The sequence below is a fragment of the Octopus sinensis genome, linkage group LG15 (genome assembly GCF_006345805.1).
Source record: "Octopus sinensis linkage group LG15, ASM634580v1, whole genome shotgun sequence".
Taxonomy (NCBI): domain Eukaryota; kingdom Metazoa; phylum Mollusca; class Cephalopoda; order Octopoda; family Octopodidae; genus Octopus; species Octopus sinensis.
The window spans coordinates 32,941,573-33,083,227 of NC_043011.1; the positions used below are offsets into that span (position 1 = coordinate 32,941,573).

Genomic DNA, 141,655 nt, shown 5'->3' on the forward strand with positions numbered 1-141,655 from the left:
TATGCATATATATATATTTATATATATATATATATATATGTATGAATATATACTCACACACACATATTTAAATACATATATATACACACACACACACACATATTTAATTACATATATATATATATATATATGTGTGTGTGTGTGTATGTATATATATATAACGGGAAGCTTTATGAAAATAAACAAAAGACGAAGGCAGGTGGAGTACAAACAAACAATTGTATTAGTATGGCCCTCAGGAATATAAATAAAACAAGTCTTTTACGTTTCGAGCCTACGCTCTTCAACAGAAAGAAACACAGAAAAGAAACACGGAGAGAAACAAGGAGAGAAAAAAATGCGTGCAGAAGCTAGCGATTCAACATGGCGATCTGATTCTGGCCAGAAGTCAGAGATCAAATGTGAGACGCAAGAGCGAAAATAGGGGAGATAACAGGGTCAAATGACTTCGCCCCCAACATAAGGGTGCATCTGTATGAGAGAGTATGTGGTGCGTATGAAAGGTCTGGACGTGTGTATGTATGTATGATGTGATGTGTAATGTCGAATAATGTAGTGTAGAGAGGGGAGGTGAGGGGGAGAGTAGAGGAGGAGGGAGAAGAGGAAAGGTGAGAGTGAGGAGGGTGAGATGAAGGGGAGGGTGAGAGGGGGGTGAAGGTGAGATGAGTCGGTGATGTAGGCAGCGGCTTAGAAAAGAGACGTGGCTAGAGAAGTGGGTTTTTTTAAAAAGAAGCAGAGAGAGATTAATGGACGGCTGAAAGCAGTTTGGAGGGAGTAGGCGGAGGTAATCTTTCAAACGGTAGTGGATAGTGAGGAGGTAGGATTTGTAATCCGGCATGGTGGAATAGTGAAAAAAAAGAGTGGAGAAAAAAGAAAAAAAGAAAAAAGGAGAAAAAAGGGGGAAAAAACAAACATTCGAAAAAAAACAACAAAAAAACAATAATTCGAAAAAAACTAGATAAAAAAAAGGCAGTAGGGGCAGAAAATAAAGGCAGAGAAGATGGGACAAATGGAAAAAGGAAAGAAAGAAAGGAAGCAGAGAGAGGGGGAGGCAAAAAAAGGGGGTGCAGGCAGAGGAAACAGAGTATGGACATCCAGAGAAGGAAGAAACGACAGAAAGGAGGACAAAAAATGCAGGAAATTGTGGAAAGTATGAAATGAATGTAAAAAAAGATAATATAAGAGAAAATAAAATAAAACAAACGGGACAGTTTATACGAACAAGTTCAAGTTTGAGAGTTCAAGGTTGAGAGTTCAAGGTAAAAAATGTATAGACGTTGTGGTATATTTTTTTTTAAGGATTTCACATCAATAACAAAGTCACTTTGATCTGTGAAAGAGAGGTGCGGCCAGTGGTAAGTATCCTGGAGGTGAAGAAAATCCAATGCAGAGGTAAGAGTTGATAGTGGTGTTGGTAGAATATAGGATATATACACATGATAAAATATAAGGATAAAAATCTATATAAGAATTTATGAAGTAGCCAGCATGAAAAACCAGTTTAGGAAAATATTAATATGAAGTATATAATTTTCCCTTTAAATATAAATACATTAATTATAGTAATAGCCCTTAATATAATTATTACATATATATATATATATATATATATATATATTAACCTATCGATCTCCCCATTAGTATGTGAATCCTCCCAGTCTTGTTTTCCCTTTTCCTATACCTTTTAACTCCCCTTACTAAACTTGCATGCTGTGATATATTGAAGGAACTTACCATTCTATCTGTAGTGTACCTGGATTATTGCAATAGCGATGACAATGATAGCTAACCTCTACTAGCAGCCTGCAGACCCTAGACAGTTCGTTTTCATTTCTAATAGCCATGTGCTCTTCACACCAACATATAATAGTTTGTGAGCAGGGCTTATGATATAGCAGTTGGAACATACTATCCAAACCCGTACCCCTGGCTATTGTCTTCAGTAACTTCACATGTTTTTTTTTTCTTTCACACTGAGGTGATAATACTTTCCTGTTTTTATATCATCACTGCCCATTTTGCATTCCATAATATTTCATTAGACCACTCCATACTACTGGCCTTCCATCACATCCGACCAGCTATTTTCCTCTAACTCCATATTCATTACATAGCCTCATCCTTCATCAAACTCTTTTTTGATAGGTAGCAATCTACTTTACTATAACCTTAATTTCCATAAAAGTTTGAGTTTTGATGGCCTAGTACCCCCACCACCACCACCACCACCACCACCACCGGCCACCTCTACTTTCAACCATTTTCCACCGAATACCCCTATATTTCTGTATCTCTTCTGTACCCCTCCCCTGGTCTTTTACCAATAGCAAAAGATTCTTATACCCCAACCCTATACCTGATTGGCTTGTATTCTTTTATTTTTATTTTTATTTTTACTTTTCCTTTCACCCACACATCTAATTTATCCTTTTTTCTTTCCTTAACTTTGTTTTATGAACTCTCCTTACTTACCACTACGCTAAGCTTACTATAATAAATTATCTCCTACACCCCCACTCCAGCCTACTTAGAATCTACCCTAGTAGACTCCTTCTTGCCCGGGTTACTGACCTTGGATATCATATTTATTTCTTTATTGCCCACAAGGGGCTAAACATAGAGGGGACAAACATGGACAGACAAAGGGATTAAGTCGATTACATCAGCTCCAGTGCATAACTGGCACTTATTTAATCGACCCCGAAAGAATGAAAGGCAAAGTCAACCTCAGTGGAATTTGAACTCAGAATGTAGCAACAAAACGAAATACTGCTGAGCATTTTACCTAGCGTGCTAAGGTTTCTGTCAGCTCACCACCTTGGATATCATATTACATCCTTTTCTTAACCTAACCTGCCAACATAACGGCACATTCTCACATTTCACAGTTGACCTTGACAGACTCTAGCCACATCCTGGCTGTATTTCGGCTGTATTTTGCTTTGTAAAAATTACTTCTCATTTGACGATTACAGTCTTTTAAAATGATGTAATGTTCTCATTCTTCTATTAAAAGAAACAGCTGTGATGAACTGACAATTATCCATCATTTGATTATATATATATATATATATATATATATATATATATATATATAATATATATATATATATATATGTATATTTATATGCATATATACAATACATATATATATATATATATATATATATATATACACACACACATATATATACATATATATTGAGATCTGAAAGTGCGCTGAAAGTGTAGCTGCTAAAATTAGAATAGCTTGGGCAAAGTTCAGAGAACTCTTACCTCTGCTGGTGACAAAAGGCCTCTCACTCAGAGTAAAAGGTAGACGCATGTGTACGAACAGCTATGCTAATTGGCAGTGAAACATGGGCCGTGACTGCTGAGGACATGCGTAAACTCGCAAAGAATGAAGCCAGTATGATCCGATGGATGTGTAATGTCAGTGTGCATACTCGACAGAGTGTAAGTACCTTGAGAGAAAAGTTGGACCTAAGAAGCATCAGATGTGGTGTGCAAGAGAGATGACTGCACTGGTATGATCATGTGGCAAGAATGAATGAGGATAGCTGTGGGAAAAAGTGTCACACCCTAGCAGTTGAGGGAACCTGTGGAAGAGGTAGACCCAGGAAGACCTGGGATGAAGTGGTGAAGCACGACCTTTGAACTTTAGGCCTAGTGACCGAGACTTTTAGAAATATGCTGTGCTTGAGAAGATCCAGCAAGTCAAATGAGACCATAACTTCGTGACCTATGCCAGGGGCGTAACTAGCCCACTTATGTGTACCTTTTCCTTCTTTGGACACTAAACTCTGCTTGCGAAGACCTATTGAAGCAAGTGAAATTAAAATCAAATTCGATGACTGGAATCCGTGCTAGTGGGGTGCAAAGAGCACTATACGAGTGTTATCATTGACAGAGCGGCTAACCGGCTTCCGTGCCAGTGGCACATAAAAGGCACCATTCAAATGTGATCGTTACCAGTGTTGCCTTACTGGTACTTGTTCCCCATGCTAGTAGGATGCTAAGAGCACCATCTGAGCGTGATTGTGCCAATCTGTGGACATGTACTGAGAGTGATAAAAAATCAAACATCCAGTCAACATCATGGTGTTTGGAGTGATCACAAGTGATGGCAACGTTATGCCTCCATTCATATTCCCACACAGCCTTAGACTCAACATGGAGGCCTACATCAAGTTAAAATGAGATATCAGTGCTATTTTCGTTTTTGCATAATTTAGATGACAGTTTACTAGACTTTTGGAAAAATGCTAAACTGTTGTACTACACTTTGACAATTTTCATTTGAAGCAGCTGGAGATATGATAGTTTGACCAAAAGAACCATCTGGTTCGCCAGTTCTCAGTCAAATCGTCCAACCCATGCTAGCATGGAAAGTGGATGTCAAATGACGACGACGACGATGATGATGATGATGTGATTGTGTATTTGAGCTTTTTATAGCCAGCCTTGATATCCAGTTGCTTTAGTAAAGATGCAATGTTTATTTCCATTAACGCAGCATATAAAAGCTCTTGTATCTGATTTCTTTTAGAAAAAAGAAAAAACATTCAAGTCTTTCACATTCCGGACAGCAAAAAAGAAAAGCTCATCATTTTTAGCTTTTATATTAAAATCTGCTTTCAAAGCAAGCTGAAATGAAACCTCGGTTGGCATATTTCACAATAAATTGATTAAATTGATTCCATGTGACACTCTAAGTTCCATTCCCCAATTTGCAATAATATTGATATTCATAAAATTACGAGGTATACTAAGGAGAGAAAATTGATTTAATGTAACACTCCAAAACCTTATATTTCCACATGGGAGAGTGTGGATATTCATAAAATGCCTAGATATACCAAGGAGAAAAAGGAAAAACTTTATTTGATCAACAAAATTTATACGGTGTAAAACGAAAAGAAAAACACACTGTTGGTGTGTTTGCTGCATGTTATAAGTTTTTTACCATGATGTATTTACTGCAACTATATTTTTGATTGTTTTCCATGGTTCCTCATCAGACTAAACAATGTTTGTATGTTTATAATGGTTTGAACATTGTCTAGAAGTAAATGGATTTATAGAACCATGGCATGGCTGTGTGTTTAAGAAGTTACAAATATATGGTAAAAAGTATTCAGTGCCAGGTAAGAAAGATTCTGTGGTGCCATGTTAAAAGTACCCAACACACACTGTAAGGTGGTTGGTGTTAGGAGGGGGCAACCAGCTGTAGAAACCAAGTCAAATCAGACTGGATCCTGGTGTAGCTCTCCAGCTTGCCAGCTCCAATCAAACTCTCCAGCATGGAAAATAAATATTAAATGGAAAATAAATGTTAAAGGATGATGATATATATATTAATTGCTGATAGGGATGTGTTTAATATGTAAATTGGTTACACAACTAAATTTCCGGCTATTTAAGCAATGTGTTTGTGCATGAGTAATGGGTTAAATGTGGCATTGAAGAAGGGGGAAAAAACCCCGAAATATGTATGTACACCCATTACCTATTTTTCTATCTTCAGAGTCACATTGTTTACATAGATGTGCTCAGATATGAAAGATCATAACTTTCAGCGCTGGCTCTAATTTCAATGGAAAATCTGTTGAGATAACTTTAAAAAGTTATGATATGTTACATATGTGTTTGTGCTTGTGAGTGTCTTTGTGTCTGTCCACAGACTGCCTGACAACCTGTGCTGGTTCATTTACGTCCCTGTTACTGATAGACTAAGTACAAGACTTGAAAGAGAGAATAAGTACTGTAGTTGATTTGTTTGTCTTAAATCTTGAAAGCAGTGCCCCACAATGGCCACAGTCAACAAAATCAAAAAGAATGTGCATGTGCAATATTAATAATATAGAATGGTGACAATTTACCCATCACACCCTGTATATATACATATACATACATATATCACCGTGATCACCATGATCGACCAGGCTATCAGATGTTGCTACACATCGCTGGTCAAAATGCACTTCGCATTGTTTTAGCCTTCAAATGACACCACCCCGGTGGCTAAGCGAGCAGGCCTACAGAAGAAAGAGTGAGAGAAAGTTGTGGTGAAAGAGTACAGCAGGGATCACCACCCCCTGCTGGAGTCTTCATGGAGCATTTAGGTGTTTTCGCTCAATAAACACTCACAATGCCCGGTCTGAGAATCGAAACCGCGATCCTACAACCGCGAGTCCACTGCCCTAACCACTGGGCCATTGTGCCTCCACACATACATACATATATATAAAAAATCTTGCACAACAAATATTTAAACGTGTATATATATATATATATATATATATATATATATATATATATATATATATATATATACACACACACACACACACACTTACATATGCTGGACTTCATTCAGTTTCCATCAATCAAATCCACCAAAGTCTTTGGTTAGCCTGGGGTAATAGGAAAAGACATTTGCCCAAGGTGCCAAGCAGTAAGACTGAACCTGAAACCATGTGGTTAAGAAGCAAATTTCTCAGCAACATGGTCAATGTCTGTTCCTTAGATATATAAAAGTCTATAAGATATGTATTAAAAAAATGATAGAATGGTTACAATGGAAGCATTTTTTATATTTTGGGGCCGACCTACTGGGAGAGAAACAACAGTAATATAATTGACAAAGAGATTGTCCTTTATGTTAAACTGAATATTATTACAGATAGAATGGAGCCTCCCTGTCGTCTGCTCTTCTCTGCATTGTAAATTACTTGAGCTTCATTGTCTCACATTAAAATGTACTGTTACAAGAGGTTGTTGCTGTCTACATAAGAGAATCTATGACAATGATTATGATCTACGACAGAGATGTCGCCATCACAGAAGGCATAAGTTTGGCTGTGATGGCTAAAACAAACTTAAATAATGCTAAAGAATAAAAGAGGTACACATATCATAAAGAAATGCACACATGCACATGTGCACATGAGCACACACACGCACACACACACACCTTCTGCTCGAAGGATTTTGCCAATGTATTGGGTTGTCCGGAAAGTTCATGCCGATTTTTAAAGGAAAGAAAAAGGTCAATAAATACTTGCCATTACATTTTTAATCAACCAAATATAAACCATTTTGTTACACCATGCATCTCTATCTTTCCTTTAACTTGAAAATACCCTCTTTCAAGAATTGAGATGGTTTCATGGCAAAGAATTCATCAAGGTATCTTTTTACGTCATCCAATGAATTGAAATTTTTACCATTAAAACTATTCTGCAGAGACCTGAATAAGTGTAAATCCGAAGGAGCAATATCTGGTGAACATGGAGGGTGGGGTAACACATCCCAGCCGAGCTGCAGCAATTTTTGTCTGGTTCCCAAAGCAACAAGTGCTGGAAATGAACTTTCTTATTTTCCATTTTAAAGGGTTACAGAATTAACACAGGTTATAGGAACATAAACCTTCTTCCACGGAAAGATAGCTTAAACTGTGCTCTAAATGGAGGTGTAATCAAATCCTATTTCATGGACTCAACCATGTTCTAAAATAAGTCGAAAGGTAAGCTACTATAAATCGGCATGAACTTTCCGGACAACCCAATAGCATTAGTTTTGGCAGGAAAACATAAAGTTGGCTACTATTTTAATGCACTTTGTACATCTTGTGGCCAAATATGCCTGTCTGAGACTGGGCTTAAATCTCACATAGGAACACACAATAGGCATTTCCTATTGATTGCAGAACACACCTATCACTTTACCCTTATCGATGTGACATATGCCACAGGATCTACAAATCTCAAGGAGCTCTAAAGAAACCTTTAAAGATTCATCAAGATCAGACACTACAGGCAGTTCAAGGTGCACCAAAACTAGTGTACAGTTTATGTAGACATTCTTAAAAAAGTATGTCTCATCAAAAAAGCCATATAAAATTTTACATATATATTAAATATATATGTATATGCATATATCTTATATAAATATTATATATATATGTATATATTGAGTCATCCCATAAATAATATGGTCTTTAATACTTCTTTTATTTTTCAAAATTAAGATAAACAAAGTCCTTTTTTAATCTAAAATATACTCTCCTTCATTTTCTACAATGCTCTTCTATCTATCTGGTAGTCTTGCAAGGCCCCTCTTCCAAAATTCACTTGTCCAGAAAAATATTCCTCCAGTATTGTTCTGCCCTTGTCTACAGAATTCATATTTTTTCTATTCTTATCATTTTGAAGACTGTGGAATAAATGACAATCAGATGGGGCATTGTCTGATAAATAAGATGGGTGGGATATCATTTCCCCTTCAAATTGCTCCAGCCTCTGGAATGTCATCCTCACTGTATGTGGCCGAGCATTATCCTGATGGAAGAACACCTTTTGTTTTGAAAGTAAAGATGGTCACTTTTCTTCTGGCACTGACTTAAACTGCTCAAACTGCTCACAGTAGATCTTCTTTGTTATCGTTTGGTTTGGGCTTAAAAGTTCAAAGTGGACTAAACCTTTCATATCCTACCAAACAGATAACCACATCTTATGTGGTTGAAGACCTTCAGCCTGGGATGCTACCTATTGTCACCAATCACTATTTGGTCCAAAAATGGTTCCTTCATGAGACATGACTGCAAAGAAGAGCATACATTCACTCTCTACACATGATTAAACTCAGAAAATTTGTGAGGAACCCATTGATTCAATTTGCTGACTTTTCTCTCTCCTTCTCTTGCACTTCCCTCACGTTGGGTAACCATGTATTTGCTTTACAGCAGTACACCTGTTTCTGTCTTCATTCCTGACCTCTCTCTCCAGCCAGGTAACCTTGTACCTTGTCTACAGTAAGATGCCTGTTTCTGTCCTTCTGTCTCACAATAATTTTTCATCATCTGACACAAGATCACCTCCTCAAATGCCCCCTCCCCTCTCAAAGGAGTTTTTTTTTTATCTTGCATGTACTTGGTGACCCTGTCAGTGCAGGTGCTACTTAAAAGCACCCAGTCCACACTGTAAAGTAAAAACTGACCTCATCTGTGCTTGTGTCATGTAAAAAGCACTAAGTTCACTCTGCTGAGTGGTTGATGTTAGAAAGGGCATCCAGCCGTGAAAATCTTGCCAAAACAGTTACAGAAGTCTGGTGTAAGCTTCTGTCTGGCTGACTCTTGTCAAACCATCTCACCCATGCCAGCATGGAAGGCAGATGTTAAATGATGACGACAATGATGATGATGATAATGATGGCGATGATGATGATGATACATATATATATGTATATGAATATATAAAAAGGAATTAAAGGTAAAGGTATGCTATTTCATAATAATCCTTATTATTATTATTATTATTATTGATATTTACATACATACACACACATTTATATATAATATATACTAGCAGTATCGCCCGGCGTTGCTCGGGTTTGTAAGGGAAATAACTATATAAGCATTTTTAGAGAGTTACTTCCCTTATAGATGCCAATTCGGGCTTTCTTAGCCATTTCTGTTTTGGTGTCTTCAAGCCATGAAGTCGTTGTTCTAAAAGAACGCTGGTCTCTTTGACAACGCTTTACGATGTTGATTTCCTTACACTCCCTTCCCCACAGCTTCACGAGGGAGGGAAGAAGGGGGAGAAGCAAACAGGTGCAGGTGTGACCATGGATGCCAACTCCGCCGCCATCGACACACGAAAAATTATGCATTAAAATGGAATAAAAAATGATGTTAAATTATTTTTAAAATCGTACACTCTTCGTAGACGCGCGCTAATACTCAGACGGGCTCGATATGAATCACGACTATAAGATACCCGAATTTGGTTAAACTGCACCACAAAATGTGGGAGTAGTTAGGAATCTAAATCGAAGGGGACAGACACTCACACAACTACAGTTTTATATATATAGATATATATATATATATATATTATATGTAGAAAAATACTACGGGACAAGAACGTAAAACATTTAGAAGATGATACAAAAAACACGAACGGGACATTCGAAGCCTTCAATCTTCAGTCAAGAACCGGATCATCCTAGCAATTTCGGCTGGTGCTGTGAATAAACTGTCGTCTAAATTACGCAAAAATGAAAATAACACTGAAATCTCATTTTAACAGAAATATTTACCAAAATTTCAAAAAAATATCTTGAAATGCTAAAGAGTAAATTTATTGAATAAAATCACCATTGGCTTCAGCTACAGCCTTCAGATGACTACAGAATCTCCTGCAACTCTTCTGGACAGTTGCCTTGTTTAAGTTAGTGAATGCTGCTATTATCTTTGCCTTCAGTTCATCTTTGGTGTTACAGAGAGTTTTGTTGGTCTCTTGCACAACTGTGCCCCACACATAATAATCAAGGGTGTTGTAGTGTGGGGAGTTAGGTGGCCAGATGTTAGTGATGATGTGGTCGCAGAAATTGTCTGACAGCTATGACTGGGTTCTCTTGCTTGTGTGGCATGGTGCAGAGTCCTGTTGCCTGACATAGTGTCTTCCAGCAGCCACTCTCTTGACCCAGAGCAGCACTACCTCCTCCAGGCACTTGATGTAGGTTTCCATGTTGAGTCTGAGGTCGTGTGGAAAGATAGAGGCATAACATTGCCATCATTAGTGATCACTCCAAACATCATGATGTTGACTGGATGTTTGATGTTTATCACTCTTGGTACATGTCCTCAGATTGCACTGTCTTCAGATTAACACCCAAATACTCTGAAATGTCCATTTTGGAGCTTCTGGTGTAAATGCCAAGCACTACAGCATGTCATTTCCAAATTTCTGGCAGAGTGAATTGCATCATGGTGCCGTTTTTCTCACAGACGATGCCCAACTGATTCTACTATACTGTGTAGTTGACAAAATAAAAAAAATGTGCATGTGTGAAATTAAAAATATAAAATAGAAACAATTTACCCATCATACCCTGATGAGTATATATTTATATATATACATAGGATAATGGGTAAAGATCCCTTTCAGTCATGAATGACTATGGGATTGCACCTAGAAAGTTCCCTCACTAGGCACAATCATCTGGGCAAGATTGTTTTTGGAAGACGAGAAGTCATCCATGCATACCAGCCTTCTCTCTCCATGCCATCGTTATTATCCAAGGGAAAGGCAAAGGCCAATGCAGCTTGGCACCAGTGACATTGCAATTCATTTCTACAGCTGAGTGAACTGGAGCAACGTAATATAAAGTGTCTTGCTCAAGAACACAACACACAGTCTGGTCCAGGGATCAAACTCACTACCTCATGATTGCAAGCCTGATGCTATTCTATCATCATCATCATCATCATCATTATTATTATTATTATTATTATTATTATTGTGGTGGTTAAATCTGGGCATCATGCAAACGGAAACAGTTGTAAGTTGAGATTCTTTTTGTAATTAATTAATAAATGATAATTGATGTAAATCAATTGTTGTTCATCAATTGTATCTCCATTTTCTGCTTTCCTTGAATATTGATAAACTTTAATATATTTTTGTCATTACCTATCATTTATGAGCATTAATACCAATACTCATGGTTAAATACAGGTAATACACCAGTGGATTCATTGGATACCAATATCCCTTAGACAGTTGTTATAACCTCTAACTTAACTCACCTATATTATGTACATATATATATATATTAGGAAGGGCATCCAGCTGTAGAAACTCTGCCAGATCAAGACTGGAGCCTGGTGCAGCCATCTGGTTTGCCAGCCCACAGTCAAACCGTCCAACCCATGGAAAGTGGACGTTAAACAATGATGATGATGATATATATATATATTAGAAGAAATGAGGTACTCAGAAATTCGGATGATTTTATATTTACAGATATTTATTTGTATATTACATGTTTTTATACATTATATAACTTATATGATATATTAGCGCTCTCGTCCATTCTGGTGGAGTTTTCAAATTGAACTAAGTTCTTGTGGAAAAATTTTGACCATTTTATAGTGTTATTGAGTGTGTAGTGGTGGGGAGGGATATAAGATATCTTATATAAGCGCTAATATATGACACCGATTGGTCAAACTTTTCGTTTGAACAGTCGGAAACGTGTAACTCAGATATAAGTTATATGATGTATAAAAACATGTAATATACAAATAAATATTGTAAATATAAAACCATCCAAATTTCTGAGTACCCCATTTCTTCTAATATAAAATACCTGTACATCATCTCCAAACCTTCTAATATATATATATATATATTCTTTTATTATCGATCAACATGAATGGAAATTGTAGCTGTGATACCAGTGCTGGTGGCACATAAGAGAACCATCCGAACGTGGCCATTGCCAGTGCCGCCCTGACTGGCTTCCGTGCCGGTGGGATGTAAAAAGCACCATCCGATTGTGGCCGTTTGCCAGCCCCGCCTGGCCTCCGTGCCGGTGGCACGTAAAAAGCACCATCCGACCATGGCCGTTTGCCAGCCTCATCTGGCACCTGTGCCGGTGGCACGTAAAAAGCACCCACTACACTCATGGAGTGGTTGGCGTTAGGAAGGGCATCCAGCCGTAGAAACACTGCCAGATCAGATTGGGCCTGGTGCAGCCTTCTGGTTTCCCAGACTTCAGTTGCACCGTCCAACCCATGCCAGCATGAAAAGCGGACGCTAAACGATGATGATGATGATGTTTCAGCCCTAATGCTGCTACATATATATAATATGTATAAAATATATGTTATATCATCATCATCCTTTTGCCATAATCTAAGCTGTCCTCATGAAGCTCACCTGCAAATTTCAGTTCTCCACAGTAATATTTGTTGATGTTATGATCCATATGAGATGAGAACATACGAGAGGATAGAGTTAAATACTGGAAAATATTTATTACAGAGTAATTACATGTTGAAATAGAAAACTGGAAAATGTTGGTATTATTCATTTCATATCATAGAGGTTTCTTTACCATTAAAGAAGTTACATAGTTATACATACATAAAAACATATTACATAGGTGTGACATAGGTATACATACAGAAAAACATGTAAGAAATTTAATAATTCATCTTAATTCTATAAGTGATGAATTGCTTATAGGAAATTTCTCCCATGTCTTTCTACATGTATATCTATCTAAATCCAATTGGCAATGAAACATATGTAATATGGAATAAATAGCAAAATTTTTCCAGTTTTCTGCTTTAATATATAATTTTTTTGTAAATAATAGAAGATGAAGTGTCGGACGGATGTTTGGAGAATTCATCCTGGACATAAAATTTTGGCAACTGAACCCACGACATGGATAATAAGGACTTATGTGTAACTTAGATGCAGGAGTGGCAAGTAGCTTGTTTACCAACCACATGGTTCCGGGTTCAGTCCCACTGCGTGGCACCTTGGGTAAGTGTCTTCTACTATAGCCTCGGGCCGACCAAAGCCTTGTGAGTGGATTTGGTAGACGGAAACTGAAAGAAGCCTGTCGTATATATGTATATATATATATATGTGTGTATGTTTGTGTGTCTGTGTTTGTCCCCCTAGCATTGCTTGACAACCGATGTTGGTGTGTTTACGTCCCCGTTACTTAGCGGTTCGGCAAAAGAGACCGATAGAATAAGTACTGGGCTTACAAAGAATAAATCCCGGGGTCGAGTTGCTCGACTAAAGGTGGTGCTCCAGCATGGCCGCAGTCAAATGACTGAAACAAGTAAAAGAGTAAAGAGAACCAAAAGAATTAAAAGCCGAACTGTCAAATGAAGATAACATGGTAGTCACGAACGATAACTCTTGTAGATTTTTGAAGGCAAAGCATGCCGGATGAGACAAATTGCGCATGCTCGTTAAAAAGAATGAAGCTGTACATTTTAAATAGGTTCAGGCAGGAACTATCACCTAACAATAGTAGTTGCTGTATTAATATATATTTTTTATTTTATTAACTAGTAAATAGTGTTGGTACGGTTTTAGTGACTTAAAAAGTGATTTCTTTTTCTCTTCCTTTTTTTCTTCATCTAGACTTTTAGTAGGTGATATAAGAACAATTTATATAAGTATTCAGTTTTTTTTTTTTATTGTTAGACCTATAGGATTTAGTTTACAGGGGAGTTGTGAGTCAATAGTGTGTAACTTGTGTGAGAAAAAGATCAGCCCAGCGTCTAAAATTACATACATATACATAGGAATTACACAGAAACAGACATAAAGGCTTTAAACATTCTCACGCAGACACGGACAGGGACGCTTAAACACTTCCTTAAACATCACCGCAGACGCTTAAACACTTCAAAGGTTTTGACAAGGAACGCTTAAACACATTGCGTATATATATATATATGTACACTGCACATGCTTACACAGACGCTTAAACGCATACACATACAGAGAAACGTCTAGGCACTCATACACACGCACATTTCATAAACGCATTGCAAACAGACGCGTTTAGATAAACACATACACACACGCTACTACATGCTTACTATATTTATATAATGTGTATATGTAGTACGTTTCTGTATCTCTATGCACAAATATAGTAAGCTACTATAGGCGGCTGAAATTATTCCAAAATGGATTATTTTCGATAAGACTTAATGACATTTGTCAGCTGATGAAAGCTGCCAGAAACTGTGAACTAGGACATTCACTTTCCCTGTCTTCCTAACCGAGATGTTGGATCAAACTGGAAGTCTATGGAACAGCTCTATGTTAAAGCTTTTCACTTTCATTCTGTTGCTGCAGCAGTTTCTCTGCTGGAATGACTGTTTTGTGTTTACTTCAGCACCGTCATCTACAGGTGAGTAAGACACCCATTACATACATACATACACACGCACACACATATAAAACCCACATCATGCTACACTTTTCCCTTGTAATAATGTACTTATATATATATATATATATATATATATATATATATATATATATATATATATATATATATATATATATATATATATATATGTCCATAACAAACCTTTTTCTTTACAGTGTTTTTCTTTAAACTAAATAATATTCTTTGACTCGTTAATTTTTTTCTCGATCAAGATCTACCGAAACATTCACATGCAGACATAAAATAAAACTGGCACGCCCATGTTCTTTTAAATGTAATTTGTAATCAAAGCCAAAATTAAACTAATTAAATATCCCTCCGTTTTTTCCAATCATACACCATAACCCTGAAGTGATAGAAAAAAACAAAACCCCTTCTAATTTTGATAGAATTAAAACCCCCGTAACAAAATGGAGATGGTTGTTCCTAGATCAGTCTCCATTGTTACCATAACATGTTATGCTATATGTTACAAACAGTTTATATATATATATATGTATGTGTGTGTATGTATATGTATGATTGTGTGTGTATGTATGATTGTGTGTGTGTGTGTGTATGTATATGTATGATTGTGTGTGTGTGTATTTTCTCTTTCTCTAAATCATGTTAAACACGTACTAATGTGTCCTTTATGTATCGTTATGCGCGATATATAATATATATATGTGTATGTATGTATTTGTGCATTATGTGTGTGTTTGTGTATATATATATATATATATATATATATATGTATAAAAGCTGAATTTTTCATGATTCATTTAAGCATTTAATTCTTGGTTTCATGACACCGATTGGTCAAACTTTTCGTTTGAGCAGTCGGAAACATGTAACTCAGAGTTAGGTTATAAGAATATATACACACACACACACACATATATATATATATATATACACACACCATTTTCTGAGTACTTCCCTTTGCTTGTATTTTGTAAACAAAAATTAAAATTTTCAATCTTTCTCTTTCTCATCATATACATACACCCATATATATATATATATATCACTCTGTTTATATATATATATATATACATTATTTACACACGCACGTGTGTGTGTGTGTATGTATATATATATATTCATTCTTTACCGAAACAAAAAAATTTGAAAACTATAACGATTCATTGTATCGTTATCTGTGCAATTTCTATTGAGTGCTCTTTAGATTTTCGGCATCCTTAATCTTTGATGCAATAGTTTTCCCATCTCTTGTGTGTATATATATATATATATATATATATGTAAAATATGTACCAGTATATATTTTGTTACATAATCAAATTTAAAGGTGTTTGTTGCCAGTCTAACATAACATGGTTGATGTGTATAAGGTGTTTGAACATGTTCTAGCAACTATGGTGATGATTGATTGAGAAAGTATCTCCATTTTGTGTGATGTTATGATTGCAAAAGTACATTTTTTCCCCGCTCCGGTGAAGGTGTATGTAGCGGGGAAATAGTGGGTGATGTATTAAAAATACATTGCAGTGACTTGTGTATACGGGTGTCTGTGTGTACAGCTTCAAGCGGCTTGGTGGTCCAATAAATTGTATTTGTTAGTATAGAAATAAAATTACTCAAAATATTCAAGTTGGTATGATGTAAGGACGTTCCCGACTATATATATATATATATATATACACACATATAAACTATATATATATATAGCACACACGCACTTATTTGTTTCGTATAACGTGACTAAATTAGGATATATATGTATGTATGTTCATGCTTACAAGCTATATATATATAATACATATCATAACACAACGCATTTTCAAGTGTATGTGTACATTACAAGTGTATGTGTACATACATACATACATATATATATATAAAACAAGAAAAGTATGACTAAAAAACAAAACAAAAAAGATATGATATCCTGTTTGTTGAAGTTTAATAAAGCGAAAAGTATCCTCCTTCCACCCTTCCAAAAACATGTTTTGCTCTTAGATGCTCCTTCTGTGAATCGAAAGAATTTATTTAAAGGTTGGTTGAGCTTTTGAGAACTAAATTCACTAGTTTAACAACCCCCGGTCTGATTGTATCTACTTATCAGTCTGTCTGTACATATCTATGCTTATAGTCGTAAAGTTTCTGGAAAGGTTCCACCTGAGAATATAAAGGTGATTTTGTACGACCTGTTTTGTAAGAATGGTCTAAATTAAATATAAACCTGAACGTAGCTAACAGACAAAACCTTTGTTCATTTGCATTGGGCTGTAACTGATAAGTTATGTAAAAGATGATAAATTTGGTTGAGATAATTGAGGAATTAAAACTTTCATAGTTCATTTATTCATTATTTGCAATATCTAGTGCACCTTCGACTGATAATACACACACTTAATATACATGTAATATGATAAACACACGAACATTACTGGCTTAAATTTTATGATCTGAATTCTCAAATCGTTGTTTTGACATCTGAGAAATAATGATGTAAGTTTTGGTATATCTAATTGTTTCCATGGTTTACTTTCGTGGCTAACAATAGCACTTTGCTTATTGAAGTTCAGCGAGTCAATAAAGATCACAGCTCGACTGATATCGTTTATAATTAACCACACGCTATATAATTGTTTTACTGCAAAGTCAATATTTCTGAATAATATATATAACTTCAGTAGTAAAAGTAGTGAATGCAAGAATGTGTGTGTGTATATATATATATATATATATATATATATATATATATATATATATATATATCTACACATACATACATACTGTATTTACTCGTAAAGTCGCATTATTTTATTCTTGATTTAGCTGAAATAATCGGGGTGCGACTTATACACAAACTAATATACTAAATGTCACGATATGTAATGAGTTACATATCGTTTTTGCCTTTCTTCCTCTGTGTTTTAAAAAAAATATTTTATCGTTCTCACTACATTTCTATTTTTCCGTCTGTATGTGTGTATATACATATCTATCTATCTATCTCTTTATATTTTGTTCAAGGTTTTATTCTCTTTCCGCCACTACCGCTTATATCCATCTCTTTCACTCCCACCTATTTTCCACCTTCTTTTACGTATACCTTTTCATCCCCTCTCGTTCTCCTCTTCCTCCTCCTCCATCTCTCCTCATCCGTATCTCCTTCCATTCTCGCTTCTCCATCCTTCCTGTAATTATTATTAAGAAAATGTCCCAATTATCTAAAGAGATCTATAAGAAGTTTTCATTGACCAAATTGTAGCACATCCGGATCGAGCTTACTCGGAAACAGGCGGTTGCTTAGTCTGCTAGAAATAACAAGCAATTCTCCTTCCTGTCACACCCTATCGTTTTAAACGATGGAATGGCACTAGATAATAAAGGTAGCTGGAATACCTTTGATTGCAGCTCAGCTCTGCGCAATCAGAGTTGACCTGGGGTTAAACAGTAACAACCTCATGGGTAAACAGTAACAAAGCAACACCAAGATTTTTGTTTTCACTACGAAGTATCTGTTGTTGGTTAGCCCTAGATCAGCCCTGATCGAGGGAGACCCAGATTCATTACATTCCAGCTTTGACCATCCTGTCATTTTTTTTATTTAAAACTCATCATTACATTATTCAATATGTCTGTTTTGTAAAGACAGTAGAATGTAAGTAATCTGGGTGAGATTTAGCCACTGTTTCAAGCATGTTGAACGAAGAATTTCCTCCTCGTTGGTTCGTGCATACTCATAAAGGAGCAGAGCTTATAATTAAGTATTCCAGCCGACATAATCACATTTTTATTTATTTATAGTTTATGGAAGACTTCCCTGTCCAATGTGTCCCTCTAATAGAATAAGTGATGTCTTTACAGACGACGTGTTAAAACACGTTTCATCGAATTATGCCTGACACCTCTCATTTGCACTGTTTTGGCTTGCCTGCAGTTAAAGGATGTGATTATGACGGTACTACTTTTATGCTGACAGTTTAGTTGAGATCAGTATATGTATATTTTTCAATTGCTAATCATTAAGTTCAAAGACTATTACACTGCTGTGAGTCCGAGGAGTCTGTGATAATTTTGCAGCTTATATATATATATATATATATATATATATATATATATATATATATATATATATATATATATATATATATATTTATTTATAGAAGGAGCTTCTACAGGACTAGAACTGTTTCATTCAAAGGAAACAGTTCTAGTCCTGTAGAAGCTCCTTCTATAAAATAAATTAATTTACTCTGCTATGTATTGAGTACCTTATTTACTGTGGTTAACCCCGACTCAACCCGGGACCTACATATATATATATATATATATATATATAATATATATATATATATTATATATATATATATACACATACTCACACATACACACACACATACATTATATATATATAAATATATGCATATATACATAGATATATGTACAAACATATGTGTGTGTGTGTGTGCATATATGGGTACGTGACAAAAAAAAGGTAGACAAAATGAGAAACGAGACATGCAGTATAAAGAACAACATTCCTTTCATCAGTTGTCCCCTGTTTCATCTACGCCGCGTTGTGGGGTAGGCTGGATTTTGGGGTTACCCTGGGATTTTCGCTCATAAGGGGTTTAACCTTACAGCGTATCTTCAGAACCCAAGCACTGCTGGCATGAGACATCTCTCTCATTATATATATATATATATATATATACATATGTGTGTGTGTATGTGTGTGCATACACATACATACACAGTTGTTCGTTGATATATTTTTGCAGCTAACAGTACCATCATCATACCACTTCCTTTAGCTGCAGTCAGATCTTCGTTACTTCTGTTGGAATTTGAAAACTGTGCAAACGTGTCGTTTTTAAGACAGGTTTTTTTTTTTATAAATATCTTGTCCATATTTTGTCTTAGGTGCTTTCAGCCTTCTCGTAATAATTATGCCTCTCTTATCATCACTCTTCTTATACGAGCTCTAACTGCGGTTAATTGAAACCCTTTCCTAGTAGTTTCAAAAGGATAAGATGCGGATAACGAGAGACTGCCTTTAAACGATATTCAGAGAGGTTTAAAGTACTAGGATAAAAAGCCAAAATGAAAGATGAGTTGGAGGGAATGAATCAACAGATACTGTTGCCTCCAGTGTGGGACAAGCGAATTAAAAGTAATTCGGTCTTTGTCGACATTACCATATTTATAAAAAATAATCATCGTTCACGTTGGCACATGGCCATAAACTTTGCAGAGGAGTATTATTGATTTTTTTAAAAAATCGATATTCAGTACGATTAGAGTACATATTTTATCGACTCCAACAAGGTTTGAACCCAGAACCCCTATCTAAACGGATGAAAATATTGACACACGCTATTTTATTATATCCGACCCCCTTTTCTGATTTCGCTGCAATAATAGTTTTATTGGACGGTGAATGAGAGAAATAAAAATGTGCGCGCACCGAGTTGTTCCATTTTTTTTCTCTCTTACATATGCTGTTTGATCAAGCAGAACAATGGTCTATGACATTCCACCAGCCCGATTAACTATCAGGTTTTAGCTTTTTTATATTATTTCTTACGGGTCGGATGTGGTAGTGTGTTACATAAGTTAATATATCGTTTGTTTTTTTTTTGGGGGGAAAAAAAAAGACGGTAGTGTGTATGAGTGAGGTAGATTAGGCTGCTCTTTCTAGCAGTTCAGCCGACTGCGTATAGGCTTTTTCATTGGATTGTCTGTCTCGTGTAACTCTTTTGCATTTTAAATTGTTTGGCAGATTAACATCATGACATTCACCATTTCTCATGAGCTGGTTTGTGTTTCGACTGGCTGGCTTACCCGGAAGTAATGCTGGATCTCGTTCCATTTATCGCGCGTTATGATTGATTCTTGCTTTCGAAACTATGCCTATTGCTTTTCATATCACTTGAATACACTTTCTTAAACACTTGCACCCCCCCCCCCAACAAGTGTTAGCGGAATACATGCAAATAATTCATGCAAAAGAATTTACTGGTATTCCTTCAAGAAAGAAAAAAAAAAAAAATATAAGGTATTATTTGATTCTTTCACCTGCACGATTTTCACAAAGAAAAAAAAACAAAAAAAACCTCGGATTTTTTGCGTGGAATCAAATACCCTGACCTAATATGCTGCACCCCCCCCCTTTCTTTTTCGGACAAACAAAATGGGGGTTGAACCCCTCCCCCATATCCCGGAATCATTGGAATTTTTTTTTTTTCGTTGAATGAATTCCGGTGACCTCCTAATATGCTACAAAACCCCTTTTTGGTGCGGCCGACGGCACGTAAAAAGTACCATTCGAACGTGATCAATGTCCGTCCTATCTGACTGCCCCCCCCCCGTGCCAGTCACACTTGAAAAGCACCCACTACACTCTCGGAGTGGTTGGCGTTAGGAAGGGCATCCAGCTATAGAAACCTTGCCAGAACAGACTGCACTCTTATTGCGGCCTCCTGGCTTGCCAGTCCTCACTCAAACCGTCCAACCTATGCCAGCATGGAAAGCACACGTTAAATCATGATGTATAATGATATATATATAATTATGATAAATTGTTACCCATTCAATGTTTAGGTAAACTCACTCACTCTTTCTCTGTCCCCTCACAAAAACGAAACATTTTTTGCACCAAAAATTTGCTAAGGGAAAAATCTATATTCGGGATTATTATATATATTATATATCCAGTGATTTTTAAAGATATGAAAAAGATATTTTTGTTTTAATATACTTGTTTCATACACATACACAAACTAAAGTGTTTTTCTTTTTTAGAATAATTATTTATCATTTGTTATCTCCCCACTGACTTCAGTACCACTACCTTCTATAACCCCTGCATTTTCACTTATTCATTTCAAACTTCTCTGAATTTTCAATCAAATGTTAATCCACATTCTCTCAAAAATGTACTTCTGCAAAATGTTTATCTAAAATTATGGGTAAAGAAAGAAATAGCAAAACATATTTGAAAATGGGGATGTGGGTGAAATTGCCGAGGGTCCCACTTCACTCCGTTTTCCGGACCCCAAAAAAAAGGGTTTTGAAGCATATTAGGTTACTGGACCCCAGTCAACAAAAACAAAAAAATTTCTAATGATTCTGGGATGTGGGGGGAGGGTCCGGTTCCCCACCTTTTTTTTTCCAAACAAAAATAAAGGGTTTGCTGCGTATTAGGTCAGGGTACTTAATTCCATGCAAAAAATCCGAGTTTTTTTTTCTTAGTGAAAAGATCAATGGGGGTGGGGGTGAAATTTCCAAGGCTTCCGCCTCACCCCACCCTGTTTTCCAGACCCAAAAAATGGTTTGTAGCATATTAGGAGGTCACTGGAATTTTATTCGACAACAACAAAAAAATTTCCCATGATTATATGATATGGAGGAGGGGGTCCAGTCCTCCCATTTTTCTTCTCCAAACAAAAATAAGGAGTTTGCAGCATATTAGGAGATCAGGGTATTTTTTTTTCCTTAGGGAAAATCTTGCAGTTGAAAGAATCAAAATTTACCAAATATAATGTCAATGTTGACATTCTGTTGACAAAACAAAAATTGCCGGAGCCCGAAGGAGTCCTTGAGTCCTTGAAAATTATTCCTATCCTTATTTAAGCTTGATGTGTTTAAAATCTTCCTGCCTTCGTTATCTGTACTACATGGCTTTTTTTTTTTTATTGATTACCAAGGTTTGCAGTGCAGTAAGTCTTTCCAGAGTGGTGAAATCAATGGTTGATGTTCTCTTTCAGAGACGACCTACCTGGTTGCTCGACCTGCTAGAAATAGCAGCCAAATTGCATTCAAATCAAACCAATGCCATCTTAAATAAAGAAGAATATATTGGATAACATAATCACTGATACATAAAATGATGAGATGGTTACAGCTGAAATTCGTTTGATCACAAGTCTGATTGGTGGAGGTGCATGGCTTAGTGGTTAGGGTGTTGGACTCATGATCGTAAGGTAGTGATTTCAATTACTGGACTGGGCGATGTGTTGTGTTCTTGAGCCAATCTTTTGATTTTACGTTGCTCCAGTTCACTCAGCTGGCAAAAATGAGTAATCCTGCAACGGATCTGCATCCTGTCCAGATGGGGAATATATATGTCATCGAAACCGTGAAACCACCCTAAGACTCAGGAAGGAACTTTACTACTACCATTTGATTGAGGTTGATTTTTGGTCAAACCACAGAAGTATGTACAGGATATTATCAAAGACTTAGATTTGGGGAAAAATAATTGTGTGCAAGTTCTGAATCAGTGATGTTGAGAAATGAAAGTATGTTGGATTTAGTATGCAGGAAAGATTTGTTGGTATAGGGGTATCTAAGGCACTCTATCGGTAGTGGTTGGTGAGTGGCTTTTTGCAAATCACCTGAATGCACAGTAAGCTCATGCACACACACACACATATGTTAATATATGCGTATATATGTATGTTTATATCTGTGCATGTACCTGTGATTTTACATGGTTTCGTAAAAATCAAGACAACTTGTTGGATGTCAGAAATGGCTAGGTATTTAAGGCGGTGAGCTGGCAGAAACGTTAGCACGTCAGGCGAAATGCTTAGTGGTATTTCGTCTGCTGCTATGTTCTGAGTTCAAATTCCGCCGAGGTCGACTTTGCCTTTGATCCTTTCGGGGTCATTTAAATAAGTACCTGTTACACAGTGGGGTCGATATAATCGGCTTAATCTGTTTGTCTGTCCTTGTTTGTCACCTCTGTGTGTAGCCCCTTGGGGGCAGTAAAGAAATTATAATATAGAGCTCGCTTTGAAATAAACAACATTGAATACATCAAATATTGGGATACCATGGATATGCAAGCACCAAATGCAGTTTAAACCATAGATTCGACTCAAGGGTGCGTCCTTGGTGTGGCGTAGGTATAAAAAGTAAACACAAGTGACAGCTGTTTCAGTAGGATTGTGTTTATTTAATGCAGTCATAAAAGATTACAAAAGATTACATCATATGTAATCCACCAGCATCAGATAAAATTTTAAACATCCACCTGGATATAGTCAACATTCATTGGATTAGTGACTCATTGAAGTTTTATATTTGAATATGTAGGAAATTAGGTTTGGCATAAAACAGGAACAGAGGTATCAAATAATATACTATCAAAGTTTACTTAAATTAGTTTATGGTATAACAATGATGCTGAATAATCTAGGAAATGGTATAGTGTTGGCGTGGGTTGTAATTAAAAAAGTTACCAAAACCTTAGCAGATATGTTCTCAGTTAAAGGAGCTGTGTCATGGACTTCACTGACCAACAACATCAAACAATCAGCCCTTCTTATCCATATGTATGTAAAATAGATACACATACAAACATATTTATACAATCACCCTCTTTCTGTCTCTCACACACAGACGTGTGTATATATATATATATATATATATCATCATCATCGTTTAACGTCCGCTTTCCATGCTAGCATGGGTTGGACAGTTTAACTGGGGTCTGGGAAGCCCGAAGGCTGTACCAGGCCAGTCAGATCTGGGGGTGTTTCTACAGCTGGATGCCCTTCCTAACGCCAACCACTCCGTGAGTGTAGTGGGTGCTTTTTATGTGCCACTGACACAGGTGCCAGACGAGGCTGGCGAACGGCCATGCTCGGATGGTGTTTTTTACGTGCCACCGGCACGGAGGCCAGACAGGGCTGGCACGGCCATGATCGGATGGTGTTTGTTACGTGCCACCAGCACGGAGGCCAGTCGATGCGGTGCTGGCTATGGCCACGTTTGGATGATTCTCTAGTGTGCCACTGGCACTGGTACCACAAACTACAAATTCCATTGATGTGGATCGATTTCGATTTGATTTGATTCTTTGATTTTGATTTTCACTTGCCTCAACAGGTCTTCACAAGTAGAGTTATGTGTCCCAAGAAGGAATGTATGCACAGGTGGACTGACTATGTCCCAGGTAGGGGCCACGGGTTATGGCCTCACTTGTCCTGCCGGGTCTTCACATGCACAGCATACTTCCAAAGGTCTCGGTCTCTGGTCATTTTATCGGTGAGACCTAAAGAGCGAAGGTCGTGTTTCACCACCTCGTCCCAGGTTTTCCTGGGTCTACCTCTTCCACAGGTTCTCTCAACCGCTAGGGTGTGGCACTTTTTCACACAACTATCTTCATCCATTCTTACCACGTGTCCATACCAGTGTAGACGTCTCTCTTGCACACCACAACTGATGCTTCTTAGGTCCAACTTTTCTCTCAAGGCGCTTACACTGTCGGGTATGAACACTGACATTACACATCCATCGGAGCATATATACACACACACACACACATCCCTATGAAATATACACATACACACAAAAGCCCACAAACACATATACATGCACACAAACGAATGTACATGTATGTATGTAGACACACATTGTATATATTAAAGGATTATAGAAATAGGGAGGTCATAGACTGGATTATCAAATATTTTACAATTGGTTTGAACACAAATTGCAAAATGTTGCATTAAGAGTACACAACTGAGAATAATAAATGATATTGTGTTACATAATATCAAAGAAAAAGTTGTTGGCAGAAATAGGTGACTTAACAAGTAGGTATAGATATCCAATAAAACTTTAAAGCATAAATTACCCCCAGCGTTACATAATATTCAGTAAGACTGTAATAATTAACTAAATTACACAGTATAGACTAAAATAAACGCTTAGCGGTTAGAGGTTAAGTAGTATCTATTTGAAGCATTTTAGTTAACAGGTTTAAATTATAAACGAATCTTTAATGTCATGTGCACATTTTACTCTAAGTTCAGAGGATTTATTTAAAACATTAATTGACCATTTTATTATTTCTGATAATTCAGAGCAGCAAAGTCTATAGCTATACCTATCATTTGAGTAGGCTAGGACATGTTTGGTTATGCTCCAGATTATTTGGAATTCAACATTTTTATCCCCACTGACCCTTGTTTAATTCTGGATAACACTGGTGAATCTAATAGGTCTAATTAGTTAATTATTACTCTTCTTACAGGTATTATGAGCAACAGATTATTATTCCTACTACTAACACCTGTAATGTTAATATCTAACCTTGAAGCAGTTGAACTTGTCACACCGATCTGTCTACCTTGAATTAAACTAAGCTAAGCAAATTAATATATTTTATTTTTTGAGCCTGTCTGACATTGTATGCTGCCTCTAATATAAAAGGAGATACTCTTTTACTTGTTTCAGTCATTTGACTGCAGCCATGCTGGAGCACCGCCTTTAGTCGATCAAATCGACCCCAGGATTTATTCTTTGTAAGCCCAGTACTTATTCTATCGGTCTCTTTTGCCGAACTGCTAAGTGACGGGGACGTAAACACACCAGCATCGGTTGTCAAGCAATGCTAGGGGGACAAACACAGACACACAAACACACACACACACACACACACATATATATATATATATATATATATATACATATATACGACAGGCTTCTTTCAGTTTCCGTCTACCAAATCCACTCACAAGGCATTGGTCGGCCCGGGGCTATAGCAGAAGACACTTGCCCTTGGGTAAAAGAAAATACAGGAGGATCAGTTAATTATGATTTTATTCAACATATTCCCCTTTCAGATTCACACACATATTGCAGTGGTTCTTCAGTTTTTCTAAGGAAGGTTGATGTTCCAACCAGGCCTTTCACAATATCCTTAAAGCCAGGAATTTTTCAGCACTCCTACATATGTGACTATCACTACATCAAAAAATTCTCCCAATCCCTTTAGCCCCCCAGTCTCTCTATCAGAATTGACTCACTCTTCAGGATAGTAATGATATCACCTCTCATTCTTTCTGTCATCTACCCACCAGTATAACTATAAATTTCTGTCTGGGATATTATGAAGGTGTCTCTATCAATCTGTCAATCTCTCTATCAATTAGCAAATATCTTTCGACATCTGTCAGAAATATTCATATAGTAATATAGCAGTAATAGTAAATATGTCTTTAACTCTTGTCAAGGATATTTTTGAAAGATGAATCACGCAGTCTCAATTCACTCTTTTTACCCCTGACCACCATCTTTGTGGAAGAGGCTTGAGAGCATGTATACATTTGACTGCATGTGTATGCCTGCTTGCATATGAATATGAATATAGAATTATGTGTGTGTGTGTATACACACACATAATTGTTAGAGTACAACAAACATTAAGACAAGGCAAACATCTCAAGTCATATACAATATTATTATTGGAAAAAATTCAAAGTCTTACAGCTGTTTCTGGGATATTCCGTCATCAGAGACAAATAGGGAAAACAGCTGTAAGACTTTGAATTTTTCCCAATAATAATATTGTATACGACTTGAGATGTTTGCCTTGCCTTAATGTTTGTTGTCCTCTTTAACAATTATATATTTGCTGCATCAGAAATCTGCAATGGCTCCATAATTACCGTCTCGTCTATAACCTTGGAGCCCTAGTAATCCATTACAGCACTTACCTAGTGTACCTAATCATCTAGATCACCTGTGATATTTTGTTTGTGTATATATTAGTTCAAATGTACAAGAAACAAAGACAGGTGAGGGAACAACAAGCAGGTATATTGGTTTGATGCTCGTGAAAAATGTATTGTCATATTTGTTTATGGGTATCATCATCATCATCATTTAACGTCCGTTTTCCATGGGTTGGATATGCTATTGGACGAACCGGATGGCTGCATCAGGCTCCAGTCTTGATTTGGCAGAGTTTCTACAGCTGGATGCCCTTCCTAACGCCAACCACTCCGAGAGTGTAATGGGTGCTTTTTACTTGCCACCGGCACGGGGGCCAGTCAGGCGGGGACTGGCAATGACCTCGCTCGAATCTTTTTATACATGCCACCGACACAGCTCAAAGTACATAGTGGGTTATATTATGCCTTCTCTTTGAAAGCTGGGACATATGGTAAAAGTAAAAGGAGGGACTCCTTATGATTAAGCGCCCTTGTGGAAATGGGTAAATAAAAGGCTTTCCAAAGAATGTAGACACAAAAAAGTGGTTCAACACTAGCCAGAATTAGAGTGGCTATGTGTGTGTTGTACATGGCTAAAAGGTAACGAAGGAATTAAAGTAAGGGAGATGGTGAGGGGGAAGTTTAGCTACTTTAATGTATTGCACTGCTGACCATACAAACTTTACAACTAACCAATTCAGTTACACACAAATAGCATATTCTAACTGATGATCATACTGGCCACTGCAGTGATTACAGTAGATCATAAATTAATCCAACAAGGAAAAGACAATTTTCAAAAACCACCCATACCAGAAAGAGCTTGTATAAGCTGGGGTACATATTTGTATATGTGTTCTGTGGGTCTACATGTATGTATTTATGTGTATGTGTGACTATATTATATATGTACTTTCATGTCTGCACCTTATGTGTTGTTGTGTGAGTGTATGTATATATGTTTACACTGTCCATGTCAACATGGAAAATGGACATTAATTGATGAAGATGATTTATACATATATAATAGGGTGTGTCAACTCCCTGTGTTCTTCTACTCCTCTCCTTCCTCAACCTTGTTTACTTAACTGGCAGTTGTGTACCCATGAAGGCCTTATGGAACTGAAGGAAATTTTAATTAATACTGCAACTAATACCTGCTTAGCCTATGCATAAGGACCTGCTGCCATCAGATGCTGAAAACATCCTCTAAACTACCCTCCCAGGCTTCCCAGGTCCACAAGCTTAGAGCTGCCACAATTAATGTTGGCACAATGAAAGATGTGTCTGGTGAGATTGTTGAAATGCTCGAGCAGAGATATGTAGATGTGTTCCATGTGCAAGAGGTATGAGGGGGGTCTCAGCTATACTGCTTCTGGGCAAGGAACATAGATACAAATTCTTCCCAGTGGGCAGCATTGATGGGTTCAGTGGTGTAGGTATTCTTCTGCTGAGAAATGGGTGGATAAGATGATTGAGGTAGCCAGGGTGTGTGATAGAATTACGAGGCTAAGAATAGTCTTGTTTAACATAACAGTGACAGTTATCTCTGCATTTGCTCCACATGTCAGACTAGCAGATGTTTAGAAGAGACCATTTTCTATGAATCCCTTCTGCTAGCTACCTTGATGATGAAAGGCAGTGACATTGTCATTGTGGCTGGGGACTTCGATAGTCATGTTGGAAAGCACTCTGATGGATTTTATGGTATGCATGGAGGTTACAGCTTTGGTTCAAGAAATGAGGAGGGAACAACACTGCTGGAATTTTGTGATGCAAATGACTTGATCTGCAAAACTGATTTCAAGAAACCTGCCAGCTATTTGATCACTTAACCTGGTGGGCACACAAGCCAAATTGAGTAGATTCTCACAGAAACCAGGACTGTGAATGCAAATCCTTTCCAGGTGCAGAATGTACAATTCATCAAAGGTCAGTGATTAACGATTTCAGACTTGAGGCTAGAAGGATCTGTAGACACCACTGAGACGCTTAAGATATCTGGTAGGATACAGTCTAGCCACTCATATAGTTAATCAGTTTATTCAAGAAGGCATAATCTGCTATGACTGGTGTAGCAGCATTATAGTCAGCTGCAACAAGGGTAAGGGAGTTTTCTTAGATAGAAGTAATTATAGAGGCATCAAATTATTGGACCATCTGATAAAAGTTATGGAAAAAGTTATAGTCCAATTCATTAAGAACAAAGTTAGATTACATGAAAAATAGTTTAGTTTTGTGCCTAGAAGCACTACTGGTGCTATTTTCATAGTGAGGCAATAGTGAGAGAAGTATTTAACTAAGAATTAGCCATTCTACTTCTCATTTGTTGACCTGAGAAAGCCTTCAACAGAGTACCTCACTCTGTTTTATGGTGGTCTCTAGGAAGCTAGGGATAAATAAACAGCTTGTGAAAGTAGTACAGGCCATACACAGGGCTGTTGATAGTGGGATAAGATAAAAGTTAGCCATGTGAACAGTGACAAATTTAGTGTACAGATACATGCACAGGGTTCTGTTCTCAGCCCATTCCTATTCATTATCGTTTTCCAGGCTATATAAGAAGAATTGAACATTGGCTGCCCATGGGAATGACTATATGCTGATGATCTTGCTCTCATAGCAGAATCTGTAACAGAACTAGAAAAGAAATTCCAGGTGTGGAAGCAAAAACTGTAATTAAAGGGGTTAAAGAACAAGGTCCTAGTAAGCAAGAAAATAGATAGGACCCTACCCACTTCATATAAATGACCCAGCTCTTTATGTAGGAAAGATGTTGGCTGGAATTCCATTCGATGTACCCACTGCATGCTATGGACACATAAAAAAGTGCAGTAGGATAATTGGAAGGTTAACAGAGAAAGTAGGGTTTGCATGTGGAAGATACACAGGAACCATTAATTCTACAGATACATGAGAAATTGCTTTTCTCAAATGTTTAGGAGGCTTTCAAAAGATAGTGGATAATTTTTGCTGCCTGTGTGACCTAATTAACCATGGAGGAGGATGTACTGAAAATATAATTGCTAGAATAAAAATAGGATGAAGAAAATTCAGAGAGCTTTTACTTCTGTTGGCAACCAAAGATCTCTTTCTCCGAGTGAAAGGAAGAGTATATGATGCATGTGTACAAACAGCAATGCTACATGGTAGTGGGACATGGGCCCTGAATGCAGTGGACATGCAAAGACTAGAGAGGAATGAAAGTAGTATGTTCCACTGAATGTGCAATGTCAGTGTACATGTATGGCTGAGATCTGGTTTATTGAGAGAAAAGTTGGGCATAAGTGGAATCAGATGCATTGTGATAGAGAGAAGATTGTGGTCATGTGATTTGTATGGATGGGAACAGTTGTATAAAGAAATGCCAATCACTTAAAGTAACTGGAACTTGTGGAAGAGGGAGACCCAGGAAGACATGGTACAAAGTATTGAAGACTGATCTCAAGATGCTGAGCCTTATGAAGGAAATGACAAAGGTCTGAGATATATGGTGCTTTGCTGTGATCAAGAAGACCCGTCAACAACAGCGAAATTGATATCCCAAAACCGTCTTGGTAATGCATGTCTATGAGTCTATGAGGGTCTCTGCCCCATCAACCACCTCCCCCGGATTTCATCCCCTAAAACCCATCACCTCTCTGTCACATGTGCACAGAATTGGCACATGCTACATTCCTCTGCTTTCTCAGTTACCTTCTTTTCCCCACCCCAAACCACTTCCAATTCTCATCTTTCTCTGCTTGCTGTCTCCATCAATCACCTCCTTTCTGTGCCTTTTCTTCCCTGTGCCATTCTAAATCATTAACTTCCCACTTATCTGCTATCACCCTCAATACACTTGCACATCTACTTCAACTTCTTCCCCTGAGCCACTCCTATATATCTCCCCATCACTTGCTACAGTCACCTCTATTCTGCCCACTCACCTAGTCCAAACCTCTGTATCACCTCACTTATTCTCACCCCCAGTACTGTTCCTTGAAGGCATGTCCCAACACATCTCCACCACTATTCCTCTCATTCTTGCTATCTTACTCTCCGACTTGTGCGCTCTCTTTAATGTATCACTCTCCTCTCCAGCTGGAATATCTATGTATCTCCTCTACAGCAAATTGCATATCACTATCCCCTTACATGTTTAATCTCTCATGTGTTGGTGTCACATAAAAAGAACCCTTTACACTCTGTAAAATTTTTAGCATTAAGAAGGGCATCCAGTCATAGAAGCCATGTCAAACATGGCTGGTACAGCTCTCAGCTTGCCAACTCCTGTCAAACCATCCAACCCATGCCAGCTTCAAAAATGGATGTTAAATGATGATGATGTCTCCTGCTCTCGTGTAATTATAGAAATAAACTTCTATACCCTCTTAATAATTTATGCCTCACTAGAAATGTTACCTCTAGATGTGATAACTAAACTAATTTAACTACATTTACCTACATCAATGCAGTTGGATATGCATTAAGCAAAAATTGTATAATCATTTTCATACTTTTAAGAGATGTGATAAAGCTCAAGTTATATCATTCACTGAAAGAATCTGGGGATTGAAGGATAAAAATGTTGATTTTAAATTATCTCTAGCATAACCAAACATGTCTTATCCTATTCAAGTGATTGATATGGGTGTAGACATTGCTGCACTCAATTATTAGAAATACTAAAATGTTGAGTTAATGACCTTTATAAATCCTGTGAACTAAGAGTAAAATGTTCGCATGACATTAGAAGCACTCTTGTATACTTTAAACCTGTTAACTAAAATGCTTCAAATAGATACTACTTAACCTCTAACCATTTATTTTAATCTATACTCTTTACTCTTTTTACTCTTTTACTCTGTTACTTGTTTCAGTCATTTGACTGTGGCCATGCTGGAGCACCACATTTAGTCGAACAAATCGACCCCCAGGACTTATTCTTTGTAAGTCTAGTACTTATTCTATCAGTCTCTTTTGCCGAACCGTTAAGTTACGGGGACGTAAACACACTAGCATCGGTTGTCAAGCAATGTTGGGGGGACAAACAGACACAAACATACACACACACACAAATATATATATGTATACATATATACGACGGGCTTCTTTCAGTTTCCATCTACCAAGTCCACTCACAAGGCTTTGGTCGGCCCGAGGCTATAGTATAAGACACTTGCCCAATGTGCCATGCAGTGGGACTGAACCCGGAACCATGTGGTTCATAAGCAAGCTACTTACCACAATTTAGTTAAGTATTATTGTTTCATTGAATATATGTCTCTGTGCAACAGTCCATTGGATATTTATACTTAAGTCACCTATTTCTGCCACTAACCTTTTCTCTGTCCATCACACTTAAGGTATTGGTTGTCCCAGGGCTATAGTGGAAGACACCCACGGTGCTGCACACTGGAACTGAATACAAAACCATGTGGTTGCAAAGCGAACTCTTTAACTACACAGTCATGTGTATAAAACTATTAAATACCCTAATATACGTGCATCCACACATTTTTGTATATTTTGGACAAATAGATAAAAACACTATACTCATTGTTATATTAAGAGATATACACATACACCCACACATAGAAACAAATGCATACAGTTTGTACATACTAATACAAAATTTCTCATACCAAAATGCACATAAATACAAATACCTATGTACTCTTCCACACAAATGTATGTGAAGGCTACAACGCCTCATCTTCCACCTTGTTTGCTCCTCTCGATTGAAATGTACAATGCTGTCATGTTCACATAACTGCATTTTACCCAGCATGTTTTCTGCTCCCATATTGAACCACAGCCTGGCTACCTCAATCATCTTATCCACCCATTTCTCAGCAGAAGAATACCTACACCACTGAACCCATCAATGCTGCCCACCGTGAAGAATTTGTATACTAGTACAGAAATAGACACCTGTATATCACTGCCAAAGTTCACCTCTAAAATATAAAGAATCTAAATGATATAGAAATACCCATTTGGACTGTTATGTAGGTATGTCTTGTAAGTTTGATCGTTACATGCTGATACAACTTGTTAACTTAATTGATTGAAAAATGTTAGGAGTTGTGGAATAAAATAATTTGACAGTATTCTTGTTAAAGATTGCATGGTACCTAATTTTTGCCGAAAAATGTTTCATCAGTAAATAAATTTTTTGCTATAGATGTTGTCACTTACATATTAAATGGCAAGTTATATAAAATGTACCCAGATTTATTCTTCCTTATCCTATGCTCATAGTTGATGTAATACAGCTTCTCCTTAAAAACCTTATGAGCCAATGCTTCATTGCTTTAGGCGCAGTATTCCTTAAATCATCTGTGGGCAACCAAGATAATCTCAACAAGATATTTTTAACCAATTTGTTTTTGATGGTGTTCATATAAGTTGAAAATTTGTTATAATTTATAATCATGCACACACTCACACACTCTCTTAATTGTCAGTTCCATAGTCTCTTGTACATGAGTGGAATTGACCATAAATTAGCAGACTAAATCACTCAACATCTATGAGATACCTGCTTAAACACCACCACATCACCTGTCAGTTGCCACTTCATATCACCTGTCCACACTATTTCTCACTTCTCAGTCTATGGTATTACTTCTCACCATGATGCCTCTTCTTGTTTTCACAAAGAACAACGCCTCATCTTCCACCTTGGTTGCTCCTCTCGATTGAAATGTACAATGCTGTCATGTTCACATAACTGCATTTTACCCAGCATGTTTTCTGCTCCCACATTGAACCACACTTACTCTTCTCACTGTATATTACGACAACACACATTTAATTACAACTTCCTAATGCACACAAATATTTTGAGGACTCACCTTGCTTTCTCTACCTGTTTCTTACTTTTCTCTCCTTCTTTCCCTATTTGTCTTCTCTTAACTGCATATTCTCACTATGACCTGGATTCTGTTTCAACATCCTGTCCTAATACTATCCCACTTCCCAATTTCTCTTTTATACAAAGTCTGCAATGTAAACAGACATTATGGGTTTGATATTATTACTTTTTTTTCTGCTACATGTCTTATCAGATCCTTGTCTATTCCTTTCATTGGAGTATTTATCTTTCTTTTCATTTGACTGCCTTTATTATGTGCAAAGAATGATCTTTCATATTTCTATACTTTTCCACTGTCCTTTATTTCAATAACTTGCTCTTTTTTTGTTTATCCCCTTTCCTCATAATCTTCCATGTTTTATGTGCTTTTTATCTATATGAATATGCATATCTGTGTGTGTACATACACACATTCATATATAATATCTAGATTACAGAAATAGAAAGGCATAAATTTCACATATTCATTATTTAATTGTGCTCTACAGCTGTTTCAATAGAAGCAAATCATCCTTTCTACAATTACATAATTAACATTCATTATTGATCAATTTATATACATAGAAAATTTATTCCTCTAGGATTTCCTGCAGTGTAATAATGTATTGGAGTTTAATGAAGTGTTATTGAGGTTTTAAATACCATGGATGTATTTTATGATGTTTGTACATCAATTTCCTTACATATTTATGAGTATCTATGTGTACTCATGTGTATATATATATATATGTGTGTGTGTGTGTGTATATATATATAATGCGTATATGTATGTATGTATGTATGTATATATATATATATATATATATACACACATACACATGTATATATGGATGTGTGTGTAATATATATATATACATATGTTTATGTGCATGTATATACATATGATATGAAGCTCTAACAAAGTGAAGACCTAGAAAACTTATCTGACTTGGATTGTGCAATTAGACCATTATCATTACTGAAACACGTGTAAGATGATGTAATTAAATTATGAACAGATATGTCATTTTTGTTTCATATATATATATATACATATATATAAGTCCTGGGGTTGATTCATTCAACTAAAGCCAGTGCTCCAGAATGGCTGCAGTCAAATGACTGAAACAAGTAAAAGAATAAAAGAATCTCTATATATAGATATATGTATATGTATGTATGTAAAGGCACATGGCCTAGTGGTTATGGTATTGCACTGACAATTTAAAATTTGTGGGTTCAATTCCTAGACCATGCTTTGCAATCACTTCAACATCTGATAAGTGGTACACTGCACACCTGTACAGGTAATGTCAATTTGATGGAGGGAGTAAGCTAATGTGCAGCACAAATTTTTGTTAACTTACTTTACTTACTTTACTTTAACTTTTACTTGTTTCAGTCATTTGACTGCGGCCATGCTGGAGCACCACCTTTAATCGAGCAACTCAACCCTGGGACTTATTCTTTGTAAGCCCAGTACTTATTCTATCGGTCTCTTTTGCCAAACCGCTAAGTGACGGGGACATAAACACACCAGCATCGGTTGTCAAACAATGCTAGGGGGACAAACACAGACACACAAACATACATGCACACACACATATATATATATACACATATATACGACGGGATTCTTTCAGTTTCCGTCTACCAAATCCACTCACAAGGTTTTGGTCGGCCACGATCGGATGGTGCTTTTATGTGCCACCGGCACGGAGGCCACTTGGGGCGGCGCTGGCAACGGCCACGTTCGGATGGTTCTCTTACATGCCACCGGCACTGGTATTACAGCTACAATTTCCATTGATGTTGATCGATTTTGATTTTGATTATATATATATATATTATATATATATATATCATCATCATCATCATCATCATCGTTTAACGTCCGTTCTCCATGCTAGCATGGGTTGGACGGTTCGACCGGGGATCTGGGAAGCCAGAAGGCTGCACCAGGCTCCAGTCTTATCTGGCAGTGTTTCTACAGTGGATGCCCTTCCTAACGCCAACCACTCCATGAGTGTAGTGGGTGCTTTTTACGTGCCACCTGCACAGGTGCCAGGCGAGGCTGGCAACGGCCACGGTCGGATTGGTGTATTTTATGTGCCACCGGCACGGAAGCCAGTCGAGGCGGTGCTGGCATCGGCCACGAGTCGGATAGTGCTTTTTACGTACCACCAGACCAGGGATCCTGGCTGGTTCAATTCGATTTCGATATATATATATAAATAAATAGAAATGGTAAAACAACCAAAAAATGAAAGAGACCTTGATATTATGTAAATAGAGGAATTTATCTGTAAATATAATCTGTGACAATTATTCGGTAGCCATGATAAAACTCCGAGCTGTGGATGTTGGTGCGGAAACTATGAACATTATTACTCCCTTACCTTTACTCCCCCGCCCTTCACTTAGTGGTCATTCTAATAGCTCTTTTGTCTTAATAACGGTCAACCACACAGTAATTTCCCTTTGTTTAACGGTCACTTCCATAGCACTTTTTCGATAGGTGGATAACTGAAGAGATGGTGGTGTGGGTTTCCGCCCCGAGATCCGAAACTTGGAGTTTTATCATGGCTACCGAATAATTGTCACATTATATTTACAGATGTATATATCAGACACATGCTGTCAGTAAGTACACGGGGTAGACAGTTGGTGACGTTTATGTGGTAAAACGCATAAATAAATAAGCGAAACACAGGCGTGCGACTGAGTTGGAGGTAGATTTACTTCTGCCTTTATCGTACATAAAGGAAACGTTGTTGTAGGAATGTATGCAGCACATGTACTACAGCAGTTCTATGTGTAGCTTTAATATTGAGAGTGAAAGGCAGGGGCAAATTATGCCTACCTAATCTACAAAAAAAATGAACTATTTTGTATTTTATGCATAGTAATCAGAGTAACCTTCATAATTTTATTGAATTAGGTGCATATTTTGCCATAAAAGGAAAATATTACTATCGCTCTATTTTATTCAGGGTAGGCACTTCCTACCCAGGCGGCATGTCCCTGATATATATATATATGTGTGTGTATGTGTCTGTGTCTGTCCGCCTACCATTGTTTGACAACTGATGTTGGTATGTTTATATCCACTTAAATTAACAGTTTGGCAAAAGAGACTAATAGAATAAGTACTAGGCTTACAAAGAGTAAGTCCTGGGGTAATTTCTGCAACTAAAAACCCTTTTAGGTGGTGCTCCAGCATGGCCACAGTCAAATGACTGAAACATGTAAAAAGATATATATAAAAGAAATTATATACATACACCAAATTGTTTTCAAGCTCTTTTGAGCTCTGTTAATCATGATGGTTAATATCACCCATCCAGTGAATAATACCTTGTTTCTTTCCAAAGGTGGTGAGCTGGCAGAGGCGTTAGCATGCTGGGTGAAATGCTTAGCTGTATTTCGTCTGTCTTTACGCTCTGAGTTCAAATTCCGCCGAGGTCGACTTTGCCTTTCATCCTTTTGGGGTTGATAAATTAAGTATCAGTTGCGTACTGGTGTCAATCTAATCGACTGCCTCTCCTCCTCAAAATTTTGGGTCTTGTTCCTAGAATAGAATAGAATACTCACCTTGTTTCTTTCTAGCATTTACAAATCTTTTGAATTCAGCTATGTTTTACTACCTCCACAACACTTCTTTATGCATAACAAACATCATGCTGTTAGTCTTCCTTTTTCATTCAGAGAAAATCCCTTTGTTGCTAGTATAGGTTATAACTCTCTGAACTGTTTTTTCCATCTTGTTCTTAATCTGGCTACTATGCTTTCAGAATATCCACCCCTCAATTGATTTGCTGTCTGTTGTATTTTGACATTTGAAAAAATTCATTTAATGGGAATGCTTACTATTAACTATTCTTGTGCCACAGACGAATTCTGTTTTTTTTTTTTTTAATATCTTTATGTCAGTCTACTTGCAATTCCTCTGCATCTTGTATAGACCTATAATTTACATTGTGTACACAGCTTAGAATTCCTAGCTACACTAGTTCTGGTGCCATCTTTTATCTATTCTCAGTCATTGGACTGCAGCCATACTGGGGGTGCTGGGGTACTGCTGTGAAGGGTTTTAGTTGAACAAGTTAACTGCGGTATTTTTTTTTTTCTTTTCATTTAAGTCTGGCACTTATTCTATAGGTATCTTTTGTGGAGCTCCTAAATTACATGACACAAACTAATCAATACCCATTTTGTGTGTGTGACATAAGGTTAAGACAAAAGGACATTAATACACACCTACACATCAACACATGGGAAATGATCATTATATATATATTCTTTTACTTGTTTCAGTCATTTGGCTGTGGTCATGCTGGAGTACCACCTTGAATGTTTTAGTTGAATGAAGCAACCCCAGTACTTATTTTTTAAGCCTGGTACTTATTCTATTGGTTTCTTTTGCCAAACTGCTAAGTTACAGGGACATAAACACACCAACACTGGTTAAGTGGTGATGGGTGGGGACAAACACAGACACAAAGATATACACACACACACACACATATACACACACACACTTGATAAGCTGCTTTCTATTTTCATCTACCAAATCCACTCACAAGGCTTTGGTCAACCTGAGGCTATAGTAGAAGACCCTTGCTCAAGGTGCCATGCAGTGGAGCTGAACTCAGAACCATTTGGTTGGGAAGCAAGCTTCTTACCACACAGCTATGCCTGCCCATGCAAATGTTCCCATGTTGGGAATTATATATATTCTTTTATTGGTTTCAGTCATTTGACTATAGCCATGCCGGAGCACCGCCTTTTGTTGAACAAAACAACCCCAGGACCTATTCTTGGTAAGCCTAGTACTTATTCTATCGGTCTCTTTTGCCAAACAGCTAAGTTACGGGGATGCAAACACACTAACATCAGTTGTCAAGTGGGTGGAGGACAAACACAGACACGAACATATATACATATATTTATTGATTCAAGGCTTTGGTCAGCCTGAGGCTATAGTAGAAGAAACTTGCCCAATGTGCCATGCAGTAGGACTGAACCTGTAACGATGTGTTTGGGAAGCAAGCTTCTTAAGCACACAGCTATGCCTGCGCCTACTATATATATATATATATATATATTAAGAATAGCCTGAGCTAAGTTCAGAGAGCTCTTACCTCTGCTGGTGACAAAGGGCCTCTCGCTCAGAGTAAAAGGTAGACTGTACGTCACATGTGTATGAACAGCCATGCTACATGGCAGTGAAACATGGGCCGTGACTGCTGAGGACATGCGTAAGCTTGCAAGAAATGAAGCCAGCATACTCCGATGGATGTGTAATGTCAGTGTGCATACTCGACAGTGTTAGTGCCTTGAGAGAAAGGTTGGACCTAAGAAGCATCAGATGTAGTGTGCAAGAGAGACGACTGTGCTGGTATGGTCATGTGGCGAGAATGGATGTGGATAGCTGTGTGAAAAAGTGCCACACCCTAGCAGTTGAGGGAACCTGTGGAAGAAGTAGACCCAGGAACCTGGGATGAGGTGGTGAAGCATGACCTTCAAACACTGGGCCTCACCGAGGCAATGACTAGTGGCCGGGACCTCTGGAAGTATGCTGTGCTTGAGAAGACTTGGCAAGCGCAATGTGGCCTACGCTAGGGGTGTAACCAGTCCACTTATGCATTCCTTTCCTTCATTAGACATTAAACTCTACTTGCAAAGAGTTGTTGAGGCAAGTGAAATCAAATTCGATGACTGGCATCCGTGCTAGTGGAGCACTAAGAGAACCATACGAGGGAGATTGGGGCCAGAGCAACAAGCTGGCCTCTGTGCCAATGGCATGTTAAAAACACCATTTGAGTGTGATCGTTACCTGTGTCACTTACTAGCATTTGTGCTGGTGACACGTGAAAAACATTCGTGCAAGGTCATTGCCAGTGCTGCTGGACTGGCTACTGTGCGGGTGGCACATAAAAAGCACCATTTGAGCGTGGCCGTTGCCAGTGCCGCCTGACTGGCCCTCGTGCCGGTGGCACATAAAAGCACTCCACTACACTTTTGGAGTGGTTGGTGTAAGGAAGGGCATCCAGCTGTAGAAACTCTGCCAGATCAGCCACCTGGTTCGCCAGACCTCAGTCAAATCGTCCAACCCATGCTAGCATGGAAAGCAGACGTTAAACGACAATGATGATGATGATGATATACACACACACACACACACATATATATATAATTTCTTAAAGTTTTGGCTTATCAGCATATCTTTAAAGATAAGGTCATAAGCTATGTAATTTTTTCTGATGCTATCAAGAAATACCAGCAATGCCTGCTCCTGCTGCTGATCTGCATGTAGTTTGTGTTCTTGTATATTTCTCTGTGACTCATTATATATGTATGAGCATGTTTATGTACATGGTGAATAGTCATTAAATAAACTTTTTAAATTATTAAAAGAGAAAACGTACAGTATTATAGTATCTAAGAATTACTTTTCCAAGAGGACTGTCTGTTGTATTTGATTCTTTTTGTTTTTTATTTATTTATTTATTTATTTTTTTTTTGCAAGTTACCTTACATTCTAAATATAAGTTCAGAGGCATTGTTTGTGGCAGATCACCTCATACAAAAATTTGAATAGTTTGACTTCTCTGGGAGTGTCCTTTTAATATCTCTTCTATCCTGTGAAGTGATATGTCACAAAGAATGATTACATCATCGTCTTACGTAAGGCTTTTTCCTGTGTTCATTGGATTTCTTTTCACTTGTTGGGTCGTTTTATTGTCTGACACACAATGCAACAGAGAAAACATACCTTGTTGTGTACGTCATTTCTACTATATATATATATATATAGAGAGAGAGAGAGGCAGAGGCATGGCTGTGTGGTAAGAAACTTGCTTCCCAACCATATGGTTCCTGGTTCAGTCCTACTGCGTGGCACCTTGGGCAAGTGAATTTGAGAGATGGAAACTGAAAGAAGCCCATTGTATGTATATATATATATATATATATGTACATATATTTGTGAGTGTATCTCTTTGTCTGTGTTTGTCTCCCCAACACCACTTGACAACTGATGTTAATGTGTTTGTCCCCGTAACTTAGCAGTTCGGCAAAACAGGTCGATAGAATAACTACTAGGCTTACAAAGAATAAGTCTTGGGGTTGATTTTGTTTGACTAAAGGCCAGCATGGCCGCAGTCAAATGACTGAAATGTATAAAAGAATATATATATATATATATATATATATATATATATATGTACACACTATGTTTGTATGTATTAATATTTTTACAACATAGTCACGATTGTTGAAAGGCATAATGTTTCTATAGTTGGTGTTTCTAAGTCGTAAGAATATGTAGCCCAGCATCTCTCTCTCTCTCTCTGGGAACATTTTGTCAATATGTTCTTCAAAATGAATTGGAGTAAAATCAGTTATCAAACCACAACAACCTTGACAAACCTACAGAACCTGTCAGACAGCATTGTCGGTTATTTATTTTCCTAAATACTAGTTGTGTTGTTGTTAATGTTATTTTGTTTATTACTGATAGGGGCTTGATATTTGGTATATAATGAATATCTACTATATCAGCTGTGAATAAAGAGTTTACTCCTACTACGTTTGACCTCAGAATTGTGGTTCACCGAATTATAATTCACGAAGTATCATACCACCACTTTTATTGTTGGTATGAGACTTGGTTACTTTAGCCATTGCGATCCTCCATTGTCTTCTGGTGTGACTTAAGGGAGCCTTGATCACTGTTCTAAACCATTAAACTAACTACATACCTTTACTAACTTGGAAGTTCACAGCCTCTGCAGATATTCATTCAACCAGTCACACATTTCACCGCCATCTTTGTCTCCCTTCTAATTTCTCTCACCCACCTTTGTATAATGCAGGGTTGCTGTATGTCTTCTCCAAAGCAAGACACAAGTGCTTGTCCTTCTGTCATGCTTTAGCCTTCAACACCTGACATAAAGCCACTTCTTCTCTCAAATACATTTCCATTCAGGTGAGAGGGCTTTTTCCTTTCTTTACTGTGTCTTGTAAGTTACTTGGTGATCTTACTAATATTGGTGTCACAGAAAAAACACCCAGTACACACTGTAAAGTGGTTGGTGTTAGGAATGACATTCAGCCTTAGAAAACCACATCGAAGCTGACATTGGGGGAGGGGAGGGTCTGACATAGCTCTGGTGTATGACTTTGTGCAGGACAATTAGGTTATGTTTACCTAATATTTTTATATTTTGAGTTCAAAATCTGCCGAGGCCTTCATCTTTCTGGAATCAATGATATTAGTCAAGTACTTGGTTTGATTTAATCATTTATACCTTTTCACATAATGGTAGGAATTGGGGATAATTTTCAGGCATTTTTTTTTGTCCTGTTTGATACCTTATGATGAAAGAAGTGTAGAGGTGGACATGATTGAGAGGGCTAAAGACATATCTTTCCCTCACTAGCCAAGATCTTAACTTTTTTCAAACACTATAAAGAGGAAGTTGACAGAATGCAAAAGGTTTGTCTTCAAGTAAGTTTCTTTAAAAGTTTTTGTAGGCCCTAGTCAGACCTGATTAAACAGACCCAAATGACTAAGAGCTTTCCAATCCATAGCTCCATATAATATGCCGTACCACCAGTTGTTCTGATTCCAAGAGGAAGCATTTACACAATCTCTTGATATGCTAGAAATGGTGACCAAATCTTCCTCTAACTTGATTGTTGCTTTAAGTAAGAGTGAGGTAGGTGTTTGGTGTGGCTGAACAAACCTGTTTTAAATACGTAATTGTTAACCATGACCACAAGTGGGTGAACACGCTCTTTGTAATCTGAGAAATGTGGAATTTCACAATAGTTTTTAGGTACACATGCACTTACACTGTCACACACACACACACACACACACATTTACTTTTATTGTACCTGTATTTATTTCTGTGTATTTTTTTCTAATTGTTTCGTATTTTTCACATACTAAAACCTTCTCAGTTTTATACTTTGTTGTGTTGCTTATTCATTGTTCTTGTGACAAATAAAAGAGATCTTCAGAGCATCTGAAGGAATGTTTTACAATATTTGTTCTGGTTCTTTAAATTCTGAGTTCAAATCCTGCTGAGGTGAACTTTATCATTCACCTTGGGAGCAATAAAATAAAGTACCAGTCAAGTAACGGGGTTCATGATATTGACTAATCCCTTTCCCCAAATTTCAAGCCCTGTGTCCGTATTTAGAAACAATTATTATTAATCGCATTAACATTACCGTTGGACAATATGCTTTGCGGTATATCGTCTGACTCTTTACTTTCTGTGTTCAATTCCTGCCTGGGTCTACTTTGCTTTTCATCCTTCCAGGGTTGATAAAATAGCATACAAGTTAAGTACTGGTATTGACTAATCTCTTCCCCTCAAAATTGACGGCCTTATACCTAAATTAAAAACCATTATTAATTATCATAATTACAACAGTAGATTGGCAAAATCATTATAATGTCAGAAAAAATGCCTAGAAGTTTCATTCTGGCTTTTTATATTCTGGGGTCAACTTTGTCTTTCATACAGGGTTTGATAAAGTAGCTGCCAAGTACTGGGATTGGTAGTTTCAACTAACACTCTCTCTTTCCAAAAGTTCAGGCTTTTTGCTTATATTAAAATCAATCATTATTAGTATCACTATGTTAGATTTTAAATACTTTGCCATATTTTGTTTTATCCTTTTATTTTTTTTATATAGGATTCAAATCTTATTGAAGTCAAGTTCACCTTTCATCATTTTTGGGTCAACAAAATAAGTACTGGGGTCATTAGAATTAACTGTATTCTTTCTGCTTATTCATAAAATGTTTATATTTTTGGTCGTATTTAGTGGTGAGAAATAGGAGTAAGGCTTTCCCATTGAACAGCTGAAGTGCGGCTACTTCTGCTTGTCAGTGTTAATGTCTGTGAGGATGGGAAAGAAAGAAAGGAAGCGATTTACTTCTGAGGAAGGTTTCAGAAATGACTGTTGAGACATAACAGGGATAATGAGAAGTGGAGGAAGACGAAAGACAAATAGATCATACAAATCGTATACACCACCATCCACACCCAATCAGTAGTGGGTGTGGATGGTAGTAAATGATTTGTATGATCAGATGAGAAGAGGTCTTTGTAGTCACAATAGGAAGAGCACATTTCAATGTGTTAATGTTTACAGTGTGTTGGTGAGTGAAGGTTTGTCAATCAATCAAATGGCTTATTCTTGGATTCAGTCCAATGTATGCTTGCAGCAACAGCAGCAGCAGTAGTGATGTTGTGGTGGTAGTAGTGGCAGTGGTGGTGAAACTACTATGTAAGTGAACTTTAACGTTAAGATGCACTTCTGTTTTGGTGAAAGTCTGCAACTTTTAAGAGCTGACGTATTTTCTGTCCCTGAGGAGAGAATCTAAATTTGTCGTGCAGTCTCGGTTATGTTAGTGATGGGTGGTTATCATGGAATGTCTGTGGCATTTCTGATAACTAGTTTTCTTTTTTTATCTTTTACTTATTTCAGTCATTGGATTGTGGGTATGCTGTAGTCGATCAAATCAACCCCGGTATTTAATTTCAAGTCTAGTTCTTACTCTTTCAGTCTCCTTTGCTGAAACACTAAGTTATGGATATGGAAACACACTAACACTAGCTGTCAAGCATTGCGAGGGACACACACACACACTCATACACACGTGTGCGGCAGGCTTTCTTACAGTCTTGTCTATTGAATTAACTCACAAGGTAATGGTCAGTTCATGTCTAGTAGAAGATACTTGCCCAAGGTCCTACTAAGTGGGACTGAACCCAAAACCATGTGAATGCAAAGCAAGCTCCTTAATCACACAAACATTCATGCAGAGTTTGTGTGTAGATTCGAGTTGAGGGTTATTCATGTTTAAAAAGGATTATAGTATTGTGTGTTTCTTTGTATGGCTGTGTGGTTAAGAAGCTCACTTTGCAACCATGTAATTTTGGATTTCTGTTCCACTGCATGGCACCTTGGGCATGTGTCTTCTTTTATAGCCCTGGGCCAACCAATACTGTATAAAAGCCCATTGTATATATTCTTTTATTTGTTTCAGTCGTTTGACTGTGGCGATGGTGGAGCACCGCCTTTAGTTGAACAAATCGACTCCAGGATTTATTCTTTGTAAGCCTGATATTTATTCTATTGGTCTCTTTTGCTGAACCACTAAGTTACGGGGATGCAAACACACCAACATCGGCTGTCAAGTGATGGTGCAAGGACAAACACTGTCACACACACACACACATATGTATATATATATATATATATATATATATATATATATATATATATATATATATATAATATGTATTTATATTTTCGATGGGCTCCTTTCAGTTTCCGCCTACCAAATTGACTCACAAGGCTTTGGTCAGCTCAAGGCTATAGTAGAAGACACTTGCCTGAGGTGCCACACAATGGGACTGAACCCAGAACCATGTAGTTCGGAAGCAAGCTTCTTACCACATACCCATGCCTGTGCCTATACATATGTTTGTGTTGTTTCCCCCACCACCACTCCAAAACTTGTGCTGTTTTGTTTATGTCCCTGTAACCAGACTTTAAAAAATAAAAGAAGAAAACATAAAAAATAAAAGAAAAAAGAAAACAATAAGCACCGGGGTCAATTTGTTTGACTAACCTTTCAAGGCAATGTCCTAGTATGGCGACAGTCCAGTGACTGAAACAAGTAAAAGATAAAAAAAAGAGATATAGATATGTTATGACTGTGTGTGTTCAGTGGAGTGTATATTTTTTGGAAGGTCACTGTTAATGAAAAGTTGTTCATGTCACGTATTACAAGATGAGTAATATCATGTGTGTGTGTGTGTGTGTGAAACAGGTTGTACTAAGGTGAAAGTTTAAGGTGCCTGCATAATTGTAGCCAGAGGTATGCTTGAATTGATAGGATGAGGTGTTGGAGATAGCCCTATCAATACATACAAGGTGGGTGGAAAGTAGGCATTAAAAATTGGTAATAAAATCCATATTCCTTTTACAAATTTATTGAAACAAATGAATACATGTTCTTTATTACATAGGAAAATGAAAGTAAATCTTCATATTTCAATGTAAGCACCAGTGGTGTCAACTAGTTTACTCAAACGTCCAGAGTTGGAATGAACAACTTTCTAAAGGACCTGGGATATCATTGAGAACCTCTTGAAGTCCTCCAGTGTGCAAGGTTTTGTCTTGTACACCTCTTTTGTGTAACCCCACAGGTAAAAATCACATGGAGTGAGATTTGGACTTCTTGGAGTTCTGAAGTTCTGTGGTCACAGTCTTCAGGTTTTAGTTCCTGCATGTAATGGAGTTTCCACAGACAAAAATTCAGTTCTTTAGGTAATACTGTACGTATTGTGTCGTGTTAGTCTACTTTCATGAGCTGCTTGACGTGTTGATTTTTTGCAGGCTACAATTAAGCATTTCCTGCACTGTTGCCACATTCTTTGCTGATCAGGATGTGGTTGGACGGCCACTTCTTCTTGCATTGTTCATAGAGCCCATGAACAACTTTTTATTGTCTCTGGATGCAGAGTTGCATGCTTACCTTTCCATGCATGCCACTATCTCTGAACAAAAACAATGGAATTCCACACATCATAGCATGCTGCTTAGTTCACTCCTGAACAGTCAAGTGACCAGCCATTGGGAAAATAAGAAATAAGACAATAACAAATCCCCATTAGTGTTGTCTGTTTAAAAAATATTTTCGTCATGACTTCAGTGATACTAAAAGTTCTATAAGCAATTTCTAATGCCTAGTTACTTTCCACTTACCCTGTATTGTGATAATGAGCTAACTGGAATCTTCTAATTTAGGCCATATTTCAGTTGTTAATAATTTTTCTTTGAAAAAACCGCAATTACTTAGGGACACCATCTGAAGGATTTCTAATGAGACTGAAACATGTCTGTTGTACTTGCTAAAAATGATTGAAGTAACACAGGGCTATTTATCTGGCAGGTTTGAGATTGGGGAGTGTCTTGGACTTCTTGATTTTTGCCAGTTTTCTGGAGAAAGTCTAAATATATATTCAAAATATAAAATAAACTATGAAAAGCAAAGAGCTAAATTGTATTTAAGAAGTGTCCAACCGATGCTAGCATGGAAAGCGGATGTTAAACGATGATGATGATGATGATGATATTCACAATATTCCTCCTAAACAGGACACCTGCTCATCACAGAATTACTCATTTGCAGCTGAGTGGACTAGGCTAGAGCAGTGTGAAATGAAGTATTTTACTCAAGAACACAAAGCACCATCCAGTGTGAACCTGAGTAACTAATATGCCATGCATCTTCACTCTTTGAATCATTAGAGAGTAAGAAATAAATGCCTTGTCATGACATTTAGTATTCTGAGTTCAAATCCTGAATGTTAATGTTGGTTTTCATCCATCTGGGAGCAATAAAATAAAATACAGTGAAACCTCAGTTTGCAAACACTAAACGTCTTGGGTAAAGAATGGTGTCTCAAATAACAGACACAACAGCCCACAACGACAGTGTATTGGTGGGAGAGTCAGATGCCATCTAGCTTTTGCTCAGTGCCCTTCCTTGCTCAAATTTATCATGCCTTTACTTGAATTTCCTTTAGGGAAAAATAGGTGATGAACAGCTTTCAGGAATGAATTAAATTCATAAACTGAGATTCAGCTGTACTTATACAATGGTAGGGTTGATCTAATTCATCATACCTTCCCTCAAAATGTATGACCTCAAGAAAATGTTAATATTCAATATTTAAAGCATGCCATGAATACATATCACAATGTAGATATGTTTTAGCATTATGGAAATGATACATCCAGCATTTTACCTGGCTTATCTATTTAAATGTTAAAACAGGTTAAGTAAATAAATTAGCTAAAGTATGAAACAAATGGGATAGTTTGAGTAATTAATTGTAGATTTGTGAAATGCGTTATAGGCGTGAAGCTGCAAGCCAATAAAGGACAATTTATCAAGTTAGTCAACATATTCAAAGTAATGAATAAAAGACAATAGTAGCTTAATGACTAATACAACACCCAGCCACTTATCTGGTTTCTGGAAATCCCATATTACCAGAGATCTGGGAATATTGTGCAATATCATGCAATATACTGTACTCTGTATTGAGTAAACACCCAGTTTTTGAAGTTGGCTAATTTACAAGCAGTGTGTTAAAAATAGTTTTATTCTCTTTTCTGTATGGGTTGACAAATATTAAACATAGTCTACAAGTGTATTAATTTGTACATGTATCTATTAAATAAAATCATCTTTTTTTTCATTTAATTTTCATCTTGTAAGCATTATATTGTACACATGTTACAGTATGATATATTTTAAGAATTTTATGTGAATTGATAAATATCAAAAATCCTTGCTTTAGAATATTGTGATCTTGGTCACTTATTTACCACAGAAAGTGGGCAACCAGTCCCATGAATCCTAGCTCCTCAAGACAGTAATACCCAAGACTTGATGATGGTGAATGGTTCAAGTGATCCACACATATTGATTCACTGTAACATTACCATACCATATCAGGTTACAGAGATGCTGATTACAGTCAAGTGGAAGGGCTCTTTAGAGTTAACAATAGACACTACAATGTAACACTACTTCATCTCAGGAGGATATAAACCACCTCCTCTTCAACTATCGTCAGTTTCCTGCTATCATTAAATGTATGAAAATTTCAGTATCTTACAGAGTGACATGTCTGAACGTGCCACTGGCATATTCGAACTGGCAAATAACATTGCATTTTAGTATCTCTCCCTTTTCTTCCAAACTTCTTGTGTAAATTTTTAACAAGCACTTAGTCATGTGGCTGACTAACTGGTCATATAACAAACACGTTGAAGGGGGTTTAATGGTTCTTTTTCAGTTTATATGACACAAGTAGTTTTCTAGGAATATAGTCAAATCATGAAATTTATAATGACACAACTGGAGGATGAATTGCATACAATTAGGATATAAACTAATTAGGCATAACTATGCAGTTAAGTAGTTTTACTTTGCAACCACATTCTTCTGGATTTTATTCAGTTGTCTGGCCCCATGGGAAAGCATCTTCTCTTGTAGCCTTGGGCTGACCATTTCCTTGTAAGTGAAACTTTATAGATGGAAATCATTGGCGTGTGAGTTTGTGTTGTCCCTAGGCATAGGAGTGGCTGTGTGGTAAGTAGCTTGCTTATGAACCACATGGTTCCGGGTTCAGTCCCACTGCGTGACACCTTGGGCAAGTGTCTTCTACTATAGCCTCAGGCCGACCAAAGCCTTGTGAGTGGATTTGGTAGACGGAAACTGAAAGCAGCCCGTTGTATATATGTGTATATATATATATATATATGTTTGTGTGTCTGTGTTTGTACCCCCAACATCACTTGACAACCGATGCTGGTGTGTTTATGTCCCCGTAACATAGCGGTTCGGCAAAAGAGACCGATAGAATAAGTACTAGGCTTACAAAGAATAAGTCCTGGGGTTGATTTGCTCGACTAAAGGTGGTGCTCCAGCATGGCCACAGTCAAATGACTGAAACAAGTAAAAGAGTAAAGAGTATCCCATTCACTTGTTTTACTATCCCCATCCTCTTCACAGCCACTCTCTTGTATTTTCAAGATACATTCTGACACTTTATCAGGACCATCCTTTTCTCTCCTTTTCCAGCTGGGGTAGCCATGTGTTATCTCTACAACAAGACATACTATTGCTTCTCAACATCTGGCATAAGCCATCTCCCCCAATACAACCTCCTCCCCCACTTCACCCAGGGATAGGAGTAGGAGGGGCCTGGTAACATGAAAAAGCAATCACTACACTATACAGTGGTTAGTGTTAGAAAGAGCATCCAGCCATAAAATTGGGGTTCATCATAGCCCTTGGATCTGTTGGATCCTGTCAAACCATCCACCATTCCAGCATGGAATACAGACATGAAATGATGAGGATGGTGGTACTTTTACTTATTTCAGACATTCAACATGTCAGTTCATAACTTATTAGCTTCTCTAGTACATTAGTTGTACCTTAACATCTCCATTGCTACACAGATTGAGATTCCACTACAGTTTTTTTTTTATCTATGTTGTTTAGAGCACACAACACTGGGTCCTTGTCTTGCTCTCTCTTCTTTTATGTGTGTGTGTGTGTGTGTGTGTGTGTGTGTGTGTGTGTATTGATTGATGCTGTTTTCCCAGCTGCTGCTATGATATATTCATCTCTGTGCTTCCTAACTTAAATTTTAACAATCTTCTGAAGTCTGCATTCTGCTGAGAAAAGAGAAGGAATGAAAGAAAATAACAATGTAGTGTATTATCAAAAGATGAAATATTCATATTAACATTTATCTCTCATTGATCTGATTTCACTTTCCTTAATTTTCCCTGAAGTTACTTAGTGCCTATCTATCCAAAATCATTTGCTTCAGCTAGACTTATGTGTGTTTTACTAGGTATATATAACCAGATGGTGCCTGTCTTCTCTCCGGATCCAATAAATCCTTCGCTTATCTGTAAGAGGCTCTTCCACTCTTTTATTTTTTAATCCCCCACAGGGCTTTCACATCTAGTAAACTGGGTGTTGGAGGAAGAGGAGAGAATTTGATCTGACTTGCTGTAAAGACCTTCAAATCGAGACATCCTCCCATCAATGTAATAATGCCAGTATCAAATCTGTTTTGGTGCTTCATTGAAATTGAGATTTTTTTTATTTTCTTAAACTTCCTAATTTTTTTGTTTCTATAGAATTTATTGATTGTTAGTTCCTGGGGCATTTCAATGAAATTCTTGTTTCTGTTTGTTGGAAGCATTCACCACTTGTCTAGTAGTTACTTATTTTCTTTGAAATTATTTTTGTGAGTTGTATCTGTGTTGGTGACCATGGGAAATATAACCTTGCTTGAAAACAGGTAAACATTGGTAATAGGAGGGTTGTTTGACTGTAGAAAATCTGCCTCCTTCCTCAGTAAATTCCGTCTAACCCATAGAAGCATGAGAAAGTAGATATTGAATGAGGATGATGCCATCATATACAGGCGCAGGTGTGGCTTTGTGTTAAGAAGCTTACTTCCCAACCACATGGTTCTGGATTCAGTCCCACTGCGTGGCACCTTCGGCAGGTGACTTCTACTATAGCCTTGAGCTGACTAAAGCCTTGTGAATAGATTTGGTAGACAGAAACTGATGGTGTGTGTCTGTGTTTGCCCCCATCACTGCTTGATAACTGGTGGTGTTGTATTTATGACTGTGTAACTTAGCAGTTTGGCAAAAAAACGACTGATAAAATAGGTACCAGGCTTGAAAAAAATAAGTACTTGGGTTGATTTGATCGACTAAAAGTCCTTCAAGGCATTGCCTCAGTATGGCTGCAGTCTAATGACTGAAACAGATATGTGTGTGTTTATGATTCACATCCTTTCTTCAGAAGGGTCCCTCTATGTGAACATTCAACCAGCTAGAAATAACTGCCAAATCTCATGGAAATCAATCCTACCATCTTAAAAAAGAAGCATAACACCTTGCATAATATAGACTTTGATATATAACATCACAAAAGAAATAAAATGAAAGATAGTATGTTTGAAGTGCTTTTGATCATAGGTCTGTTCAGTCAGAGCAATACAATTCTGTAGTTCAAATCATATAACTCCAAATAATTACCAAGATTAAATAATATTTTTCATGGTTGCAAGCCAAAATCACAATTTGCTACGTTTCATTAGCTGGCTGCGTTTAATTTAAAACACTTCCACTAGTCGTTTAGTTTGTGGAGATGTGAGCTGTGTCAGGCTGTCTTGTTTTAAAAACAAGCTCTTTAGTTGTGTTTCTATAAATCCAATAATCCCATGTCATCTATTTTGTTTCTTATGAAAAGTTTACTATATATGCATGTGTGTGTGTATATATATATATATAAAAACATTCATTCTTATATTATTGCGGCGTTACGTGCACCCCCCCGTTTGTTTGTTCAATTTAAAACCCCGCACGACTTCTATACACACTGTCTTTCCTACCCGCCATTGCTTCTTCACCAAACTTTTTGGCGCCCTCCGATTCTTCCCCTCTCTTCCTCCCATCCTCCTCCCCTCTTCCTCCCATCCTCCTTAATCCCTTCTTTCTCCTTTTCTCTTGGTCACTGATTCTGTCCCCTGCCTTCCACCCTCTTTGATTCCCTCTCTCTCTGTCTCTCTCTCTCCTGCAACCTGCTGCTTCTTAAACCATTCTGTTGGCCATCGTATCTCGACCAACATGTGTCCCCGCTACCGAAACGGTAATTATTTCTACGCCAGCTATGTTGTTGCTGTTTTTGTCTCATTTGGTCTAAAGTCGTATGACAACCACCGTTATATATATTTTGTTTATTCATTACTGTTTTCAATTTCGTTTTCGTCTCTTGTATTTACATCCGTCTTGTGCGTTCACATTCCTGTCTTCTACCAAGAAATCTAATGCTTACAGCTTAGTTTTTTTTCTTGGGGCTGGCCGAGTTGGAGCAAATATCAGAATTGAACAGCCGAAATTTGCTATGATGATTCGGTGTCTGACTGAAGATTGAAGGCTTCGAATGATTTGTCTGTGTTCCGTGTTCGTCCCTTCCTGTATTTCACGTTCATTATATATAAAAACATTCATTCTTATATATATATATATATATATATATATATATATATATATGTGTGTATGTATATCATCATCATCATTTAACGTCTGCTTTCCATGCTAGCATGGGTTGGATGGTTCAACTGGGGTCTGTGAAGCCAGAAGGCTGCTTCAGGCCCAGTCTGATCTGGCAGCGTTTCTACGGCTGGATGCCCTTCCTAACGCCAACCACTCCGTGAGTGTAGTGGGTGCTATATATATATATATATATAAGCAAAGTAGTTAGTTCTAAAATGTCTATTAGAGGTGTAAGTAGTAACAATACTGCAAAGTGGTGTTTGTTGCCACTTCAAAATGATAGTAACGTAGTTCTGTACTGAGCAACCATGTTGAAGTGACAACAAACATTCCTTTTCAATATTGTTACTACTTAATCTCTTATGGAGATTTTAGAACAAGCTACTTTGCTTGTTGCAAAATCAGTGGCTGAATGTCATTTGTTTTTGCAAGCTGGGACAAACGACTGCCATGTCTAGCAGGCAGTTCCCTGTATTGACAAAGGGAAATATCCTGAAGCCAGACTGGTATACTGGTCCTGTCATTGCTAGATGGTAAGGGTTTGCTCCCCTGTTTGCAATATATTGGACACAGGTTGTGTCAATAATCAGCTGGAGGAGGTGTCCTCTTGGGGTTAAAAAAATTGTAGTAATATAGTTCCATATGGAACAGCCATGTTGATGTGGCCACAAACGTTACTTTATATATATATATATATATATATATATATATATATATATATATATATAAGAAGTAATTAAGATTCATTTGTATTAAGTACTTAAGTTGAAGCACCAAGTGAGTCCCACACACAGCTTGAAGTTGAATAAACCTTTCACTGGTAACAGCATCATGAATTAATGCCACCCCTACCCTACCTCTTTTATAGACATTTACTGCTATCTAATTGACTCTTTCTAAAGCTTTGTTTCTTTTTCTTGTGGGTTGAGGGGTACCTGTGACAGTATGAAATTTATGACCAACAGCCAGCTGTGAGCTGTCAATTTCCTTTTTATTGTAAATGTATGCAGTCTTCTTGTCTTAGATTTTTATTGATGACAGAGATTAATTGGAAATGACCCCCCACTGTGGGTCATCCATGCCACTCTAAAATTTGTTTGTTCTTCTCTTAGCTATTCTTGCTACAATAGTGACAACATGAAATTCTTCCATCCTTTTGCTCTGTTAAAATATTTAAGAAAAAATATATTAATATATCTTGTCTGTTGAAAATCCATATTTGTGTGGCTGAAGATAGCGCTGCATTTAAATGGTTGTAATGATTACATAGTTCAGTTAAAAGGAGCCGATTGAAATGGTCATACTGCTTTACTGTTTGACATCATCATCGTTTAACATCTGTTTTCCATGCTGGTATGGGTTGGATGGTTCGACTGGAGTCTGGGAAGCCAGAAGGCTGCACTAGGCTCCAGTCTGATCTAACAGTGTTCCTACAGCTGGATGCCTTTCCTAACGCCAACCATTCCGAGAGTGTAGTGAGTGCCTTTTTAAGTGCCACCGGCACAGGGGCCAGGAGGCACTGGTATCGATCATGATCGGATGGTGCATTTTATGTGCCACGGGCACAGAACGTGCCTTGTTCTGATATATATATATATATATATATATATATATTATATATATATATATATATATATATATATAAGAAGTAATTAAGATTCATTTGTATTAAGTACTTAAGTTGAAGCACCAAGTGAGTCCCACACACAGCTTGAAGTTGAATAAACCTTTCACTGGTAACAGCATCATGAATTAATGCCACCCCTACCCTACCTCTTTTATAGACATTTACTGCTATCTAATTGACTCTTTCTAAAGCTTTGTTTCTTTTTCTTGTGGGTTGAGGGGTACCTGTGACAGTATGAAATTTATGACCAACAGCCAGCTGTGAGCTGTCAATTTCCTTTTTATTGTAAATGTATGCAGTCTTCTTGTCTTAGATTTTTATTGATGACAGAGATTAATTGGAAATGACCCCCCACTGTGGGTCATCCATGCCACTCTAAAATTTGTTTGTTCTTCTCTTAGCTATTCTTGCTACAATAGTGACAACATGAAATTCTTCCATCCTTTTGCTCTGTTAAAATATTTAAGAAAAAATATATTAATATATCTTGTCTGTTGAAAATCCATATTTGTGTGGCTGAAGATAGCGCTGCATTTAAATGGTTGTAATGATTACATAGTTCAGTTAAAAGGAGCCGATTGAAATGGTCATACTGCTTTACTGTTTGACATCATCATCGTTTAACATCTGTTTTCCATGCTGGTATGGGTTGGATGGTTCGACTGGAGTCTGGGAAGCCAGAAGGCTGCACTAGGCTCCAGTCTGATCTAACAGTGTTCCTACAGCTGGATGCCTTTCCTAACGCCAACCATTCCGAGAGTGTAGTGAGTGCCTTTTTAAGTGCCACCGGCACAGGGGCCAGGAGGCACTGGTATCGATCATGATCGGATGGTGCATTTTATGTGCCACCGGCACAGAACGTGCCTTGTTCTGATATATATATATATATATATATATATATATATATATATATATGGTGAATTTATGGAATGAAGTCCCATAAAACCCATCAAGTTAGTTAAAAATGTTGAAATATATAAGAAGTTTAATTCTTGCAGACGATCGTTTTGTACAGAGATATCATGATAATGTAAATAATATCAACGTACTCTTCAGTGCAGGAAGTAGAAATCATAACACAAAGAACTTGAGAAGGAATATAGCAGAAAATTTGGATCTAGGAGATTCATATTGTTATCCATATGAGAAAGTGATGTGAGTCATGTTGGATATTTAACCATAACTAATGGCTTCAACGGATATTTGAAGATATAAGTAAAGCGGCATTGCAGATGTTCCTTCTATAGATGAGTATGGAAATTAGAGATTTAAACTCCAAATAAGTAGCATAGGGCAAATATGTATTAGAAATGCCCAATGGAAAGACATTCCTAGGTTTGAATTAAAAGATGAACTAACTGTTGAAATCATTACGTAGTATAATGTATTTAAAAAAAACCTTGTAAATGGATTTGGTAGACAGAAACTGAAAATATTGTCTGTGTTTGAGTGTACCCTTGTCTTGATACCAGAAGATGGTTGTAAATGAGAGTTACTGTCATTTTCAGTCTTCTGTGAAAAACATTTCTAGGTATGTGAAAATACTACCTTGCTTGGAAATGGTTGAGGGTTGGCAACTGGAAGGGCATCTGGCCAGAGAAAATTCTGACTCAACAAATTCTATTTGACCCATGCAAGCATGGAGAAGTGGATGCTATAAGAAATATATATATACATATATATAGCTATAGATGTGCAGGCATGGCAGTGTGATAAGAAGTTTGTTTCTCAACCACATGGTTTGGGTTCAGTCCTTCTGCATGGCACCTTGGGCAAGTGTCTTGTGAGTGAATTTGGTTGATGGAAACTGAAAAAAGCCCATCGTGTGTGTGTATATATATATATATATATATATATATATATGCATATGCGTGTGTGTGTTTTTGTGTTTATGTTCGTTCTCCATTACCACTTGGTAATCAGTGTTGGTGTGTTTACATCCCCGTAACTTAGCTATTTGGCAAAAAAGACTGATAGATTAGCCATGTGGTTAGGAAGCAAGCTTCATACCTGTGCCTGTAAGAGCTATATCAGTGTGACTTGTGGTTCCGGCAACACTATGGAAGTGTCTGTATATTTTCCTACACTTGACTTCCTATCTATACTTATTATGAATCAGACATTGCTGCCCTAATTGGCTTTTTTTTTTTTTTTCTTGTAAATGGGGACAGTAGTGTTAAAACAGCATCATTGGGGCTATTGATTTGATGCCATAATAGCCAGCCAACTCCCAAGATTATAAAACCACTTGCAGCTAATTACTTAATGCACTCACTTCATGAATAATCAATGCAATGATAAACTCCCTTTAGTTAACTTCGAAATGCCAATTTCTTTTCTTGTTTCTACTTTTCATTCTATAATTAATAAGTGACACTTGCAGGGAGCGATTGCTTCTGTTGGACCATACTCTTTTACGATGGTAATATTATCAAGAGACACATAACAGTTAAATATAATCAATTATTATATTTTTTTCATTTTCTTCAGACACACATACACACACAGATTTGTATGTGCATATATGTGTGTGCATACATGTATGTATGTATACATAACACATTTATATATGTATGTATGTATCTATCCATCTATCTACATACTTGTGTACATGCCTGTCTGTCATTATCATCATTTAATATCTGCCTTCCATGCTAGCATGGGTGAGACATGTATATGTATATATTTTATGTGAATAAAAATTACTTTTGTTTAAATTCAGAACAGACAATTCACAAAGCATTTAATAGCATTTATTGAATTGCTTTTGCACGAAATTACATAAGTGAAAATTCTGTTGTCAGTTAAGTTATTTCATTTGTGAGCTATAAGATAATAATTTTTGCGTCTTGGCCAAATGTCTCTGTCAATGCATGTAGAATATGTTTGCATTGATGTCACCCATTACGTAATTTATTGCTGGAAGAATGTCTGAATATTGCTATAAAATTTTGGTAAGTGCATATGGAAATATTGGAGCAGGACGTTGAATGGGAGTGTGTTTTAAAGTATAAAAATAAAGTAAAAAATACATACATTTCGTTAGTTGCAGTGAGCGTTGAGGTGGCCAAAGATACGCGCACATATATTCATAGTATTGAGAATGAAGTAGATGGGTGTTTTAGGATATTACTACGTTTCCTTCGCATATTTATTCAGAACACAAGTATTGTTATGTAACTTAACATGTAACATTACACAAGTTTGGGTTTTCATAAAGTGCCATATATATATATATATATATATATATATATACTCTTTAGTCTTTTTCTCTTTTACTTGTTTCAGTCATTTGGCTGTGGCCATGCTGGAGCACCACCTTTAGTCGAGCAAATCGACCCCAGGACTTTTTCTTTTGTAAGTCTAGTACTTATTCTATCGGTCTCTTGCCAAACCGCTAAGTTACAGAGATGTAGACACACCAGCATTGGTTGTCAAGCGATGTTGGTGGGACAAACACACATCCACATATATATATACATATATACGACGGGCTTCTTTCAGTTTCCGCCTACCAAATCCACTTACAAGGCTTTGGTCGGCCCGAGGCTATAGTAGAAAATACTTGTCCAAGGTGCCACACAGTGGGACTGAACCTGGAACCATGTGGTTGGTAAGCAAGCTACTTACCACACACAACCACAGGCTTCCACACAGTTTCCATTTACCAAATTCACTCACAAGACATTTGTTAGTTCAGGACTACAGTAAAAGACAAATGCCTTAACCCTTTAGTATTTAAACCGGCTGTTTCCTGTTCAAATATTCTACTTGTTTTATGTTCAGACTAGCCATATTCAGCCTCTCACATCTACCCTACAATGTCATTCTAAAAATAAGCAACCACATCATCAAAATCTTAAAGCTACAAGATAATGCATGATTACTTCAAAACAGTGTGAATCAAAAAGAATTAAATTTGATGGAGTGATCTGACTATTAAAGGATTAAGGTGCTGTGCAGTGGAACTGAACTGAAACCACATGGTTGCAAAGGAAGCTTCTTAACCACACAGCCATGCCTAAATTTTTGGGTTTTGTTTTAAATATTTTGTTAAGAATTAGCCAGAGAAAGAAAGGTAGTACCCATTACTTTAGTGTGTGTGTGTGTGTGTGTAGAGTTGAAAACTGAGGGGGCATAGTCTGAATTCATGCAGTAGCAAATGCCATTAAAGGCATTTGAGTGTCAGGTGGTTGTGTGAAATCAGTCAGTGGATTAAGGTTATACCTCAAGTGGCATTACTCAAATTTCATCTATCCTTGTTCATCACAACTGTTTGATTTCACAAATCACCATGTTAAATGAATCATTGATAAATGAATAATGGAACATACGGGAAATATAGGTTTCCTTTTGAGATCCCAAGTTGTCCTTAAGTATTGTGAATGGTCGCTGAGGTGCATATGTGGTTCAAGCAGAATCTTTGATCACTGACCCATGTTATCACAGATCAATTCACGATAAGCATAACATGGTTCACAATTAGCATGCTGTGTTATCCCAGGTCAGTGATGAATGAATTGGTGATAAACAAGGATGGATGTTGTAGTTAGTAATAATTCTGTTTCATGTGGGTTTTTTTTCTAAGTGATGTTACTGACAGATTAATATTATTATGTCCACCATTTCCAATATCATGTTCACCATTTCAACAAAACACCCATTTCTATCTCTTTATCATTCTTTAACTTCTTATCATCTAGCACACAGCCACCTCCCTTAATAATACTCCACCCTCAGTTGAGGGTTCCTGTCTTTCAAGTTATTTAGTAACCTCACTAGTGTTGGTGCCATATAAAAAGCATTCAGTATACTCAGTAAAGTAGCTGGTGTTAGGTAGGGCATTTGGCTGTAGAAACCATACCAAAGCAGACAGTAGAACCTGGTGTAGTCTTCTGGCTCACTAGCTCCTGTCAAACTGTCCAGCCTATGTTGGCATGAAAATGAACATTAAAAGGTGAGGGTAATGATGATTTCGGCTGTTCAAAACTGACCTTTTGTTTCACATACTTAACCTTTAATTTGTAGTAAAGTATTTGAGCAACAAAATGACTGAAGACAGGAACCTGAACTACTGTTCAAACTTCAGTATAGACATTATTTTGTACATCTGAATATTTTCTCCAGCTTAACTGATAATAGCAGTTAAGTGATTAGCAAGGAAGAAATTTAGTAAGCAAAAAAAAAAAAAAAAAAGAAATTTACCACCCTACTTCCCAAGTTTTCCTATCCATTTCACCATGTAAAATGGTAAGGGGAAAAACAAAAAGCCCTAAAAAAAATCAAAGTTGAACAAAGCTGGATTCAGTTTTTAAGTTTTAGAGCAGTTGTTCTCAACCAGGGTCCATATGGCCCCTGAAGGTCCATATAAGATTTTTGGTAGTTCACACAATAGTAAATTGGGGATCCACAATAGTATTTTAAAGGCCCCTGAAAAAATGTTGCTTTAGATGTATTTGTTGCAAGAAACATTTAGGTTTCTTTCTTGAACATTTTATGTAGTTCAGTGTACCCAAGTTAATGTGTGAAAAACAAACTAGGAATTTTGAAAGAAGTTTCTATAAAACTAGTTTTTCAACATCAAATGGCTGTGGGGATCCACAAAAATAAAATAGTAATGAAAAGGGTCCATAGATAAAAACTGGTTGAGAACCTGTTTTAGATTTCTCATGTAAAGAAGCCAAATAACTAGGTGATAACTGTGATAATTCCCTAACTATTTTGAACTGTTGGAATTGAGGTTGATAGAATAACAGTTGATGGGATCAGGTAATAGATGATACAGCCATGTATTTCCATAGATTTGTTGTGGAGAAAGAAAGGTCAAGAGTTTAGTGGGAATAAGGGCCACCTCAAGATGGAATGAGATGATCAAGCATGGTTGTCTGGATGCTGGTGATTTGGCACGGCTGGCTGGACATTGAATCTATTTTGGTGATGGCCTTTTGGTGACAGTACTTTTGGCAAACACAAGTGCACATAGAAATATACACATACAAGCATGGACAGAGCTATTTGTAATAGATGGGGTCATTTAATGCATCTTTCTCTCTCTATCACATTCATTTTTCTGCTCACAGTGCTAAAATTTAAATGCATTGCCAGTCAGCTTGCTTTGTCAAAGACGTATAGAAATCCATTATGTGTAAAACGTTTTTGTATCTATTTTTTTGTCAATATTTCATCAGTCACCATATACATAAAGTGAAGCAGAGAAAACTAAACAAAGTTTAATACTTTGAGTATTTTAATTATGGTGATTGAAGTTAGTTGTCATCTAGAACAATAACAAAATCTTTATGGTACCAAAAGGCCCTGGGCACAAAAAGTCTGATGTCAGATAGGTCAGTGTTGAATCAATGATGCCAAATATACTGGGCCAAAACAACTGTACCAAAGTGTCTTCTACAACCATCTCAGTAGTGTTTGCAGATGAGTGAAACAATACTATAAGGACTAAATGTCATCTTAACCTGGCATGTGAGAGAGTGTTTGCATTTGACTGAGTGCATAAAGTGGAGAGGCCAACAAGTATGAGACTGGTGTGGAAACAGAGCAAACAACAGACATATGATGAAAAGTGGTTCTATCATGACCATCTCATCATGATTTCAAGCATAATGTACCTAGGACTACATCCTGTGTATTGATCCATTTTTTTTTCAAGATAGTTGAGTAAGTTTTTGTAACATGTCAAGTGATCCTGTTCCTTCATTGGCTTGAATTCAGTGCTTTTACCAGCAGGGATATTTGTTTACAGAACAGTCTTGCTTAAAGGACAAGCATGAGAATTCTGCAGAATCTGTTGAGATTTTCTTGGCAAGGAATCAGAAAACTTAACACTCTGTACAATGCACTATAAGATATGCTTTTTACTTAATTTTTTTTTTCTATTATCTTGCACATGTTGCAGTAGTAGATGAATTCCTCTTACATCAAGAGAAAATTACTTGTAAAGAACTGCACACAAAATTTAAAGAATGTTGTCAATGTGGCTTAGACTGTAGAACTTGTGAACAGTTTTGACTTGAAGATTGGAGTGCTAATTCAGTGGAATCATGTTACCTATAAAATGCTTGCAAAATAACAATATAAAATAAAGGCAAAAGATTTATCTGATGGCTGTGAGAGAAAAAACTCCCCCAAAAAATGGAGTTAAAGTAAAATAAAGTGATATCATCAGTGATTACATTCCATTTGTCAAAGACATTTAAAAAATTCTTATGGGATGTACACTGAAGTATCCATGTTAAGTCAATTAATATTGTTTACAATTAAGTGAAACAAGAATCTCTGGAAAATACTAAATATGAAAAGTTTGAAGTGAAATAAATTATTTTGCTGTTATGGGAAAATAATATATTTTGTTTTGCAAACAATTTGTAATTTTGTATAGTTATAAGATAGGCATCTCCAGTATCGTTTTAACATCCACTTTTCTATGCTCACATGGGTTGGACAGAATTTGTCGAGGCAGATTTTCTATGGCCAGATGGTCCTCCTCTCACTAATCATGACTTATTTTCAAATAAGGTAGTATTTTCCCATGACCGGACATGTCTTGGAAGATTGGAAACGAAGGACACTGCTTACATGATGGTGACACTTGTTTACAGCTGTCACACACACACATGCAATGGGTTTCTCAGTTTCTGCCTACCAACCCCATTCAGAAGGCTTTGGTCAGCCTGGACCTGTTGTAGATGTTAGATCAAAGCGCCACACAGTGGAAGTGAATCTGAATCCATTCAATTAAGAAGCAAATTTCTTACCACATAGTTATGTTTGCACCTATGACCAATTTTTCATTAAAATAGAATCTTCAGTGTCTCATGGAATTATGTGAAATATTGGCAATATATCAATATAATTAAATATCTAAGTTTTATGGCAAACTAAACAGCATAATCATCCCCTCAAATTACTTATGCATGATGTTTTTACACCTCAAAATTCTGTACCCACAATGTCCTATTGTGGCAATTATATATAAGCACACCTATTTTGTAGACGATATGAATTTATTCTATCTGCTCCCACTCTTCATGAATCTCAGACCATCCAAAGCGCTGCTTTCTGTAGTGTTTTACATACCTATAAGTCAATCTGGAAGCTTTTATGCGGTCATTTGTGTCATGTATTGATTAGGAGTTCAATACATAACAAATGTACAGCATTTGTTATGTATTGATTTGGAGTTCAATACACAATAATTTGACTTGCTAGAAATAGTAACCAAATCTCTCTCTTATTTCTCCCTATTGTCTTTTTTAAGATGATAGGGAGTAATAAGAGGGAGATGGGACACATGCAAAGACAGATGTGTGTGTGTATATGTGTACCTCTATCTAGAAAAAAGGTAAGTTGCAAAAACACCAATGACAATTCAAAAACCAACAAAACCTGTGAGAGGAAAGTCTTTCCCCAGTGAAACATATAACATGGTGTGACAAAATCCAAAAGGAAACTGCAAGGAAGTGGGGATCCAAATGAAGAGAAGCAGAAAAGAGTTGAGAACAGTGTGGAAAAGCCATTGACAGCTTGTCCTTCATTGGTAGTATAGGGGTTCAGTAAGTAGTATCTTAAAAAAGCACACACTGAACAGTGTAATTTTAGATATACTCTGCTTGGTGGTGGTGGTGGTGGCAGTGGTGGCAGTACAGGGTGGTCATCTCTGTAGCCATTCTCAATATTGTAATGTATTCAGTTTGATGCTTGACCATTTCTGTCAAGTCATCATCCTTCATGAAATGTGTATTAAAAGAATGTTAGTTCATTTACTTCTATCAGTGTGACTTACTACATAGAGGCACTTTTTATTTACTTTTTTATTCTTTTACTATAGAGTTGTACTATTCTTGCTTGTGTCTTTGCTATACTACTACTACTACTACTACTACTACTACTACTACTACTACTACTACTATTATTATTATTAAGGTGGTGAGTTGGCAGAATCGTTTGCACTCTGGGCAAAATGCTTAGTGGCATTTCATCTGTCTTTACGTTCTGAGTTCAAATTCTGCCAGGGTCACCTTTGCCTTTCATCTTTGCAGGGTTGATAAAATAAGTACCAGTTGAGTACTGGGGCTGATATAATCGACTGTCACCCTCCCCAAAACTTCAAACCTTGTGCCTATAGTAGAAAGGATTATTATGATTATTTTACTTCTCAGCGCTCTTGGCCTTATTTGCTCTGCCTTGATTCTATGAAAACAAACAGCAACATATCAGAGGTCTCACATTGATTATTATTATTATTATGATTAAGGTGGAGCGCTGGCAGAATCATTACCATACTGGACGAAATGCTTCATGGTATTTTGTCTGCTGCCACGTGCTGAGTTCAAATTCTGCCAGGGCTGACTTTGCCTTTCATCCTCTCGGGGACAATTAAATAAGTAATCGACTTAATCCCTTTCCCCAAATTTGAGGCCTTGTGCTTCCAGTAGAAAGAATTATTATTATTATTATTATTATTATTATTATTATTATTATTATTATTATTATTATTATTATTTTCTTCTTCTTTTCTCATTTCAGGCAAAAGATTTTTAGATGATTATATAGAACACTACCATCCATTAGTCTATAATCATCATGAATTGAATAGAAATCATTATCGCTACAAGCGCTCACTGAATAGCCATATTCTACTTTCTTTCAATGCCTTTAATCGGTAAGTTGAATAAAAGCTTTTTTTCCTGGCTGGGGTTTTTAATTCTTTTATCATATTTATGTTGAAATAAACTGCTTTTATTTCTCTTAATTTTGAAAATAATGAAGACTTTATAAAAAAAAAAACTGTCAACATTGAGCTGATATTTTGGAATATAAATTGATATTACATTTCGATTGGAGGTTTTAATTGGGATTGCTTTAAAACATGGAATTTGTATTGGAGCCAAGGGCAGTTTCAGGCAAGTTGGTCTCTAAAGGGTTACTCTTTAAATCATCAAATTTTTAAGATTGTGTAAATTATTACCCAAATAACTGTCAGGTTATGTTCCATTCTTTTACTTGTTTGTCATTTGACTGCGACCATGCTGGAGCACCGCCCTGAAGGGTTTTTTCTTTTTAGTTGAACATATATGTTTTCAGGGAAGATTGAAAATGGACTCTGCTTGCATGAGGGTGACACTTGTTTACAACTATCATGCAATGTCAAGGCAAGGAGACTAAGGCATACAAGCACACATACATGCATACATACATACATACATACATACATACATACTGATGAGCTTCTTCCAGTTTGTGCCTACCAAATTCACTCATAAAAGCTTTGGTCAGCATAGGGCTATAGTTTTTTTTTTACCTTCTCAAGTCCTGCTGACTCATAAGGACTACACCTGGATGGGACGCTAGTCCATTGCAGGATTACTCACTTTTGCCAGTTGAGTAGACTTGAGTAACGTAAAATGAAGTGTTTTGTTCAAGAACACAACGTGTCACCCGGTCCAGGAGTTGGAACCGCAGTCTTATGATAATGAGTCCAACACCCTAACCACTAAGTCACGTGCCTCCACCAGTGCTACAGTAGAAGATTCTCATCCAAGGTGCCATGCAGTGAGACTAAACCATGAAGCTGGGAAGGAAGCTTCTTAACCTCACAGTCATGCCTGTGCCTGTAGTTAGTAGTTTTAATATTATTGTGGTGTATGTGCATACAAGTGAGACCGTGTAAGCTGGTATCACTGTTTTTATTGTCCCTGTGTATTGTGATTGCAAGTGTATAGATGTAGTCCAAGCCTCTACTATCCCTATGTGTGTATTGACATATATTGTGAATACAGCTATAAGAATGATTGTGCGAAGGAGAGGTGACAAATGAATGACTCCTTTAATACACTTTACAATAAAAGCGTAAAGATAAATGTGTATCAGTGCCAGAAAGGAAAAGAAAGACAACCGATAGAAGGTTTAAGAGAAGGGTTTTATTTAGGTGTTAACGTGTGTCTGTGTGTTCGTCATAAGTACATATATAAAAATAACAATAGACAGGCTGTCATGAATGCATAATGTGTATGTGTGTACAAACAAGGGTGTATGCGTGTGAGATAAAATACAGAGCATTGAAAGAATCTATAATAGGACGCTAGAAGAATGTTCACGCACAATAAAGATAAATACCAGTTTGTAGTAAGGTACACAATAGTTGAAGAGTTGTAAGAAGTTGTGACTACACTGCAGAGACAGTTGAGGCACGTGGAAGTGGAGGCTATAATGCAGAGTTGGTTACTTGTTACAGGAAGATCTCACAGGTTGTATTTGCTGTTAACCTTGGTGAAGTAATTCACAAACAGTGAGGAGATAGAACCTGGCAATGGTTGCTGTGTATGTAGAGATGTTGTTGGCGTTGTTAAGAAGATGGAGGCGACGGAGATGGAGGTCCTGTATGCTGCTAGACGAAGTGTTGATGATTCTTCATGTGGGCTGCTGGTGTTGTCTTTCACTGGAACTGGCTGTGTGCTCTGTGGTCAGTGGTTAGACCTTAGAAGGTCTAGAACCAAAGACTTCGACTCGGTGTAGAACTAGCTTTTTATAGGGACCAGTAAGCTCAAACGGAGATTTAGAAAGACTGTGTCACAGGACCTTATCAGAAGGCTGAGATTGGTTGAGTTGCACATTGGCGCATAATAGAGCAAGAGACAAACTGTGCCAATACCAACCAATCAGAGTAGTGGACACAACAGGGTCCAAGCGGCCGAAGGCTAGCTGTTATCTGCTACGTCTGTATTTATGTTATATATAACAGAGAGAGAGAATTTCACTAAGTGTCCACTACACTGCTATTGACCAACCTCTTATTTTAGTCACTGAACTGATCAGCAAAAACAATTCTCTTCCTTAAACTGACCATTCCTGTTTTAATCCTTTCCCCTCATTTAATACTTTATTCTGTCTCCACTTCACCTTCTCCCAAATTCTCTTTCTCTACTACACTCAACACTTTTTCTCCACTTCAACCATTTCCCACATGTGTGCAACTACTAACACTATCATATTCAACCAGTCTTTACTGTCCTAACTTATGGAGTAAGGATGAAGGAAAACTACTCACTCCTGCATGAAGTCTTTTCACCAAAATGTTGAAAACCTTCCTCAGCCAGCAGCACCCAAACTTAAGAAACATTGAACTTTATTTAGGAAACCCAAGTTAAATTTGTGATAACATATTTAACCCTTTTTGCTATCATATTTCTGTTGAGATTGCTCTGTGTTTCTTTCAGTTAATTTCAAATATAACAAAGAATTTAGAAAAACAACTTAGTTATCCTTGAACTAGTGTTAGGAACTTAAACTGTGACTAAGGTTTGCTGAAAGATTTTAATTCAGAACTTTTGAAATCAAGATATTTTTACTACAGACCCAGAGGCATTTTCAGCTGGGTTGGTATCAAAAGAGTTAAAACAGCAGGGATCAAATAGCCAATGTAAGTTAGACTCGTGTGACTTTCATCATTTCCATCCACTTTTACTTGGTCTTACATCTATGCCTAAAGACAATGTGGCTTTAGGTTCAGTCCCATGGTGTGGCACCTTGGTCAAATGTCTTCTATAGCCCTGGGTTAACCACTGCTTTGTGAATGAATTTGGTAGACATAAACTATAAAACCCATTGTATGTGTGTGTGTGTTTGTTCCCCCCTCTATTGCTTCACAGCTGGTGTTGGTTTGTTTATGCCCTTGTAAATTAGCAGTTCGGCAAAAGATACTGAATAAGTCCAAAACTTTAAAAATTAGTACTGGGGTTGATTTGTTTGACTTAACTCTTCAAAGTGGTGCCCCAGCATAGCTGCTGTCCAACAACTACAAGTTAATGTAAGCAGACATTTCACTTTAAATTATGTTGCTTATAATTTTTTTTTTTTTTTATATTTGGTTTGCAAGATACTTTATGGGAATTCGTGTGTCGAAGCATATTTTATTATCTGGAGAGAGTCATTCTCTTTTAGTGCCTTATTAATTTAACACACTCACCGGTCTGATTTCCACTTGTTTACTTATTTATTTATATATAAATGAGTGGAAATCAGACTGGTGAGTGTGTTAAATTAATAAGGCACTAAAAGAGAATGACTCTCCCCAAACAATAAATTATGTTACTAATACTTATACCGAATCATAACAGCATAACTTACTGTTTCCAGCAAACTTAAAATTTAGTAATTTTCTTTTTCTTTTCTTTTCTGTCTGTCTGTCTCTCTGTTTTTTTTTTTTGCTTTGCTTAATTCTCAATCACGTTAACTGTGTATTGTAAACATAAATGTGTTCAATATTTGCAGAGACTTCACATTGAAGCTTGAAAAAGATGACACAATTTTCGCTCCAGATCATGTACATCAAAATAGAAATGGTACAAGGGAACCAGTTGACACATCCTTTGTATATAAAGGAACAGTGTTAGGTAACTAATTTCAATTTGCATTCTTTTAAAAATAACGACTGTTTACATTTTAAACAAGAAAACACGCTTTTGATTTATTGTTACACCATTCTGAAATACATAAGTATTTCATATTAAAATATAAATCAAAAACAGGAAAAAATATCATTTTTGCTCATGGTTTTATTTTCTGCTGTAACAATAAATCAAAATTATGTTTACCATGACTGTATATTACGTCAGTGTTTGAGCACAATAAACCTGTTAGAAAATACTCTCAGCATAACAAAGAGCTTGTCAGTTTGTTTAATCTAGGCTTTTTGAACCTCTTAACTTATATACATGCAGTTTTTGTATGTAATGTATTCATTATTATTAAAAACACTCAATGTTGATTATTTCTGGTCAGATTTGCTGTACTTGATAAGGTGTGTCAAGCTAAGTAAAATAGCTGTCTTCCACACATCCAGGCTTGTCCTTTCAGGTGCCAGTGCTTTGTAAATATACCTGTTCCACTGCTGTGTAAATGCACCCGTGCCAGTGGTATGTAAAAATGCACTCAACACACTCTGTTAAGCAGTTGGTGTTAGGAAGGGCATCCAGCCATAATAGAAACCATGCCACAACAGACAGCCAGGGTCTGGACAGCTCCCATGTCAAACCGTCCAACCCATGCCAACATGGAAAACAGATACTAAACAAAAAGCTGAAGCTAACGTTTGGATGGTAATGGTGTTTGCCAACAACACTTGGTACATTGGTGTGTGTGTGTGTGTGTGTGGAAGTAGGTGATTACTTCAACTGATGTAAGGAGTGAAACATTTAATGTTTCATACTATAATGTGTATGTGTGCGTGTGCTAAATGCGTGAGAAGACTCATCAAACCGAGTGAAATTGCAGTCATGGCCAGTGCTGGTAGGCACATAGAAACACCTATGCTGGTGACGCATAAAAGGCACCCACTACACTCTTGGAGTGGTTGGCATTGGGAAGGGCATCCAACCGTAGAAACCAAGCCAAATCAGACTGGAGCGTGGTACAGCTCTCCAGCTTATCTGTTCCAGTCAAACAATCGAAGCCTATGCTAGCTTGGACAGTGGATCCCAAATGATGATGATGATGGTACACTGTTTGTTTTATGTTTAGTTGTAATAATAGCAGTTTTACATTAATTTGATGGGTTACTCTATACTTGTGTAGAGCTTAAATTTAATTTTCTTATTCAAGAATGTTGGATTACGGAGCATTGGAGCTAGTTTTGCTTTTGTGTGATCTCTGTTGAGTTAAAATCATTTTTGGCTATACAGGTTTTGGAATGGGGTGGTAGTTAGGTTTTTATGGAAAGGTGTTTTGAAAATATCTCTATTGATTAAATTGGGGTTGCAGTGGTTCCCAAAGTGGGCAGTATTGCCCTCCCCTGCTGGGGTGGTGGTAAGTTTCAAGAGGATATTGAAGAAAAGTGGGACCATAAAGATTCATGCAAAAACAACAAATTAGGTTAAGTTTTATTTGTGAAATTCAGTTGCTTTGAATTTGCTTCAGAAAGGGGTCTATGTTTGTGATGGTTAGTTGAGGTGGGGGTGCTAGTTGTGTGGTCAGGGTGTCAAGAGGGTAGCAGCCTCTAGGTGTTTCTCTTTTGTTAGGTGGGCATAAAATGTGACAGAATTTTTGCTGCTTTTCTATTACTGGATTTAATCCTTTTGCTTTCACAATATAAATCACAAAGGTACAAAAACCAATATCAGTTATAGGGTGCAGCAACTTTTTTTCTCACAAAAGAATTTAGGCTGGTCCTGACTTTATTTGTTGCTGTTGTTATTATTATCCTGTTTTCATTTATAAGGTCAGGGTTATTAGTCAGGCATGTCCTATTTTTATACATGAATATATGCACACCTTTCTCAGCTCTACTTTAGCATATAAAACCTAAAGAAATTTTTGAAACAAATGCCAAAGAAACTCTGCCTTTACACAACTGGAAGTTTAAAATCCCTGTTTATGTGTGTGTGTGTGTGTATATATATATACTAATCAAATTCCTTATAGAACAATGAACACCTATGGAGAAATATAAAAACCTACAACTTCTACTCAAATTCTTTTGTGAATGTCAGAGCGCAAGAGATACAATTTTCTGTTCTAACAAAAACCAGAACATGTCTCGAGAATAATAAGTATAATGTGTATGTGTGTGTGTGTTGAATTTAAAGTTAAAGAATTAAGTTTTAGAAACTAGGCGTTAAATGCTGTATCCAAGCCTTGTTTCAGAGTAAGCCCCAGGTGGTGTGTCTGTGGCTATCAGGCATCATCAGCAATACATTTTTAGATCTACGTCCAGAAATTCCAGGGTGCACATAGGGTATATTTTAACGATGAATGGAGAAGACGGAGTGTAAAAGCATTTATTAGTACAACAATTGTTTTAGCTTCAAGTTGCACTGCTCCCTAATGGGCATGGAACAATGCAATAATAGGAGATGCAACACACAGTGCAAAAACACCCCTTCGTGTGGCATAATATGCTTATTTACATTTCAATTTCACAAAGGTAAATGGTTGTATTTAGAGGCTCTTTTGCACTCTGCGTTGCATCTGGTGTTATTGCATCATTCCACACCCGTTAGGGAGCTGTGCACCTTGAAGCCAAAACAATTGTCATGCTTTTTGTTATATTCTGTTTTCTCCATTAATCTTTAATATATATATATATATATATATATTGTTTCAGTCAGTATGGCTGTGGTCATGCTGGAGCACCACCTTGAAGGGTTTATAGTTGATCAAATGACCCTAGTACTTATTCTATCGATCTCTTTTGCTGAGCTGCTAAGTTATGGGGATGTAAACAGACCAATACTGGTTGATATGACGAGCTTCTTTTAGTTTCTGTCTACCAAATCCACTCACAACAATTGTTGTACTAATAAATGCTTTTACACTCCGTCTTCTCCATTCATCGTTAAAATATACCCTATGTGCACCCTGGAATTTCTGGACGTAGATTTAAAAATGTATTGCTGATGAGGCCTGATAGCCACAAAACTATTGTCCAAGGTACCATGCTATGGGACTGAACCCAGGACCATGTGGTTGAAAAGCAAGTTTCTTACCACACAGCCACACCTGAATCTTTGTATATATACTTTATTTTGATTTCTAGTGGTGTGCCACATTCTTATAATGCTTCATTATGTCAGAATAGGGCGGGGGTTCCAAGCAAATAGTGAAAACTGATCATTATTGATATTCTGATCACATTCTTAGAATAAATCTATTTGAATCATGATGTTCAGAGTGCTGTTAAGATTATTAATCCCAACTACAAGCTGTTACCTAATTCTCTTCAGAGAAATTTCAAGTCTGTACAACCATATTTAGAGGAGTGCCCTCTCAACACTGTTGTCCTCTGTTCTCTACATGTAAACAATGTATATTTGCAGTCTGATATATGTTTACCTGTGTAATTATATCTTTATTGTTATCTACTTGTTATAGATAATTTTATAGATAATTTGAGTAATTCCTTTTATTAATTGCTATTAATTGTTGCAACTGTAATTAAATGTGAATCTATTTGATTATTCCCTGATATTTCTGATGTTTCGATTTACAAAATATCTGACTCGATCTTCATGAATTAGCTAATTTTATGGAGTGGAGTTGGTAGGGGAGGCTGTAAAAGCTTAAATTCTGTCAGATTGTAACTGATATTTTTTATTGTTTAATGTTCTTTGGTTTGTTTCTTATCACCACCCATTTAAACTATTTCCCAAATCATATTCAATATGGGAGATAATTTCAGGTAATTATCCTCAGTGATGTTTAGTTCATATATTGAAATATCTCTCATTTATATCTACTTTCGGGCGCATGGCTCAGTGGTTAGAGCGTCGAGCTTACGATCGTGAGGTTGTGAGCTCGAATCCCGTACTGGGCTGCGCGTTGTGTTCTTGAGCAAAGCACTTTATTTCAAGTTGCTCCAGTTCACTCAGTTGTAGAAATGAGTTGCGACGTCACTGGTGCCACGCTGTATCAACCTTTGTCTTTCCCTTAGATAACACTGGTGGCATGGAGAGGGGAGGCTGGTATGCATGGGCGACTGCTGGTCTTCCATAAACAACCTTGCCCGGACTTGTGTCTAGGAGGGTAACTTTCTAGGTGCAATCCTATGGTCATTCATGACCGAAGGGGGTCTTTACCCGTATATTACATTGTTTCTTATATGTGTGAGAACTGATGTCACATCACAACACATCTTACTGCTTAAGTAGGATGTGTTGTGATGTAGTTAATACTTAAGTAGTTAATACTTTGCCTACAATTGAAGATGATACATACTCTTTTAAAAAAATACCATGAAGAAAATACATACTCTTATTTTTATTTTTTTTCTCTTCCTCAATCTCTATAGTTCTTCCACTGCTTTTTCTCACATTTAAAATCTTGAAATAGATTCAGTGTTTTGTCAATTCTCTACCTGGTTACTTCCTTATTGTCACACGAAATCCTAATCCACCAAGGATCTACTGAATCAGAAAGTGGTCTGATTAAATTTTATTCAGTACATTTGGTTATAATATTCAACATTACTCATCAGTGTTTAATTTTGATTTTATTTCCTGAGATATATATATATATATATAGTAAAAGTAATTAAGATTCAAGTGAGTTCTGTTGAATTCACATGAATGAGGTACTTAACTTAGATGCACCAGAAATCTATATGGTATTAACCATAAGATAATGTGGGGTGATTATAAGCAAGAAAAAAGCAACAAAAATGGATCAATATTTCGGTACAATTGTTTCGTACGAAGACACCTTTATTAAGGCTGCAAATATTGCAGCAAATACACGTGGCCCGTACTCATCAGCCGAAAAAACATCTGAGTTCTCAAAACATCTAAGGGGGTGAGGCTACACTCATGAAACATTCGGGATAGTTCTATAAAAATCAGATTTAGATAATAAACAGACATCCAAAGTTCTCTAATGTTGCAGAGTCAAATAACAGGCTTTAAAAAAGTATTTTAAAAAACCTCTTAGTTTCACAGAAATTGAAAATGTAAATCCATCCATAATAATGACGAATGTTTGAATTCTGGAGATATGAGGAGAGATTTCATACTCACAGACGATGTATTTATCCATAATTAGTTCATAATAAAGTGGGTTTCCTGATGTATGAAGGTATGCTGTTTGCATTTCTGATCATTTTTCAAAACTGCTATGTTAGAATTTGTTGAAGGAAATTTAGTGGAGCGTATAGACAATCACTCACAAAGGGTATAAAGGGTAACTGAGAAGGAATGGGATTGTGATTGTGATTACAATCACAATCCCATTCCTTCTCAGTTACCCTTTATACCCTTTGTGAGTGATTGTCTATACGCTCCACTAAATCTTTGTTGCTTTTTTCTTGCTTATATATATATATATATATATATATATATATATATATATTAATAATCATGTAATAAGAATAATTATATATATATATATATATATATATATATATATATATATATATATATATATATATATAATTTATTTTATAGAAAGAGCTTCTACAGGACTAGAACTGTTTCATTCAAAAGAAATCGATGATTTCTTTTGAATGAAACAGTTCTACTCCTGTAGAAGCTCCTTCTATAAAATAAATTAATTTACTGTGCTATGTATTGAGTACCTTATTTACTGTGGTTAACCCCGACTCAACCCGGGACCTACATATATATATATATATATATATATATATATATATAAATAAAAGCAGAAGAAATATAACAAAAGCTGTTACTCAGTTTCATGTTCCCGATCGTTGATGAACGGGAACATGAAACTCTTTTGTTATATTTCTGCTGCTTTTAAATAAAGCATATTACTCTACACTCTGGTATTTGAGTGCTCTCTTTTCCACCTTGTTTCACATTTATGTGCTTACTCCGGTGTGTATATATATATATATATATATATAAAAGTTATGGTTATTTATAGAGGTTGTTATGGCCAATCAGAGAGTAACCATTGGTTTTGTACCTATAAAGCACTTAGCTGTATGGGTGACTTGTCAGACTCAAGTGGAAGAAAATTGTTGGTATTTCAGTTATTCCATTATGATAGTTTCTGCAGTCAAGAATTAAAATCAGTAAATAATTAGAAATTATAACAAATTAGATCATCATCAGATGAACCACGACCTCATATGAATGTATGTTGTCTTGTAGAATTGCTCAGTTTTCTGATTATTGAATGGTATGAGGTTAAAGGCATATTTTATTAAAATATGTACTCCAGTTGCTTTCAGTGTGTACAATTAAGCCATTCTAATATCATTCCCTGAAAGATACTCATAGTTATTATTAAGCAAATTAGACCTTAACTCTTAAATTTGGTTGATTCTACACGAGGGCCATACATTTCCTATTATGTTATTTGTTGTCATATTATGATGCAATTGTCAACTTTTTATTTCTAAACTTCAATATATTCAATATTAAGTTTGCTTATGACCTGCTGAATGCCATTTCAAATTTATGCAGTTCCTACATTGCTCTTTTGATTCGTATATCATCATCATCATATAGATATCAGATATTATTTCTTACTTTACCATGTACAGAGGTTATTGTGACATCATTTAATGGTATTGTTCTTTCTTGTTAGATATACAATCTTTTATTTCCTAACTATTACATTGACATATGTTGTTGCACTTAAGATTTGTATTATGAAAAGCCATTTGTATGATAAGGATAGTATGTTATCATTATCACTGCAGTCTTCTAAATTGCATTTAGCTATTGTGCTCTGACTGGTCTTTGTATTATCATAATCACCTGAATGACATCATATACATTACTTATGAAAACCGTCATTTACCCACCAGGTTAGCCCTGACTGAGCAGACACCTATGACAGAAAGCATTATACATCTAGGATCACACAATCCAATGTATCCTTCATCTTATTTCTTTATTGCCCACAAGGGGCTAAACATAGAGGGGACAAACAAGGACAGACAAAGGGATTAAGTCGATTACATTGACCCCAGTGCGTAACTGGTACTTATTTGATCGACCCCAAAAGGAGGGAAGGCAAAGTCAACCTCAGCGGAATTTGAACTCAGAACGTAGCAACAGACGAAATACTGCTAAGCATGTTGCTCGGCGTGCTAATGTTTGTACCAGCTTGTTGCCTTTATCCCTCATCTTATAAGATGGCTAGTTGTAATTGGAGGGACATTTGGTTTCTATTCTTAGTAGGTCAAGTGACTGTAAAGAGATATCCTCAATGGCTCTTGAAAAGCATAGTTTTCTGTGTAAGCTGTGTATTGTGCAGTAATATTACATTGCCAATTTTAAAAGTAGTTTTGAACCTGAAATCTATACACTGGAGCCATGCTATATTGCCATTTAGGATATCAAAAGGATGTGTTATAATACTATTCCACATATACAGAAACAGTCGTACCAACAATCCAATAATACTATTCTACATATACAAAAACAGCCATACCAACAATCCAACATACCTCCGCCATCAGCTGTCTTGCAGATATCATTATGGTTTCGACACCTGGGGAAGTACCATTCAAGCTGGTGGTGTCAACAGCACTAAAATAAGTGTTGTTTGGGAACAAGCAAACCAATGAAACCACAATTTTCAAACACATTTACCCTATGTATAACCGTATCAGTAAATAAATTCAATGAGTAAATTACAACCAACTCCTAAATACGTAACTAAACAGCAACCAATCCATTAAATCATACAAAAGTTATAATCCCTACTGTCTCCCATAGTATAATATAAAAGTGAAAGCTTGATAACCACATTCATTCATTCAATCAATCAATATATAGGCAGGATTAAACACTAACTTTAATAAAACTACAACAAAGAAACCTATAAACCAATGTACATCGTATCGGTATTAATAGTAAATTGCAATAACTAAATTATATGCTAAATTACGACCATTCTTTAAGTTCATACAAACAATAATCCCACTGGTCTTCCATAGTTACTACTATAATAAAAGTTAAAGCTTTATATAAATCTCACCAAAACAAAACAAACACGATTGAAATTAATTTAACTAATAGTATAATAATTATGAGTGAAATACTTTATTTCATCATTCAAAAGTTAATAATAAAACACTACATACTCATTAATATATCACCGCTACAAGCTATAATATTAAATTACCAATAGAAACATTAAATTTAATTAAATAGGAACTAATAAAAGTACTTGTAATTAACTATTATTATAAAACCTTGCTATATTTAAAACTAATTAAAACTGTTTAAAAGATAATAAAATTACAAGTATCATCACTTGCATGTTTTATCAGACACACAGTTCCTATCACCAGGAATTTAAAGGACCAGCTTAAATATTGATGATGTAGTGTGTAATTAGTACTTCATCAATTGTCCCAAACAATATTGGTGACGTAGTAAGCAAATAACCCGAATTGTGCAAAACCCTATTTCACTTGGCTTAATATGTGATAAGAAATGGTATAAGCTATCTTAAATTTTTGTCTTCTTGGCCTGTTACATAAACATTTCTTGAGTTCACCATATATCTTAACCCTTCATCATATAAACCAGCCGTATCTGGTCCAAGTGTTCTACCTGTTTTATGTTCATACTGTCCGGATCTTGCCTTTTACACATACCCTACCATGTCATTCTAAAAATAAACAATCACTTCATCAAAAACTCAAAGCTACCAGTTAATGCATAATTAATTCAAAACAATGTGAATAAAGAAGTGATACATTTGACAGAATAATTTAAATGCTAATGGGTTAATGTTGCCCCATTATAATCCAGTAGTTAGGCATCCGTAAAACAAAAGTTGGCTTGTCCTAAAGCAGAGCTGAAGAAAATCTGGAAAGAGCAAAAAGAAAAGGCTTAATGACTTACAACATTATATGTGGATTTGGTTAAAGTAGAGCATGTTATTTAGAATTTTATCACTGTTTAGAAAAATCTGATAGTTGAAATTAATTCTTGTCTAATACCAGTGTTATACACAAGTAAATAGGAGCTAATTGCCAAACTAAAGTATAGACATTATGAAATTGTTTTTTTTTACTTATTTTTGTTATCTTTTTCTGGGTTTACTGTACAGTCCTTCTTCAAGCATTTTACTGATTGCTAGATATTTTTCAGAGAGAGAAAGAGAGACTCCTCTAGTAACTATTTATTTTGGTGGATCACTGAATACACTTCTGTAGCTTAATTATGAATTTCTTTTAATAATTGGTTTTGTGTTAATGTTAATTATAAAGGCAGTAGATTGTCAGAATTGTTAGAGGCTTCTACAAATTGCCTTGTGGATAGAGTATCCTGTTGAAGTCAGCTTGCCTTCTCATCCTTCTGAGGTAGATAAAATAACATAGCAATCAAGAACTAGGTCCATTTTATTTTTTATATCCCACCCCAATAAAAAGGAAAGTAAAAAAAAAAATCACTATGTGCCAATGTTACAACTTAATAATAATTATTTTTCAAACATTTTCAGGTTATTCAAATAGTAAAGTATTTGGAGTAATTATAGCAAAATTATTTCGTGGGGAAATTTCAATCCCAAATGAACCAACTTATCATATAGAGCCTTCCACAAGATTTTTCAGTACAAAACAGCCATTCCATTCAGTAATTTACTCTGAAAAAGATCTCAATGTTGATCCATATAAGTAAGTATTTTACATTTTCTTTTAAATGGTTTTTAACATATTTTCAGTTTGCAGCCATTAGTGAAAACCTACAGCTTTTTATAATGTATAAAGGAAATAATCTTTTTATATGCAAACATGAATTCATACAGGAAAACTATCCAGAGAACAGAATATGTATTTCTGACACACTCAATGTGCCAGTTTTCTTTCCTACATTTCCTCTGCACTTTTTGGTTTCTTGCCAAAAGAATCACATCTTTCTTTGCCAAATCTACCTACCCATACACTTTTCTACCCAGAGGGTTCTGTAAGCAGTGCTTCTGCAGCCAAAATCAACATATTCATTGCTCCACACTGCCTTTAAAGTTCACTCTATTCACATACACAAGAAAAAATTCCTCTCTATTCACTTTTGCCTATTTTTCAAGGGAAATTTACTATAATCTCTTTAGAAAGGTAAATTACTAGTGTCCTTTATAAGCAGATTATTACATCACATTCAAGCTGGAGCCAAACACAAATGTCAGGGATTATTTAGATCAGAAGAAAGCAGTTTGCTTAATTTCATTTATATTTAGCAACTATACTTTAAGGCTTAGGATTAGAATTTTTTATAGTAAGGACATTTTATTAAAACAGACATTATTATGTTTGTGAAAGATTACTTTTGTATATTGTCTAAGGAGTAGCAGTAGTGGCTGTAGCTGCATAAGGCTTTGTTTGACTATGATTTGCATATGGCTTGATGAATTTTGTGTTAGGACACCTGTAAGTTAGTGTTTGATAGGAATAGATGAGCAAAAGAGGAGTTTCGGAGAGATGTAGTACTGGGAGATGAGTTTAGTAGGAATGGTGAAAGATATAAATCCAAACCATTGAGTTTTGGACAATTTTGAGGAATAAAGATCAATGTATTTGTGACAGACGATATATAGGGAGACAGCACATTGGTCACTGGTAGTGAAAGTTTTTTTTATATATATATATATAGGCAAGACAGGTTGGAATGTATTTGTGCATGGCAGTTCCACCATCTCAAAAGCAGGAGCAATACTCTAGTTTATATTGTAATTGTAGAGGGTTAGCATATTTTCTGGACCTCTAATACATGTTAACTCAGTATTGTATATATTTTATACAGAGAAGGTGTGAAAGTTTTAACTATGTTGTGATCATATATAGTATGTAGTTTTTCTTTAACCCCAAGTCAGCTCCACTTTACCAATGTTAGACTTGCGACCAAAGGATTTCCAATCACGACTATTCCATCTTATTAATCTGGGACAATATCATCTCCTGATTTAAGACGACATTGTGTAATTTGAGGGAAATTTGGCTACTATTTCTAATGGGTCAAACAACTAAGTAAAGGTTCCTTTGTTGACTCCTATTATGGCAGTTTTCTTGATATATGTAATTATGCTAGTTATCTGAATATAAAACGGAAAAAATAAAGTAAGTTCATTTTAGAAAAGATGTCCAAATCTACTGTTCATGTGGATATTCCAATTTGTAAAAAGAAAAATAACCAGGCTTTATTAGCATTGAACATAAAAAAAAACCCATTTTGGAAGATTGATAAAAACAAAAATAAAATGGTGATTCTGTGTTTCTGTTACCCTCTACATAATGTTATGTGGTACTTATTTCTATAGAGAAAGAAGAGAGAAAGAACAGAAAGAATTGAAGTTTAATAAAAATATAGGAAGCTGCGCAAATGACGATGTCCACGAATGGATGAAATCAGTTCAGTTATCTGTGATAAAATCAAATGATCGACATAAACGGGTAAGGCTTTATTCTTTCTTACTTTTATTCTTTTACTTGTTTCAGTCATATTGACTGCGGCCATGCTGGAGCACCGCCTTTTAGTCGAGCAACTCGACCCCGGGACTCATTCTTTTTGTAAGCCCAGTACTTATTCTATCGGTCTCTTTTTGCCGAACCGCTAAGTGACGGGGACGTAAACACACCAGCATCGGTTGTCAAGCAATGCTAGGGGAACAAACACAGACACACAAACACACACACATACATATATATATATACATATATACGACAGGCTTCTTTCAGTTTCCGTCTACCAAATCCACTCACAAGGCATTGGTCGGCCCGGGGCTATAGCAGAAGACACTCGCCCAAGATGCTACGCAGTGGGACTGAACCCGGAACCATGTGGTTGGTTAGCAAGCTACTTACCACACAGCCACTCCTGCGCCTGAGTAATAATATTTTTTAAAGTATTTATTTTGTTTTGTTTGGGGGGATAAACTTTTAGCACAAGGTATACTTTTACCTTGTGATAATGGTTATCAGGCAACCAGGCCTCACCAACGGTAATTGTCTCTGTGAAGGACCAGAAGAATTAGCTGAAGTTGTATGAATTTGAGAGGAAGACACAATGGAAATGTCGGTTTAACTGCCAAAACCACAATTTTTATACTATTGTGGTGATGATGCCTCAAACCATCTGGGTATAATTTTGCTGAAATATTTCGGCAAATGAGGAAGACCTCAGTATGATAGCTAAAATATGGATATCAAATCCTTTGTGTGGTACTTACTCCACCTTTATCCTTTGTCACTTTCACCATTGGAAAGCTTCAATTAGTGACTGGCTCATTGGAATCCTGTAACCTTATGTGATATAAAAACAATAAATGTAGAGCTGGATTGCATTGTCTATTTAACTGTTTACTTGCACTATGGTACCTCTTCAGAGAAATTTGAATATAGTCGGCACAAGTGTGGCTGTGTGGTAAGAAGTTTGCTTCCTAATCACATGGTCCTGAGCTCAGTGGTACACCAGGCAAGTGTCTTCTGTAGCCTTTTGAATGGATTTAGTAGATAGAAACTAAAAGAATCACATTGTGTGTGTGTATATATATATATATATATATATATACTCTTTTACTTGTTTCAGTCATTTGACTGCGGCCATGCTGGAGCACCGCCTTTAGTCGATCAAATCGACCCCAGGACTTATTCTTTGTAAACCTAGTATTTATTCTATTGGTCTCTTTTGCTGAACCCCTAAGTTACGAGGACGTAAACACACCAGCATCTGTTGTCAAGCGATGTTGGAGGGGGACAAACACAGACATACACACACACACACACACACACACACACACAACACACACACACATATATATATATATCATCCTGAACAACCTACACCCATCTCTCCAATTTACAAAGGAGATGAGTAGTATCAAATTACCATTCCTAGATATAAGGGTAATTAAAAAAGACACCACCATCACCACAGATATATACTATAAACACACAGACACACATCAATACCTAAATTTTAAGTCGTGCCATCCACCACATACAAAACGCAACATCCCATACTGCCTAGCCAGAAGAATTTGTACCATTATAGAAGATGCAAATATCAGGAACAAACGCCTAACAGAACTAAGAGAATTTTTGCTCAAACAAAAATACCCATCTCCACTTATAGAAAATGGCATACAGCGGGCTATAAAAATACCCATACAACAACTTAGGACAACCCAAGGAAGAGGAAAACAAGAACAAGTCATACCATTCATAGTGACACACAACCCATGTCACCAGAATATCTTCAACATTACCAAAGCAAACCTACCAATCATTGCCCAAAGTAATGAATTAAAAGACATAATCACGGATCGAGCTATGTCTAAGGTAAAAGACAGCCTAAAAACTTGAAAAAATTACTAACAAAGGCAAAATTTGACCTTAGCAACAAAGACCAAACATTCACTGTATCTAAATGTAATGATAGCCAATGTGGCACATGCCAATTCATACATACCGGCCAATATATAAACACAAAAACCGGGAAAATATTCACAAACGCGAATATGAACTGCAAAAGCAGAAATTTAATTTACTGCATCAAATGCCCAAATTGTGAAGAAATATATGTAGGTCAGACGGGAAATGCACTATCAGAACGCTCACGTGTACACCGACAACAGATTAGAGACCCAGAGGTCTGTCAGATACCTTTGAGTAACCACCTAGCAACATGTGGTCGGAAAATATATATAATATTTCCATTCTACAAATTACACAGCCCAAGTGAAATTGAGAGGAAAATCAGAGAAAAGAATTTTATTGATAAATTCGAACCCAAGCTAAATAAGCAATAATAATAATACTTAGATAGCAGGAAAATTATCTTATTTAGGGTTAAAAGTTCTATTGCCACCACCATCACCACTAGCAACAATAATTAAGGTGCTGACAATGATGATGATGACAATTGAAATATAAAATTATAAAAAGGCTATTTACAACATTTCTAAAAGTAGCCCAACAATTGCTACCTCGGCCAGGGTTAAGATACAGGACTCTTGACATGTCCAACAAAGCGTGACACCTAAAACCAATCAGCTCAACCAACCAATCAGCTTAAGTAATTGAGTGATACTACACACTGATTGGTCAGAATACAGTTTGCAAAACCTAGCACTCTGGAGCCCACACAGGTGTATTTAAGACACAGATTCAATCATCTCGCTACTGTCAAAAATTGTAAAGTTTGACTGTCACCACTACTACATGAACCTGAAGATTGCAGAATTTAATGCATGAAAGTACTAGTTCAATCAGAATGAACATTTAACATTCTATTATTTTATTTTATTTTATTATATTATATTATCTTATATCATTATAAGATTGTAAATAAAATGTGAAAATCAGACAAGGTTGGAATTCCTTTTATTAATATTGGTGTTGAATAGATATACTATTAATTAGTATCTAATTCTCTCACCCTTATTAATTAATTATATATATATATATATATATATATATACATACACGACGGGCTTCTTTCAGTTTCTGTCTACCAAATCCACTCACAACGCTTTGGTCGGCCCGAGGCTATAGTAGAAGACACTTGCCCAAGGTGCTACGCAGTGGGACTGAACCCGGAACCATGTGGTTGGTAAGCAAGCTACTTACCACACAGCCACTCCTGCACCTATATATATATATATATATATATATATATGTTTTCAAAGATTAATAGAGAAGACGGCATATAGCAAAAGCATTTATTAGCGCAACAATTGTTTCTGCTTCAAATTGCACTGTTCCCTAGTGGACATGGAATGATACTATAATACCACCAGAGAGCAGTGCAGCTTGAAGCTGAAGCAATTGTTGTGCTAATATAATAAATGCTTTTTGTTTTACACTGTATTCTCCATCAATCGTTAAAATATACCCTACGTGCACCCTGGAAGTTTTGGACATAGATCCAATGATGAATGCAAAGTATTGCTGATGATGCCTGATAGCCATAAGTGGCAAATGTGCTACGCAGGCACACTACCTGAGACTTACCCTGAAACAAAGTTTGGATACTGCATTTAACGCCTACTTTCTAAACCTTAATTCTTTAACTTTAAAGCTCTCTCTCTCTCCCTATATATAATATATATATATATATATATATATATATATATATGTATATATGTATATATATATTACAACAAAATTTTACATAGGGTCACCCAAGGTTTTGAAACCTTGGGTGACCCTATATAAAATTTTGTTGTTATAATTACTGCTCTGGTTTTCAGAGTGTGCTTGTTTCTGACATATGTGTTTTTGTTAACTCTTTCTCTCTCTCTCTCTCTCTATATATATATATATATATATATATATATCAGTGTGTGGTGTTTGTGTCTCTGTCTGTTTTTGTCTCCAACCACTATTCGACAGTCAGTGTTAGAGTGTTCATGTCCTGTAATGCAGCGGTTCGGCAAAAGAGACCGATAAAATAAATACCAAGCTGGAAAAAAAAATTTATATAAATACTGGAGTAGATTTGTTTGACTAAAAATTCTTGTAGGTAGTGCCCCAGCATGGCTGCAGTCTAATGTCTGACACAAGTAGAAGTTAAAAGATAACTATTTAGCTAAATAAAAACTGGAATTGTTTTATATAGGTAAAGCCCATAACATCTCTGCAAGCTGGTAAACTGTTATTAAGGGTGATAAATTTAATCCATTAGCCCTTTAGCATTTGCACCAACCATATGCGGCCCAGGTATTCCGTCTGTTTTATGTTCAAACTTGCCAGATCTGGCCTCTCATACTTATCCTATAATGTCATTTTAAAAATAAGCATTTGTATCATTGGAATCTCAGAGTCACAAGATAATGTCTGATTAATTCCAAACAATTTGAATAAGCATTACATTTAGTAGTAATCTGAAATTTGAACTATACCAAACTGAACAAATTTATATCTATTTTCACTTTTTGTTATATTTTTTTGCAGGAGACTACCAGTCATTCTGAAGGCAGGTTACGATATACTCGGAGTGCTAATCAGAATGGCAAAAGTTCAGTACGTAATCGAACATGTACGTTGTTCCTACAGTCAGATCCACAATTATGGGAGTATATGACTGTAACATTAAAATATGTAAGTACGCCAAAGACTATTCAGTTGAAGTTTTATCGTCATTTCATAATTATTCCTTCTACTATAGGTACAAGGCCTGAAATTTGAAGGAAGGAGACTAATTGATTACATCAAACCCAGCACTTCACTGGTACATATATCATTGACCCTGAATAGATGAAAGGCAATGTCAACCTCAGTGGAATTTGAACTCAGAATGTAGTGACAGGTGAAATACCACTAAGCATTTCATCTGCTGTGCTAACGATTCTGCCAGTTCGCTACCTCATCATTTCATAATAATAATTTGATGTAATGTATATGAGGTTAAGGTGCTTGATTACTAGCCATATTTGCTAAACCATAAACCTGACTACAGTCATGGTCTTGTGTTTTTTACATACATCTCTTCTTTTACTTATGTCTGCCTGGCTGACACTAAGTTCTGCTGTTGCTTCATTTAATACTGTTTTTCTATCTTTGCATCAGTTGGACAGAATTTTTTGAGGCAGATTTTCTACATCTATGTGCCCTATCTGTTGCTGAACCTCACCTGTTTCCAAGTAAGGTAATATCTTCCTATGTCCAGACATGTTTCCATGGAAGATTTGACTCTACTTGCACCACAGGGATACTTGTTATTGACCATCATGCAATGTCAAGGCTTGGAGACAGTAACAAACGCACATACAATGACATAGGTACACAGTGATCTTCTTTCAGTTTCTGTCGACCAAATCCATTCTGAAAGCTTTGGCCAACCTGGGACTATAGTAGAAGATACTTGCCCTAGGTGCTATGCAGTGGAACTGAATGCAGAACCATGTGGCTGGGAGGTAAACATCTTACTACACAACCATGCCTGCTCCTAACCACGTATATATGTGATACACACACATGCACAACAGGCTTCTTTAGGTTTCCATGTACCAAATCCACTCACAAGCTGGGGCTGTTGTGGAAGACACTTGCCCAAGGTGCCATGCAGTAGAACTGAAAACCTGAAATCACATGGTTTGGGAGTAAATTTCTTAACCACACAGCTATGCCTGTTCCTCTCATAGATGAAAAATTAGCATGGGAAAACTGTTGCAGGAAACTTAGAATATTGCCAAATTTCAACTGATATTTTTCAGAGAATGCAGATGCCTACTCAATCCTCAGTTTCATTCAGTCTGAGAAAATACTTGTGATAGTTCCGTTTGTTTTAAATACAATGGCTCACAGTCTAGGGTTTGCAGGTCCCTGGTAGTCCACTAAGGATTTGTGAGTTGTGTTTGAAATTTTAAAAGGCTGTTGTTCAGTGTGTAGAATTTTCCAGTTGCACATAACTTCAGCCTAGCATAAAACCATCTCCCTCATTCTGTGTTCACGTTCCTCAGTTGAGAGGCGTTGTTTTGTGAGTCATTGGTGGTTTCATTGGTGCTTGTGCCAAATAAAGAGCACCAGTGTATTTTATAGAGTGGTTGGCATTAGGAAGGGGATCCAGTAATAGAAATCATGCCAAAGCAGACATTGGAGTTTGGCACAGTCCTCTGGCTTGCCAGCTCCTGTCAAACCCATGAGCCCATGCCAACATGGAAACCAGACATTAAATGGTGATGATCATAACTATCAATTTTGTGATGAAACTGGGGAAATAAGTTTGCTCTGATAAAATTGGCTTATTTATTAGTAAACAGATCTTTCAAAAACCTGGCCTTCATGGGCAAAATGAACCTCTAGTAGGGAATGGTTGAGAATCAATGATTTATATGTTTAATGAAGCTACTAGTGTGTTGCTTCTTTTGTGTTCAAGTATCTATCTAGTCAAATAGTTCAATTTAATCATAGTAAATTCATGACAATTATCATTACAGAATCCTACACAGGCCAGAGACGAAATACTTGGTTTATTTGTAAATCATGTGAATGCAGTTAAATCGATCTATGAAGATACTAATTTTACAACATATGATGGGTCATCTTATTTTCTTGGTGTCAGTTTTGTTGTACAACGGACTACTGTAAGTATAACTAACTGTCCAATAGAATATTTGGTTTAATTCATTTATTTAGCTTTTTGTTGCTGCAAATGTAAATTTTAGCTGATTCTTCATTCAACTTGTTATTGTCGCATTTTTCATTGTCCAATCTCTGTTGAACTATAGTTTTGTATAATATTTGTTTTGCAGTGATTGAGGAATTTATGAACACTTTGTGTTGTTTTAACTGTAACTTATGGTATTCATGTTTCAATGCAGTCTTTAACACTGATATTCAACTATAACTTCTGACATCTATCTTTCACTAGCTTTAATGACAGTATCTGATAGCTTATGGCAGCTGTGTTTCACTGTTGCTTTGATATTTATGTTCATGTTTCACCGTGGTTTTGACACTCATATCTCATTGTAGCTTATGACATCAAAATCATTCTATAATTAATGACAGCCATGTTCTACTGAAGCTTGTATCATTGTTTGTCTCACTGTAAAGACACCAATGCTAATCTGACTCGCTTATGATCAATGTTTGTCCAAGTGTAATTTATGACCAATAGAGGGTCTTTGTCATCAGTGACACCCAGTGGCTGATATATGAGCGTCTGGGCAGAATCACAGTCAAGAGATTTCAGAGATGTAATTTTTAACAACTTGTAGCAGCTATCGCTCTTTTGATGATGATGTGCCTGTTTGTCTGGCTTATAAGCATCATTGTTTATCTGATTGTAATTTGTGATGCAACTATTTATCTCCTTGTATCTTATGATATGATTTATGTAACTGACTTCAGTTTATGATGCCAATGTTTACCCGACTAAATTATTACTTTGCTGTTTAACTATAGATTATGACACCAGAAACTGAGAATTGCAACAGTGGGACAAATCCAAGTCAGTTCTGCTCTCCAAATATTGATGTGAGCAACTTTCTAAATCAGAACTCTCTTACTTCTCATGATGATTTTTGTCTGGCCTACATATTCACATATAGAGATTTCAATGGTGGAACTCTGGGCCTTGCTTGGGTTGGATCTCCTAACAGTAAGTGAATTGTTTCTTAATCTTTTTGTTGTTTAATCGCCTCTTGTTTGTATGTCCTCCATTAACTATTTTGCTTCTTTCCAGTTTGTAATGGAAACAACCAATTTTTATGTGGATGAAATTACATGTTCAAAAGTTCTCTTCTTTTATAACAGTTGGGTGTAATTTGAGGAACATTAGACTAAGCTGCTATTTCCAGCATATTGGCCTATTGAGTAGGCATATAAAATGGCTGGACAGTTGCTACTGGAACAAATTTGGTCATAGGTTTACTCTGTTAGCATTAAACTGGAGCTAAGCAACAATTCATTAAGTCTCTGGCTGACCTAAGTCTTGTGGAATGGATCTGGTTGATGGAAACTGAAAGAAGCTTAGTGTGTGTGTATGTATATATATGGTTACCAGTTCAGTCCCAGTGTATGGTACCTTCAGAAAATGTCTTCTTGTATAGCCCTGGGCTGACTAAAGCCTTGTGAATGGGGTTTGTTGACAGAAAATGGAAGAAGCCAATCATATATATGTACATGCATACATGCATACACACACACACACACACACACACACACCACACACACACACACACACACACATACATACATAGTTAGTGACTTCAAAGTTTCAACCTACTAGCCTTTGTTGGGCACAGACTTCCACTTTGAAGTCACTGTCACCACTCATCTTGTAAAAGTATAATATTTATGTATGTGTGTTATAAATGAAAGTCATTGTCATGCAAGCAGTGTTGTTCATTTTCAATAATCTGTGAAAATATGTCTGGCCATGGGAAATATTACCTTGCTTGGAATCAAAGAAGTGTTGGCAACAGGAAGGGCTTCCAACCATAGACAATGTGTTGCAAAACATTCCATCAGATCTGTGCAAGTCTGGGGAAAAAGTATGTTCAGATGATGGTGGTGATGAAGAGATGAAAGAGATGAGGAATTTGATGTCTTAGGGCTGTTATTTTATCTGAGAGAAAAACAGTCTCCACCTCTCTTTCAGACAGAGGAACAGTTACAAAACCTTGCCTTTTTTTCTTCCCCATGTCATTCAAACATATCCATACTCTGAAGATTAATTGACAATGACAAAATCACTGGTTGGTAACAAGATGGCTAATTAGTCTCTTAAAATTGTTTGAGAGGCAGCCTATTTTTAGCTCATTTTAATTCATTTCACACCACATTTGTTGACCTTCTTTCCATCAGCATGAAATACAGAAATGTCAGCTAATCACAATGTTGACATTATTTTCACCTATCGGTTTTCTCATAGAACAGGTAATTTATGTGTAAACTAAAGCAATCTGTAAAAATGCTAACTTTTCACAACTAGTGATTAACCCTTTCGTTACTATATTTCTGACCAAAATACACCCCTTATGTGTTTCAATTAATTTCTAACATAATCATAAATTTAGTCTGGTTTCATTAAACAACTATAACTTTTTTATTTATCAATATATTAATCTGATTTTTGGAAGATAATTTAATGAAATATTCTCAACCAATTCTATACTATAATTTTTGTCACAAAGTGACTCTAATTGCATGTAGATACAGGTAAATTCAACAAAATATAAAATTATTAAAATTTTGTTCAAACATCGCTATAGGGTTATTAGCTAATATTCAATTGGGTATACAACAAAATTTTACGATAGAATTTGTTATTCTGGGTAACTTTCTGATACCCATAATAATATTTATGGCAAAATAGTCTTAATTTCATTTAAGGTTGTGGGAAACCACTAACTATCCTTTCTTTCGCTTTGTTTACATTTAGCATAACGGTTCGTTTCCGCCGTAATGATTTCAAATAGGCTCATTCGAAAAAGTAAAAAGAAATAGTCTAAGGCTTTACTCTCCTGAGAAAGTCTGTGGCTTGGTCCAGTTTCTTCAGAAAAATCACCGAAAGAAACAGTTTTTAAATTTTCACTCCATTCAGGTGCCAATTCATTTTCTTTATCGCTGTCAGAGTTCTCGGATTCACTGTTTTCACTTTCGGAAAATGAAACATCAGATTCATTATCAAATACCACGTGCTTTTTTTTTCAGTCATAGAGTTAGATTTATGAAGGTCTTCAAGTAGAAAATCCTTCGAATTCTGACTCGCTGCTTGATATAATGAAATTCGTATCCATTTTTTGTCAGAATTACAAATTTTGAAAACACAATAGGAACAAATTTCGGAAAAAAATCTCCCAAAATTCACGGAATTAAAATTACACTTTGATTGTTGTACAAAACTGTAGTTGAACTGTTTACGAAGTATAATACGTGTTTTCACGAATGTACTAAAGAGATTTGCTCTGATATTCTCATTTAAATATGAATAGGTAAATACGGGCGGGTTTGGGCGGTTTGGTCACATTAACCAAAATTTTTTTGGGGCGGCTTTGGGCGGTTTGGTAACGAAAGGGTTAAACACAAGCATGGCTGTGAGGTTTAAGAAGCTGGCCTTCTAACCTTGTGATCTCAGGTTCAGTTCCAGCTGTGCAGCACCTTGGGCAAGTGTCCTCGACTATACCGTCAAGCCAACTAAAACCTTGTGAGTGTATATGATAGACAGAAACTGAAAGAAGCTCACTGTGTGTGTGTGTGTGTGTGTGTGTGTGTGTGTGTGTGTGTGTGTGCTCTTGTGATATCATGGTTGTAAATTAGCATCACCTTCATGTAAGAGATGTCCATTTCTTATCTTCCATGAAAAACTTGTTTGGCCATAGGAGCAGGTGCGGGCTGGTGACAAGGACATCTGGCTGTAGAAAATCTGCCTCAACAAATTCCGTCTGACCCATGCAAGCATGGAAAAGTGAACGTTAAATGATGACGACGATGATGATTAGTCCTTACATTCTGTTGGTGTTATCATTTATTTATTTTTTTTTTTCATTCCCTTCTATGGTTATGGTTGGGAAGATAAGCTGATACCCACCACTTTTACAGGGTTTTCTGTGACTGATGAGATTGATTACGTTGCTGTTACAAATTGGATTTGGAGGGTGGGGGAATGTGTGTGTGTGTATGGGAACTAGAGGATTCACACCAAGAGGAGGAAGGAATGCGAGTAGTGGTTAGTCTGGAGCTTGTGGGTAGGGAGATGCAGAATGAATACTGAAACAGTGGCATGCACCTAGATTGCTAGCTCTGTGGAGCAGAGACTGTTGTATCAAAATGCGTCAGGGATGGAGATTGGAGTTAAATTGATGACTTCTTCTTTGTCAAATCATTTGAATGGCTTTCTTTTGGATGTTTTTGTCAAGAAGTAGTGTTGTTCCAAATGTAGTAGGAGTACTCCATTGTGGATCTCATTTGAGATTTCTTGAGAGTCAGCTGCTGTTCCAAGTCTGAAACATTTATTGACTCTAAAAGCTAAGCCTTTGTAAAAATGTGTAACACACATTAATCAAATTCATTTGTGGCAGATACTAGTGGCACGTAAAAAAGCACCCCAGTGTCATGCAAATGACTCTCGTGCTGGTGGTACATAAAAGCACCCATTACTCTCTTGGAGTGGTTGGCATTAGGAAGGGCATGCATCCATAGAAAGCCATTCCAAATCAGACTGGTGTCTGGTGCAGCCTTCTAGCATGCCAGTCCAGCCAAACCATCCAACCCATGCCAGCATGAACAACTGACATTAAATGATGATTTGTTACATGTAAATTATTCAGAGAAAAATGAAAATTTTGTTCAATGTATCTTACAACATTTTAATACATTAACTCTTTAGCATTTAAACCAGCCATATCCAACCCAGATGTTCTATTTATTTTGCTGTTCAAACCAACCAGATCCTGTCTGTTACACCTACCCCACAATATCATTCTAAAATTAAATAATTGCTTCATTGACAGCTTGAAGCTATGAGATAAGGCATGATTAATTCAAAACAATGTGAATGAGTAAACATTACATCTGACAGTTATGTGAACCGAAAAGGGTTAAAACTGAAGTCATTCTTCTGTCCATCATAGGAATCCAATTTTCCATGTACTCTTGCTATATATATTATATCACAGTATGTGTGTGTATAATGACTAATTTATACATATCCACAATTCTCAAGGATGGTCATGCATTATGATATTTTGCCTGGAGCTCACGTATAAATGGACTTAGTTTTTTGTATTTAGGGTTTTCCATACATTTTTAATCTTTTCATAAAAGTGAAAGGATTTTGTCGATTTATTTATTTCCACTGTCCACCTATATAAATCACAGTAAGTTTGTGTATAATGACTAATGCTTACATTTCCACAATTCTCAACCAGTTTTCACCAAACTTTACACATACACTACTTATGACCCAACAATGGCCATGCACTATAACATTTTACCTAGAGCTCCTATGTAATTGGACATAAATGGACATAGTTTTTTTTTGTATTTAGGGTCTTCCATACTTCTTTAATCTTTCTATAAAAGTGAAAGGATTTTGTCTATTTATTTAAACAATCCAAGGGCTGCAGATTTTAGCAAAGTGATCTATATTTGATTCTCACAATCAGCCGACCTAATTATGCATTTCACTACTCACAGTTTTGAACTGCTAAACATTATTATTGCCCTTCCTTAACTTGAATCTTAAACATTAAAAACTTCATTCATTCATTTCTATACGTACATACTTTTTTGAATGCCCGTTACTCCAATAATTCTGCATTTTTACAGTTATACTTTTCCATGACAATAAATATGCTTTTTATTCCACAACATATTTGTTGTGGCTTCATGCAGGCTTAATATGGATTCATTCCTCAATTGCCAGATTTCACTTAACACTTCAACAGCGCTTTTCTCACGGTAAAACAATAGATTTTCTGTGAATGACAGCAGTTATACATTTCTCAGATGCCTTTGCCAAGCGGAATAATGTATTTGCCTCTCGCCAACCTCCAACAATCTCTCGCCACTCCAGCTGACAGTTTTTTGTACTTTTTCATGATGGAAAATACACCTTTTGTGGCAGTTATAATGAAATTGCTTTCTTTTATCAGAGTAATAAGGCGTTTCAATAGAACATCTTTACCCCCGGGAATTACCGGGTTCACCAGCTAGTATATATATATATATATATATATATATATTCCTTTATTCTTTTACTTGTTTCAGTCATTTGACTGTGGCCATGCTGGAGCACCGCCTTTAGTCGAGCAAATCGGCCCCAAGACTTATTCTTTGTAAGCCTAGTACTTATTCTATCGGTCTCTTTTGCCAAACCGCTAAGTTACGGGGACGTAAACACACCAACATTACTTGTCAAGTGATGTTGGGGGGACAAACACAGACACACAAACAAAACATATACACATACATATATATACGACGGGCTTCTTTCAGTTTCCATCTACCAAATCCACTCACAAGGCTTTGGTTGGCCCGAGGCTATAGTAGAAGACACTTGTCCACACACACACACACACACACACACACGCTATCTATAGATTCTACTTCATATTACTTGATATAGATTTAACCAGTCAGAAATTTAGCACCTTAATTATTCAACCAATGAATTTCTCTTATTTCTTGTCACTAACTGTCTTATTTTTTTTAATGTACTATTTTGTTTGCAAAAAGTTTGGTAGAATTAGATTGTCACTACTTCTGTATTTAAATATGTGAATCAGAAAATGTATGCAAAAGTTCTTCATAATTTTATTTTGATACGGTTAGCACAGCAGGCTGTCCTTGGATTGTAGAGTGATCTGCTGTTCTTGAGGAGACCTATTGAGTCAAGTACGTCAACACCAACATCAAAATAAAAATCAAATGGAAACTGTAGTTAAGATACCTGTGCCAGTGGCACGTAAAAACACCATCCGAACGTGGCTGATGCCAGCGCTGTCTGACCGGCGTCCGTGTCTGTGACACTTAAAAAGCACCCACTACACTCACGGAGTGGTTGGTGTTAGGAAGGGCATCCAGCTGTAGAAACACTGCCAAATTAGACTGGAGCCTGGCGCAGCCTCCTGGCTTCCTAGACCCTGATCGAACCGTCCAACCCATGCCAGCATGGAAAACGGATGTTAAATGATGATGATGATGATATATATATATATATATATATATATATATATACACACACACACAAAATCATATATCGTCATCATTTAATGCCCATATTCCATATTGGTGTGATTTGGACAGTTTGAAAAGGATCCAGTGGGTTCATGGACTTCACTGTGGTTGAGTGTCTGCTCTGGTACAGTTTCTACAGCTGCATGCTCCTCTTAATGCCTACTAATCTGCAGGTTTCCTTTTTCATGCCATCAGCTCTGCTAATGTTGCCATGCAGCTTGCAAGTCTACTAAGCCCGAAGAAATAGTGGGTGCATTCTTATGTTAGATGGAAGTTGAAGTCCTTTTGTAGAGGAGCTACATGGCTACTCATGTTAAAGAGAGAGAGAGTGAAACACACATGCATTCAACTGAACACTCAGTGTATTTGATATATACCTGCAAATTGTATTCAATTCAGTGTTTTTAACTAATATTATTGTTCACATTTAATTGCCATACATAATTCTTCTTCATGGTTGACCTCTTTCATTTGCCAGTACTTACTGTATCTTTATATATTTATGTGTGTGTATCATGTTTGGATTAACTATATATACATACATACATACATATATATGTTCTTTTCTCGTTAATATTATTAGACAGTTAAAAATGTATTTTCTTTATAGCAGCAGCGGGAGGTATATGTGAAAGATTTCAACCGTTCCCCGAAGGTACAAAGAAAGTTGATAAGAGCTTAAACACTGGAGTTGTAACCCTTGTCAATTTTAGGCAACGAGTTCCTCCAAAAGTTTCTCAGTTAACATTTGCCCATGAAGTTGGTCATAATTTTGGGTCACCGGTAAGAGTTCTTTTGTCTTTTCTTCTTCTTCTTCTTGCTTCTGTTCTGTTACGCTGTTGAAAGTAGTATGCTTCATGTCTGAAATCCATGTCTGACCTTTAATATCCTACCTGTTCCATGTTCAAATGGCTAAATCCAGCCCTCTTACATCTACAATATTATTCTGAAAATAAAATATCACATCATCAACATTTCGAAGCTACAGGATAATGCATGATTCACTCAAAACAATATGAATAAATAAGTATTACATTTGACAGAGTAATCTAAATGCTAAAGAGTTAAGCCTACTAATTTATTGAAATTAGATCAAGAAACCATTTTTACAAAATGCTCAACAATAAGGGTATTATTTAAAATCTATAATGTTTATTGCTCAGTTTTGCTCACATGTAGCTGCTACATGAGTCAGGGATACATAGTCATATGTAGGTAGGTCTTTGTCAAATGAATGAAAAATTATGCAACTGTTTTATGAGAGCTTCCGAGTAGAATAGTATTAAAACATTGACACATTTCAATTGAGAAACAACAGTATATATATATATATATATATATATATATATATGGGTGCAGGTGTGGCTGTGTGGTAAGAAGCTTGCTTCCCAGCCACATGGTTCTGGGTTCAGTCCCACAGTGTAGCACCTTGTGAATGGACAGAAACTGAAAGAAGCTTGTCTGGCTTACTTTGCAGGCTCTGTAGGGTATACTGTTTTCAGTTCTTTCACTCTGAATTATTTCCTACTGAAAGTTTCATTCAGCTGCATTTAACGCTAATCTGCTCGAGTGTTAACTTCATTTAGTTTGTGTGAATGGGATGTAAAAGCTCTGTTGCACTGTTGTTCCTCTTCCTGTCCTTCAAAGAAATAGGAATTTAGGCAGAGGATATATAGACGTAGATAATCAGCTGTTTATCTTGGAGTTTAGTTAACGCCAGCTTTAAAATAATAACTATTAAATTTAGAATTTATACCTTTCACCTGCCTGTCGTCTTATATACTTCTGGAATCCATAGGTCACAATTTGTCTCTAGTTTCTGTGGCATTCAGGGGACATTGGATAAGTCTCCCGCTGAATCAATCATTAAACTTAACTTGACAGTGTGAACTGAACTAACCACTGCAAAGCAATCATCTCTCAGTTTTACTGGTCAGAGTGAGTCTTTATGTGGTCACTCTTGAAAATAGCAACCAGATCTCTTTCAAGTAACACCCATTTAACAAAACAAGGCTCATGGTTATAACAGCCTTTGTTGAATCAGGACTGGTTTTGAGCTAAACAACAACTATGCATTCAATATTTACTGTTAACTGAACCACTTTACAGTAGTAACTGTGAAATAAAACATTTTATAATCTTTTGGTTATCGACACAATACAATGCTGGTGATTTTATGGGTTCAATCATTTTCGTTCTCTCTTTCTCCACCTCTGTCTCTCACTCCCCTATTTTGAGATTTTGGTATTGTCTTGAGTATTTTCATAGCAAAAATATCAGAAATATTATATAACTTTTGTTTGTTTGTTTGTTTTTACAGCATGACAAAAGTGTGGAATGTGCTCCATATGGCTCAGAAGAAAAAGATGCAAATGATGGCAATTATATTATGTATGCTAGTGCCACCTCTGGTGATAAGAAGCACAACAGTATGTTTTCACCTTGCAGCAAAGACAATATTACACGAGTACTTGATGCTGTTATCAATTCAAAGAATGGGAAAAAAAATTGTTTTGTCCGTGAGTAAAACTGAGAATTTTTTTTTTGTTATTTTCAAATTGGATGAGATCCTTTACTATACTCAGAATGAGTTTATTTTGTCAACCCTTAACATATGAGATCTGAAAAAATGCAATGATATATGGAGGTTGTCTAAAATCACTAAGCAGTTTTGGAAGAAGGCTTCAATCTTATTGCATGATACCTTGGGCAAGTGTCTTCTACTATAGTTCGAGACCAACCAAAAACCTTGTGAGTAGATTTGTGTGATAGAAACTGAAAGAAGCTAGTTGTATTTCTGTGTGTTTATGTATATTATGGTATTGATTAGACTATCAGATGTTATACTTCACTGGTCACAATGCCTTTTGCATTGTTTCAGCCTTTGCATAGTGCCACTCCACTGGTTATATATATATATATATATATATATATATATATATATATTACTGTTTTATTATAGAGAGGATCAACAAAAAAGTTCTCCAGCAGTGAGAAATATAATTTAATGTACACAATATTTAAATATGTGCTACTAATAGTTTCATGCTGTGGAAACAATAATTCAGCAGATTTATATAATGTGCTTTGTGTTTTCAAACAGTCCTTCAGGCTCAATACATATGATTTATTTTATTTGAAAAACACACACTGGTCTCTGAGAAAACACAGTTTTTACAGCTGGATGCCCTTTCAAACACCAACTACTTTACAGTGAGCTTTTACTAATTGTTTTCAGTACTTGTGTGGTCATGTGCTGACATAGCCACACTGTTAGCCCTTCCACTCTTGACCCAGTGGAATATTCAGGATGTGATAGCTGGGGAGAAAGAGAGAAGACTGCATCAGTACTAGGCTGGTCTACTTTTCAGCTGAGTGACCTGAACCAATGTAAAATGAAGTGCCTTGCTCAAGGACACAACCTACTGCCTGATCCAGGCAAATAAGCCTACAGTTTCAGGACTGTGAGCTCCAAATCCTAACCATTAGACCACACACCTTCACACAACTCATACTCTACAGAAATACCACCCAATACTATAGAGTGAAAGTGCATGACTTAATGGTTAGGGTGTCGGACTCGTGATTGTAAGGCTGTGGTTTCACCTCCTGGATTGGACAATGCTTTGTGTCCTTGTGTAAAACACTTCATCTCATGCTGCTCCAGTCCACTCAGCTGGTAAAAATGAGTAAAACTGTAATGGACCGGTGTCCCATCCAGGAGGAATACATACACCTGGGAAACTGGTCCTATACTCCTTACTGAGTAATGTGGACCAACCAATATGAATAAAACTCACACGGTACATGTTCTATACAATCACCCCCCACACAACACATACTCCTACATAGTTGATGAATGAACAGTCTAATACACACCATCACCAACTCACATACTACACAATTGCCACTCCAGTGATGTAAAACAATTCACATAGGCTGTACTTTATACCAGTGGAACAATATTAACCATGTCACTCTGACTCCCTGTGTTTAATGTATGTGACATCCTTATTAGCATTTTCTTTTTCTTTTTTTTGCCAGTTGATGTTAATTTAACCCTTTAGTATTAAAACTGGCCATATCTGACTGAAATATTCTACCTCTTTTATGCTTGCACCTACCCTATAATGTCATTGTGAAAAATAAAACAATCACTTGATCAAAATCTTGAAGTCACAAGACAGTGCATGATTAATTTAAAACAGCATCAGTGAATAAGCTTTGCATTTGAATAAAATGACTGCTAAAGGGTGAAATTGAAGACATTACAGCTTTCCTAATCATACTGTCTATGATACTTTGGTTGGAAACCATTGTTCTACACATTCACTTTCGGACTCTGTAAGACATATAACACAAGTGACACTTCACATATGAAATACAGTCATCATGCAACAATACATCACAACTCCTGTACACCTACTTTACACCGGAAAAAGAAAAAAAACAGATGAAACACTAGAAACATCAAAACAAATCTTGCCACAAATGAAACATGTCTTGAACAAAACACAATCCTGCCCTCTCAAAAGACACTAATCACCACCTTAAGGTCATAGAGGGGCACTAAAAGCTCATGTGTAACTGTTGAAAACATGATGATACCCCTCATGTTATACTTGTTTCAGTCAGTGGACTAAGGCCATGCTGGAGCACTGCCTTGAGGGGTGTCATTTCAACAAATTGACCCCAGTACTTACTTTTGAAACCTGGTACTTATTCTTTCGGTCTCTTGCCGAACCACTTAGTCATGGGGGTGTAAACAAACCAGCACTAGTTGTCAGATGGCATTGGTGGTGGACACTCACATACACATACACAGACACACACACACAATGATGAACTTCTCTCATTTCTGTCCACCAGATTCACTCACAAAGCTCTGATTGGCCCAAGGCTACAGAAGACACTTGCCCAAGGTACCATTCAGTGGGACTGAACCTGGAATCATGTAGTTTGGAGGCAAACTTCTCACCACACAGCACCTATGCCCTCTTCCATTTCACAGACTATCTGTAGTACTTTATTGTTGATGATTGCTCTAATACATATATGTTGTACAATGGCACCCACTTGCATCATATTTATACTGCTAAAATTAATTGCAGTTCATCTTTAATTTTTTTGCAATCATTCATTCTTCATTGTAAAGCTGCTCTTTTTTCAGCTGGTGTCATTGCAAAGCTGGTCTCTGTCTGATGTTTCCTAATGGGAATCTTCAAATTGTTGCTGACGTTTTTCTTGGTGTCAGTAAAACCTTTAACATCTGTTGTGTTTTGCCAAATCTATTAATTTTATTTCACTTTTGTATCTGGTTTGCAAGATTCTTTATATGAATTGACTATTAATAAAAGAATGGAATTGAACCAGTGCATCTGTTAATAATATTGGCATAATGACTCTCCCTAGACACAACAAAATATTAATTTCATCCCAGGATTTAATATAGTACTTACTTACTTGTACTTGTGGCGACATTCACCCTGGGCAGGTTGAGTCGGCTTCTTCTACTACCCTTGAGGCATCTCGAACCATGGCAGTGGAAGAAGTTTCGTGGGAATATGAATTTCACAAGCGGTCCCCAACAATCTCGCATGTAGAGACATCCTGTTTGCCGCAGATTGTCCGCAGAGACAGAACGACCAAGGAGCCACCGGTTGCCGAAACAGACACTCTGAGGATTTTCACCAGAGCCCCGTCTGCCGGGTTGTGGCCCTATTACCACTTGGTATCAGACCAATCCGCCTTGGGTGGCCCTACCAGGAACCGAAGTTCCCGACGGCATAACTCTGACACTACTCGTTGCCAGCGTCCCCACTCTACTCCTTATTCTCATAAAGTTGTCCCCCTTTTCTTCTTTATGGTTTGTAAACTTGTAGATGGCTTGGTGACCTCACTAGTGCTGGTGGCACACACACACAAAAAAGAAAAGCACTCAGTCTATGCTGTAAAGTGGTTAGCATTAGGAAAGGTATCCAGCCATAGAAACCATGCCAAAGCAGACATTGGAGTTCGATGCAGTCCTTAACTCCATTGGATCCTGCGAAGTTGTCTGACTTTTGCTGGTGTAGGATATAGATGTTTAATGATGATGATAAGTTACTTTCCACTGATTTTTTTGCAATATTTTTCATATTCTATAGACAGCACAGCAGCGTTCTGTGGTAACAAGCTTGTTGAGGGAGATGAGCAATGTGACTGCGGTTATGAAGAAGACTGTATTAATAATAAATGTTGTCATTACCGTGGTAGCAAGGAAGGAAAGCAGTGTACTTTGAAAGCAGGTGCTAATTGCAGGTAATTCTTTAACTTGACTACAAACTATTTATGGTGTTGAAATGGTAGAACTGATAAAATGCTATGGCCAAAAAAGCCTTGTGTTATTTAGCTTTGTCTTTCTACATTCTTAATTGTAACCCTTTTCCTTACCATATTTCTCATGAAATATTGTCTTTATTTCAACTAATTTTGAAAATATTGAATTTAGTGAAATAACTCTGTCGTTTATTGAGCTGTTGTTTAAAACATGAAGTAACTTAAAATTTTGATGAACAGTTTAAATTTAGATCTCTTTGATACAAAGTTAGCATCATTGAACCACGAGTGATCTTAATCGAGTTGATATCAAAAGGGTTAAATTCATTGGGAATTTCTTATACCTTTCGCTTCTGGATCAATAAACTAAATACTAGTTGCACTCTGGGGATACATTGAATTGATTGTGGCCATCTTTACAAATTTATAGTTTTGTGCCAATGGAAGAAATTATTATTATCTACAGCAAAACTTTACGATTCTAAATACATTCATGCAAAAAATATTTTAATATTCTAAACTACTTAGTAAATCATACTGCAAAGTATGTCATATGATTTTAAATGATTATCTAGTCTCCAACAGGCAGGTGAAAGACAACAACTCCTGAATATTGTGAGAAAAGCAAAAGCTCATCTATTATGGCCATATTTGCAGAAGCAGAAGACTGGAAAACATTATCATGCAAGGAAGGGTAAAGGGTAGTATATCAAGAGGCAGACAGAGAACACTGGATGGACAATATCAAGCTGGTTGGTCAAGAGTAGCAAGGCTGTTGGAGGACTTGCACTTAATTGGGAAGACTCTCATTGGAGTGCCACCATTGTGCTGCAGGCATACAATACATGGCGAGTCTCATCTCAATAAAAATGTCTATATATTCAGGAAGTTCCTATGATGCCTTGCTATCAAATAGTTATATTTCGTTATTTTAATGTATCCACATCAATAATGGAAATTTTAAATAATTGTGTTTCTATTGAGTATTTTCCAGCTGCAAATAATTATTTTCTCTCTATTTCAGTGAAACATCAGGTCCTTGTTGTGATGGGTTCAAGTGTGGGTTCATAACTGATAAATTGTGTCATAAAGAAGAAGAACAAGGATGCACTTACAATTCTTCTTGTGAATATCCTTTATTGTGTGTGATTATAGTTTAGTTTTTGGTCAGTATTATATTCTATGATGATGATGGTAACTTCCTGGAGAACTGAGCCTGAAATCTAACTTGATTATTGATTAATAACCATTTTGTTCTATTTTCATCGCATTGCAAATGCTTTTGTCATAAAGAAAAACACTCACATCCTCTTAATTCAACTTTGAAAAAATAATTGGTGCTTCATACTAGTATATATTAAGCAGTTTTCTAAAACTTTTATTAGTCATGTTATGAAGGGAGTTAATTTCAATCTCAACCAACCATGTTGTTACATTGGACAAACATAACATCCGTATTAAGTTGGATATAAAGATTCCCTTTTGGTATTAATATTGTTTCTGTTGCTATTAATTATCTTTTTAATACACCCACTGACTGTTTGTACACATTCCAACCCCACCTTCCCTATACATCCCATCCCTTACACACCACCCTTGCTTCCCCCACACCCCATCACCACCACACCATGCAATACCACACCCCCATACCACATCACATCACATCACACCACCCCACCAGAATGCTGCACCATGCTCCAATCTGATCTGGCAAAATTTCTACAGCTGGATGCCCTTCCTAGCGCCAAGGATGTCCTTCCTAATGCCAAAGGATGCCCTTCCTAATGCCATGGATGCCATTCCTAACACCGTATATATATATATATATATATATATATATATATATATATGTATGTATGTATGTATTTGTGTTTGTTCCCTCACCACTGCTTGACAACCGATGTTGGTGTGTTTACATCCCTGTAGCTTAGCAGTTCAACAAAAGAGACCAACAGAATAAGTACTAGGCTTACAAAGAATAAGTCCTTGGGGCGATTTCTTTAACTAAAGGCATTGCTCCAGCATGGCTGTAGTCAAATGACTGAAACAAGTAAAAGAAAAGAAATAAAAGAAAGGTTGATAGACAGCATAAAAGCCATTTTGTGGCTCATTTTTCCTTACTGTGGTGATGACTGTGTCCAGTGCTACAGAAAAATTATTTTAATTCAAAGTATTTTGATTTCAAATCCTTGCCATAATTTTCTATACTTTGGTAAAACTAAAGCAGAATCCATGTACAACTGCATAAAATAGTTATAGCCTTTGATTATCTTTGTAAATTATATTTGTTGCTGTTTGAATTGTTTCTGTGATATTCTTGTAAAACCATTGTGAGTTTCATTTTTCTTTAACTGTGTCTCACTGGTAAACGTGCGACTTGTCCAACTCCATCTTTCAAGAAAAACGAAACACTGTGCAACCACAACAGCAAAATTTGTCTCGATGGTGTAAGTAATGACATTCTATCTTTCATTTTAACTTTATTGTAGAAATACACAGCTTTAACCTTAAGGATTTCAGATTATTCTGTCAAATGTAATGCTTATTTATTCACATTATTTTGGATTTATCCTGCACTGTTGTAACCTTGATATTTCAATGATGTAATTGTGTATGTTCAAAATGACATTCTAGAGTAGGTGTGAGATATTGGATCTGGCCAGTGTGATCATAAATTCTTCTTCTTGTCTTGTGCCCTTTTCAAGCCTAGCCAGGCTCATGGGCCCGGTTTCCCGGTTTCTATTGCGTATGTGTGTCCCCCACCCCCCAGTTGGACGGGACACCTGTCCATCACAGCATTACTCAAAAAGCAGGAAGAAAGAGTGAGAGAAAGTTGGGGCGAAAGAGTACAACAAGGGTCACCACCACCCCCTGCTGGAGCCTCGTGGAGCTTTTGGTGCTTTTGCTCAATAAACCCACACAACGCCCGGTCTGGGAATTGAAACCGCGATCCTCCGACCGCGAGTCTGCTGCCCTAACCACTGGGCCATTGTGATCATAAAGTAAGTAGAATATTGTGGCCAGATATGGCTGGTTTAAGGGCTAAAGAGTTAATTAAATGTCTGATAAAACATTTCACACACTGAAACATTTCGTAAGTCAGAAATAACTGTATTGATGTCTCATCAGATGAACCAATATTTGATATGGCAGGGCATCAAAATTCTCTGAGAAATGATCTTTCTCTATGGGAAGTAAATGAGAAGATAGTATCTTTTCCTCCTTTCTTCCTCCCTCTACCTCTCTCTGTTTGTGTGTGTGTGTTTAGAATAAAAAGCTTCCCCCTCCCATTCTTCACTGTCTCCCTTCCTCTACATCCCTCAGTTGTCTCTGTCTTTCTCTCCCCTTTTTTTGCATTATTTCTTCTCCTCCTTCCTCCCATTTTCTGTCTTTCACTTTTTACTGCACTTCTCTGTCCAATATTGCTATCATTTCTTCTTTCTCTTCCTTTCATTTGTGGCATTTCATATATTTTGTTTACTTGTCTAATTTTCTCATCTATAGCTTTATTTTATCTTTTATTGTAACCTTAACTTCTAAATGTGGAGGCGCAATGGCCCACTGGTTAGGGCAGCCGACTCGCGATTGCAGGATCGTGGTTTCGATTCCCAGACCGGGCATTGTGAGTGTTTATTGAGCGAAAACACTTAAAGCTCCATGAGGCTCTGGCAGGGGGTGGTGGTGAACCCTGCTGTACTCTTTCACCACAACTTTCTCTCTATCTTTCTTCCTGTTTCTGTTGTACCTGTATTTCAAAGGGCCAGCCTCGTCACACTCTGTGTCATGCTGAATATCCCCGAGAACTACGTTAAGGGTCATGTGTCTGTGGAGTGCTCAGCCACTTGCACGTTAACAAATGAGCTGCGACGTCACTGGTGCCAAACTGTATCGGCCTTTGCCTTTCCCTTGGATAACATCGGTGGCATGGAGAGGAGAGGCCAGTATGCATGGGCGACTGCTGGTCTTCCATAAACAACCTTGCCCAGACTTGTGCCTGGGAGGGTAACTTTCTAGGTGCAATCCCATGGTCATTCATGACTGAAGGGGGTCACAACAACAACTTCTAAATATAAATACCCAATTTTGCAGTCCTATTATTCCTTTTAATTATTTGCAGTTTCTATTTTTTGGATATTTTCTATTTTCTATTTTTTACTCAGTCTTTTCTAAATTTAATTATTGATTATTGTTTATTTCGTTATTAACATTGACTCCCTCTGGCAGTGGGAGAAGAGGACAAGAAGAGAAGAGTAAATAATAAGGGGAATGGAATGGAGAAAGAGACAAATTTAGTGTTGTGAACACTGTTGTGAGTAATGCTATGTGCCAAAAATAACTGTAAGTTGAAGTCGAGTTGAAAGGGCAAGACAGGCAAAAAGTAGAAAAGTAAGACCAATTAAAGCTTAACTCTTCCGTTACCATATTTATTTTGAGATGCTGTTTTTCTTTCAATTAATTTTAATTGAAAAAAAAAATTTAGTAAAATAACTTAGTTATCATTAAACTAGTGTTAGGAACATAAATTGTGACTAAAGTTTGGTAGAAGATTTTAATTCAAAACTTATGGAAATGAGACATTTGTACTACAGATCCATAGGTGGTTTCAGCTGGGTTGGTATCGAAAGGGTTTAGAGAATCTTATATAAATTATGCCTTACACAATTTTATCTCAAAATATATATAAAACAAACAAATGAATTCATGGACACTAACACTCTACTTGCGAAGACCTGTTGAGGCAAGTGGAATCAAAATCAAAATCAAATTCGATGACTGGCGTCTGTGCTAGTAGGGTGCAAAGAGCACCATACGAGTGTAATCATTGACAGAGAGGCTAACCGGCTTCTGTGCCAGTGGCACTTAAAAGGCACGATTCGAGTGTGATCGTTACTAGCGTCGCCTTACTGGCACTCGAGCCCCGTGCTAGTAGGGTATTAAGAGCACCATCCGGGCATGATTGTTGCCGGAGCGGATATCTGGCCTCTGTGCCAGTGGCACGTAAAAGACACCATTCGAGCATGATCGTTACCAGCATCACCTCACTGGCATCTGTGCCGGTGGCATGTGTAAAAGATTCAAGCAAGGTCGTTGCCAGTACCGCCTGACTGGCCCCGTGCTGGTGGCATGTAAAAGCACCCCCTACACTCTCGGAATGGTTGACGTTAGGAAGGGCATCCTGCTGTAGAAACTCTGCCAGATCAAGATTGAAGCCTGGTGCAGCCATTTGGTTCGCCAGCCCTCAGTCAAATCGTCCAACCCATGCTAGCATGGAAAGCGGACGTTAAACGATGATGATGATGATGATTTCTAGAATATTGAACCATGTTCCCTTACTCTATACCAACGTTTTTCAGAGGCCTTTATGCTGGTGCTAGTTCAGGGTTACTTATTGGCAAACACCTTAAATTTTGGTTAAACAGATTCACATTAATCTCTAAAGATGTTCAATTTTTGCTGTTTCTTTATTTTCATCCTTTTTTTCTTTCAGCATTGCATTGGATCTGTGTGTCGCAGAATTAAATGGGAGGAATGTTTTCTAACACCTCCTCAGAATGATGAAGACTTTGACCGTGAACTACTCTGTTACGTTTCTTGTAGTGCGTATTATCCTTCATATTATCCATATCAATATCAAATGATCATAAAACGTTTTTATCAATTTATTGTTTTAGCTTGAAGTGTACGAATAAATTTATGTAGTTATCATCAGCAGCAGCAGCACTAGCTGCATTATAATTTTACATTGTTTTTTTTTTTCTTTTGTTTTTCTTTTTCTGGGCTGGTATGGGTTGGATGAATCTGCTGCAATGCAGCTTCTCATTCATTACTTACTACCATTCCTCTCCATGACTTCCAGCATCCAGACATCAGACCTTACACTGTCTTCCTTTTCTTTCATTGGTTTTCTCTTAAATTTTTATTTTTTTAATTTTTAGAGGATCTTTACTTATTTTGTGTCTGAACCTGCCTAGATATATGATGAATCTTGGCATTGTACATAGTGAAGGCGCATGGCTCAATGGTTAGAGCGTCGAGCTTACGATCGTGAGGTTGAGAGCTCGAATCCCGGACCGGGCTGCATGTTGTGTTCTTGAGCAAGACACTTTATTTCACGTTGCTCCAGTTCACTCAGCTGTAGAAATGAGTTGCGACGTCACAGGTGCCAAGCTGTATCGACCTTTGTCTTTCCCTTGGATAACACTGGTGGCGTGGAGAGGGGAGGCCGGTATGCATGGGTGACTGCTGGTCTTCCATAAAACAAACTTGCCCAGACTTGTGCCTCAGAGGGTAACTCTCTAGGTGCAAACCCATGGTCACTCATGACCGAAGGGGGTCTTTACCCTTTACATAGTGCCAATAACTATTCCATATCAGTTGGCAGATATAAGCACTAATCAGCGAACGGTTTGTTCACTAAAAGTATAAACTAAGGCCTGTTACTTAGCTAGACTATTGTTTGGGCTACTTCTGATTGATGAGACGTGTTGAAACACTGGTGTCCCAGGATCCTCTGCGACAATGAGTCACGTGTGTTGAACACACTATCGTCATAAAAAAAAGATTTTCTTTTTTGACATACATTACAGTAACTATCATATTTTGTGTTCAAATCTGCCTGGTCATATTATGAATATGTATACGTAGAAAGCACATTTCAAGCATTGGGCTTCATGGGGGCAATGACAAATGACTGAGAACTTTGGCAATATGCCATGTTTGGGAAGAAGACCCATCAAGCCAAGTGAAATGGGTCAGATGGAATTTGCCAAGGCAGATCTTTTATTGTTTGCTACTCTTCCTGTCACCAAGCCTTACCTGTCTCCAAACTGTAATATTTCCCCATAGCTAGACATGTTTTTTCATGGAAGACTGGAAAGAAACAGCTTCAATTGCATGGCAATGAAGCTCATTTACTACCATCATGTGATGTGTAACCAAGGGTACACACACACACACACGGTTGCTTTCAGCTTCCATCTGCCAAATCCACTCACAAGGCTTTGGTCAACTTGGAGTGACAGTAGAAGACACTCACCCAAGGTGCAGCGCAATGAGACTGAACTCAAAATTACATGGTTATAGAGCAAGATTCTTAACCACACAGCCATGCCATAAATGAGTCTGATGGCTTCAATACTTTTGTTGTGATAAACATTTAGCTGCATGTCTATGTATATCATGTATACCAGTAATTTTGTGGGTATATTGGTGACAGTCGTTTTTGAGTGGTTCATCTTCTAGTAATGTATTTAAAATATGTAAACAGTTATATCATTCATTTATGATATGGTACTTTTACTGCAATTTTATTGCAGTAATCCTCAGTAATGGATGAGATATATTTTTTTTTGCAACTGGTGCTTCAAACAGTACCAAAGGGATGTGATAAACCATAGTCCTGTACAAGACATTTGAATAACACCAGTGTATAGTCTTATTTCTCTCAATTTCAGTAAGGATTGTGTATTGTTGATAATGATTGGTGATACGTATGAAAAGAGCCAGCTTGATAAAAATGACTGCGATAATTGAAATACTAAAATGAATGAAATCAGTGCTAATATAATCTTAGAGACAGATAGGTTGATATAAAAAAATGGGACTTCTGTCTTAAAACAAATCTCATCGTTTTCACTATCACTCCATATTCACACTTTCATCATGATGTGATGTCATATATGTTTTGTCTAAGTGTATTAAAGCAACAGGTAACTTGTGTTTCAGCCAAGACAGGAAAAGAATGCATTAGCTCCAAAGATAGAGATAAGGTTAAACTACCTGAAAATATACAATTTCACAATCTACTTAAAGAAATTAACCAAAATATTGACTATGCTCCATTGAAACTTCCGGCAGGTAAGTAAATATTCTGATTAAATCACTTCTGTTTGTTTCATATGTTACTTTAATCCTTTAGCATTTAATCTGGCCCAAATATTCTGTCTGTTTTATATTTGGACCAGACAGATCTGGCCTTTCACATCTATCCTACAACAAGTCATTCTAAAACTACACAATGACTCAATCAAATTCTTGAAGCTGCAAGATAATGAATGATTAATTCAAAACAATGTGACTCAATAAGCATTATATCGGACAAAGTAATCTGAATGCTAAAGGGTTCTGGTGAAAAGACAGTTAATTGTCTTTAAAAAGATAGATAAATAGAAAATTGACATAATTGATATTCAGTTTCAATTTATTGAGAAGCCTCTTAAGCATAAACTGATGTAGTAGTTCTTTTAATTTTATCATTATTTTCATGTCTTAAACATAAAACACTGACCTTATTTAGCAGAGGATTGTGGATAACTGAGTTGATAAAAACCAGACAACTAATAGTTATATTTTGATATTGCATTGTATCCAGGACCTTGGCATTTAGTTTTCAACAAAACCCTAGATAGGTACTCTAAGTGGTATAATACACTCTGTATGTAGGCTGCATTGTTGAATTGAGAATTATTTTTTGTTAGTTTACAGCTCTCTTCTATTTCATTGGGAAAAGCTACCTATGAGAAATTAGTATCATGTCCAAAAAAGTATTTCCTTGTTCTACTTTATGCTATAGAAAAGTGGAGATAAACATCATTTCTGAATATCCTTGATAGCATGCAGATGTTCAAAAAAGAACAGTTTGCTACAGCTACATTTGAAATGCTCTGACCACTGCTATGTTCTTAATGTAGCAGTTATTACTGTTCTGTCAGTTCCAGTCAACTATTGAATTTGTAATACCATTAGCATGGACTATTGAACAACTTACTCATGAAGTCCATTTTTGATGCTGACAACAATGGACAAGACATAAAACACAGAAAAAGCTAACTAAAATGGGTTTCAGTCACATTGTTATACATGAGTTGCTGGCAAAATTTGGATGTCAGTTCATGTGTATTGGACAACACAATTCAAAAATGGACCACCCACTTGTCTTTCTTCTCTGCAAATAACTAACTGTGCAGCTTGTCGAAAAGGAAAGCATATTCCCTTTACCTAACTAAAAAGTAATTTCTATATTGATAGCTTCAGTGGCACATTTTCTCTGTTGCTCTCATATTCATTGTTTAGTAATGAAAACGTGGTTATTATTAGGTTGTCCCAAAAGTTCGTAAACACTTGAGAAAATTGAATTTTTACTCACCAAGTACTAACAAAAACAACAAAAATTATTCCTCAAAATAAAGACCATTATTTTCCAAGACTTTCTACGAACTTTTGGGACAATCTTATATTTCAAGCAATTAAGGCAGCAAGATGGCAGAATCGTTAGCATGTCAGACAAAATGGTTAGTGGTATTTCTTCTGGCTTCTTACATTTTCAGTCCAAATGCCAATGAGGTCGACTTTACCTTTCATCCTTTCTAGGTTGATAAAATAAGAACTGTTTGAGCACTGTGATTCATGTAATCAACTAACTTTCACCTTCTAAAATTGCTTGTCTCATATCAAAGCTTGAAATCAGTTCTCAAACATTAAATTTCAAATGTAAGTAAATGTATCCGAATAAATAAAAACATTTGCCCCTCTCTTGACATCTTGGTTTGTTGCTACATTAGCTTATATGTCTATTCACTTATTCGTTGTGTTATAACCATATTTCTAAACAATACACCGTCACCATTACTTTTTATTCTTTCACTCCCATCAGTTATTGGACTGTGACTACACTTGCGTACCACCGTGAAGGGTTTAGTTAAATAAATCGACCTCCAATATATTTATTTTCTTAAATTTATGTTTGCTGAACTGCTAAGGGGACATAAACAAACCAACACTAGTTGTGGAGAGGTGGTGAGGGACACACACAAAAGTACACAAACACACACACACACACATGATGGGTTTCTACACTTTTTCCATCTACCAAATTCACTTACAAGGCATTGGTAAGCCCAGGGCTATATTAGACTTCAAATCATTTGATTGCAAAGTGAACTTTTTAATCACACAGTCATTAAGCTATTTAACTTCTCATCTTTCCTTTCAATTTCTTTATTAATTCCCTCCCCACCACTCTCATTTCTGATCTCCTATTGTAATTCAATGATCATTTTGTTTGTGAAATCTAAATACACTAACTATCTTTGGAAAAGGTAAAAAGAATACACATTCTGTAATGTTGTCTACACGGCTCTCAAAAGACTAATGGTTATGGCTTGAATGTTTTGATCATTGGTCTGGAAGCACTCCGTCGGTTCCGACGATGAGGGTTCCGGTTGATCCGATCAACGGGACAGCCTGCTCATGAAATTAACGTGTAAGTGGCTGAGCACTCCACAGACACGTGTACCCTTAACGTAGTTCTCGGGGATATTCAGCATGACACAGAGAGTGACAAGGCGGGCCCTTTGAAATACAGGTACAACAGAAACAGGAAGTAAGAGTGAGAGAGAGTTGTGGTGAAAGAGTACAGCAGGGATCACCACCATCCCCTGCCGGAGCCTCGTGGAGCTTTTAGGTGTTTTCGCTCAATAAACACTCACAACGCCCGGTCTGGGAATCGAAACCGCGATCCTACAACTGCGAGTCCGCTGCCCTAACCAGTGGGCCATTGCGCCTCCACGATCATTGGTCTACTCTGAGTTGAACCAGGGCTGCACAATGACAGTAACAACAACAACTAGAAACATACAGACCCCCAATAGCGAATAGAAAGAGTTAAACACTTATAGTATACAAATTATTAACTACAATTCTCTGGGGCTCATAGATTTAATACGTATATAAACAGTTTGTCTACTTGTTTCTCTGAGATTGGTTAAGTGATGAGACTGCAATAAGAGTTGAAACTTGATTGAGCCTTTAGCATTTAAACTGGTTGTAATTGGCCAAAATTTTCTTTTATTTCTACTTTTCAAACTTTCTACTTTTCAAACTGGCCAAGTCTGGCCCTTCACACCTTACCTACAGTGTCATTCTAAAAATAAACCATTACATCTTCAAAATCTCAAAGCTACAAGATAATGTAGGATGAATTCACAACAATGTGAATAAATAATCACTATATTTAACAGAGTAATCTGAATGCTAAAGGGTTAAGGCCGTCATTTTCCAATCTCCAAAGAAATAGGGTAATTTGACCTGTTTGTGTGTCTGTTATATAGGTTTACAAATATTAAAAGTAATTATTTCTACGCATTTAGTTCCATCTGTTATGTAATTTCTCTTAACAGGATCTCCATGTGATAACTTCCGTGGCTACTGTGATGTCTTCCATCGATGTCGACGAGTAGATGCGGAAGGACCCCTGGCTCGTTTGAAGAATTTGATATTTAACCCTGAAACTCTTCAAACAATCAGAGAATGGATTATTGTATGTATTACTTTTTATAAGCTGCTTTATGTAAAGTATATATGTGCATGCACACACACACGTAAGCAAATGAAAGAAAGTAGTACTTAACACATTTAGTGTTGAAGTTACAGGTATTTAGCTGTTTAACTCAGCTCCACATTACTTGAAGTTTCTTTTTTTATACCCTCAGAACTTTGATATGAAACCAAGTCGAACTGTTACCCCCCACACATTCACACACACACACGTTCATGCTGGATCATATTAAAATGTTGCTGAGTAGAATCTTTCAACCAAATTTCTGTACAACAGTTGTTTAAAGTCAGTTTTGTTTTAGTAAGAATTTCATCAGCTGCAATAGTTCCGTATTTGAAAATTAATTGCTCCATAAATCTAAGATTGGTGTCAGAATTGTCATATGTAAGCGGCATTAACAGAATGAAAGGTTTTTAAAGATTATTAGGTATTAGTGAAAAGATAAAAAAGTTCAGTTCCTGATATTTTGAGATGCCCTTGCATAATATTTTATGCAGTGGAATTATAATTTTTCAGCATTGAGAACAGTTTGTAGAATTTTATAGTTAGATAATTTTGGCAAGAGGGTATGTTTTCTATTTTAAAGTGTACATAGAAACAGCATCTAGTTTCTAGTTGTGTTTCCTCTCATATATATATAAACCCTTAATTTGCATTATTTACATTTGACAGATATTTGTCCTCATCTTGTTTGTTGTTAACACAACGTTTCAGCTGATATACCCTCCAGCCTTCATCAGGTGTCTTGATGAAAATTTCGAACCTGGGTTCTCATTCCTAAGGTATTTTTCATCGGCGGCATTCAGGTCACTGCCTGGAATCGAACTCGAAATCTTGTGGTTAGTAGCCCACACTTTTAACCACTACGCCATATACCAAGATTTCGAGTTCTATTCTAAGCAGTGACCTGAATAATAATAATAATAATAATAATAATAATGATAATAATGATGACAATGACAGCTCCACCGCCTTAGGAATGAGAACCCAGGTTTGAAATGCCCCAAGACACCTAATGAAGGCTGGAGGGTATATCAGCCGAAACGTTGTGTTAACTAACAACCAACAAGATGAGGACAAATATCCGTCAAATGTAAATAATGTACATAATTCTTCATCTCTTAAATATGGAACTGTATAAACACTTAATGTGTTACCTAATATAAAACACTCAATGTCTAACTTAAAGACACTATTATTTGCAATTCAGTTGAGAAAAGACTAACTTCTTAATTGCTTAATTAAAAAAAGTCTTTAATTAGATAATTAAAGTGAGAAGGACTTTATATATATATATTCATACACATACATACACAGATATGACAGAAGTAAATAGACATCCTTCTAATCATTAAAATCTATTTAAATCTAAAATTATACATTCAAATTATTTATTAATTGTTAGAATGTGAATATTTGATATTTAATAGACGTGCCCTTTGCATTTTTCAATGCAAGGACCCTATTAGGCATGGTACTGATTATGACTAATAGTCTCTTGTGGAATTTCTTGCCAAGTTTCAAGCAGTAATTGCAAAAGATCTGGCTTTGATGATGCTTTCTTGCTCTTTTTATGTAGTGTCCTGTCCATTATGTCCCAGAGATGTTCAATAGGGTTCATATCTGGTGACTGTCTTGGCCATGGAAGCTTTTTGATGCCATTCTCATGCAACAAATCTTGGGTCATTATAACCGTGTGACAAGGAGCCCTGTCTTCCATAAATAAAAGTCTTTAATCGGTTCACCACTGGAGAAGATTGGAAGGAGTCCTTTCTGCAATATGGACATGATTATCTGAGTTAATGTTTCCCCCACACTCCACCAGCTCTGATCAACCATTGCTCCAAATTGCTCCACAGACCATCACAGAATAGTTGCTGTGTTTCATTGTTGGCTGCAATCTTTTCACATCAAATTCTTGATCACAGGGTCTCCAGACCCACACTCGACCACTCTCAGGAAATACAGCAAACCTGACCTTATCAGAGAATATGACAGTGTCCCAAAATGCTAGTAGCCTCCACCATCTCAACTGGCCCAATCTTTTCTCTGCTTGACATTGGCTGGTTGAAGAAGTGGCTTCCTTCTTGCTGCTCTGCAATAGTAACCAAGTTTGTGGAGATAACTGATACCTGTTCTGGGACTGACATCAACTTGTTCTGCTATGTCAGAGGCCTTGCAATGAGGATTATCCTCCACACTTCTCTTAACAAAGAGAAGGGTCCTGTCAGAGGGCCCTGGTTGATCTGGGCAAGGTGATATGAACTCCTTTCTCTGGTGAATTGCACAATCACTCTATAAACTGTAGAAAATGGGATCCCAAGGTTTTCTGTGATTTTGTTATGTCCACCTTCAGAATGACCCACAATTTGTCCTCTTTGAAATTCAGACAGTTCCAAGGCTTCTTTTGTACATGGCATGATTAAACAGTCACATATAGAACCTGAAACATAAATATGTCAATTAATAAAAAAAATTTAAACCTTTACAAGTCAGAATAAACATAAAACAATGTTTTATGGGATGTCTATTTACTGCTGTCATGTATGTGTGTGTATATAAAAAGACAAATACAGGGGTTGGACAAAATAATGGAAATACCTTAAAATTTCAAACAAATTTATTTTAACATGTGGTAGGATTGCCTTTGGCAGTAATTACAGCTGGAATTCTATGAAGTATGGACTCATATAAAGTTTGAATTGTTTCCAAAGGAATTTTTGTCCATTCCTCAGCTAAAACAGTCTCCAGTTCTTATGGTGGAGGATACCGACTCCTTACTTGTTTTTCTAAAATGCACCATAAATGTTCAATAATATTGAGATCTGGGGACTGTGATGGCCAGATAAAATGTTCAACATTCACTAGAATGTTCCTCATGCCATTCAGTAACAACTTTAGCTGTGTGAATTGGTGCATTATCATCCTGAAAGATTGTTTCCCTCCGGAAACAGTTCCTCAACCATAGGATGAATTTGATCACATAAAATGCTTAAATAGTCTTGACTATTAATTCTACCATGAAGGGAAACCATTGGGCTGGAGGATTTCCAAGATATAGCCCCCCCCCCCCCCGATCATCACAGATCCTCTTCCATGTTTAACAGTTGGAAGAAGGCAGTCTGAGTCAAATGCTTCTTTTGGCTGTCTCCACATGTATACTTGGCCAGTGATTGAAAATGAGGTAAAGGATGACTTGTCCAAGAAAATAACATTCTTCTACTACTCTAGGGACCAATTCTGTAGGTTTTTATTCCACTCAAAATGCTTTGCAACGTTTGTTTATGAAAGTAGTGGTTTTCTGATTGCAGCCCTCCTGTGAAATCTGGCTTTGTGCAGCTTCCAGCAAACAGTTTTTGTGGAAACTGGCTTCTCAAGGTGGTCATTAAGCTTTGCAGTAATTTGGAGAGCTGTACTTTTGTGATCCTTTCCAACAATTCATGTAAGAGTCTGATGGTCCCTATCTAAAAGTTTTGGTTTTCTTCTGGAGTTTTGTTTTGACAAGGAGGTTATTCCCTCTTTCTCAAAGGCTGTCATTACTTTCAAGGCAGTACTTCTTGATACACCAAACATTTTGGTTGTTTGTGTTATGACCAGTTTGAAAGCCCAATAGATCTCATTTTAATGAATTTTAATTACCTTTTTCTGATGATATCTGAGAAGAAACAACAATTTTAGCAAAACATATTAAGCAACACTATAATAAGTCAAAAAACATTAAAATAAACAAGCGTTTGAAGGTTTTATTGCTATTTCGAAGTTATGATGCTATGATGGTTCCATTATTTTGTCTAACCTGTGTATATAAAATAAAATTACATGTTGCATATATATTACAAATTTAATAATTATTTTGTTTTTGTTTTCAGTGTTATAATCTTGTGAAAGTTTTATTCTATGAATTCTCAAATTTTGGTGTTGTACAATTTTTAAATCAATGTTTCAAATGTTTAATTTCAGGTTCATTGGTGGGCTGTAATGTTAATGTGTATAGGATTGGTCCTGTTCATGGCTGCATTTATCAAAGTCTGCGCTGTACACACCCCCAGCAGCAATCCACGCAAGCCGGCTGCCAGAAAACTCAGTCTACCTTCAAGTCGCCTTCAGAACAGGCCAATGTCTTCTAGACATCATGTATGTCAACGTTATGATGGTCGCAGATTTTATACTAATTTATTGGATCTCCACATTACTGACAAATTCTTTGATTAGACTTAGTCAAGTTTTGCTTATTTACAGTTATATTTTATAGCTGTTCTGAAATTGTGCAAGTAAGACAATATTACACAGACAACCCCCTAGTTGTAGACTTTACTTGTACCTTTTAGTTTTACCAACTCATCCTGTTTTACCAAAGATATTCTGCTTGGTTCTAGGCACTTATTTTTCATTTACAATATCAATCCAGCCATACATAAATATCTTTATTCATTTTTTTTGCTAGTTTTTTCTTTTTTTGTTACTTTTAGAGTCAACTTATTTCCTTAAGCAAAATAGTTGTAGCAATGTAGCTATCTTTAGGTATTTCTACCAGCATTTACAGCCCCCCACACTTACTCGCTCTCTCTCGCTTAGTAAATATTTTGTAGAATTTCCTGCAGATTTTTGATGTTTTGCAACATTTGCACAGCACTAAAGTTTCTTCAATAATATGTATTTTAAAATATCATTATTTTACCTCCGCTTTCTTTCCTAATATTGTTTTGGTAAATATGTGTTGAATTGCTGTTAAGGGCATCCAGCTGTAAAAACCATGCCAAAACACAGAGGAGACTGGTATGGCTCCCTGCCTTGTCAGCTTATTTCTTTACTGCCCACAAGGGGCTACACACAGAGGGGACAAACAAGGACAGACAAATGGATTAAGTTGATTATATTGACCCCAGTGCGTAACTGGTACTTATTTAATTGACCCCGAAAGGATGAAAGGCAAAGTTGATCTCGGCAGAATTTGAACTTAGAATGTAGTAGTAGACGAAATACTACTAAGCATTTCGCCCAGCATGCTAACATTTCTGCCAGCTTGTCACCTTGTCAGCTTTTGCCAAACCATTCAGCCTATGCTAGCACAGAAAACAGATGTTAAATGATGATGATGATATGTTACATAAAAGAAAGGTTACCTTCTTGGGTCATGCTTACTTATAAGGGCCGGTTTCCATGGCATATATAGTCCCCATCTGGACGGGACGCCGATCTGTCACAGGGTTACTCATTTTTACCCTCTAAGTGAACTGGAGCGACGTGAAATGAAGTGTTTTGCTCAAGAACACAACACATTGCCTGGTCCAGAAATTGAAATCACAATCTTACAATCATCATTCCAACACCCTGACCACTAAGCCACATATTTCCATATGTTACATACATATACCTGACAGCTCCATATGTGTCAATTTCTTTGTATTGGCTCATGCTCTATGGCTACATAACTGTTGTCTGCCCAACTTATATATACACCCATTCACCCATACACTCATCATTTATTCGCCTTTACATCCACTTTTTCTTGCTGGCATGGTTTGAATGAAGATGTATTTGAGGCAGGATTTTACAGTCTGGTGCTCTTCTTGTAGCCAACCATTGCCTGTGTTTTGAGTAAAGGATTTTATTTGTTGCATGTTGTCACAAGATTGGAAACATAAAAGTGAACATTATCATTTGTTTTTTGTTTGAACTTGGTCATGCACAGTAGCACAGCTGGAGTTTGTGCTGCTTGGGGCAGCCCTTTGAATTTGACACACACTTCTATTGGGTCAGTACAGGCTTATGCAGCAGATCCAAAATTATTGCCCCCTAAAAGCATTGCCTGGGACTGAACCCTCCTATACCAGCTATGTTACTACTCATGGGAAGATGCTCAGAATGTAAGGCACCCTACCCCACTCATACACATACACAATAGGGCTTCTATACAGTTTCTGCATGCCAGTTCTATTCACAGTGATTGGCTGCTGCTAAATTATTACAGTGTTCTTTCTTTAATGAATATGTTTAACCCTTTAGCATTTAAACCAGCCATATTCACCCCAAAATATTCTACACATTTTATGTTTAAATTGACCAGATTCAGCCTCTCACACTTACCAGACAATGTCAGTATAAAAATATAGAATCACGTCATTGAAATCTCAAAGCTACAATATAATGCATGATTAATTCAAACCAATTTGAATAAATAAGCATTTTGTTTGACAGTAATCTGGATGCTAAAGGTTAAAATAGTTTATCATAATAAAATGGTAGTAGTTGACTTGGCTTATAGAGTAAAAGTCTAGAATTTGAAGCAGTTGGTGAGGGTATGCACTGATAAACAATTAAACAGAAGATGCTATCTTGGAATGCAGATAAGCTAGCTATAAGGAGTGAAAATTCTAACATAGTGTAGATGGGGTGGAAGGGTGCTCTTGTCCATCAACTGAGAGTAGGAAAAACCCAAGGCATTGTAGTCTAGGAAGCTGGAATTCTGTTGAAGGACAAGACACTGAAACTTGAGACTTTACATTATTCACAGAAATTGAATTTATCAGCATTCCATCATCTTTCCTTTTGACATATTGTATTGTTTGAGAAATATTCTAAGTTACGTAGATGTTTATTTAGTTTTGTTTGTGCGATCCATTGACTAACACAACTTTGTTTCTAACTTCATCTTAATTATCTTATAACTATATCTATGAATAAATAAGTGTACTTAATTATTTTATATATCTGAATAAATCTACTTAATTATCTTATATCTATGAATAAATCTACTTCTATTTGTAAGCATCATATATGTTGATCTTTGCGTGTGAAATCAGTTTCAAGAAAATATTTTTTCTTCTTGTTTTAGGTGCCTCCGCCTCCATATCCTGGTGATAATTACTCAGGGCCACATATCGGGCATGGCAGAGGCCCACGCTATGATTCCCAAGATTACAAAGGACCAAAATCAAAAGGTGGTGCTCGGGGAAAAATGGAAATGAGAAATTTCTCAAGATCTTAAGTTAAACATCCTTCTTTTTTTTTTTTTTTTGTTTTTTTTTCTCCCATCCCCTACCTATTTTGTAATTAAAAATTTAAAAAAAAAAGCAATGAAAGATATAAGTTAATTTGCTAAGCTTCTGCTATTGAAAGAATGTCTTGGTTGGAAAAAAGAACAAAAAAAAAAAACATTAAAATCTGAACATTTGAATGTAAAATGAAAATAAATTTTTTAAATTAAAAAAATAATAACATCATGGCAAACTTTTAAATACATATGTAAATAAGATGAAATATGTTTTTGAAATTTTTTTTTTTTTTTTTTTGTTCCCTATAATACAAAATTTTTACAATGAAAAATGCATTTGATCAGTCCTGTTAGCTTGCCTTTTTCTAGTGTATTGATGTAGCGACTGTGAGTGGCACTTAACCAATAGCACTTGTCACCCTACATCTAACAACACTTCTTCCAGACTGTTCTACCACAGCTATGCTGCAAAATAACTTTTTTTACTCTCTTAACTGAATTTCTCCCTAAAAACCTTTGGATTTTTTTTCTTTTTGTTACGTTTGTAGCTACCATTAAAAATTTAGTTATCTTCTAGTTTTTCTCCTCCCCCTTTTGTTTATATTTTTTTATTTTTCTATTGTACCTTTCTCTTTTTTTTTGTTTTGTTTTGATTTTACCCAACCACTGGTATTTCTTCTTAACCACATTCCACCTTACACCACTTTTTTGTTTTGGGCTTTGATTTTTTTTTTATTGAACTTTGTGCTTGGATAATAAAATTAATATCCATACTTAGTTATCATGTTTGAGTTATAATTTCCCTAGCAGGGTTTCTGTTACTGTATAAGGAGATAATAGCTTTGGTCTCTTGGACACTTTTGTCAAACTAACTCAAGATAATTCTTTCAGTAATATTATATGAAAGCAACTATCAGTTCCTTGATATTCTTCTATCATGAAAATTTCCCACCAGCTCATTATATATATATATATATATATATATATATATATATATATATATATATATATATATATATACACACACACACACACACATATGTATGTATATATACATATGTGTATGTATGTGTATATGTATATACATGTAGATATATATATATATACATACATGTGTGTGTATGTATATATATATACGAAATATTATTATGGAGGCAACACAGGTGAAGTCTAGAAGAGCATAATTGAAACATGCATCCAAAACTTATATAAATATATATTCTCGATAAAATAGAAATAAAATTACAAAATACACAAATACATATAATGCTCCGTCCAACCCATGCTAGCATGGAAAACGGACGCTAAACGATGATGATGATGATGAGACAATATCAGTGCAATGCATAAAATACGATTGAATTTACATAAAAACGATTGAATTTAAAGAAAATATCATTTGTAAGTACATTTAAAATCATACAGTGTATGATGAAATAAAAAATTTAACTTGAAAGGATATAGTATGAAAAAGACATATTAAAACCAACGAAAAAAAAAATACAAACATCACATTTACCGGCTGTTTCAGAGACGTGCCAAGGAATATGACATATTTCATATTATTCTATCATGGCATGTCTCACATCGCTGCTGATGGTTGACCGGCCCTGGCATGTAGATGTATTTATGAACTTTGCGTAACATCCTGATGAGGAGAGTTTCAATTATGTTCTTCTAGACTTTGCCTGTGTTGCCTCCATAATAATATTATTTCAAATGTAGCTCACGAGCACTACATTTTCCTTCTGTATTAATGTTTAATAACAAGCTCTGTGCATTACACAAGCACACATTTAAGCCCACCAAAATAAATATTTTCATAGGAGCAATTCTCTTTGCTAAGAAAGTGAGGTTTATTTCTGTTTTCTTTGTTGACATGAATATTGAAAATTATCTAATTGGTTTTTTTTGTTTTTTTTTGTTTTTTTTTAATGGGTATCCATTATTGCTTAATGCCTATTTGAGTAATAAAACATCCAGTGAAATAATGTATAAGTTCAGCCATGTCCCATTGGAAGGCTACTGTCATCTTATAAAAATCTAAACTAGGTATTAAGCAGCAGCAACAGCCCACAAACCCTGGCTGAAACCCCTTTTGATTATTTAAAAAAAATTTTTTTTTATGTTTCATCTTCCATCAAATATTCTCCACCTTATAAAGTTATGTAATCAACTTTTGAAACAATTTTTTTTAACCCTTTTATTTGAACAATTAATTTTCTTGTAAGTTTTTGTATAAAAATATTAAAAATTTTTTACTTTGTTTGATTTTGGTATTTAATTTTCTTTGTTCTTACCATTTATATAAGACCTATTAGTCAGGATGTTTCCATCTCAACAAGACTGTTTCTTGTAAAATAATCACTTCTTCAAACCAAACTTCTTGCTAACATTTTTTTTTTTTTTGTAAGTGACATCTTTTAAGTCTGAAATTCCAAATTAAAACATGTTAATAAAAACCATTTTAAAATTTAAATGTTTATACTTTTGATTAGAAATTGTTGTTATTTTCTCTCTTCCCTATTTTTTTTCTTTTTTGTTTCATGGTTATATATCTTCATAATGTATGTATTTTTGTGTTACTGTTCCAATGAACTCTGTTGAAAGAGTCACAGAAGACATGAGTGCAAGTCTCGCAGGCAGCCTTCAACTTTTTCTATCCAAAGGGTTTTTAGCCCAATATTTAATGCGCTATTATTTATAGCTTTATCCACTTTGAGTTTCACAGTCCCTAAAAATGAATTATTTCACGTGTTCTCAAAGCTTCTAAATTTTTATGACATGAAGTCCTGCATCATGTTGGTAGAGAGCAACGAAGAGTAGCATACCCGTGAAGCACAACTCAAGATAGGCCTGTTTCTCTATGGCCTTGTCTCACATACCACATTTTGTCAAATAATTTGGTTTTGTTGGAGGCTGTGTGAACATGTTGCATGTCAGATCTGCTCCTCAGTTTATTTTGGAAGACAAAACAGAAACCCACTCGATTGAGTTGGGTTGTAGGAGAGGGGGAGTTGGTTTTATGCCAGGTCTTGAAGACAGACAGACATGAGCAGAGTTCAAGCTGATGACGAAAACTTCACTGGAGATACGAAAAGAAGTTGACAGACACTATATTGACATTTGTGTCTAGTAAATACTTTTTTTTGTTTGACTGGAAGAACAGTGAACTTAAGATGGTATTTTAGTACTGTATTATTTCTAAATTTCTATGTACAACTGACCTACTAAGAAGAGCTCTACATTTTTCACATTTTACATCTGTTTGTAGTCTTTGAATTTCAAAGAAGGCACAGCTATTGAGTTAAGATGTTTGCTTCAGGAGAACATGGTTAGGGGTTTGGTCCTACTGCATGAATGTTGTCAGCTAATGTTCTGTGCTATAACTGCAATTTAACCATACCTTGTGAGTGAAACTTGTAGACAAAAACTGCAGAAGCCTGCAATCGTCTTCACCATTTAATATCTGTTTTCCATGCTAACGCTGGATGGTGTGATAGGATCCAACTATCCAGAATACTTTTTGAGCTCCAGTGTCACCTTTTATATGGTTTCTACTGCTGGATACCTTTCCTACTCTTGACCACTTTACAGAGTATATTGGGCACTTTTTTTCCATGTCACCTTCACCAGTGAGATCAACAAGTAACTTGGAAGACAAAACAGAAACCCACTCGACTGAGTTGGGATGTAGTAGAGGGTGAGTTGGTTTTATGCCAGGTGTCTTGCTATAGAAGAGATAAATGGTTACCTTTTATTGTGTGGTAGCAGTTGAAAGTAACTGGAAAAAAGACAAAGAAGGTGAGTATGAGAGAATATGAGCTGAGCATGGGGAGGTGTGGGTGGATAGGTTATTAGGGATGTGAAAGGAAAGTGACTGGTGGTTAGGGATGGTGTTAGACGGTATTGTAGTGGATGATGTGCAAGGGTGGAGAGTAACAGCCTAATAAACCTGTAGATAGATCAGAAAATAGGAATATGGAGTGCAGGATAGGAAAATGGAATGCTAGAGATGTATGGGGATAGATAATGGAGGTAAGAGGTACATAGTGGTGATCCCAGTATTTGACTCATTGATTTGTTGACTTGTTTCGTGGAAGCTGAATGCCAAAAGTTACTATAATCATAAGCTAACCAATACCTTGTGAGTGAACTTGGTAGATAGAAAATGAAGAAGTCTGTTCTATGTACACATGTGTGTGTGTACATATAATGTATCAGGCTGAGTAAAAAGTAAGCAATGTTTTGAAACATGAAATACATCACAATGTATTTCAGCAATGCAGAAATTTTATTCATCAAAGTAAGTACCATTACAATCAACACATTTTTGCCAATGAGTTACATGTTTGTTTATTCCAGTAACATAAAAATCCAGAGTTCTGAAGCTGATGAACTCTTCAAATGCACTTTCAGTATTGGTTTGATTTTTGAACTCCTTCTCTCACAGGAAACCATCAAGGTGCTTGAAAAAGTGGTTGTCAATAGGTGAAAGGTCTGGGGAATAAGCTGGATGAGAAAGACCTTCATAGCCAAGTTCCCTTAACTTCTGGAGTGTTATTAGTAGTTGAGTAATGGATCAGTTTGGTTATGGAGAAGAAGCGATGAGCAAATTTCATATCTGCACATTTTCTGATTTTCACTCAAATCATGTGGTACCCATGAGAGTTTTTGATTTTCCAATCACATGCAAATGGTTGCAGGCAGTCTTCTGGCTAACTGGAAGTTCTTTTGTCAGCTCTCCAGTGGCTTTATGTGAATCTTTCTCAATGACCATCTTTAATTGAGCGTCATTGATGACAGAGGGGCATCCACTATGCTCATGATCATCAAGATTTAGGTCTCTACTGCAAAATTTACCTAGAATATTTACCTACTTTTCTTAACATAAAATCAATTGGTATCCTTAATTCAGAAATAACGAAATTATATATATAGATGCAAGAGCGGCTGTGTGGTAAGTAGCTTACTTACCAACCATATGGTTCCAGGTTCAGTCCCACTGCATGGCACTTTAGGTAAGTGTCTTCTGCTATAGCCTAGGGCCAACCAAAGCCTTGTGAGTAGATTTGGTAGACAGAAACCGAAAGAAGACAGCGAGCTGGCAGAAACGTTAGCATGCCGGGCGAAATGCTTAGTGATATTTTGTCTGCTGTTATGTTCTGAGTTCAAATTCTGCCATGGTCGACTTTGCCTTTCATCCTTTCGGGATCGATAAATTAAGTACCAGTTACGCACTGGAGTCAATGTAATCAACTTAATCTCTTTGTCTGTTCATGTTTGTCTCCTCTATGTTTAGCCTCTTGTGAGCAATACAGAAATAAGAAATTGAAAGAAGCCCATCATATGTGTGTGTGTGTGTGTTTGTCCCTTTCCCACCATTTCTTGACAACCAATGCTGGTGTGTTTATGGCGCCATAACTTAGCGGTTCGACAAAGGATGATCAATAGAATAAGTACTAGGCTTACAAAGAATGAGTCCTGTGGTCAATTTGTTCGACTAAAGGTGGTACTCTAGCATGGCTGCAATCAAATGACTGAAACAACTAAAAGAGTAAGTATACACATGCACACACATGAATATGATGGTCGTCCCTTGTCTGAAAAAGATGGTTCTGCTATTTCTTGCTGAATGATCTGAACAAATGGTTTGTTTATAGTGATCAAATGTTTTACTGTACCTTAGCTCACTCTCTCCATCAAATCGATGTTGCCAGAGCAGATGCACAGTGTACCACATGTCTAGTGTTAAAAGTGATCACCGAACAACATGATATGAAGGGTTTTGCTCAAGAACACAATGATCCACTTATTCCAGGAATTGAAACCACAATCTTGTAATCATTAAATCTCTGAACTGGGATGGCTCTCTCTGTTTCTCACTCTGTCTGTCTGTCTCTATATACATAGGCGTAGGAGAGGCTGTGTTGTAAGTAGCTTGCTTACCAACCACATGGTTCCGGGTTCAGTGGCGCTCTGGGCAAGTGTCTTCTACTATAGCCTCGGGCTGACCGAAGTCTTGCGAGTGGATTTGGTAGACGGAAACTGAAAGAAGCCCATCATATATATGTATGTGTTTGTCCCCCCAACATTGCTTGACAACTGATGCTGGTGTGTTTACGTCCCTGTAACTTAGCGGTTCGGCAAAAGAGACCGATAGAATAAGTACTATGCTTATAAAGAATAAGTCCTGGGGTCGATTTGCTCGACTAAAGGCGGTGCTGCAGCATGGCCACAGTCAAATGACTGAAACAAGTAAAAGAGAGTAAAAAGAAGACCACATAGAGGAAGAGGACAGAGTAGATAATGCCTTGAACCTCCATTTCCACAACCTATATGGAAAATATGTGAAGTAACATGAACTCTCCTTCACCTGTTAATAAATTTGGTGGGCTTCACAAGATATCTTACGTACTCCTAAGATTTTTCACAGTATTAAGTAAGTTATGTTCCTAATAAAACGTTGACCGCGAATCACTATGTACAAAGATGCAATTAGCTATATTTCATTTCAAAAATATTCCTGTGTATAATGATGAAGATCAAAGTAATTGTAATACATTCTCTTTACAAAACAACTAGTTTTCTATTATATAAATCGTGGTTTTGAAGATGTTACTTCCATTTGTGAAAGATATCTGAAGCTTGTTGGTATATTTCTCACTTATATTCTTGTAGCTGAATAAAAAAAAAGTACAGTGAAAGCCGCTTATTCTAATCACGTATAACGTTAAGAGGTTGTTGTCATGAAATTTAGTCTTTTTACGGAAATCCTAGGTGAAATTAAGTTAATTGTAAAGAGAGGGTTATTGATATCGAATGACATTTGTCATTAAGGAATCAAAATAACCGTGTTCCAATGTAAGGTTCATTAAAGCGCCATTAGCTAGTTCACCTTTGGCTCTTATGCTTCCTCTCCGATAAACATTTCTACATGTTTACTGTAGAAATTACTTGATGATTTTTAAAAGGAATCTTGCAACATAACAGAAAGGAATAGCATGCATAAACATACGAGTAATATTTCATAGGAAACAAACAATAAACGAATATAAAATAACAACACTCTTGTGAAAGAAAATATCAATTATATTCTTCTAAAAAAATATACAAAAGATTTTGGAGATTGTTTTACAAAATGTCAATGGGATGGATGAATAAATAATGAATGTTCACAATGTCAATCAGCTGATATGAGTGAGAATAATTTTTAAAATCACATAAAGTGATGTAGTATGAAAAGAGTACTGAGTAATAGATATATCACAGTATTTCATCAAATTTTTGTATGAATGAATAAGATATTAGTCCATTTCTTCAATCGTAGGACCACTGGACGCTTGTGATGTGCAATGATTATTGTTAGACGAAGACGATGTGTGTAGTTTGGACATGATAGGAGAGCAAATTTTCTGTGCTTCCTGAAGTCTGTAGGTAAATTCGTCTGTGTCTGCTAGACTGTTGTTGTCTATCCACTGTAATGTTTGTTCACACATTTCCACTGCTTGCTTCTTATCTTGCTCGGACAGTTTGCCGTTATCTTCATTGAGTGCTTGTTTCACACTGAATATGTAATGCTCCAACTGGTTTCTAGCTGCAACACGTTGGCGTTGCTTTTCGTCTTCTGCCTCGTATTGTTTAGCTTCGTTGAGCATTCTTTCGATTTCCTCTTTGCTCAAACGACCTTTGTCGTTGGTGATGGTAATTTTGTTGCTTTTGCCGGTGCTTTTGTCGACAGCAGAAACGTTGAGTATTCCATTGGCATCCATATCGAAGGAGACTTCTATTTGAGGTACGCCTCTGGGAGCTGGTGGAATGCCAGTCAAGTCGAAACGTCCGAGGCAGTTGTTGTCTTTTGTCATTGCTCTTTCTCCTTCGAATACCTGAATAGAAACAGCCGGCTGGTTATCTGAATACGTAGTGAATACATTGGATGCCTTACACGGTATTCTGCTGTTACGCTCGATAAGTTTGGTCATCACACCACCAGCCGTTTCGATTCCAAGAGATAACGGTGCTACATCTACAAGTAGTACGTCTTTGATGCAATCGCTCGCGTCTCCAGACAGAACAGCAGCTTGTACGGCAGCTCCGTAGGCGACAGCTTCGTCTGGGTTGATGGATTTGTTGATGGTCTTTCCTTGCATGAAGTCGGCAAGTAATTTCTGGATCTTGGGAATGCGTGTCGATCCACCGACCAACACGATGTCGTCGATGCGGGATTTATCGAGTTTGGCGTCTCGCAGAGCTTTCTCAACTGGTTCTAGAGTCGATCGGAAGAGGTCACTGCAAAGATCCTCGAAGCGTGCTCTGGTAATCTTCGAGAGAAAATCAATGCCTTCATACAGAGAATCCAGCTCTACTGAAGCTTCTGAACTGCTCGATAGGGTTCGTTTTGCCCGTTCACATGCAGTACGCAGACGTCTGATAGAGCGTGGGCTTTGTTTCAGATTTTTCTTGTGTTTACGCTTGAATTCTTCGACAAAGTAGTCAACGAGCCGGTTGTCGAAGTCTTCTCCTCCGAGATGTGTGTCGCCAGCTGTAGCTTTCACCTCGAAAAGAGATCCTTGGTCGATTGTGAGGATGGAAACATCGAATGTACCACCGCCCAAGTCGAAGATCAGAACGTTCTTCTCACCAGATAAGTTTTTCTCGAGACCGTAGGCGAGTGCGGCGGCCGTTGGTTCGTTGACAATTCTCAACACATTCAAACCAGCTATACTAGCTGCATCTTTCGTCGCCTGTCTCTGAGAGTCGTTAAAGTAAGCTGGCACCGTTACTACTGCGTCTTTCACTTTACAGCCCAGGTACGACTCGGCTGTCTCCTTCATTTTACTCAATACCATCGAGCTAATCTCTTCGGCCGAGAACTGTTTTTGCTCTCCCTTGTACTCCACTTGTACATGTGCTTTATTACCGTTTGTGTTCACCACTCGGAATGGCCAATATTTCATGTCGCTTTGTACGGACGTATCGTTAAAGTGACGTCCAATTAAACGTTTAGCATCGAATACCGTGTTCTCAGGGTTGAGGGCCGCTTGGTTTTTCGCTGCATCACCCACCAGCCTTTCGGCATTGGTGAAAGCCACATAGCTTGGTGTTGTCCTGTTTCCCTGATCGTTGGCAATAATTTCCACTTTACCGTGTTGAAACACACCTACACAAGAATAGGTTGTTCCCAGATCGATTCCGATAGCAGGTGCTTTTACCATTCTTCTTCCTTTTTCTATTGTTCGCTCAAAATGTCCAATATAAAAGTTGAGAAATTCTTTCTTTCTTCTTTATCTCTTGCTCGTCTTACTTTGTACTTCAGTTGTATGAGTAGAATATATAAATGTATTGTATGTGAATGAGTGTTGCTTCAATGTATGTATAACTGAAAGAAATGTTTCGCAGCTGAGACTCTTGCCTCGAGTTGTTTACAGTCGTGCTTCTGTAGAATCTGATTGACAAGCTGTGTGAGCAATGCTGTATATATAGTGGAGAGTTACGCCCCTTCCCACTGTGACGTCATCACCAGAGTTTACGAGGCATTTCGATATTGTTCTACCAGGTGCTACAGCTTTCTGGAACGTTCCAGAAGTTTCCTTTTAATTCCATTAGCTTATTTTACATATAGAAGTGGATTTGTATAGGATATTTGCTCATAATTTGTGTTTTTTTGTAGAACAACTCTGTTTCATGGATGAATATTGCCGTCGTACCAAATAATAAACACCGTCGTTCACGTTCTTTTCCCATCATTGTATATCGCTTCTCGCAACTCTTATCGTTGTTTTGATAGTTTTCTTGGTTTGAAATATTTTGTGTTGCACAATGTTTATGTTTTAAGACTGAAATGCAACAATAGTAACAAATTCGCAAGTCATTTACGATCTCATAAAAAGGGCGACGACGCGAATATCACTGCACTTGCTAGAAATGGCAGTCAAAATCTGCCGAATGTTTTGTTTTGGCTTTAAACAAAGAAATGTCACATTTGAATAATTATACCTTGATACAAAATCTTTCACAATGGGTTTAGATTGTCATATAACGCACAAGTGTGTCCTCGAACAAAATACACATAGAAAAAGCAAATGCATTTCTATAGTAATTGGTTAAGAATAGCGTCGCTGGTTACCCAGGGAAGTATAGCTGCTTTCAATTCGTTCCTGATGATCAGAGTCAGAATGTAGTGCTTGTAACTCGGAATGAAACGAATAATCAAAGATTTGTATTTATTTTCACTTCCACGTTTACTATGTTTGCTTTCTAATATCATTGAATAAGTTAGACGTACATGTGTAGCTGTGATTGATGAATGAATATTGCTCTCATACGAAATAATAAACACCACCTTTCACGTTCTCTTGGCATTTAGAATATCGCTTCTCACAACTTTTATTTTTGCTCTCATAGTTTCCTCGGTTTGAAATATTTTGTGTTGCACTCTGTTTATGTTTTTTGCCGGAATTACAACTAGAACAAACAAATTCGCATTTTCATTTCGGGACTTTTAAACTATCGACGACGTGAATATCACCATACTCGCTAGAAATAGCAGTCACAATCTGCCGAAAGCCATCATTTGTTGTCTTCAAAGAAGGAATGATACATTTGAATATTTATTCTTTGATGAAGAATGTATTACATAGAGTTCGGATACACGTATACCGCACACATTTTCTACAAATATGCTTCAGATGTTGCAGGTTCTGATCATACCGAAATATTGTATAGTGAAAGATTTTCTTTGCCAGCGTTGGGTGGATGTGTTTCGGAAAATTCAAACGAGGCGGATTTCTGAATTCTTAACTGTCAGGGAAATAAGTAATTTTGTAAGAAAGGTTCTATAGATATATTTTGGAGTGTGTAGATTGCGATTATGCCGGATATTAACATGAGAAAATAAATTTGGTAGGTCCATAAACACAAGTACTGACACACGTCACTTACGTCTTCATAATGAAACCTGAAATTTCAAGAGAAAAAAAAAGATGTGTGCCAGTATATGGGTGTGCTCTCAATTTTTTTCCACATCAAATTCTAATATAATCGTAATTTACACTCTGTTAAAAGTATTTGCAGAAAATTTCATTGAAAAATTCCAGTTTTTCTGAAAGTTATGAGAAAACAAAACCAACACTTGCGTATTTTCCGAAGCACTTCTTCCCACCGACAGAAAAAGGTTTCTCAAGAAATTCCAGCATCACCAGAATCTACATCATCTGAGGCGTATCTGTAGAAAATTGCATCAAGAAATATCACTTTTTCTAGCAGCTAAATGGTAATAGATTTGTAACGGTTTGAATTTTACTTTGGTGTGGTTACCAACGATGAGCAAAGTGAATTTCGGAGGAGACTATTGCAATAGCAGAAAAAAGAAGGAGAGCACAGATGACCAGAAGCAGGGATGAAGTGCGGCGCCTGAATGCAATGTTCCAACAGGCCGCCAGGAAGGACAAAGAGAAATACCGGAATGAGGAATGCGCAAGGGCAGAGGAGGCTTACAGGAAAGGGAACATGAGAGAACGTTACCAACATGTAAAGAAGACCCGTACAGCATTCATGGCCAGACAAGCAACCATCCGAGGGAGAAATGGTGAAGAACTGCATGACCAAGAAGGGATCAGGAAAAGATGGAAAGAGTACACTGAACAGTTGTATGCAGGGAACAACCTCGATGAACAGGCAAAAGAGAAGCCACTGGAACTGGAACCGGAGCCAGACATCCTGGAGGATGAGGTGGTATGGGCAATGAAACAGCTGGCCAACCGAAAAGCCCCAGGTACTGATGGTATTCCACTAGAATTACTCAAGCCAATACCAACAAAAACACTAACATCGCTTTGCCAACGAATATGGAGAACCTGTAAGTGGCCAAGGGAATGGAAGAGGTCAGTTTTCATCCCAATACCAAAGAAAAGAGATACCAAGGACTGCGCAAACTACCGTACCATCACCCTGATCCCCCATGTAAGCAAAATTCTCCTTAAAATCATCCAGAAGCGCCTGAACACAACTATTGAGAGAGAATTGCCAGAGGTGCAAGCTGGTTTCAGGAAGGGAAGAGGCACCCGCGATCAAATCGCCAACCTACGGTGGATTATGGAAAAGGCAAGAGAATACCAAAAGAAGCTGTACATGTGTTTCATCGATTACTCCAAAGCCTTTGACAGCATTGATCATGACAAGTTATGGAAATGTCTGGAGGAAATGGGAACACCTTTACACCTTGTCCAGCTTATTAGATCACTCTATCAAAACCAAGAGGCTACAGTACGGACACCATATGGCGACACTGATTGGTTTGAGATTGGAAAAGGCACTCGGCAAGGTTGCATCCTGTCACCAGCAGCCTTCAACATGTGCGCTGAAAAGGTCACGAGGAATGCAGGCCTGGAGGATAGCAGCATTGGAGTGAGGATTGGAGGAAGAAACATTAATAACCTTCGTTATGCAGATGATAAAACCCTGCTGGCAGAGAGTGGTAAGGATCTGGAGGATCTTGTCCTGCTGGTCAAGAAAGAGAGTGAGAAATTTGGGCTGTACCTCAATGTTAAGAAAACGAAGATCATGTCAACAGCAGCCACAACAAACATCAGCATCAAGTTCGATAAGGAAAGGATTGAAGTGGTTGATGATTTCATCTTCCTTGGCTCCAAAATAAATCGAGATGGTGACTGCACTCCAGAAATAAGACGGCGATAGTAGTAGGCAGAGAGGCAATGGTCAGCATGAGGAAGGTCTGGACGAGTAGAGACATCAGACTCACTGCCAAATGCAGATTGGTGGATGCAATTATCTTCCCAATAGCAACATATGGATGCGAGACCTGGACACTAAAGAAAGCTGACCAGAAGAGAATTAATACATTCGAGCTTTGGTGTTCGAGAAGACTTTTACGGATTCCATGGACAGCGAGGCTCACCAATAGAGAAGTTCTTCAGCAGATAAGGCCGAAAATGTCGCTAGAAGCTAGAATCACCAAGCATAGATTGGTATATTTCGGTCATATTATGCGGAAAAAATCCCTGGAGAAGGACATCATGCTCGGAATGGTCAGTGGCAAGAGAGAAAGAGGCCGACCAAAAACCTGCTGGCTTGACACCATCAAGAGTGATACCGGAATGCACATAGCCAATCTGAGAGAAGCGACCCAGGATAGAACTGACTGGAGGACACTGATCCAACGAGTGACCGAGAGTCGACTTCGACTGAGCGGATAGAGAGAGAGAGTGGTTACCAATTGTAACGGGATAAATTTATTTGGTAAACAATGTTATTAAGATGATGTGGGAGACCGCAGTTGTAACAATAAATTTTTGTTGCTATAATTGTTTACTGTAGGATGTGAAAGATAGACAATGCATGAAGTTTTAAGGAAATATTTATTTACCGTTACGTTACAAATACCTTGCCGCGACGGGCAGATTTTGATACATCCAAAAGCATGCGAAGTTTGTGTTTGTGTTTGTGTTTGTGTCCTCTTCATTGTTTAGTAGTAATTGCGGAGACAGGTAGAATGATGTTGTAAGAGAACAGAATTAGAGCTAGTGAGAATTGTAGGGTGTGTGATGTTGCTGACAGTGAACTTCATTTCTCCCTCTGACCAAGGTTTTAGCTGGTCAGCCAGACTACGTTCTCACAAAGTTTGTCGTCGAGTGGTGACTAACTGATTATTGCTTGGGGTGTGCTTGCTTATATAAAGATCCAGAAGGACAGATATATCATTGAGAACAATAGATTTAGTTGGTAGTCATGTTATCTCTTATTCTAGCTTTTGGTGAAGTAGAAGAGGTTAGAAAGGGACAAGTGGTGAAGACATTATTTCGGTCTAGCTAAAGGCATCTGGAAATGTAAAACTGCTGTCATTGTTCCATGTGGGAAAAGTTCTGCAGCAGTGTTAATTTAAATTTGGCTGTGGTGGATCGAATCCACCTCGTGCATGCAAGATTCGCTACAGATTCAATGGTTGCACACGTATTTGGCAAAGCCCATATATATATACTTGCGTAAATACCTGACTACCTACATGATTGCATGTTTACATACATAGGTATGTACATACATACATACATACATACATACATACATACATACATACATACATACATACACACATACATACATACGTACATACACACATATAAACATATATGCATATATACGTACATACGAACCCACACAAATACATACGTACGTACATACATACATACATATATGCATGCATACATACATACATACATACAAACATACATACATACATGCATACATACATACATATATGCATGCATTCATTCATACATACATACATACATACATACATACATACATACATACATACATACATACATACATACATACATATATACATACGTATGTATTACCGTACGTACAGTATTACCGCACATGCGACCGCCACCAACTTCGTTGTATCATAACTTCCAGAAAATGGATTTTTTAAAATGAAATTTTCTTCAAATACGTTTCGGATAGTTGTACATTCTGATCATATCCAAATATTGTATAGGGAGCTTTTTTTTTTTGCGAGTTTTGGGTGAAGAGGTTCGGAAAAAGTCCTGTCAGGGAAATTAGTAGGTTCTACCGGATTCTACATGAAAAGATAAATTTGGTAGGCTCATAAACACACGTACTATCACACGTCACATGTATCTACATAATGAAACATGAAATTTTTGGGGAAAAAAATACCAGTATACATGTGTACTATAATAATTTATTTTTTTATTAACATCAAATTCTAATATAATCGTAATTTACGCATTCTTAAAACTGTTTACAGAAAATTTCATTAAATTATTCCAAATTTTCTGAAAGCTGTGAGAAAACAAACCAACAAGAGTGAATTTTCCGAAGCACTTCTTCCCAGCAACAGGGAATGTACATCATCTGGATCGTATTTGTAGAACATTTCATCAAGAAACATCACTTTTTCTGGAAGTTATATGGAAACAGTTTCGATGTTTGCACATATATGTAGGAATGCCCATTTATAATTATATACATACATGCCTACCTACATGCTTGCATACATACATACATACATACATACATACATACATACATATACATACATACATACATACATACATACATGCATACATACATACATACATACATACATATATGCATACATACATACATACATGCATACTTACATACATACATACATACATACATACATACATACATACATACATACATACATACATACATACATATACATATATGCATACATACATACATTCATACATACATGATGGCTGCCCCCTCGTTATCGAGTATGGCAATTGCACGAGGTTTAACTGTTATCGGTGCTGTGATCGAACGTGATATTTTAGCCCATCTAAAGTTCTACGATGTCTTGGAATGCTGTCTCTCATTTCGTGCGGAATTTCCATAGAAACAGGAAAGCTGGCAACTATCAAGAGATTGTGGAGGAGCTGCTCCTGAGATTGCAAACACTTGGATGTAGAATGCGCAATGACTGCCCTACTTAGACAATCACTTGAGTGAGTTTCCAGACAACTTGGGTGGTGTTAGCAAAGAACAAGGTGAACACTTTCATCAAGATGTAAAAGTAATGGAAGAACGCTACCAAGGCCTATCGACTCAAACATGATGGCAGATTACTGATGGAGCTTGGTGAGAGATATTCCAGAAATTGTACACAAGAGCTGAATTCTGAAAATTCAATGGAATTTGAAAGGAAAATATTTGTATAGCAAAGTGGTTTTCTTTTCGGTGGGGAAGTGTTTGTACAGTAAAATAGCCCTATTGTGAGCCGCGAAATCAAAAGCAAGCCTAGAATATCTTCCTTGTGGTGAGAAGGTTCAGGGAAACTTCAAAGTGTTGATGGAGGATATAGTGGTTGAAATGCATTTTAGTGAAAAAATCCAGAAAGAATTTGAGGGCACACAACCTCACGGGGCCGAAGTTGAATATATGAACAGACTTGGAATTTATTGAGCTAGCATTTTGCATGGTCTACGCTTGAATTAGATGAAAATTATTTTCTGGTGTCATGTATATCTGATGCGATACGACCGGTAACTAGAGCATGGAAATCCACTAGAAGCATTCGGAAACGATTTCGCTTAAAGAGATGTATACGGAGACAGTGGGAAAAGCTTTTGTGTTAGATATATAGGCGTGGGAAAGGGAACACAAGTGCTAGACGTTCGTGGGTCAAAATGATAACATTGATTGCTGTTGTAGGATGATGACTGAGGTGGTGCGTTTGCATGTATTACGGAACAAAGTTTATTGATGGTAGAGTTTATGTGGTTAGAGTCGATGTGTTAGGTGTGGAAATGCGTTGAGTTTAGAGCGGTAAATGATTCGATGTCTTTCAACGATTCCGATATATCAAGGGCCGTCCGCAGCTTCACTAAACCACTTCGTGAATAGGTGTCGTAACATGTACTGTCCCTCACCTGTTGATCAATATAGTGAGCATAGCCAGAGACCTTACGTAGTCGTAAAACATTTCACCGTATTTATTAAGAGTAAGATATGTCCATAGTGAAATGATGAGCGAGAATCTTCATGTACAAAGATATGATTAGCTATATTTCATTTCAAAGATAGAAATATTGCATTTCAAAATCTCTCGGAGACACTTATACAGTAGTAGGAAGATAAAGTGATGGTTTGTTGCTAACTTAATGTAGCAGTGCCAGGAAAGGAAAGAATGCTACTGCTATTTAGCCCCAGGAAACACTGTTTTCAATTGCCTATGTGACATAAGCGTTCTGTGTCTTTAAGTTTTCAAACAAGGGAGATAAGCTCGTCCCCCAGTAAAGCCAGCAACCAGAGACTAGTTTCAGAGTCATTGCTCGTCATTAGTCTGGATTAGCTTGGCTTGCTAGCCGTTGATGCTTAATCGCCTTTGAAAACAGAACACTTGTGTAACATAGCGATCTGGAAACGGTGTTCCTGGGGATTAATAGCAGTAGCATTGTTCCTTTTCCTGGGACTGCCACATTAAGTTGGCATAAACCCTCATTTCAAGAATATTTTTGTTGACAATGCTGAAGCTCAAACTAATTGTAAGACATTACTGTTTACAAAATCAATAGTTTTCTACGATGCAAATCGTGAATTTGAAGCAGTTATTTCCAAGTGTGAAAGATATCTGCATCGTGTTGGTATATTTCTCACTTATATTTGTAACGATAAAAATTCGTTTTAATAACGGCTAGTTGTAAGATGTGAAAGATGGACAATGCATGAAGTTTTAAGGAAATATTTATTTACCATTACGTTACAATACATTGCCTCGACGAAGTAAGTTTGCGAAGTAAAGTTTGTGTTTGTGTCCTCTTCATTGTTTAGTAGTAATTACAGAGAGAGATAGAATGATTGTAAGGGAACAGAATTACAACTAGTGAGTATTGTAGAGTGTGTGACGTTGCTGACCGTAAACTTCATTTCTCCCTCTGACAAAGGTTCTAGCTGGTCAGTCAGACTTCGTTGTCACCGACTGATTTTTGCTCGGGGTGTGCTTGCTTTTATAACTATCCAGAAGGATAGATATATCATTGAGAACAATAAATTTAGTTGGTAGTCTCTATTCTAGCTTTTGGTGAAGTAGAAGAGGTTAGAAAGGTGATGAAGTCATTCTTTCGGCCTAGCTAATGGCATCTGGAAAATGTAAAACTGCTGTCAGAGAAAAACCATTGTTCCACCATGGAAAAAGATCTGTAGCAGTGTTAATCTGAATTTGGCTATGGTGCATCGAATCCACTACATATTCTTGTAACTGAGTGAAAGAAATACAGTGAAAGCCGCTTATTCTAATCACGTACGATGTTATTAGGCTATTGATATGAAATTTAGTTTCTTTAACGGAACTCCTCGATTGAATAAATTAATTGTTAAGAGACGGTTATCGAATGGCATTTGTCAATAATCTATGAAAATTAGAGGCTTCCATGGCCTCGTTCACTAATGCGCTATTAGCTACTTCACCTTTCGCTCTTACGCTTCCTCTCCGATAAACATTTCTTCATGTTTACTGTAGAAATTACCTGATGATTGTTAATAGGAAACTTGCAACAAAATAACAAGGAATAGCATGCATAAACATACGAGTAATATTTCGTGGGAAACAAACAATAAACGAATATAAAATAACAACGACACTCTTGTGAAAGAAAATATCAATTATATTCATCTAAAAAAATATACAAAAGATTTTAAAGCTTGTTTTACAAAATGTCAATAGGACGGATGAATAAATCATGAATGTTCACAATGTCAATCAGCTGATACGAATGAGAATAATTTTTAAAATCACATAAAGTGATATTGTATGAAAAGAGTACTGAGTAATAGATATATCACAGTATTTATTCCAATGTTTGTATGAATGAATAAGATATGAGTCCATTTCTTTAAGCGTTGCACCACTGTTCGCTTATGATGTGCAATGATTATTGTTAGAAGACGACGATGTGTGTAGTTTGGACATGATAGGAGAGCAAATTTTCTGTGCTTCCTGAAGTCTGTAGGTAAATTCGTCTGTGTCTGCTAGACTGTTGCTGTCTATCCACTGTAATGTTTGGTCACACATTTCCACTGCTTGCTTCTTATCTTGCTCGGACAGTTTGCCGTTATCTTCATTGAGTGCTTGTTTCACACTGAATATGTAATGTTCCAACTGGTTTCTAGCTGCAACACGTTGGCGTTGCTTTTCGTCTTCTGCCTCGTATTGTTTAGCTTCGTTGAGCATTCTTTCGATTTCCTCTTTGCTCAAACGACCTTTGTCGTTGGTGATGGTAATTTTGTTGCTTTTGCCGGTGCTTTTGTCGACAGCAGAAACGTTGAGTATTCCATTGGCATCCATATCGAAGGAGACTTCTATTTGAGGGACGCCTCTGGGAGCTGGTGGAATGCCAGTCAAGTCGAAACGTCCGAGGCAGTTGTTGTCTTTTGTCATTGCTCTTTCTCCTTCGAATACCTGAATAGAAACAGCCGGCTGGTTATCTGAATACGTAGTGAATACATTGGATGCTTTACACGGTATTCTGCTGTTATGCTCGATAAGTTTGGTCATCACACCACCAGCCGTTTCGATTCCAAGTGATAACGGTGCTACATCTACAAGTAGTACGTCTCTGATGCAATCGCTCGCGTCTCCAGACAGAACAGCAGCTTGTACGGCAGCTCCGTAGGCGACAGCTTCGTCTGGGTTGATGGATTTGTTGATGGTCTTTCCTTGCATGAAGTCGGCTAGTAATTTCTGGATCTTGGGAATGCGTGTCGATCCACCGACCAACACGATGTCGTCGATGCGGGATTTATCGAGTTTGGCGTCTCGCAGAGCTTTCTCAACTGGTTCTAGAGTCGATCGGAAGAGGTCACTGCAAAGATCCTCGAAGCGTGCTCTGGTAATCTTCGAGCAAAAATCAATGCCTTCATACAGAGAATCCAGCTCTACTGAAGCTTCTGAACTGCTCGATAGGGTTCGTTTTGCCCGTTCACATGCAGTACTCAGACGTCTGATAGAGCGTGGGCTTTGTTTCAGATTTTTCTTGTGTTTACGCTTGAATTCTTCGACAAAGTAGTCAACGAGCCGGTTGTCGAAGTCTTCTCCTCCGAGATGTGTGTCGCCAGCTGTAGCTTTCACCTCGAAAAGAGATCCTTGGTCGATTGTGAGGATGGAAACATCGAATGTACCACCGCCCAAGTCGAAGATCAGAACGTTCTTCTCACCAGATAAGTTTTTCTCGAGACCGTAGGCGAGTGCGGCGGCCGTTGGTTCGTTGACAATTCTCAACACATTCAAACCAGCTATACTAGCTGCATCTTTCGTCGCCTGTCTCTGAGAGTCGTTAAAGTAAGCTGGCACCGTTACTACTGCGTCTTTCACTTTACAGCCCAGGTACGACTCGGCTGTCTCCTTCATTTTACTCAATACCATCGAGCTAATCTCTTCGGCTGAGAACTGCTTTTGCTCTCCCTTGTACTCCACTTGTACATGTGCTTTATTACCGTTTGTGTTCACCACTCGGAATGGCCAATATTTCATGTCGCTTTGTACGGACGTATCGTTAAAGTGACGTCCAATTAAACGTTTAGCATCGAACACCGTGTTCTCAGGGTTGAGGGCCGCTTGGTTTTTCGCTGCATCACCCACCAGCCTTTCGGCATCGGTGAAAGCCACATAGCTTGGTGTTGTCCTGTTTCCCTGATCGTTGGCAATAATTTCCACTTTACCGTGTTGAAACACACCTACACAAGAATAGGTTGTTCCCAGATCGATTCCGATAGCAGGTGCTTTTACCATTCTTCTTCCTATTTCTATTGTTCGCTCAAAATGTCCAGTATAAAACTTGAGAAATTCTTTCTTTCTTCTTTATCTCTTGCTCGTCTTACTTTGTATTTCAGTTGTGTCAGTAGAATATATGAATGTATTATATGTGAATGAGTGTTGCTTCAATGTATGTATAACTGAAAGAAATGTTTCGCAGCTGAGACTCTTGTCTCGAGTTGTTTACAGTCGTCCTTCTGTAGAATCTGATTGACAAGCTGTGTGAGCAATGCCGTATATATAGTGGAGAGTAACGCCCCTTCCCACTGTGACGTCATCACCAGAGTTTACGAGTCATTTCGATATTGTTCTACCAAGTCCTACAGGTTTCTGGAACGTTCCAGAAGTTTCCTTTTAATTCCATTAGCTTATTTTACAAATAGAAGTGGATTTGTATAGGATATTTGCTCATAATTTGTGTTTTTTAGTAGAACAACTCTGTTTCATGGATGAATATTTCCGTCGTACCAAATAGTAAACACCGTCGTTCACGTTCTTTTCCCGTCATCGTATATCGCTTTTCGCAACTTTTATCGTTGTTTTGATAGTTTTCTTGGTTTTTATGTTTTAAGGCGGAAATGGCAACAATAGTAACAAATTCGAAATTCATTTACGATTTCATAAAAAGGGCGGCGACGCGAATGTCACTGCACTTGCTAGAAATGGCAGGTTTTTGGAACGTTCCAGAAGTTTCGATTTTAATTCCATTAGCTTATCTTACATATAGAAGTGGATTTATATAGGATATTTGGTGAGTATTTGCGATTTTTAGTTGGACAACTCTGATTGATGGATGAATATTGCTGTCCCACTAAATAATAGACACAGCCTTTTAAGTTCTTTTCTCATTTAGTATGTCTTTTCACGCAACTTTTATTTTTGTTTTCATAATTTTCTTGGTTTAAAATATGTGTGTTGCACAATGTTTATGTTTTAAGACGGAAATGCAACAATAGTAAGAAATTCGAGTGAGAGAGAGAAAGAGAGAGAGAGAGAGAGAGAGAATGGGATGAACGGATTAGATATATAGATAGATTACATAGATATGCAGAAATCATTAATTACTGATTTACTACTACTATGAATAACGAGAAAGTAATACATCAAATATGTGTCGTTAATTATACATTTAAATATATCTAACTGAAGTCAACATTGAGCTTAACGCCTTTGATATCAAACGACCTTAGAGGGACTCTGTTTCAATGATACAATTGTGTAAATTCTGAAATGTATACATTAAAATCTTTCTTTATCTCTCTCTCTCTATATATATTTCTTTACTACCCACAAGGGGCTAAACACAGCGGGGACAAGCAAGGACAGACAAACGGATTAAGTCGATGTGATCGACTCCAGTGCGTAACTGGTACTTATTTAATCGACCCCGAAGTGATGAAAGGCAAAGTCGACCTCGGCGGAATTTGAACCCAGAATTTAACGGCAAACGAAATACGGCTACGCATTTCGCCCGGCGTGCTAACGTTTCTGCCAGCTCATATATAGAAAGCTGAAGTTGTCTGTGTATGGTAGGTTTGGTAGCCTTCAACTAACACTATCTCCTCCGAGATCCTGCGGCACAAGTTGACCAAAATTGAAAGTATGATAGAAGAAGGCTTGTTCTTCCTTCCGTAGAAGAAAAATTCAAATTGGACATGTTAACACTAAAAATTATTTACATCAAAAAGGTGCTTTTTTCTATGAAAAACCCTATTTTTTTACGATTTTTTGGCTGCTGTGTCATCATTTTTTGGTGTATTTCAACCAGAAAAATATTCACTTAAAGAGAATAACAAGGTACATAAAGCAAAATTTTTACTTTTCAAAAATTCCAATTCTAAAGGGTCGAAACAAACCCGAGCAACGCCGGGCGATACCAGTTTAATAATGACGAAATAATATACTTTGCTTAATCGATACCAGTTTAATAATGATGAAATAATATATTTTTCTTAATCTCCCCAAATACTTAAAAAAATTTTTTTTAAAGATGAACTATAACCTAGACAGTGGATTTTAATAAAATATTATCATAAAGCTTCTGTAGTTTATTTGCACAGTTTTAGGTCAAATGAAAGTTCTCACACTAGATAAATTCTTTTTAAAAAATATATTTTTACAATAGTTCTCACTGATGTGAGAATAATTGGATGAGTGCATGTATGTGCGTGAGAGAAATAAGATTGCAAATTCCCAATAGATGTAGATTGATTGAAGGACACTGCACCATTTTCTCAATATGGTTACATACATAGATAGTCCTTCACAACATTGAAGGGCTCTGCCAGAAAATTTATCTCACAGCAAACCAGCATATATTTTTATGTCCAGTCAGCATTACAGATGATAGTATACATTGTTGTCCAGGTTGCATTTTAACCCTAGGTTTGCCCTGATTGAGCAAACATAGTCTATGATTACCATTTATTGTCACCAAATTTTTACCTCTGTGTGTGTGCGTGTGTGTCCATCCATCCATCCATCCATTCATGCATGCATGCTGAACACAATGTCTTGCATTTTTAAAATAGTTGGGTGCAATTCTATAAAACTTTGGCTACTGTGTCTACTATGCTGAGCTACTACACAGAAGACCCCTTGTTGGCTAAGAGTACGGCTGATAGGATTAGCTATTGAAGAACATTTTGAAAGGCCTAGGTTTCATCTTTTGAGACGGAGGGATCTGTACAAGTTGTGTGTAGGGAGAGAGGTGAGAAGAACTGATTTCTCTGATTGTTATTATCATGTCAGGAAGAGTGGATATACCGAGATATACATACATATATATATGTATGTATGTATATATATATATATATATATATATATATATATGTGTGTGTGTGTGTGTGTGTGTATTACCGTTCGTCGGACAGTTTTGTTAAAATTTTAACAAAACTGTCCGACGAACGGTAACGTGAAACTCCGAGTAACAGGTTTTGTTGAATTTCTGCTGCTTTTAAATAAACCATATTACTCTACCCCTGGTATTTGAGTACTCTTTTTTTCCACCTTGTTTCACATTTGTGTGTTTACTCCGGTATATATATATATATATATATATATATATATATATATATATAATATATATATATATATATATATATTACATGCAGTAGAAGCCATATTAGATTAAAATAGCCATCTGTGTATCATACATAATGCAGATACATCGTAAAAAAGCAATTTAACTGCAGTACTCAATTGGGGTTAATAGCTCTTATGATCATGCTGGTTCTGTTCTACATCATGGATTTTTCTTCAGTCAGGTGTCTAATTGCAACACCGGTGATTTTTCAATCACTGTTTTTCTATGCCAGTAGTGATGGATTTCATCTGAGAATGTGGTAGACAGTGAGTACGTGCAACTGACAAAGGCAGATGTGGTAATAATGCACATATATTTTTCTCACAGCTGCTGCTAAACAATTTATACATTTGTGTTTTTAAACACATAAACACAGTACAAACATAGGTGATATTATGTCTGAAGAAACACTGCAGTTAATTTGCCTTTTTTACTATGTATTTGCATTAAGTATAATACACAGATGGTACATATATATGTGCTAAGATAATTCCCCCCCCCCCATTATTTCGTCCTCGATTAATTTGTCCCTGGTCAATTTGTCGTTGATCAATTCATC

At 36.8% G+C, this 141,655-nt stretch overlaps 3 protein-coding genes, 1 long non-coding RNA gene and 1 other non-coding gene across 7 annotated transcripts; 3 read left to right on the forward strand and 2 right to left on the reverse strand.

Moving 5' to 3' along the window:
- The first annotated feature begins 13,811 nt into the window (after window positions 1–13,811).
- On the forward strand, window positions 13,812–119,950 carry LOC115219650 (disintegrin and metalloproteinase domain-containing protein 10). Of its 3 annotated transcripts, none has more exons than XM_029789821.2 (18): window positions 13,816–14,739; window positions 63,968–64,103; window positions 67,712–67,833; window positions 77,357–77,531; window positions 79,169–79,301; window positions 83,805–83,951; window positions 85,790–85,936; window positions 86,760–86,955; window positions 93,649–93,821; window positions 95,359–95,557; window positions 99,185–99,338; window positions 100,381–100,485; window positions 101,719–101,803; window positions 104,845–104,953; window positions 107,082–107,213; window positions 110,534–110,673; window positions 114,652–114,825; window positions 117,527–117,836. In XM_029789821.2, exons 1-18 carry the CDS (start codon window positions 14,613–14,615, stop codon window positions 117,677–117,679), a joined length of 2,607 nt encoding a protein of 868 aa, XP_029645681.1. In that variant the 5' UTR covers window positions 13,816–14,612; the 3' UTR covers window positions 117,680–117,836. The 3 variants fall into 3 exon arrangements, with proteins under 3 accessions (XP_036365500.1, XP_029645681.1, XP_029645682.1); XM_029789822.2 differs by having other exon boundaries at window positions 13,817–14,739; window positions 93,652–93,821; XM_036509607.1 differs by lacking the exons at window positions 114,652–114,825; window positions 117,527–117,836 and adding an exon at window positions 118,705–119,950 and having other exon boundaries at window positions 13,812–14,739; window positions 110,534–110,734.
- On the forward strand, window positions 31,287–46,610 carry LOC118766282. The gene is made up of 3 exons (XR_005002195.1): window positions 31,287–31,296; window positions 44,324–44,329; window positions 46,282–46,610. It is a non-coding gene; the product is annotated as an uncharacterized LOC118766282 (long non-coding RNA).
- On the forward strand, window positions 86,469–86,604 carry LOC115220072. Its single transcript, XR_003882456.1, has one exon. It is a non-coding gene; the product is annotated as a U11 spliceosomal RNA (small nuclear RNA).
- Window positions 119,951–124,759: 4,809 nt separating the features above from the next.
- LOC115219887 (heat shock 70 kDa protein-like) lies at window positions 124,760–127,143 on the reverse strand. Its single transcript, XM_036509608.1, has one exon. The coding sequence runs from the start codon at window positions 126,898–126,900 to the stop codon at window positions 124,993–124,995; it is 1,908 nt and encodes a 635-aa protein (XP_036365501.1). The 5' UTR covers window positions 126,901–127,143; the 3' UTR covers window positions 124,760–124,992.
- Window positions 127,144–135,909: 8,766 nt separating this feature from the next.
- LOC115220015 (heat shock protein 70 B2-like) lies at window positions 135,910–138,215 on the reverse strand. The gene has a single exon (XM_029790319.2). The coding sequence runs from the start codon at window positions 137,985–137,987 to the stop codon at window positions 136,116–136,118; it is 1,872 nt and encodes a 623-aa protein (XP_029646179.2). The 5' UTR covers window positions 137,988–138,215; the 3' UTR covers window positions 135,910–136,115.
- Window positions 138,216–141,655: the final 3,440 nt, after the last annotated feature.

Coding starts and splice junctions, on each gene's coding strand:
- LOC115219650 (XM_029789821.2), top strand. CDS start 14,613: ATGTTGGATCAAACTGGAAGTCTATGGAACAGCTCTATGTTAAAGCTT. Junction 64,104..67,711: donor TCTTTCAATGCCTTTAATCG/GTAAGTTGAATA, acceptor CAATATTTGCAG/AGACTTCACATTGAAGCTTG. Junction 110,674..114,651: donor CAATCAGAGAATGGATTATT/GTATGTATTACT, acceptor GTTTAATTTCAG/GTTCATTGGTGGGCTGTAAT.
- LOC115219887 (XM_036509608.1), bottom strand. CDS start 126,900: ATGGTAAAAGCACCTGCTATCGGAATCGATCTGGGAACAACCTATTCT.
- LOC115220015 (XM_029790319.2), bottom strand. CDS start 137,987: ATGGTAAAAGCACCTGCTATCGGAATCGATCTGGGAACAACCTATTCT.